The sequence below is a fragment of the Hyperolius riggenbachi genome, chromosome 8 (assembly GCF_040937935.1).
Source record: "Hyperolius riggenbachi isolate aHypRig1 chromosome 8, aHypRig1.pri, whole genome shotgun sequence".
Taxonomy (NCBI): domain Eukaryota; kingdom Metazoa; phylum Chordata; class Amphibia; order Anura; family Hyperoliidae; genus Hyperolius; species Hyperolius riggenbachi.
The window spans coordinates 54,790,460-54,934,638 of record NC_090653.1 but is presented as its reverse complement, the minus strand read 5'-3'; the positions used below and the strand labels follow the sequence as shown (position 1 = coordinate 54,934,638).

General features: G+C 45.4%; 1 long non-coding RNA gene across 1 annotated transcript; it reads right to left on the bottom strand.

Moving 5' to 3' along the window:
- Nucleotides 1-27,989: 27,989 nt before the first annotated feature.
- Nucleotides 27,990-121,824, bottom strand: LOC137528165 (uncharacterized). Its single transcript, XR_011023302.1, has 4 exons — nucleotides 121,766-121,824; nucleotides 107,583-107,657; nucleotides 102,310-102,576; nucleotides 27,990-28,073 (listed from the first exon to the last, which is right to left on the bottom strand). It is a non-coding gene; the product is annotated as an uncharacterized lncRNA (long non-coding RNA).
- Between the last annotated feature and the right edge of the window lie 22,355 nt (nucleotides 121,825-144,179).

Below are 144,179 nucleotides of genomic sequence, written 5' to 3'. Positions count from 1 at the left end.
GCATCAGTTTTTCGCATATAGCGTAAAAGAGGCCTTAAAGGACTTACGAGCTGAAATGAAAAAAAAAAGTTAATTACCTTAGTGCATTGTTAGACCTCTGTGTAGACGATCAGTGCCTCCCTTGTACTTTCCAGACCCCTGTTATCTTAATCCTCTTATCATTATATGGCCCCGACCCAGCCCAGGGTCGCCTTATCTCTGTGTACTATAATCGCCGCTTTAAAATCCCTCTGCCTGCTCAGTTCAAATAGACGTAGCTGCGTAGGATAACAGCCCTGCCAGCAGCTCATCGTCACTCCGTACACTGAGTCATAAGTCATGTGGGCGTCACCACATGACCTCCCACATGACTGACTTCAATTCAAGCCAGCCGTGGCCCCTCAGCATAGAACAGAAGCGCTGAGAGAGGAAGAAGGTAACCTAGTAACAGCATTTGTTTACAGGAGATTTGCAGCGTAAGTAATTGAATTCATTTATAACTGATGGGGGACACTTTTATTATCATGTAAAATAGCGTGGCAACATTTATTTATTTTTTTTAATTTTTTTTTCATAAAAAAATGTTGCCACGCTATTTTACATGATAATAAAAGTGTCCCCCATCAGTTATAAATGATTTTGAATTCAATTACTTACACTGCGAATCTCCTGTAAACAAATGCTGTTACTAGGTTACCTTCTTCCTCTCTCAGCGCTTCTGTTCTATGCTGAGGGGCCACGGCTGGCTTGAAGTGAAGTCAGTCATGTGGGAGGTCATGTGGTGACGCCCACATGACTTATGACTCAGTGTACGGAGTGACGATGAGCTGCTGGCAGGGCTGTTATCCTACGCAGCTACGTCTATTTGAACTGAGCAGGCAGAGGGATTTTAAAGCGGCGATTATAGTACACAGAGATAAGGCGACCCTGGGCTGGGTCGGGGCCATATAATGATAAGAGGATTAAGATAACAGGGGGTCTGGAAAGTACAAGGGAGGCACTGATCGTCTACACAGAGGTCTAACAGTGCACTAAGGTAATTAACTTTTTTTTTTTATTTCAGCTCGTAAGTCCTTTAAAGAGACTCTGTACTAAAAAAACAGTCCCCTGGGGGGTACTTAACTCGGAAGGGGGAAGCCTCAGGGTCCCAATGAGGCTTCCCCAATCCCTGTAGCTGCAGGCAGTCCAGCGCTGGCTCCCCGGAAGCGTCCCGGAATCCTCCCTCGGCAAGCCTGCCAAGGCTTGATATGTTTACCTTTCCTGGCTCCAGCGGGTGGTGCTGTTGCGGCTCTCAGCACGGAAATAGATGGAAATAGCCGATTCCAGTCAGGTCGGCTCTACTGCGCAGGTGCAGGAGATTTGCGCCTACGCAGTAGATCGGACCAACAGAGATCGGCTATTTCCATTTATTTCCGAGCAGAGAGCCACTACTACGCCTGCGCTGGAGCAGGGGAGGTAAATATTTACATCCCTGCTGTTTGGAGGGGAACAGCGAGACCGACATGGGACACAGGAGGACGGGGGAAGCCTCAATAGGATCCTGAGGCTTCCCCCACACAAGGTGAGTACCCCCAGGGGATTGTTTTTAGTTACAGATTCTCTTTAAAGGATAACCGAGGTGACATGTGACATGAGGAGATAGACATGGGTATGTACAGTGCCAAGCACACAAATAACTAGGCTGTGTTCCTTTCTTTCTTGCTCTGCCTGAAAGAGTTAAATATCAGGTATGTAAGTGGCTGACTCAGTCCTGACTCATACAGGAAGTGACTACAGTGTGACCCTTACTGATAGGAAATTTCAACTATAAAACACTTTTGTCACTGCCTTTTTACCACAGACAATTTTTCACATCCTTTGCACATTTTCATACACGCAATATCCACTATAGACTGCCGGAACCTGCTAACAGTCTATAGAAATTGTAGGCGCATTGCAAATTCATGCAAAGAGGAATTTGCTTTTGTTACGTGCAAGAATTGCTGCCTTGGGGAAATATGAATACTTTTTTTTACTATTTTTTATTTTAAACATTTATTTTACTATTTTTTTATACATGAACAATGATCACTATTACTAATAGTATTAGTAATCATTGATGCACTGGGAGGATACTGATTGGTCAAGGGATCACATGATTCCTTCAGCCAATCACTGCAGCCACAGAGGTCAAGGGATCACATGATTCCTTCGGCCAATCACTGCAGCCACAGAGGTCAAGGGATCACATGATCTCTTTGACCAATCACTGTTGCAGTAGGGGGACACGTTCACACATGCACAGGATTGTTGCAAAAAGTAATGTGCTTTCTGTGTACATTTAACAATGATCACTGTTACTCATTCTAACAGTGAGCCTTGTGGTTGTGGGTTAAGGGGGCAACAATTGGGTTTAGGGACCAAATGATCCCTTGCACCAATTGGTAATGCTGCAGACACGCGTGCGATCCTCCACAGCGCGGGGGGGGGGGGGGGAGGGGGGGGGTTCTCTCGGATGTAGCGCCTACATACAGGCTGCAAGAGGAATTGACTCTGCTCACAAAGACCCCCACACAAATGGCACTCCAGGCACAAAAGTGGCATTGCCCACATATAGGGCTTGATTCACAAAGCCGTGCTAACAGTTAGCACGCTAGTGAAAAGCCCTTTATCACGCCTAAACTCAGTTTAGGCATGATAAAAATAAACTTGCGCGCAAAGTTTTTCAGCGCCGTTAAACCCTATGCGACGTTACGCGATTGCGCGTGCAAAACTTTGCGCGCTGGACTTTGAGCGCGATCAGCAGCACAAAGCGGTGCTAACTCAGCTAGTGCAAAGGTTAGCATGCCTAAAAGTTTTTAGGCGTGCTAACTGGGTTAGCACCGCTTTGTGAATCAAGCCCATAGTGTATAGTTGTGCTCACTTTCCCAATCATGAGAGACACTCTAGGCTGTTTGCTGGCTTCTTACAGGCATCAACCTTCCAATCCAAGAACTTTATCAAATCGCAGGAGAATTGGTGCTGCAACATGTCAGCCAGATTGATCTTTCAATTCATTGATTTACAGCCAAAATACAATAAAAGGATCGATAAATGCATGGCAGAAAATCTTGGCCGCAAGGGCTCGATCAGCTGTGCGATGGTAAAAGCATTCAATTTCCTGACAACTGACAGACCCCTGCTGGTGTTCCCCCAAATGTATGTCCTCCCCATGCCCATGTGCAATGTTGAAGACTTACCTGTCATGCCAGGTAAAATTCTGGCCTCCTCTGGTGTCTGGCGTCACAGGGGTCGCCTGTACTGTATGACACCGGCGCATGTAGTGCCGTGTCACATGGCATAGGTGTTCGTGGTGACGCTGGACACCAGAGGAGGCCAGGATTTGCACCGACAGACAGGTAGGCCTTCAACATTGCACATGGGTGTGGGGAGGACATACATGTACACTTGTGGAGGCATTAAAAGGAGTGGAGTGATGGCGTTAAAATGATTTCCAATACATTTCACGCTGAAATCTATTGGAAATCTGCAGTGTGTGGGCAGGCAATAGACCCCTCTCTGATCAGATTGGAACAGAGTTCAGAGAGTTCTAGCTAATGGTCGATCTGTTGTAAGATCGAAAAATGTATGGCCACCTTAACTCTTTGCGGTCATCACATCACAATAAATAGGAGGAGTGTGATATATGAAAATTGCTGTGTTTTTAGGCCTGGTGCACACCAGAGGAGTTTTTCTGAGCGGTTTGAGTTTTTAAATCTGCTCCTAATGTTATCCTATGTGTCTGTGCACACTGGGGCAATGAGGTTTTGTAAAAAAAAACATAGCATTACATTGGGAAGAGCTTTTGAAACCTCTAGCATTTGGGCGCTAGAGGTTTCAAAAGCTCTTCCCAATGTAATGCTATTGGGTTTTTTACAAAACCTCATTGTTCCAGTGTGCACAGACACATAGGATAACATTAGGAGCAGATTTAAAAACTCAAAACGCTCAGAAAAACTCCTCTGGTGTGCACCAGGCCTCAGGGCTGGTGCACACCAAAACCCGCTAGCAGATCCGCAAAATGCTAGCAGATTTTTAAACGCTTTTTTTTATTTTTATGAGGCGTTTTGCTAGCGTTTTGCGGATTGCTGCTGCGGTTTTCAGTATAGTAGATTTCATATATTGTTACAGTAAAGCTGTTACTGAACAGCTTCTGTAACAAAAACGCCTGCAAAACCGCTCTGAAGTGCCGTTTTTCAGAGCGGTTTGCGTTTTTCCTATACTTAACATTGAGGCAGAAACGCATCCGCAATCCAAAAAATGCCTCACCCAGGCATTTTTCGTTTCTGCAAAACGCCTGCCGCTCTGGTGTGCACCACCCCATTGAGATACATTGACCAAGCGGATCCGCAGCCGCAAGCGGATCTGAAAACGCCCAAAAAGCCGCTCGGTGTGCACCAGCCCTTAAAGGGGAAATAACCAGTGGTAGGGGAGTGGTTAAAGGAGAACTGTAGTGAGAGGGATATGGAGGCCACCATATTTATTTCCTTTTAAGCAGTACCAGTTGCCTGGCTATCCTGCTGATCCTATACCTAACACTTTAAGCCATAGACCCTGACCTTGTCAGATCTGATAAGATTAGCCACATGCTTGTTTCTGGTGTGATTCAGACACTACTACAGTCAAATAGATCAGCAGGGATGACAGGCATATATTTTATAATAGGAAATAATTATGGCAGCCTCCATATTCTTCTCCCTTCAGTTACCCTTTAAGCTCTCCTGCACTCTCCCCAGCCTCACATACATATTGTAATGGACTCACCTTCTCGTTCCAGCAAGGTGGCTCTCTGCGCTGACATCGGGTCGGCTCCTGGAATTTCCGGGTCTGTGTTGCAAGCACGCATCAGCTCCCCTGCCTCTTCTCACGGAGTCGCACACACTCAGGCAGTTCTGGCTAGGAGACGGGCGCATGTGACCGCGCGCCTGTCCTATACCCAAAGACGCCAACATACTTAGCATCAGCTGACAGTTTAGGTCAACTGATGCTTAGGCAGGGAATGTTGCGTGCTGATTGGTGCATGATTGTGTGGCTGGTCACTGATTGGACACTTGATATATTTAAGTGTGCTGAGTGCATATGACTGTTGCCCGTGATAGCATTAGCAGTGCTTAGTGCTGGGTGCTTCTGACTTGTTGTCTGCTGGATTTCTGGATAATACCTTGCCTGTATCTCAATCGTGTTTGATTGCTACCTGGACTAACCTTCTGCCTGGATAATGACTCTGATTGATTGCTGCCTGGACCAACCTTCTGCCTGGATAATGACTCTGTTGATTGCTGCCTGGACTGACCCCGGATTGCTCTGACTTTGTATTCACCTCATCCCTTGGTACCTCGTCTATCTGATCTCACGTGTATGACCCTGGACTGTCTTTGGATTACTCTTGTCTTTGTTTGGCTCTGGTGGGTTATTTGCTTACTAGACGTTCAGCTTCTATACCTTGCACCTTCAAGGCCTGGGTGTAACCGAAGTCGGGCAGGTGTTGTTTCCTCACCTCCCGTTCAAGCGGGGATGCGCCAAACAGGGTAAAAACATTGGTGATAAATTGGGGCATAGAAGCTGATCTGTGGGTAAATAGTCCGCCAAGCCTTTAAAATATACATATTTAATTGTGTAGTTGTTTGCTATTCAGTATAAAGTTTATTTAAATAAATAATAATGAATAAAATATGTTATCATTTAATAACTTTTGATAAAAGAATTATAATACAGTGAAGCAAAGCTATACTATTAGTTAATAATGTTGTGACAGAGGATAACCGAGAGTAAACAGGAATTGCAATTAGTAAACAGGAATTAACAGGAATTAATTGTTTTTTAGAGCATTCCATTGGGTTTTGGCAGTGGCCGATGAGCTATAAAATGGCTCTTCATCCTGCTAATCCCGATTACAAATACATAACCGACTGGAAAGACAATGAATCAGTCATATTAATATTTTGCGTTGAACATAGGGAAGTATTTTTACGATCTGAGATTTATAGCGTGTATATATGTTGTTGTTGTTTAGGCTTAATTACTGGTACATATTTTAGCATCACAGTCACTGATCTTTGTCAGTTCAGAGCCCACATTAGGATTTGCTTTGGACAACGATGAACCACTCATGAAATTCAATAGATATTCATCATGCAAGAGTGTGGTTTGTCAGAGCAAAGCAGAACAAATGTTTTTTGGTGTCCTGCTGGCAGCTCTGTTAGGTGCGCGACTTTGGCCGAAGTCATGCACAATTGTGCATGCGCAGCCCATACGCGCTCCCGGCTCGATCACATGTCCGTCGATGTAAGCCTCCTATGCTTGTGCGGTTCTCGAAAGGCTGAACTGCACAGGCGCTGGTCGCTGGACACTTATGCTAGGTACACACCATACAATTTTCTGTAGGAATGTAGGAATATACAAATGTATAAAAACAGGCCAAACAAATTTTACCTTCACGGGGTTTAAAGAGAGTCTGAAGCGAGAATAGATCTCGCTTCAGACCTCATATATAGCAGGGGCACGTGTGCCCCTGCTAAAACGCCGCTATCCCGCGGCTTAACGGGGGTCCCTGTCCCCCCAAATCCCCTCCGTAATGCGGGGGAGCACTTCCGCATTGGGGCAGGGCTAACCGCCGCAGCCCTGTCCCACGTGCGTCTGTCTGCGCATATCTCCGCCTCTCCCCCGCCCCTCTTAGTCTTCCTTCACTGAGAGGGGCGGGGGAGAGGCGGCGATGCGCGTCTGATAGACGCGCTGGGAGGCAGGGCTGCAGCCGTTAGCCCTTGCCTCCAGGAAGCAGAATCTGCGACCAAGAAGACGACCAAGGTTTGCGGGGGGTGGGTTGGGGGGTCAGGGACCCTCGTGCAGCCGCGGGATAGCGGCGTTTTAGCAGGGGCACACATGCCCCTGCTATATATGAGAGCTGAAGCAAGATTTAGTCTCGCTTCAGTGTCTCTTTAATTGGTCTTTTTCCAAACTGACTTAATTTTAATTCAAAGTTTGCCTAAACCAGCAGCAACTCAGAACTTTATGAACCCTACCTAGTGTGTAACTGCTTGCCGATCGATCCACGCCAATTGGTGTGAATGTGGTGGCAGCCCCAGGACCACTCCACGCCAATTGGCATGACTGGCCTTCTATGGGGCTAGCAAGAGAGCGCACTTGCCGATGCGTGCGCATCTCTGCTTGGAAAGCTCCGCTCCGCCTTCAGTCTCCCAGAGCCGCTCGCCGCTCAGAGACTGTTAGACGACGAAATAAGGCTGTACAGCGCTGTAATCTAAGGCAGCGCTGTACTGGGGACTGGGGACAGCGCTATTAAAAAACTGGCATTTTTATTTAAAAAAAAAAAAGAAAAATGTTTGAAAAAAAATAAAAATAAACATTGGGGTAGCGATCAGACCCCACCAACTTAGAGCTCTGGTGGTGGGGAGAAAAGGGAGGGGTGGGGGAATCCCTTGTGTGCTGAGTTGTGCGGCCCTGCAGCAAGGCCTTAAAGCTGCAGTGGCCCAATTTATGAAAAAAGGCCTGGTCACTAGGTGGGTTTAACACCGTGGTCCTCATGTGGTTAAAGTGGGATAAAAGTCTGAAAAAAAACATTCAATAAAAATGTGTTTTCCTACTTTTTATTACCCTTACGGTTACCTATGTACACAAGTAATATTGTCTTTTTACAAATTACAAGGTCCCAGAGTACAGTTTATCTGCTCTGAAAGCTGCCATTGCATTGTATTGCATAGCTGCTGTATTTATATATCAAAATCTATCTAGTGATCATTTCTCAGCTGCATACATATTAAAAGCAGAGAGAGCTAAGTTTCAGCACTTTGCTAATGTTTACTAATTGTAGCAGACAAAGGAATGTAAATAAAATATAATGTTATCACCTCTTTAGATGTGGTAACAAGCTTTTTATTAAGAACAAAGTGCCGTGTTTAACTGTTTGATTAATGTTATTCCGCTGCAATTTTTTTGTTGTAGTAGATTTTATGCTATAAATAATATTTTAGAGCAAATAAGAAATACTGAGTTTCATACCACTTTAATATAGCCTAAATATATAAACCTAAATATGTATTTTTAAAATAAGGGGAACACATATAGCAATGATTAATAAACCACTTAGACACAGTTATGGAATACTTCACACAAACATGATGTATTTGAGCCAAGAAGTACTTGAGATGAAGGAAACCACAACAGACAGGACTTGGCAACAACCGTCTTTAATCCGGTGGTACATGCTGTAACAATGTAGAGAAACACTGATCTATATCAATACATAGAGCAGGCATGCCCAGAGGCCCTCTGTACAGCGAGGACACCTAGTGGCAGCAATGAGATGAGTCACACCTGACATAGTCGTTTGCTGTCCTAATTCCAGCTCGTTTTGTAGAGTGAGAGATCCAGTGCTCAGCAGGAATGTGCCAATTAAGCTGGGCGTGGGGGTGATTCTAGTTTTATGCAGCGACAATTACATAGGATGATGTGAAGGGAGGAGTAACTGTTTTTCTTCTATATAAATAACTCAATGCTTCTGTGTAGTCAGGCACAGTTTGTGTCTGTATCATGAGTTTGTTTTACCCTTTGCTTGTCTTTATACTGTATATAGGGATGGATGTGGATGGATGTGGATATCCAGACCTCTCAGAGGAGCAAAAGGAGTGCCTGTCAGCCGTGATGTATCCCCCCCCCCCCCCCCCGCCTCAGATTTACTTTTCCATGCAATCCCATTTGGAATGCCAATAGTCATTTAAAGGGAACCTAAACTGAGAAGGATATGGATTTTTTCTTTTAAAAGAATACCAGTTGCCTGACTCTCCTGCTGATCCTGTGTCTCTAAGGGCTCATTTCCACTGTAGCGAATTCGCATGCGTTTTTCGCATTAAAATTCGCATAGCAATACAAGTGAATGGGACTGTTTCCACTTGTCAGGATTCCTTTGCGTTTTTCTGTGCAGAAAAAATTCGCATGGCAGAGCCATCAGAATTCGCATACCGCATACCGCTATGCGAATCGCATACAATGTATTTAATAGGAAATTCGCATGAGGTTTGGGCATGCGAATTTTCATGCGAATTTTCATGCGAATTCGCATAGAAACAATGGAAAAGCACACCAGCACTGCCATGGTTAAATTCGCATACATCGTCATCCATGCGAATTCGCATGCGAATTTGCATGAAAATTCGTATAGACCCGCATGCGAAATTCGCATCCGCATGCGAATTTTTACCGCGGCGATTCGCACCGTACAAGTGGAAATGCAGCCTAATACTGTCATCCACGGCCCCTGAACAAGCATGCAGATCAGGTGCTCTGACTGAAGTCAGACTGGATTAGCTGCATGCTTGTTTCAGGTGGATAATTCAGACACTACTGCAGCCAAAGAGATCAGCAGGACTTCCAGGCAACTGGTATTGTTTTAAAGGAAACAGGAATGGATGGAAATTCCAGTTTTCGCCAAACCCATTTTCCATTTTCCCGGTTTCCCGATTTTCCGTTTTCCTGATTTTTGATTTTCTAATATCCGATTTATTTATTTTTCAGATTTTATTTGTAATTTTTTTTTTTTAAGGCAGGGAATCCCAAAAAATGACAAAAAAAAATATGGAATACAGAAAAACAAAAATCGAAAAAAAAGGAATCTTGTGATTGGGCTAAAAATACTGCGGTGATCCAATTTTTGCACGAAACTTCTGCATTCTCTGATTGGTCCAATACTTCCAAGTTCTGTGATTGGGCTAAAATTACCGAGTTGTGGTAAATCGTATTTTTCCGCGGAATTCTAATTTCCGTTTTCTAATGTCTGAAATGCAGAAATTTCAATTCTGCGGAATCCAAATGAGCATCCCTACCGGCAACCAGTTCTGCCATGCCAAAGCAGCCTGCTTTATGTACAACAGCTTGGTAAGGCAAGAGGATATAGTGGTTTTCCATTGTGCAGCACAGTGCCAGTTGTTACAGTACACATCGGTCTCCATCTCCGATAACTACAGACTTCCCACGCAGCGCCTCCTGCTGCTGAAATATGATATTGCAGCATAACCTGAAAATAACGTTACTTCCTGGGTGACAATTGCATTATGGGAAATCTGTAGTTCTGCATACTCTACAAACAACCACAAGACAGCAGTCCTGTTGCTTGGGTGGAAGTCTTAACCTTGGCATGTTACCGTGTAAGGGGGAGGGGTTAGTGGGTAATCGAGTAGTAATAGACTATTTACTATTTCACTTTTCCTTGGAAATAACACTGAACAATTCTGCAGTAGCCACCGTGAAAAACAGTATTGTTTTTTTCAGGGCAGGTTTTTGGGATAGATATTTTAATGCAAGGCTTTTTCCTGTGTCATATTCAGTGTACGGAAATTGATCTGCTTTGACTATCCCACCTTAGATCCTGTGTTTTATTTTTTTGTGGGGGGTTTATGTGGGTGGTGGGCAGGGGCGTAACTAGAAATCACTGGGCCCCCCTGCAAAACTTTGGATGGGGCCCCCTCCCCCATGCTTTCTGCACACTGAACACTGAATAGGGACTGTCTACAAATGTTTGTCTGCAAAAATTTGTATGATTCCTTATCAGTGGCTGAGCAGATGCAGTCATTAGAACAATTGTGCAGAAAGCAGAAAGTTTTTCTCTCTCTGTGTCCTTAGTTGTCAGTCTCTCAGGACAGGGAATATAAACTTCTCCCCCCACGGGGCCCCCTGTGGCTTCTGGGCCCCCTGCAGCTGCATCCCTTGCAGGGTCTATTGTTACGCCCCTGGCGGTGGGGTGGTGGGGGTGGCAAGCAGAAAGCACTTAATACCACTTACTGTATTTGAAGTCCTCTGTTATCTCTCCAGCTTTCCTACACTGCCCTCTAGTTTCAGATACACACTACTACACCACCTCCTAAACTGCCTTCTACTTAATCCTGTTTAATTGCTGCAGTCCCTATAACGTGGCTCGGGAGATAATCTACCACACTTTACTGAGCAATTTTGTGGCCAAAATATGCCCCCAAAACGTAAAAAAAAGTTAACTACCTGCATGACTTTGTAAGGCAAGGAGGATGCCGTCCGCGCCCTCCATGCCGTTCCGCCTGGTCCCCTCTGCTCAATAGCCCCCCGAAAGGCTGTGACCCCACAGTCCGGGTCGGTATCTGCAGCCTGCATAAAGATCGCCGCCGGAGCTGGTCATGGATTGCGCAGTCCGCATAGCCGCTACTGCGGCTGCGCAGCTCTAGGGCCAACCCTCTGATCCACGCTGCCTGTTACGTGGATCGGGGGTCAACCGACCCGGACCGTGGGGTCGCAGTCTTTCGGGGGGCTATTGAGCAGAGGGGACCAGGAAGTCCTTTAAAACAGAAGAAAATCTGCCATAATTCAGCTATAAGGCCTGGTGCACACCAAAACCCGCTAGCAGATCCGCAAAATGCTAGCAGATTTTGAAACGCTTTTTCTTCTTTTTCTGTAGCATTTCAGCTAGCGTTTTGCGGTTTTGTGCAGCGGTGTTGGTGTAGTAGATTTCATATATTGTTACAGTAAAGCTGTTACTGAACAGCTTCTGTAACAAAAACGCCGGCAAAACCTCTGAACAGGCGTTTTTCAGAGCGGTTCGCGTTTTTCCTACGCTTAACATTGAGGCAGAATCGCATCCGAAATCCAAAAAATGCCTCACCCCGGGAGGATTCGTTTCTGCAAAACGCCTCCCGCTCTGGTGTGCACCACCCCATTGAGATACATTGACCAAGCGGATCCGCAGCCGCAAGCGGCTGCAGAAACGCTGAAAAAGCCGCTCGGTGTGTACCAGCCCTCAGTGAACATTTATGATTACCCACAATGCACCGCTACTAAATATGGAAATTTTTCCTTTTCACCCTTAATAAGTCAAGCAAGCTTATAGCTTTAAGTTTTACACAGTCATATCCAACCCACATATGACAGCCTATTTCAGACTTTGGTTCTCATCAGTACATAGCAGGGATTGATATGGCTGTATGAGATAGGGCTTGGACCAGTACAACAGAGTAACCAAGCAGCTCAGGGTGACCCAAACTACTAAGAATGTATAGGGGGATAAAAGGGACCAAAAAGCCCTCCTACTAAAAAAAGCAAAGCTTGGTGTAATTTTCCTTCTTAAAACAGAGGCAAATCTGCAATAATTCCACTATAAGTGAACATTTGTGGTTACCCACAATGCACTGCTACTGAATATGCAAATTATCCCTCTTTGCCCTTGGTTTGATATGACACTACTTCTTCTTCTTGCTTGGACCAGCCCCTTCTTCTTGCTTGGACCGGCCCTGGGGGCAGGGCGCTACTTCTTCTTCTTGTTTGAAGGTTGAGGCACTTACTCTATTATATATATATAGATGGGCTTGTACTCAGGGATAGATGCAAAACTGAAAAAAATGCACCTTTATTTGCAAATAAAATATTGGCGCCAAACATTGTGATAGGGACATAATTTAAACGGTGTAATAACTGGGACAAATGGGCATATAAGTTACATGGATTTTAATTATAGTAGCATGCATTATTTAAAAACTATAATGGCGGAAAACTGAAAAATAATGTTTTTTCTTCCAAATGTTTTCCTATTTTCCCATTTAAACACATTTAGAATAAAATAATTCTTGGCATAATGTCCCACCTAAAGAAAGCCTAATTGGTGGTGAAAAAAACAAGATATAGTTCATTTCATTGTGATAAGTAATGATAAAGTTATAGGCGAATGAATGTAAGGAGCGCTGAAAGGAGAAAATTGCTCGGATGCTGAAGGGGTAAATCCCCTCAGTTGTGAAGTGGTTAATCCAAAACTCATGCAAAGGCTTCCTATTTTGTATATTAGTTTCACACCACTGAAATAAATGGACTTGCATTATATTCTATTCTGTAGAGTGAGGTGGGGAGAGCCTCGTCTCCTTAAAATGTTATAAATCATGTGGAATGGTATTCTTTTTAAGTCCTACTCCTGACACACTTCACAGAATGATGTCAAAAGTGACATCACCTGCTATTGCATTGCCTGATATCCACGCAGTTACCGGTATCTGATAAATATGCAACCGAGCCACCTACTGGCCAGCATTATAATTGGCAATGTACATGTTTCGGCCAGAACCCAAAGTCTGGCCACATCGGGTTCTGGTCGGTCAAAACGCGAAGTGTCTGTGCCCCTGTGGCCAATGTGAAAATTGAAGACGATTCCCGGCGGCGTTAAATTAATGAATCCTCGGCTGCCGCAGCTGCATGGGAGTGAGGGGCAGGGGGAGCAGAGGAGGCAGAGCTGAAGCGGCGGCTTAATCTGTTACATTGCCACGGGGGGGTCTTATTCATTAATTTAAAACCGTTGGGAGCCGGGAATTCTCTTCATTTCTCCCATTGGCTGCAGGTGCACGGCCACTTCGCATTTTGACCAGCCAGAACCCGAAGTGGCCAGAATTCGGGTTCTGCCCGTAACATATACTAAAAATGTGCATGCACATGTACCATTCCCCAATTTACTTCAGTGGAGCAAGGGCGTAGGGCCCGTGGTCGCAGCGGTCGCCTTGGCGACCGGGCCCGGCTCCTGAGGAGGCGGGGAGGGGCCCGGGGGGCCCATCTCCGTTTGGAGGGCCATGCGGCCCGTGCGTGCTGGTAGGGGGGAGCCGCAGCCGCGGGGAGGGCAGCCCGACCTCTCCCTCCCTTCCTCTCCCCGGGGCCCCCCCCTCAGATGCAGAGTGAGCGGCTCACGGAAGCGCTGTAGGCAGAACTCACCTCCCTGCGTTCCACTCGCCGCGGATCTCCTCTCTGGCTGGCTCTGCATAGATGCTGTTACACACGCAGCTTCCGGCTAAACAGGAAGCTGCGTGTGTAAGCATCTATGCAGAGCCAGCCAGAGAGGAGATCAGCGGCGATTGGAACCAGGGACGGAGGTGAGTTCTGCCTACAGCGCTTCCGTGAGCCGCTCACTCTGCATCTGAGGGGGGGGGGGGGGCCCGGGGAGAGGAAGGGAGGGAGAGGTCGGGCTGCCCTCCCCGCGGCTGCGGCCCCCCCTCCATTATGGGGACGGGGCACCTACCTACCTAATCTATCCTGGGGGGCAGCTACCTAATCTATCCTGGGGGGCACCTACCTAATCTAACCTATACTGGGGGGCACCTACCTAATCTATCCTGGGGGGCAGCTACCTAATCTATCCTGGGGGGCAGCTACCTAATCTAACCTAATCCTGGGGGGCAGCTACCTAATCTATCCTGGGGGGCAGCTACCTAATCTATCCTGGGGGGCACCTACCTAATCTAACCTATACTGGGGGGCACCTACCTAATCTATCCTGGGGGGCAGCTACCTAATCTATCCTGGGGGGCAGCTACCTAATCTAACCTATACTGGGGGGCACCTACCTAATCTATCCTGGGGGCAGCTACCTAATCTATCCTGGGGGGCAGCTACCTAATCTAATCCTGGGGGGCAGCTATCTAATCTATCCTGGGGGGCAGCTACCCAATCTATCCTGGGGGCAGCTACCTAATCTATCCTGGGGGGCAGCTACCTAATCTAACCTATACTGGGGGGCACCTACCTAATCTATCCTGGGGGGCAGCTACCTAATCTATCCTGGGGGGCAGCTACCTAATCTAACCTAATCCTGGGGGGCAGCTACCTAATCTATCCTGGGGGGCAGCTACCTAATCTATCCTGGGGGGCACCTACCTAATCTAACCTATACTGGGGGGCACCTACCTAATCTATCCTGGGGGGCAGCTACCTAATCTATCCTGGGGGGCAGCTACCTAATCTAACCTATACTGGGGGGCACCTACCTAATCTATCCTGGGGGCAGCTACCTAATCTATCCTGGGGGGCAGCTACCTAATCTAATCCTGGGGGGCAGCTATCTAATCTATCCTGGGGGGCAGCTACCCAATCTATCCTGGGGGCAGCTACCTAATCTATCCTGGGGGGCAGCTACCTAATCTAACCTATACTGGGGGGCACCTACCTAATCTAACCTATACTGGGGGGCACCTACCTAATCTATCCTGGGGGGCAGCTACCTAATCTATCCTGGGGGGCAGCTACCTAATCTATCCTGGGGGGCAGCTACCTAATCTATCCTGGGGGGAAGCTACCTAATCTATCCTGGGGGGCAGCTACCTAATCTAACCTATACTGGGGGGCACCTACCTAATCTATCCTGGGGGGCAGCTACCTAATCTATCCTGGGGGGCAGCTACCTAATCTAACCTATACTGGGGGGCACCTACCTAATCTATCCTGGGGGCAGCTACCTAATCTATCCTGGGGGGCAGCTACCTAATCTAACCTATACTGGGGGGCACCTACCTAATCTAATTTATACTGGGGGGACCTACCTATCTAACCTATACTGGGGGCACTTACTTATCTAACCTGTATTGGGGGCACCTAGCTAGCCTATACAGGTGGCAACTAAACTGGCTACCTATATTGGAGGCACCTACCTAACTAACCTATACTGGGGGCACCTACCTATCTAACCTACGCTGGGGGCAACTATTCTGGCTACCTATATTAGAGGCACCCACCTAGCTAACCTGTACTGGGGGCACCTATCTATCTAACTTATACCGGCGGCGCCTGCCTATCTCACCTATACCGGGGGCAACTATACTGGCTTACCTATGCCTGAGTACCTATACTGGGGGTACCTATAGCTGGCTATAGGGATTTTGATATGTGTGTGCATCCGTCGGGTGTTGCCGGGGGAGGGGGGTCTGTTGTTGCCGGGGGGGGCCCACATCCAGATTCCGCATCGGAGCCCAGAGGTTTGTAGCTACGCCACTGCAGTGGAGAATTATTTATGTCTTGCTTTTAAAGCTAATGGTAAGATTTTTTTTTTAAATGACTGAGATACTTACCTAAGGAGAGGAAAGGCTCTGGCTCCTATAGAGAATTCCCGCTCCTCTCCCGGAAGCAGGAGATTTGGGCGCATGAGACAAGTGGACAAAAAGGGCGCCCCATTCACTCCCATTATAAATATCATTTAATGGGCGCCAAACAGGGAAAAAAAGGCGCCAGAGATTATTAACGTTTTACAAACGGTGCCCGGAGATTTTTAAGGTTTTATAACTGTGCTTGTGATGATTTAACTTTACAAGATGAGCCCGTGACGAATAACGTTTATAAAGATACTAAATCACTATTTCTAAAACATTTCTAAAACATTATTATCCACCCAAAAAAATGATTTACATTTTTTTATTTAAATTTTTTATTTATTAATGTTTGTAAAACATTATTATCCATAGGGGGTCTTAGGTTTAGGCACCACCAGGGGGGTCTTAGGTTTAGGCACCACCAGGGGGGTCTTAGGTTTAGGCACCACCAGGGGGGTCTTAGGTTTAGGTACCAACAGGAGGGTCTTAGGTTTAGGCACCAACTGGGGGGTCTTAGGTTTAGGCACCAACAGGGGGGTCTTAGGTTTAGGCACCACCAGGGGGGTCTTAGGTTTAGGCACCAACAGGGGGGTCTTAGGTTTAGGCACCAAGAGGGGGTCTAGGGGTTAGGGATAGGTACAGGGAGGGTTTTTAACAAAAGTAAATATAAGTTTCAGTTTAGAAACAGGGAAGATTAATGTTTTAAGAATTGCCAATTTCATACACATTATTTAATGATTTATAAATTCTTAAAACACTATTTGTAAACGAAATTCTACACAATATTTTTATAAACGATAATACTGTTTATCGTTTACACCACGCGCCCTTTTTTCCTGACGCCCTTTTTTGATGTACGCCCTCTCCCTGTCCCCTCCATTAAATGCTGGCTGCCCCATTTGAATCATCCGCCAAGGGGGGCTTTAGAAGTCTTTGGGAGCTGAGTGCTTCTGAAAATTAGCAAAATTAGAAAATAGCGCATGCTTGCTGCTTGTGCAGTATGGAGCAGGCCATCTTAGGGAGCACTCGGGCTCCCGAAGACTTCTGAAGCCTCCTTCAGTGGCTGATGAGCAGTATTTGACCAATTGGTCATATACTGCTACTGCTGGAACGCAGACCATTAGAGGAGAGGGAAGGCTCCTTAGGACCCACAGCCTTCCCACTCCTTAGGTAAGTATCTGTTTTTTTTTTCGAGTTCCCAATTGCTTTACGGTTTAACTTAAAGGGGCACTATGGCGAAAATATGTAAAATGTAAAATATGTGCAAACATAGACAAATAAGAAGTGTGTTTTTTCCAGAGTAAAATGAGCCATAAATTACTTTTCTCCTATGTTGCTGTCACTTACAGTAAGTAGTAGAAATCTGACAGAAGTGACAGGTTTTGGACTAGTCCATCTCTTCCTAGAAGATTCTCAACACGGCTTTAATTCTTTATAAAGATATTCCCTATAAAACATTTAAACAATTGCACTGGCCAGCTTTCCTGCTCGCTACACAGTTATTTGGCAGCTGGACAGAGCAACTGGCTGCCATTCAATAAGTGCTTTTGAAAATAAATAAATCCCTGAGAATCCCCCCATGAAGAGATGGGCTAGTCCAAAACCTGTCACTTCTGTTAGATTTCTACTACCTACTGTAAGTGACAGCAACATAGGAGAAAAGTAATTTATGGCTCATTTTACTCCGAAAAAAACTTACTTTCTAATCTGTTTATGTTTGCACATATTTTAAATTTTACAATTTTTCGCCATAGTGCCCCTTTAGAAAACCTACCGTCTATGACTGTATGCTAAAAGTGAACACAGCTTGTCTTCATTGATGTTCTTCGCACTGCTGCACATCTCATTCAGTAAACCACACACTATTTGTCACTGTGATTGTATTGACTTTTTGTACATCGATATGAGCCACATATCACGCTATCCTTAGAGCAGTCTAATTATGACTGTTCACTGTTAAGGTCAGTTTTTTTTTGTCTTGATTAATGGGGTTGACAGACAATGACATGAGAGCAGTGACCTCATCTTCAAAACCTTTAGATCTAATTATGTGATGTAATTTATGTGATTTGTCATCATAGAGTGACTAGAGCACGTCCAGAGACCTGAGTCTATTCTTGTAAACTAGAAAAAAAAATCCTTAGGTTTTTCTGCTTAAACAGTAATTAAAATAACAAAGCTAAACTAAACATTACCGCAATACGAAAGCCATCAAAGGACTAATTCCATAGGCCTAAAATATTTAAAATAACGTAGGAGGTATTTTAGAGTAACTAAACATTAGCCTCATTTAAATATTCAGTTATATATGAGCATATTTAGCATCTGTATGTGTTGAACTGAAACTAATGAAAGAACTCCCCACAGCCTAAACAAACATACTGTCATCAAGTTACATTAGTTATGTTAATTAGAATAGATGGCAAATGTTTGTGATTCATGGGGGCTGCCATCTTTGTCATGGGGGCAGCCATCTTTTTGGTTAAAGGGAACCTTAACTGAACGGGGGTTAAAGAGTTTTACTTACCTGGGGCTATTACCAGCCCCCTGCAGCAGTCCTGTGCCCTCGGCGCCGCTCTGGAATCCTCTGGTCCCCCGCTGTCACTAAGTTTCGTTTTTGACGACTCACCAGTCGCCGGCCGCCATGCGTATTATTGGACGCATTCACCAATGCAATTAGCGCTATTGCGGACCGCAATGCGTACAAAAATACGCGTTGCCGCATTCCGCACGCGTAGATATGCGGCAACGCATATTTTTGTACGCGTTGCGGTCCGCAATAGCGCTAATTGCATTGGTGAATGCGTCCAATAATACGCATGGTGACTAGTGAGTCGTCAAAAACGAAACTAAGTGACAGCGGGGGACCAGAGGATTCCAGAGCGGCGCCGAGGGCACAGGACTGCTGCAGGGGGCTGGTAATAGCCCCAGGTAAGTAAAACTCTTTACCCCCCGTTCAGTTAAGGTTCCCTTTAAAAGGAGGTGACAAGGAGCAGGAGACACAGTTCCAACTGTCCTGTGTCCTGATTACCCCTCCCAGCTGCACACGGTAGGCTTCAAATGTCAAATTCAAAATGTAAAAAAAAATTGCACCAAAACAGCAGAACGAGAACAACAAAATCAGAAATCCCATCATGCTTTGCACAGCATCAGGGGAAAAAAGCCCGGGCAGTTTTCTTCTGTGCAGCTAAAAATGAGGCTTGTATAAGAGAAACAAAGTTCTGATGCTGGGAAAGAAACACAAAGCCTTTTCAGTGCTGCTGAGTCTATTTTTAGTCCGGAGGTTCACTTTAAGTACGCTACATAGGAAATAATGCGTTACAGTGTAACTAGGGAAGTGACGCAGGCATCCATTCATGCGAGCGATCACTTGGACCTAGAGGAGAGATGAATGAATGGGAACTATGTCTCCATTCATTAATCTAACGATCGGCGGCAGGAGTGGCAGTCACGAGCGAACGGGAGGCAGCGCTGTGGCACTATTTAAGAATGATCACTGTTTTTGAACAAAAACAGTGATCATTCTCCGCTGACATACATGGATTGGCTCAGGGAACTTCTGTCCCCTGCCACCAATTCCACCCCTGTTGCAGGGACCATTGAAATCGTGGGATTTTGCCTGCACGGTCGTGCTTACAGCCGCCACAAACTGCAGGGACTTGACTATCTCACGTCCCAGCGGCAGAAATGGTTAAAATGACTGAGCATACATTGGTAAGCAGAGTTCCACGGAAAAAACACATGATCTAATTAGCTCATTCAATTCTACTTTCTGAGTCTTCTGATTGGCTTAAAACTACCGTATATCAGTAATGCGGATTTTCCGTCCAAATTTTCGCCTAAAATCTGCATGCTTTGATTGGTTTATTCATTCGGAGTCTTCTGATTGTCTTAAAATGACTACATATCATTAAAGAAAACCTGTACTGAAAATTAAAAGACAAAATAAACATACACAAGTCATACTTGTCTACTCCTCAATCACTTTCTCCTCTCCTGCGCCCTGTTTGTCCACTGTGATCAAGGGAATTCTCCGTCCTCCATTTTGAAAATATCCATTACCCATAACAGCTTCCTGGTCAGCACACTGTTAAACTGTAACATCGCCCACTTGAGCCATGGGGAAACATGGACATTAACTGGCACATCAGTTGTCCTCTCTGAGCTATAACTGACAGCAACTGATATATTTCAGTTCTGACAAAACGTTGTCAGAACTGGAAGGGAACATTGTCAGAAGAAAATGGTGTGCTTCTGAAAGAAACTGATGGTAAGCTAACTATGTAATGTTTATTTGAAGTTACCGCATATGTTTATTTAAAATAATTTTACTCAGTACAGGTTCCCTTTAAGCGTAATTTCCACAAATGTTTGCGTTTCCGTGAAAATCAGCATTGAGCAATAGTATTTCCGCATCCAATGCTGAGATACAGATCTCCAATCAGAAATGCAAAAATTGCATTTCCGCAGAATCCGAAGGAGCATCCCTAATCTACGCCCCTCATTGTTTAGTGAAGTTTTAAGGGGTGTAGATATGCGTAGCAGCAGTTGGTAAGTTCAGGCTACGTGTACTATTCATCACTAAAACTATGTTGTTAGACTTTATTTTGAAAAAAAATATTATTTTTTATGCTTGGCGTGTGTTTTGTATTTCCTTGTACCAACTTAATAATTGGTACCTTAAACAATTGGTATCCATGGAGTAGAAGAAGTTAATACATGGGTATATTTTATCTTGTAGGGGGATTGGTCTTAAAACTGGGCGTGGTTATGAGAGGTCACTAAGCATGTTCACTGTAACAGCCCCACATTTCACGTACATAAAAAAAAACTGCCGTGGTAATATGGGCACTGGGAAGAGCCGCTGGTAGAATATCAGTAAATTACCGTTTTTTATCCTATTGGGCAACAGCTATTTACAATGGTAAAATATTGGTAATTTTTACCGATATTTTACTATTGCCTAACCTACCTGACCCTATTCTTACTTGAACCCTCCCTCTAATGAAGCCTAACCTACACTTTCCACCGCAATCTCTTCCAATGTAAGTACCACCAACTTTACCGTTGAGAACTCTCTACACTAATATGCATGCCCCAGCCATAATTATGAAAATTATTGTACGCTGCCTGCACCCAAATTACCCTCTGGGCACAGGCACAGCCACAATTAACCACTTGAGGACCACAGGTTTACACCGCCCTAATGACCAGGCGATTTTTCACAATCCAGCACACTGCAGCTTTAACAGTATACTGCAAAGCCATACAACTTACCACCCAAATGATTCTTACCTCCCTTTCTTGTCACTAGTAGGGCTTTCTTTTGTTGGTCTCTGAATGCTGCTGTGATTGTTAGTTTAAAAAAAAAAATATTTAACCTTCTTGGTGATAAGCTGAAATTGGAAAAATGAAGCCAGAGTGGTAATCCCGAGCTCAGCTCAGGGTATCTGATTCCCTGCTCTGCTGCATGTTTAGGAATCCCATGCGCGATTGATGTTGTGCAGCGGGACCAGGACTCTACCCTCTCTCATCGGCTACCTGCGTTTTTTCAGCCTCCAGTATCCCCGCTATTCTTCCGTGGCCATTCAGTGCGGTGGTGGCGGTAGTGCCGCATGACGTCATCAGGGGCAGGGGCGGGCCAAATTTTAAAGTGGAACCAAACTTTTGTGCAGGGCCGAGGGTAAACAGAGGAATGCACCCTGTATGTCTATTCATGTGGTTCCCATATGCTTTTGCGCTAAGTGCTTCTGCCTTACTGTTATTGATTTTTGCCTGGATTTTTACTACTCTCTTAATGCCTTATTTGTACAGTGTCACAGTTTTTTAAGTGTAATCATAAATGTAATTAATTCAACAAATGTGTTCCTAGTCTTTTATTAATATGCAGAATGTCTACCAGGCTTGTATTCTGACATATTTTGGTGAGTTATGACTTGAGAATTGGAGGCCTAAAATTCTTAAAAATAAATGTACCGCTTTTGACTCAAAGTTCCTGACAGAAATGCACCGCCAGGGAGGTTAAAAAAGGGGCCTTTTTTTAAATGTCGTATAGTTCCCCCTCCCTCCCCCCCTTCCCCCCCCCTAAATTGGCCCTAGGTTGCAATCCAAAGTTTTTACCTCCTCTTATAGGCATCAGCCTATGGGAGGGATTTGATTGTGAGACACTCAGAGGGACAGCTAAGTGTCCCCTGTACAGGGCTAGATCACAGGGTTTTTTTGTTGTTTTTTTTTCCTTTCTTTGTTCACTCCATGTCTCTGCAAGTAACGATTGTGCATGCGCATGCGTGTTCCCTGGTAAACCCTGCCTACAGGACCTGACGCTGATCGGCGTTACGCGGTCCTGTAGCTGCCACCACATTAATGGGCAGCCAGCCACAAGGACAGACACAGACTGCAGCTAGGTCCTGAGTGTGGCACTGTTTACTGGGCCCCAAATCCACTTGGGCGCCATACAGCAGCCACCCCCCCCCCCCCCCCCGTGATGACCTGAAGGTAGCCCTGGCCACTGGCACCCAAATCACCTGCTTTACATTATAGTGTCTCTGTTATAGAGAACACAATACTGCCTGCAAATATGGCAAAGTGCATTATACACAGTAACAGCCTTAGGGCTGGAACCCCCTAGAGCGTTTAGGGCGTGCTTTCAATCGCTAGCAATTTTACTAAACGCTCTGCCAATGTAAATGGATGGGGCAGATTCCACTAGAGCGATTGTGATTAAGGAAATTGCAAGGACATGCAGCATTTTTGTAGTGTTTTTTTATTCTAATGAATTGTATAGGAGCTGGGAAATCGCTCCCAAAATCACTTGCAAAGCACTATCACAAATCGCTAGTCATTGCTATAGAGCTTTGCGCTTTGTAGTGGGACCCAGGCCCACTACAAAGTGACTCTCTTTATAATGCTTAGCTTTATACTTCAATTGTCATAATGTCCATTAGATAGCGCCTACCACACAGGGCTTGATTCACAAAGCCGTGCTAAACAGTTAGCACGCAAAGTGCCGTTCGCAGACTTTTGCGCGTGCAAATTGCCGCAAATCGAGCGAATCGCAGGAAATTGCGCACAGAAAAGTCCACGGTCGAGCGAATTGCGGTACTTTGCGTGCGCAAAAGTCCACGAACGGCACTTCGCGTGCTAACTGTTTAGCACACCCATTTAACACCCAGCTAAACATTTAGCATGGCTTTGTGAATGAAGCCCATAGTGTTTTGCATTGACAATGCATACAATGGGATTGATGCACAAATTTGCAGTAATATTGCTGTGCGCATGCACTGCACAGCAATATCACCATTACTACTGACACTGTGCACTGTGAGTTCCACTAATGTAAAGGATGAGAAGATGGAGACCGAGAGCCCAATATAGTGTAGTAAGTTATGTACAAGTTGGAGAAAATATGAAACGTAAGTATTATACTTACAAACCTGGGTTGCTCCAAAGCAACCACTGTATAAGCAGGTGGGGAGATTAAGCCTGACCCCACTCAGGACTAAGACGTCGCTCTCTGTAGAAGAAGAAAGGAGGGTATGTCACCCTTCCACCAAGGGTGGATCACTTTGTGTACAAGGATACAGAGGCGCCAGTAGGATAAAACAAGATAAAAAGTTTAAAACGTTTTTCGGTGGCGGTGGTGGACCGTCCACACATAAACAGACCAACGAGAGCTGTTGATTGTAGAAAAGGCAATTTATTCACATACTCCTAAATAAAAGTGCAACGCGTTTCACGGGCAAACATCCCGCTTCATCAGGCAATAAAAGAACGAGTATCTCACGGCTCTGTGTCAAAAGATAGCTTGGCACCTCTGTGAGTTCCACTAAGGTAATGCATGCTATTAAAGGTAACGCTCATTAGTTACGCGCAATTCCATAGTAATGAACTTTAACGTTAGTAGTGCGCATTACCTTAGCAATGGTCATGGTAGGTGAGTACCGTGGGACACACTAATAAAGTAATTTGTGGTACACAGTGCAGGTAGTAACCGTAATAGTGTCATGCGGTATATATGCCCAGCCAGATTACCACAATTTCGTGCATCAACTCTACTGGTCCTAATTCAATTAACTTTTTCTCCTGAGTTTACTCATAGGAGAAAGTTTTCCATCTCTTTAAAATAACTTTTCAGCACTTTGCAATTGCAAGGTCCTTAAAAGCAGGTTAAAAAGAACTATCAAAAATTATTTTGCGTAGTTTCTTGTTTGCTGGTAGTTTATAAGGCATTATTTGATAAGGTGTGAAAATACAGTATCACCTAGGAGAAAACTCAGGAGTTAATAGCTAGTTAATAACAAATGATGGTTGTAATCCATAACTTAGAATTACACAAAATTTTGCATACATTTTTGCAATTACTGCCATACATAATTATGATTTGGACATTCAATTGATATTGTTTAGGCCATTCATAATTTTGCATCATTTTTGAGTAATTTGTTGCCGACTTTAGCAGTAAGCGGACGGTGCCCACCCTCCAGCCGGCCACACTGGTAGTTTGGTAGTTCCTTTTGGGCCTGGAGTGCTGTTGGACCCACAGAGTTGGTACATAACAAACTACTAGACCAGGAGTGCAATCTACCTCTACTTATTGTATCATTCTCCTAGTGTGCCTGTAACAGTAATTCTCTCAGCCACACCTTGATCATAATTGTTCCAGCGTTCTGAACAGTGATATACTGTAAGTACCAGTCAGGTAGCTGTTGAACCATAGACACATAGGCCTAGTGCACACCAGAGCGGTTCGGCTGCAGTTTGCGATCTGCTTGCGGGTGCGGATCTGCTAGGGTAATGTATTTCAATGGGCTGGTGCACACCAGAGCGGGAGGCGTTTTGCAGAAACGCATACTCCCGGGCTGCTGCAGATTTTGGATTGCGGATGCGTTTCTGCCTCAATGTTAAGTATAGGAAAAACGCAATCCGCTCTGAAAAACGGCACTTCAGAGCGGTTTGCGAGGCGTTTTTTGTTACAGTAGCTGTTCAGTAATAGCTTTACTGTAACAATACATGAAATCTACTATACCAAAACCGCTACACAAAACCGCAAAACGCTAGCTGAAACGCTGCAGAAAAATAAGAAAAAGCGTTTCAAAATCTGCTAGCATTTTGCTGATCTGCTAGCGGTTTTTGGTGTGCACCGGCCCATAGAGAGTGTTCATCAAACCGTTAGCCTTCGCCAACAAAGCACAAAAACTATTGAATTGATTCACTAAACCGTGATAACTCAAATATCACACCTTATCAAAGATATGATTGAATGAGGCATGATTAAAAGCACCTAAAATTGTATGGTAGAATAAAAGAGGCAGAATTATTTCAATTACTTTTTTATACTTCAGAGCATTAAGAATGGACTAAATAACCATTTATTAAACGTAAAAAATAGAAAGGGCTTTATTTACAGAAAAAGGAAAAAACAAATAAAATGGAACACAGTCTACAAATAAGGATCAAACTAAGGATCAAACTAAGAAACGAATATTTAGCGCTCTTTATACCTGTGTCTATTATAATTCAAAGATCAAGTTTTGTAGCTTAGGACCTGTTTACACTTAATCAGTTGGTACGCATTTTTTTTTCTTCTCCATAGCAGTGCATTATGAAAAATATTTCAGTTAAAACGCGTTAAAGAGAAACTCCAACCTAGAATTGAACTTTATCCCAATCAGTAGCTGATACCCCCTTTTACATGAGAAATAGAATGATTTTCACAAACAGACCATCAGGGGGCGCTATATGACTGATTTTGTGCTGAAACCCCTCCCACAAGAAGCTCTGAGTACCGCGGTATTCTGGGCAAACTGCCACAATGTAACAATGTTCACAGACAGGAATTAGCTGTTAACAGCTGTCTCTAACAGCCAAAACAGCTAGGAGCAGCTGCATAACCTGCCCACAGTAAAAATGTCACCATGTAATAAATGTCACAATGTAAATCGGGGAGAGGAAAGATTTTACAATGAGCAAACACTGACTAAATCATTTATACATAATTATGGTAAAAAATGAAGCACTTTTTTTACTACATCATTTTCACTGGAGTTCCCCATTTTTAACTGTGAGGGCCCGTTTCCACTCTCGCGGAAACGGCCGCGAATCCGCAGAGTTTCCCCGCAGGCAAATCGCGCGGGGAAACTCTGCCATAGGGGACAACGGCGCCGCCGGCCGAATCGCTTGCAGTAGCGATTCGGCCGGAAACCCCCACAGAATTCGCGGCGGAGGCTGCGATTCCCATAGCCGTGCATGGCACGGCTGATGGGAATCGCCTGCGATCCCGCCCACCCGCTCAGTGCCGGCGTGCGTCTACGAGACGCACGCCGCACTAGTGGAAACGAGCCCTAAAAGGTGCTATAGGAAAACATGGGACTTACTTTGAAAATCAGTTGTCCTTTCAGTTATAACTGAGAGCAACTGATTAAGTGTAAACAGGGCCTAAGTGTTTTTTGACTCAGTCTGTAACATTTAGGGCCCTTTTACACTTAATCAGTTACTCTCAGTTAAATCGGAAAGAAAACTGATTTTCAAAGTAATGCCTATGTGTTCCTATGGCACCTTTTACACTTAACGCGTTTTAACTGAAATCTTTGTCACAATGCACTGCAATGGAAAAAATACCAACGCATACTAACGCGTACTAACGCACACTAGTGCACACCAACTGATTAAGTGTAAACGGGGCCATAGCATCAAGACCAGTCTACTGGACAGGGATTTGACTTGAAGTAAAGGTCCAAGCAAATAAAAAAAAAAAAAAAGAAAGATCCACTTACCTGGGGCTTCCTCCAGCCCGTGGCAGCCGTCCTGTGCCCTCGCCGCAGCTCCGGAGGCTCCCGGTCTTCTCCGCTGCAGAACCCGACCTCGCCAGGTCGAGTTCCGGGTCGGCGTCTTCTGCGCTCCACGGCGCGATTCACGTGGTCCGTCCGACGTCATCAGAACTGTACTGCGCAGGCGCAGTAGTTGTATGCCTGCGCAATACCATCCTGAAAGTCACAGATATCCTGACCCATCATGGTCTGCCAGGAGCTCTGAGTGTGCTAATGCATTATTTTGGTGTAGCAAGGGCTGACATGGGGAGTCCTGCGTAAAGGTCCATACCCACTACGGGATTTTTCAGATTATTTTTCTGATGACTGGCAATTTTTGAGCAACAAGCGATCATTTCCACAATCTCGCAAGGTGGGAACAGGCGCACAATTACATGAGCAATGGTTGGCGAGGCGCGACAATAAGGACCATCATGGCGAATCGGATCAGTGACTCCTGCGCAAATTACCGTGATCTCTTGAACTCTCGTTAGGGGCCTCTGTGTGCTGTCGTAACGTGTTTCTGCTGACAGGAATATGATCGGGGAACTCTTATTGTCGGGGCATGTTGCTGTGATCCATCCACCTGCGTCATTAGGTGAGTATTCAGCTTAAAGTACTTCTTAGTTCAGAAATGAAAAAAAGTTAGATACCTGACCACATTTTTTATCCACGGAGGACACTATCCATTCCCTCTGTTTCATTCCGCCTGGTCCCCCGCTCAGGTCCCGACCCCACGGGTCGGGTTATCCTTTCCCGCACAATATGGCCGCTAAAGCTTGGCTGCGCAGTCCGCATACACTATGCAGACTGCGCAGTCGTGGCAAGCTTTGGCGGCCGTATTGTATGGGGAAGGATAACATGACCCGTGGAGTAGGGTTGGGACCCGACAGGGGGCTGGGACTAGGCAGAATGAAACGGAGGGCGCGAATGGCGTCCTCTGTGGGTAAAAAATGTAGTCAGGTATTTAACTTTTTTTTCATTTTTGACCTCGGAAGTTCTTTAGGGCTCCAGAATGCAAGAAACGGCCCTGCTGGCTGTAGACTGAAATAGAAAGCTAAATGGTTATAGCATTACATCACCCAACGCCTTGTGTATCAATGGTGTTATCATGTTTATAAAAATGTCCGGGGGAAAGTGAAATGACGCTCCTATCATACGGTGCACATCAAGGATGCATCGCAAGCGTTAAATGTTGGTTTCTGTGTGTCAGGATTAATGTAGGGCACGGAACAGAGCTCTGCAAATATTAAGGTGGGTGTGACTTCCATAGCTCATATATAAACTTTTTCCCAGTGTCTGTGATTACTGGAACAATAATACTTACACAATGTCTAATCTCCCTGCGATCGCACTGCTCCTTCTCCTCCAGATCTCCGGTGAGTGCTGCTTACACAGCAGTGACATGCTTCTACAATGAGATAAAGATCTGCTTGTTATCATGCCTAATGCATAATGTTAATTGATATCGCAGACAGCATCAGGTGAAGCACTTGAGCTATTAGATGCTGTTACATATTGCTGCTATAATTATGATTGTTATAATAAATAATAATTTATGTAGCACTATTATCCTCTGTAGTGCTTTATCAGATCTACGGCATATCAGGAGGCTTTTCTGTTACAGAAAAATATATATTTAAAGAATAAATGCAGAATTATAATCTAAAAGCAAACCTGAAGCGAAAAAAAAATTGTGATATAGTGAATTGTATGTGTAGTACGGATAATGAATAGAAAATTAGAAGCCAAGAAAAGAGTCTCATATTTTTATTTTCATTTATATAGCTTTTTTTTTTATAACATTGCATCATACCGTCGCAGTTGCAGTTTTAAAACCACACTCTGTCTTTTAAGCGATAAGATAAAGCAGAAATAATGAACTGTGAACTCTCCTTCTTATCTCAAGCTGTCTCTCGGATTTTTAAGTGCTTCAGAAAACAACTCTGTATTCATGCTAGTGGGTCGAATAGCTCAGAAAAGCTCCTTTGCATAGAAAACAACTGAAGTTTTTTAACTGTACTGGAAACAACATGAGACTTATATCTGTGCTTATAATGTTCCATTTCTTAGCTGTACTACGCATACAATTAATTTTCTCATAAGTTTATTTTTCCCCAGGTTTGCTTTAAATTCTCAAGGAAACAGCCACATGCTGATATGCAGCAACCAAACACATTCCATCAGAAACCAGCTGTTTTCAGCAGGACTACATTAAACTGCAGATAAATAATGCTATTAGTTTATTATTTGCATATATCAATACTATTATTACATTTACAATATGTGTATTTTAGTGGTTTTATCTTTTGCCCAAAACAATTGCTTGTGATTATTCTTTGAGCCCTTTTCTGATGACTGCTGTACAAATGCTTAGTTGGGCTATTTACTGAGTAGCCGATTTTCAGATCTGCCAGTTGCAGCAAGATCTACAATTGCAGTAGACTAGGTGCCCATTTTGTAATTGATTTTAAAGAGACTCTGAAGTCTCCTAAAAATGAGGTTTTTACTTTAAAAACCTCTTTAACATAATTGCCCCTCCTAAAACGCTGCATCCCTAAAACGCTGGCACTTTCTTGGTCGTGGATTTTGCTGCCCTAAGGAGGCAGAGCTTTCGGTTGTAGCTCTGCCTCCATGCGCGTCAATCGGCGCTGATCGTACTGAAGACTGAGAGGGGCGGGGAGAGGCGGCGATCCGTGCTGATGGACACGTGTAGAGGCAGAGCTGCAGCCAAAAGCTCTGCCTCTATGCGGAAGGAGCCCCGCGATGTGCCCGGGTAATTTGGGATGATTTATGGCGTTTTCAGCCGTGGGGATGCAGCGTTTTAGGAGGGGCAATTATGTTAAAGAGGTTTTTAAAGTAAAAATCTAATTTTTAGGAGACTTCTTCAAGTTCGACTGATTTGTTAAATTGGAAATACTCATTTGGAAATAATTATTTGCGATCCACAACTGCAATTTTTTCTTATATAATTCAATCAATTCAATTGGAAAGTATGTACACTTTGAGGAAGCTGAGGCTCGATAATTGTGCATGTCTGTACCACCCTTGGCACACTGGAGGAAAGATGAATATTATATTATTCTCTTAAAGCTGAAAGGCATGCAACAGCGTAACAACCTTTAAAGAAAAACATTTCTTAATATGTCAATTCTGCAATAAATCTGCAATGTATCGATTTCCTGCTTTGATGAAAGCACACAAATTGTTAACAACCTGTGCTTTCAAATTAGCCTTTCTGCTGTGGCAGTCAGCTGACACAGGGGAGTGATCAAATTACAACTTGTGATTAGTCACAGATGAGGGGGAATTACACAGGCTAAACCCTCTAAATACATACAGGGTGCATTTTTCTCTGTTTTCCTTCTGTCCTGTGAAAGAGTTTAGGTCCACTTTAACAATCATCTCATGTCTGTAGGGAGTGTTAGATTATGGCCATGAGATGCTTTTACTAGCCTTTGAAAAGGACGTTACCAGTATTTCTTGTATGCCAGGTATTTCAGTGGAATTACTTTGGGTTTTTACTTCTCTTCTATAATTTTTGATTGGAGGGTGAGGCCTAATTGCCATAGCAGTGCATACAGGGGAATTATGTTTGGAATGTTGAGCTGTAGTCGGGTTTACATAAGACACAGTTACATGTTGGCAAGACTGATGGGCCAATTATAGAGAACATGTGTTCTTTTCACCCCATAAATGTGGGTGGTGATCTGACCTGTACTGTTGCATGCAGACTACCTTGTAAAACATCAAAGCAAAGGCTGAGGTATATCACATGGCTTTGCTACCTTGTCTGCACCATTGATTTAAAAAAATGGGCCTCCAGTGAGCTTCATGGATCCCAAAATTGGTTGTTTTGGTCCACACATACTCCCCTCCCCCTTGTATAATTTTGCAAACATGTGCTGAGCTATTATATAGATGAGCATCAGATATCAGCTACAATTTGTAGCTTGGATGCCAAAAACATACATGTGAAGCCTTATTGGCTCAACAGCATTGCCTAAACCAAGGGTTCCCAAATTAACTAATTTGTCTAACAAACCCACCGGAAATTGTTGCTAGGACTCAGAGAGGGAATAGTTTTTACTTATTTTAGCCATTTGGCTCACCCTGTGCCCAACTGACTGTGGCATCAGCCACCCCAACGGGATTGTGAGAAGTCTTTTCTTTTAGCTGCATTAACAAGCTTCTGTCAAAATATAAATAACAACAACTTCCAATTTCAGATAAGATAAGGACACTATGGCCGGCAGGAAATTTAACACACACACCCTCCCCCAACCCGTTAGAAAGTTTACACAGTGATGTAAGCTTGTAATCTAGGTTATGTTTGTTGGTTGAGGAACAGTAATCTGTAAAATAAGCAGTACATTAACCCTGAGCTGGAGAAAAAAAGGCAGAAGTGATTTAAATATTGGCATCACAGAGAAACAGTAAAGATGGAAACCAGCATAAATATTATTTTCTTTTTTCATTTCACATTTAAAATCCTGATGCACTGCCATAGATGTATCAACCTTACGTCTATGGTGGAGCCCAGGTCAGGTGCAGCGAGGGAAAGAGCATGCACCAAAGAGAGAGAGACCTGTTTTAGTATGGTCTTCCTGTTCATGAGTTTGAGGAAAGGATACAAAAGTTTCCTTGCCCAGGGTGCCAAAATGCCTAGAAACAGCCCTGATTGTACTATAAAGACTGTATCTGCAGTGGGCACCTTTATTCGGTTCAAGGTAATAGTTTTCTCAACGTTTCTCCAATGTCTCAATTGTTGCATGACCAGGAATTTACTGTAGTGATGTGAGAATTACAGCTGTTTAATGCAAATTTCCTGCATATAGATATTTGGCCAATCAAATCAATTACGATAAAATCAGTTCAAATCTGCATACAAAAAAAGGAGAGAGAAGAGAGCGCCTCTGTAGTGCAATACCTTTAATACAGTTTGCAAATTGCAAATTAATTGCATGTACAAGATTGCATAAATTTGCAAGCATATCTCACATGCTCAATGTTCCACTCCTCAGACGTTGGCCGTGGACAGCGGGGGACATCAACAAGGGTACGTGGTAGGTCTGGATCCAGGCAAGCTCCGTGTGCCGGGCGATAATAATGATGCGTTTCGACACACCAGTGTGTCTTTGTCAAATCCCACCACTGAGAGAGCTGCCCTGGATGCTACCTTTCCTCCTTTCATTGTCTGACACTGGCATTGGAGAACTAATTCACTTTGGACATAATATCCTTTAGTCCTGGTTGTAACACGCAGCACGCATATATTTGTCTATTGTATTGTTTAATCTGCATATAGTTTGCATTAAATGGGTTTGCAAATTATTAGCATCTAACTGAGCATCTCAGTAGGGACTTGATTATTGATTATTTATTATTATTGATTATTTGTCAATAGAAGCAGTATGTGGCTAATAGTACTTTTTTCTTTGAACATTAAAATGTAGCAAAAACATCATCCTGTTTTCTTTGCTGTTTTGCAGGTTCACTGTGTGCAATAGACGGTAACGTATACATGTATTGCTAATTGACTCAAAACAATAAAAACATTAACTACATGGAATGAACCTTGAATAAATATTTATTCAATATTTTTTGAGGCAGCAAACTGAGCACACAACTGATTTTGCCTTCTGCTAAGTTAGATGTTAGCAGGCAGCGGGTGACTGATCAGTTCCCTTTTTTTTGTGTTGCTCCCTGTTTTCCGCCAACTCTTTCATATGTAGTAGCTTTCTTGTCCAGGTGCCCCGTGGACTTCAGCTGCCCAAGGACGGGACCTTTGTGGCCTTTCCAGAAATTCGTCCCTGGACCTTCACACATATGTAGGAACACCAGTGGAAACTAAAGGGGTTATCCCATTATCCCATATTGGGTAGTGTTTCTGCAGACAATGCAAAAGTAACATAAGCCGAGATTAACTCAGTCAGCACACTTAAAGGTAACCTGTACAGGAAAAAAAGTGTCAACTTCCAGAGACATCCTCCTCCTCCCCATTCAAGTGGTATCCCTACATGAAACCTGTTGACAAGGGCTTGTCAATGGCTCAGGCATGCGCAGTAGCACAGACCCACCACTTGGGCTTCAGCAGAAAAAGCCAAGCTCAGTCGGGTCCATGCTATTGCACATACATGAGACACCTGTGCAGTAGCACTAACCCGATTAAGCGTGGCTTTTTCCGGGACTAAGCTGCATAGCTTCATAACGTTGCTGCTAGGTCATGCTTTTGCTAAACCCGGGCCATGGGGTAAGCAGAGTGTTCCCTGGTGTCTAGTGGCCGCCCTCCCTCCCTCCCTGTGTCTCCTAATTTCAGAGTACAATCAGCAAAAGCGCATGTCACCTGATCTGGGCTGGACAAACTGCATGCGACTCCTCTGTGTCTTCTTCCACATACAGCTTCTAGTGTTTGAACTCGATCTCTAGTTCAGCAAGTTCAAACACTAGAGGCCGAATGTGAATAAAGACACAAAGGAGTCGTGCTGTAGTGTGTCCAGCCTGGATCAGGTGAGGTGCACGTTCACTGTCTGTACTCGATGGAAGTGGAAGTGAATGGAAGTGAAGCATCACCAAGTTTTTTCTTCTAAAACTGTTCTAACCAGCAGGGGGAACTGTTCTGCATGATAGTAAGAAACGTCTCAAATCCTACGTAATAGCGGCAGTTTAGCATGGATTTCTAAAGCTTCACTACAGTTAAGAAAAGTGAAAATCCATCCCTAAACTGCTGTAGATGAAGTGCTTCATAACAGTTCTACAGAGTGTGCAGCAGTGCAGGCTAGATGTGATTTGTGAAGGGCTCCTCCCCTCTCACTCAGAGCCTGCTGACAGCAAATGTGCTGGTTACCTCAGCAACAGTAGTTTCCCTCACACACTGCACCGTCTGAGAGACCTTCCTAACTTCTCCAATTCCTAGGGCCCGTTCAGATCAGAAATGCGGATGGCCATGCGTGCGGAACGCGTGCGGACCGCAACGCGTACGAACGCATGGCCATCCGTGTTTGTGTGCGTTGCGTGGCTGATCCCATCACTGAAAAGTGAATGGGACAGCCACGCGTTTTTGCAAAAATTGCGTGCAGCATGCGTTCCCGGACCGCACAGGTCCGGAACGCATGCAGTGTGAACATCAAACATTGCACTCTATGCAATGTCTGATGTCGTGCGTTTTGGCCACCTGCACGCGTTTCCAAAACGCGGCTGGAAACGCGTGCAGTGTGAACGGGCCCTAACAGTTTAAGAAGGAATCTGCACTATTTAGTGATTTCTTAGGATCTCTGAGACAGTTCTGCATGGATTTCTAAAAACCTACTAATATTTTGTCTCAGACACTCTTGATAAATGTGTGTAAAGACACATTCAAATCTATTTAAACTCCCTCCATGACACACAGTATTTTAACGACCGCCTAACGCCGATAGGCGTCGGCAGGTCGTTAGTGGTTTCCCATGGAATCGGCCTTTCCATGTCAGTTCACGGAGGGTGTCTCCATGAATAGCCTGCGAGCCTCCGATCGCGGCTCACAGGCTAATTGTAAACATGCGGGGAACAAATCCCCGCTGTTTACATCATACGGCGCTGCTGCGCAGGGAGGGCGGAAATCGCTGCGGAGGGGGGCTTTGAGGAGCCCCCCCCCCTTTCGGCCACACAGAGCAGCGGTGATCAGACGCCCCCAGCAGGTCATCCCGCTAGTGGGGAAAAAAGGGGGGGAGTCTGGTCGCCCTGCGTGGTTCCCGATCTGTGCTGTGGGCTGGAGAGCCCACGCAGCACAGAATCACCAAAAAATAGCCCGGTTCTTAAGTGGTTAAGCATCAGATATGTCATCTTCTGCAATTATTGAAGGTAGATTAGATAAGGAAAGGGAAAAATATGTAAAGATTAATTGCAAAAACTATATTACAAAGGGGATGTTTCTCTTTACCACATGCTGGAGCTCTCCTATAAAGCAAACCTGAAGTGAAAATAAACATGTGAGATGAGTAGTCGTATCTGTAAAACTGTATCCTAGAGAGGCATTTCCTGGAGTCCCTTCTTCTGATTTTGGGTTTAAAGTGAACATGAGGTGAAAATAATCTGATGAGATAATGAATTATATTTATCCTCCTACTCCTAAAAATGATGAATCCCGTGGTTTTCTTTTATATTTAAAGTGAACCAGAGACGAAGCACCCTCATGTATTTTACCATACAGTATATACTAGTGGGGAGATTAGAGAAAACACCTACCCTGCTCTCTGCTTCATCCTTCACTGCTCAGTCTGCTTGTTATCAGCCCTGATAAAATCCCTGACTGAGCATTCAGTCTGGCTTTGCTCAGGAATCATTATAGCTGAGTCTGTCTTCTCTGATGTCTTTTCAAGCCCAAGCCTGCCCCCTTCTGGCTCTGCTATAATGACTCAGCTATAATGATTCCTGAGCAAAGCCAGACTGAATGCTCAGGAGAGGATTTTATCAGGGCTGATAAGAAGCAGGCTAAGCAGTGAAGAATGAAACAGAGAGCAGGGTATGTGTTTTCTCTAATGTTCCCACTGATATATATGGTAAAATACATGAGGGTGCTTCGTCTCTGGTACACTTTAAACATTTACAAAGTAGGTTGAATGTCTTACTGTCTTTAATCAATGGCAGCCTATTTAGTGTACCAGAGTTTAAAAAAAAGGTCAATAGTTCATGTATTTTATCTCTCCCTGCCCTCAGAAGTTGTATTCTGCCAGGAAAACATTTCTGGCTGTAATTTGCTTATCAGGGATCTTTACTATATTCCCGACAAGGTACTGACAAGATAGCAGCTGTCACTTCCATGCCTAGAAATTAACTTATCAGGCAGCAAAATTAAACAAGTAAAACAGCCTGGTTAGTAATCTGTTTTGTACTGTACATCTTTATTTTATCATGTCACATATTGCCTTGTATACACCGGGGAACTGAAGTGAGAGGAATATGGAAGCTGCCATATTTATTTCCTTTTAACCAATACCAGTTGCCAGGAAGCCCCGTCGGTCTCTCTGGCTGCAGCAGTGTCTGAATAACACCAGAAACAAGCATGCAGCTAATCTTGTCAGATCTGTCAATCTGTCAGAAACACCTGGGGCCTGATTCACAAAGCGGTGCTAACAGTTAGCACCCTGGTGAAAAGCCCTTTATCATGCCTAAACTCAGTTTAGGCATGATAAGTTTAGGTGTGCTAAGTTTAGGTGTGATAAGTTTAGGCATGATAAGTTTAGGTGTGATAAGTTTAGGTGTGATAAGTTTAAGCACCAACTGCGTTAGCACCGCAGTGCACAGCTGATCAAAAGTTTTACGCTAGCAAAGACTGGTGCACTTCGTATAAAGTTTAATGGCGCTGCTTTGCGTGCGGGACTTTGCAAGCGATCTAAACTTATCTAAACTTAGCATGCCTAAACTTATCACACCTAAACTTATCATGTCTAAACTTATCACACCTAAACTGGCTTTTCACCAGAGTGGTGCAATGGTTATCATGCCTAAAGTCTCTAACTGTGTTAGCACCGCTTTGTGAATCGAGCCCCTGATCTTCTGCATGCTTGTTCAGGATCTATGGCTAATAGTATTAGAGGCAGAGGATCAGCAGGACTGCCAGGCAACTGGTATTGCTTAAACGGTCATAAACATGGCAGCCTCCATATCACTCTAACTTCAGTTGGCCTTTCAGATCTTAGAGAAATGATGAATTGATGATGTATTGTGACAGTGTTGTCTGTGTTCTTTCCTAAGATGATTATGTTCCACCGTGGGTTGTCGGTCTCCTGGCACTGGTGGGAATAGTGCTCTTCTTGTTACTTATTGCCTTTGCACTTATAGTAAGTTACAGTTTAAATAAAGAAATTTATTTTGTTAATTTTTTTTCGTAAATTAATATATACAAATGGGACATTTAGTTTCTTTTTTTTTTTTTCGGCCTGTTTTACTGAAAAATAATATATTGTTAATTGTTGGTGAGCGAAAAACGTTGTGTTTTTTTTTTTTTTTTTAAAGAGAGCACAACCTGGTGCTTATGTTTTGCACGCATAAAGTGTGTAGCTCAGAACCTCACTTGTGTATCTGTGTTGCTGAGTAGAGATGGGCCGAACGGTTTGCCGGCGAACGGTTCCAGGCGAACTTCGGTGGTTCGCATTCGCCTGGACCAGGCGAACTTTTGCAGAAGTTCGATTCGCCCCATAATGCACTATGAGGGTCAACTTTGACCCTCTGCATCACAGTCAGCAGGCACATTGTAGCCATTCAGGCTACACTAAGCCGTGGAGCCCCACCCCCCTTATATAAAGCATGCTTGCCGGCCATTACACTCACTCGTGTGCCTGCTAGAGACAGACTAGGGACAGCTGCTGCAGACTTGTTCTCCTAGGGAAAGATTAGTTAGGCTCTTGGCTTGCTCCTGGCTGTTTGTTATTGCTAAAATAGCACCCCTCAACAGCTCTTTTGAGAGCTAATGTTTTCCTGATGTGTTTTTTTTTGTGTGTTGCTCACTGACACTGACATTATACAGCCCTATCTGTTGCAGCTGGACCTTGGTAATTGTTACTACTGTGCCAGCCAGGCCCTGACTAACTATCTATACAGGGACACCTACCTATGCCTACCTAACTACTGGGGCACCTACTTACCTATACGGGGACACCTACCTACCTACCTATACTAGGGACCTACCTATGCCTACCTACCTATACTGGGACTTCTACCTATGCCTACCTACCTATACTGAGACTCCTACCTATGCCTAGCTAACCACTGAGGCACCTACCTATGTCTACCTACCTATACTGGGACTCCTACTTTGCCTACCTACCTATACTGGGACTCCTACCTATACCTAGCTAACTACTGAGGCACCTACCTATGCCTACCTACCTATACTGGGACTCCTACCAATGCCTAGCTAACTACTGAGGCACCTACCTATGTCGACCTAACTATACTGGGACTCCTACCTATGCCTACCTACCTATACTGGGACTCCTACCTATGCCTACCTACCTATACTGGGACTCCTACCTATGCACAGCTAACTACTGGAACACCTACCTATGCCTACCTACCTATACTGGGACTCCTACTTATGCCTACCTACATACAAGAAGATAATAAGGTCGTTGCTTCATTGTGGACAGACCAAATTTGATCAGCTGGACAGTCACTGTGGTTCTATCATTGAGCTACCACAGCCCGGTGACCATATGGGCTGGAAAACCGCCACGGTCTGCACTCTCACCATGGTGCGCACCAGTCCAGCACGGCAGTCACTACACAAACAGCTGTTTGCGGTGCGTTACACGGTGAGTTTGGTGTGTCAGTGTGAAGCAGAACTCTAATTACACTCCCTGATTGATGTATACACATGCAAGATGTTTTAAAGAACTTTAGGCCTGCAATTTAGCATTCAATGTGATTTCTGCCCTTAAAACTCTGCTTTGCGTCACCTCCAGATTTTTCCCCGGGACTTTGGGCATGTATCCCACTCCGCCATGCCCCCCTCCAGGTGTTAGACCCCTTGAAACATCTTTTCCATCACTTTTGTGGCCAGCATAATTTTTTCTATTTTTTCAAAGTTCGCATCCCCATTGAAGTCTATTGCGGCTCGTGAACTTTTCCGCGAACCGAACCTTCCGCGAAGGTTCGCGACCCTAAAATCGAAGGTTCGGCCCATCTCTATTGCTGAGAGCAATGATGACATCAAGGCCGTGTTTATAGTTTTTCCACCCCTTGTCAACTTTCCTGTTGTTCCCTATCACTGTGTAGTGTAGATCTCATAACCGTATAAACTGAATTTTGCATGAAAATTATGATACAAAACCATAATGTGATATTTCCGGCAAAGTCATAATTCATTTTGAGCGTAACCATAATTATGTCATGTGAAAAAGCAAAATGTGCAAATAAAATGCTACTTGGAAACTGGAAAATCAAAAAAAGCAGGAAATCGTAAATCTAAAAGCGGAAATCAGAAAAACGGAAAATCAGAAATTGGCATTGGTGGGAAATCAGAGCTTTCACGGAATTGGGACTGGGCATTTTCAACCATCTCTAACCATAAGGTTTTTTTTTGGAATTGGTGTTTTAACTTGTTCTCACTGCTCCTTACCATTCTTGTTTGGCCGAACGTTTTTCTAGCATTCTATGCAAAAAAAATAATAATTTATGACATCTGAATTTATAATGTCACATAGCATAGACACATGGAGGACACATGTGAGATACAGGAGCACACATGAGGTACAAGGGGGACACAGCAATTAGGGAGAACGTCTACAAGATGCTCCTGGACTATGGAAGCACCAGGTTTAGTATATTGTTTTCCCTGGCTTTTGCCCTCTAAACCAAGGTGCGTCTTATAGACCAGAGCGTCCTATATGCGGAATAATATGGCAATTAGCACACTCTCTGTAAATTGCTTTGGACATTAGTCTCTAACACCCTATGGGGTTGGAGATGACATTATTGGACTTTGCATAGATGACTTATTTATCACCTAATTGATAAAAATAACCTCTCAGCACATCAACAAGCAAAATAATCACTCAAAGTAACGGCCAGTGCACACCAAAAACCGCTAACAGATCCACAAAACGCTAGAGGTTTTTGAAGCATATTTTAGAGAGATTCCAGGCATGTTTAGAGAGGTTTTCTAAACATGCCTAGCGTGTTTTGGAACGTTTTTGTGTAGCAGATGTCATATATTGTTAGAGTAAAGCTGTTGCTGAACAGCTTCTGTAACAAAAACGCCTGGAAAGCCGCTCTGATCTAGCGTTTTTCAGAGCGGTTTTCCACTTTCCTATACTATCCTATTCCTATACATTGAGGTAGAAACGCCTCAGAAATCTAAAAAATGCTGTTTTCTATCCCCAAGCATTTTTAAAAACGCTCATGAACCGCTCGGGTGTGCACTAGCCCTCAATTGTTCTTGATTAACTTCTTTTCAGTATTACAGGAAAACAGGTGAAAAAGCTTTGTGGCGCTGTTTTCTGAATAGTATTATAATAATATACAATAATCTGTTTCTGTTCCTGGGCAAAATAATTAACTGGATAAGAAATAATCTTTGTTTTTCTCCATTTTATCAGCTCGCATTCCGTCGTAGAAGATCGAGAATTTAAGGATGTTAAATAAAGTCATCTTGATGCAATAATTTACCTCTGGACATCCATCACTCTGATCACCACCCTATCGTACCGACCACGAGGAAGGATCCGCATGTGTCATGATCGTGAAATGATCGTCTCTGATTGTTTCATTATTGTTTACAGCTGGTTTGAAATATAGAAATACTCACTAAAATAAGATAGCACTGTATTCCACGTGGCCTGAGATCCAATTGTCTGCTATTGTTATATATATATATATATATATATATATATATATATATATATATATATATATATATATATATATATATATATATATATCCTGAAATGTTGATACACATTAGTACCTCTCCTGCACACTTGACTCAGTTATCTTTACTTATCAACTGTGCTTGATAAATCCTCAGAGATTGCTATGTATAGTTAAATTGTGAACAGGGCTTTGGAAACTGGCATACAATCGATGGTAAGGAAAGGAAGACTGTCATGGAGAAATGGAGGTGCTTCGGGACATTTCCAGCTTCACTTTTGCTGAGACAGATCATAAAATGGGGACTTTGAGTGACAATATTTAGATCTATTTTTATAGATCACAAATATGTTCTACTACCTTATGTTGCAGTCAGAGACTTAAGGGAAACCTGAGATGTCAGTTACTGCAGTATTTATACTTACATGGGGCTTCCTCCAGCCCCACGTGGTCTGTGGGCTCCCGCTTCATTCTCCCTTGGTCATCTCCGCTAATTCAGCCAGTTGTGCTCCTCTGCACATCCATGGCCCAGCTGCATGAGTTCCCCTGTGTTCCTGTGGGAAAGAGCGCTCCGCGCCTGCGTGGCGGTACTGCACAGGTACAGAATACTCTCAGCCGGGAAGCGTGACGTGGGCACGTGCATGCACAAGATCATGACTGGCCACGACTGGCCAAAATACTGATGGTGACCATGGGGAAATGGAACGGCCAGGGAGGGAACCCACGGACCACATGATGCTGTAGGAAGCCCCAGGTAAGTATAAATACTGTTGCACCTGCCATCTTAGGTACACATTAAACAAAGATATACTTTTTACTGTGAAATTGCCCATACAATAATTACTAATGTCAATCTATTTATTAAACTATATTTAAAAATGGTATCGCATTGAATGAAACTTGTTTTGTATTTAATTTAAAGGATTTTTAGAAAGCTGTCACTAAATTAAAGGATATATGGGGTGTATTCACTAAACTGAGGTAAAATGTACATGGGCACATGGGGCACTTACATTTTACTGGGTGTCATGTTAACTATGTAATGAACATTATGCAGTTTGCATAGCTCACAATTTATACACGACATACTTGAATGAAGTGCATTTATGCTAATTGTAACATTTGTGGCTTGGGCTCATCTGGGTCATATTCTAGTCTCAAAGACTGTTTTCTGCTTTTGATCACACAAAGCACTAGCATAACAGTAGCCCCTCCTTCCTCCTACCTTGTAGAGTAGCGCAGGAAGCAGTGCAATATTTACTTGGTCCATGCTGCGTCGGGTCTCCTTTTCTGCCTGGGAGCCGCACGCTCTGTGTAGTGTTGGGCGAACATCTAGATGTTCGGGTTCGGGCCGAACAGGCCGAACATGGCCGCGATGTTCGGGTGTTCGACCCGAACTCCGAACATAATGGAAGTCAATGGGGACCCGAACTTTTGTGGTTTGTAAAGCCTCCTTACATGCTACATACCCCAAATTTACAGGGTATGTGCACCTTGGGAGTGGGTACAAGAGGAAAAAAAAATTAGCAAAAAGAGCTTATAGTTTTTGAGAAAATCGATTTTAAAGTTTCAAAGGGAAAACTGTCTTTTAAATGCGGGAAATGTCTGTTTTCTTTGCACAGGTAACATGTTTTTTGTCGGCATGCAGTCATAAATGTAATACATATAAGAGGTTCCAGGAAAAGGGACCGGTAACGCTAACCCAGCAGCAGCACACGTGATGGAACAGGAGGAGGCGCAGGAGGAGAAGGCCACGCTTTGTGAGACACAACAACCCCGGCCTTGCATGAGGGCAAGAAGCGTGCGGATAGCATGCTTTGTACCGCCATGCAGTCATAAATGTAATAAAGATAAGAGGTTCCATAAACAAGGACCGGCAACGCTAACCCAGCAGCAGCAGCAGCAGCACACGTGATGGAACAGGAGGAGGCGCAGGAGGAGAAGGCCACGCTTTGTGAGACACAACAACCCAGGCCTTGCATGAGGACAAAAAGCGTGCGGATAGCATGCTTTTTACCGCCATGCAGTCATAAATGTAATAAAGATAAGTGGTTCAATAAACAGGGACCACGCGGCAACGCTAACCCAGCAGCAGCAGACGTGATGGAACAGGAGGAGGCGCAGGAGGAGAAGGCCACGCTTTGTGAGACACAACAACCCAGGCCTTGCATGAGGGCAAGAAGCGTGCGGATAGCATGCTTTGTACCGCCATGCAGTCATAAATGTAATAAAGATAAGTGGTTCAATAAACAGGGACCACGCGGCAACGCTAACCCAGCAGCAGCAGACGTGATGGAACAGGAGGAGGCGCAGGAGGAGAAGGCCACGCTTTGTGAGACACAACAACCCAGGCCTTGCATGAGGGCAAGAAGCGTGCGGATAGCATGCTTTGTACCGCCATGCAGTCATAAATGTAATAAAGATAAGTGGTTCAATAAACAGGGACCACGCGGCAACGCTAACCCAGCAGCAGCAGACGTGATGGAACAGGAGGAGGCGCAGGAGGAGAAGGCCACGCTTTGTGAGACACAACAACCCAGGCCTTGCATGAGGGCAAGAAGCGTGCGGATAGCATGCTTTGTACCGCCATGCAGTCATAAATGTAATAAAGATAAGTGGTTCAATAAACAGGGACCACGCGGCAACGCTAACCCAGCAGCAGCAGACGTGATGGAACAGGAGGAGGCGCAGGAGGAGAAGGCCACGCTTTGTGAGACACAACAACCCAGGCCTTGCATGAGGGCAAGAAGCGTGCGGATAGCATGCTTTGTACCGCCATGCAGTCATAAATGTAATAAAGATAAGTGGTTCAATAAACAGGGACCACGCGGCAACACTAACCCAGCAGCAGCAGACGTGATGGAACAGGAGGAGGCGCAGGAGGAGAAGGCCACGCTTTGTGAGACACAACAACCCAGGCCTTGCATGAGGGCAAGAAGCGTGCGGATAGCATGCTTTGTACCGCCATGCAGTCATAAATGTAATAAAGATAAGTGGTTCAATAAACAGGGACCACGCGGCAACGCTAACCCAGCAGCAGCAGACGTGATGGAACAGGAGCAGGCGCAGGAGGAGAAGGCCACGGTTTTTGAGACACAACAACCCAGGCCTTGCATGAGGACAAAAAGCGTGCGGATATAGCAGCAATGCTTTTTGCCGCCATGCAGTCATAAATGTAATACAGATGAGAGGTTCAATAAACAGGGACCGGAAACGCTACACCATCCCAGATGTTCATTGGTCATGTTACTTGGTTGGGGTCCTGGAGTGTTGCGTAGTCATTTCCAATCCAGGATTGATTCATTTTAATTTGAGTCAGACGGTCTGCATTTTCTGTAGAGAGGCGGATACGCCGATCTGTGACGATGCCTCCGGCAGCACTGAAACAGCGTTCCGACATAACGCTGGCTGCCGGGCAAGCCAGCACCTCTATTGCGTACATTGCCAGTTCGTGCCAGGTGTCTAGCTTCGATACCCAATAGTTGAAGGGTGCAGATGGATTGTTCGACACAGCTACGTCATCTGACATGTAGTCCTTGACCATCTTCTCCAGGCGATCGGTGTTGGAGGTGGATCTGCACGCTTGCTGTTCAGTGGGCTGCTGCTGCATGGGTGTCAGAAAATTTTCCCACTCCAAGGACACTGCCGATACCGTTCCCTTTTGGGTACTAGCTGCGGCTTGCGTTGTTTGCTGCCCTCCTGGTCGTCCTGGGTTTGCGGAAGTCAGTCTGTCTGCGTACAACTGGCTAGAGGAGGGGGAGGATGTCAATCTCCTCTCTAAAGTCTCCACAAGGGCCTGCTGGTATTCTTCCATTTTGACCTGTCTGACTCTTTCTTCAAGCAGTTTTGGAACATTGTGTTTGTACCGTGGATCCAGAAGGGTATAAACCCAGTAATTAGTGTTGTCCAGAATGCGCACAATGCGTGGGTCACGTTCAATGCAGTCTAGCATGAATTGAGCCATGTGTGCCAGAGTCCTACCAGAATCCTCATCATCCTCTTGTGAGCGTTGTGATAGTTGTTGTGATGCATCATAGTCGTCACCTTCCTCCTGGTCTGCTTCTGCTGACCATTCGCGTTGAATTGTGGAAGTCCAACGTGCACCGCTCTGGCCCTCGTCAGTGGTGGCATGAAATTCCTGCTCCAACTCCAGCTGTTCCTCCTCCTCTTCTTCGTCATAGCTGCTGGGGCCAGCGTTCCCTGAGGCGGATGGCCTGATGTTGGTACCATCACGCTGATCGTTTTCTCCTTCAGATTCCCCCAGTTGCATCATGACAGCTGTTTCCTTGATTTTTAACATCGACCTCTTCAGTAAACACAGCAGTGGTATGGTAATGCTGACTGAAGAGTTGTCACTGCTCACAAGCAACGTGGATTGCTCAAAATTTTGGAGGACTTGGCAGAGGTCCAACATGTTGGCCCAATCGGATCCACAGAAGCTTGGCAGCTGTCCGGATGCGCCTCGGTACTGCGCCGTCATGTACTGGACCACTGCACTCTTCTGCTCACAAAAGCGTGCTAGCATGTGCAGCGTAGAATTCCAGCGCGTAGGGACATCACACAGCAAGCGATGGTGGGGGAGATTGAAGCGCTCCTGCATCTTGGCGAGTGCCCCCGAAGCAGTACTGGAATTTCTACAATGTTTGGCCACTCGACGCACCTTCAACAGAAGATCGGCCACGCCTGGGTATGTCCTCAGGAACCGCTGAACTACTAGGTTCATCACGTGCGCCAGGCAAGGGATGTGTGTCAGCTTAGCCAACCTTAAAGCGCGAATGAGATTACTCCCATTATCACACACAACCATGCCCGGTTTCAGGTCCAGCGGTGCCAGCCACAAATCCGTCTGTTCCTTTATTCCCCTCCAAATTTCCTCCCCTGTGTGCTGCTTATCCCCAAGGCAGATCAGCTTCAGCAACGCTTGCTGACGCATGCCAACAGCTGTGCTGCACTGCTTCCACGATCCTACTGCTGCTGGGTTAGCGTTTCCGAAAGAGGTACAGCTTTGAGATGCGTTGGAGGAGAAGGAGTCAGAGAGGTAGGTGCTGCTGTTGTTATCCAGTGGGAGGGACGGCGGTGCAGCTGTTTGCGGCGTGGGCAACACCCGCGCCGTAGCAGGTGAGGAATCGCTGCCAGGCTCCACAAGGTTCACCCAGTGCGCGGTAAGGGAGATGTATCGACCCTGGCCGAACGCACTCGTCCAGGTGTCAGTGGTGAGGTGAACCTTGCAGGCAACGGCATTCTTCAAGCTTCGGGTTATTTTGCTGACCACGTGCTCATGCAACTCAGGCACTGCAGAGCGCGCAAAGTGGTAGCGGCTGGGAACCACGTAACGTGGGATGGCCACTGACATCATGCCCTTGAAGCTGTTTGTCTCCACCACTCGATATGGCAGCATTTCGCAGGCCAGAAGCTTGGCTATGCTGGCTGTTACTGCCACGGCCCGGGGGTCATTTGCTGGCAATTTCCTCTTGCGCTCAAACATCTCCGACACAGACAACTGAACCGTAGCGCTGCACACGGAAGGGCTGTTGGTTGTTGTGTTTGATGAACACTGGGAGACCTCAAGAGCACTACTCCGGAAAGTGACAGTGTCAGCGTCGTCTGATGTTTGTGAATGTTGTGAACCACGCAATGGCTGGGCTACTGCTGCTGCTGAGGCGGGTCTGGTGGTGAGTCTGGTGAACCCAAGGGAGGCAGTGTTGCTGGTACCCTGTCCTGCCGCGTTTGCCCACAGAGTGGGATGTTTGGATAGCATGTGGCGGCTCATGCTGGTGGTGGAGAGGTTGTTAATACTTTTCCCCCTGCTCAGGCGAGTCTTGCACACCTTGCAAATCGCCATGGTAACATCCTCAGTGCAGTCTTCAAAGAAAGCCCAGACTTTGGAGCACCTGCCTCCTTGCTGGCGATTTCTGTTTCCTCCTCTTTTGCCTCTCACTCTAACTTCCACGCTTGTGGTGCCTGAAATTGCGCGCCGCCTACCTTGTGGCACAAGGCGAACTCGTGCAGCAGTGGGTTCTTCAACAGACTCATCTGTGCTGCTGCTACGACGGCGATGTTCTCGTTCACAAATAAAATCTGGGTCTCTGTCCACATTGTCCATACCCTCCTCTTCCATCTCCTCAAACTCGTCATATGTCATTGTGGGGGGCCGCCGCCGTGGAGTAGAGCTCCCCAGAACAACCTCTGCGCAGCTCACTCCAACGTCGTCTTCCAGATCTTGTCGGCCGACCTCCTGCAATTGCAACCCCTCCTGCCCAACTTGCTCTGGGATTTGGGTTTCCGAGTCCTCCTCGGACTCGCCTTGTATTTCAGTGCGCGGTGCATTTCCCACAGTTAATGGTTGTGAATCCGGGCACAACATTTCTGGCTGTTCCTCCATTGACCTTTCATAGGTGGAAGTTTGTTGGGCTGGGAATAGCTCCTGCGAATACCCCATTGTGTCCTGAGGTAATTCATAGGACTGGTTATCTGGCAGTTGTGTGCGTGGTGTCGCTGCCGGTTGTGTCAGCTTTGTGCCCACTGGCTCCTTGTAACTGGCTGAGGACTCGGACCTCGTGCGTGATGTGCTGGTGCTGCTTAACCCACTGCTGGACGCTTGAGAGGTCATCCAAGTAATTATCTGGTCCTGTTCTTTTGGATTTGTGAGGGTTGTTGTCCTGGACAACATGGGCGGTATTGAGTGGGTTTTCTTGGGTGCTCCCCTGTGGCCTGTACGTGAACCGTCAGGGGAAACACCTCTTCCCTTGCCCCTTCCTCTTTCACCGGATTTCTTCCTCATTTCACTTATCCTTACAGTACACGCTGACTGGCAGCAGTACAGTGGCAGTACAGAAATGCTATACAGTACCACTATTCCCAGCAGCGACACAGAGCACAATGCTATACAGTGGCGGGTGAGCGGTGTACTACTGTTCCCAGGCCCAGCAGACACAGAGTGGAAGTAAACACAATGCTATATAGTCTGGCTGAGCGGTGTACACAGAGTGGCAGTACACACAATGCTATATAGTCTGGCTAAGCCGTGTACACAGAGTGTCAGAAAACACAATGCTATATATAGCGTGGCTGAGCGAGGTGCACAGTGGCAGTACACACAATGCTATATTAGTCAGGCTAAGCCGTGTACACAGAGTGTTAGAAAGCACAATGCTATATATAGCGTGGCTGAGCGAGGTGCACAGTGGCAGTACACACAATGCTATATAGTCAGGCTAAGCCGTGTACACAGAGTGTCAGAAAACACAATGCTATATATAGCGTGGCTGAGCGAGGTGCACAGTGGCAGTACACACAATGCTTTATAGTCAGGCTGAGCCGTGTACACAGAGTGTCAGTAAACAATGGTATATAGTCTGGCTGAGCGGTGTACACAGAGTGTCAGTAAACAACGGTATATAGTCTGGCTGAGCGGTGTACACAGAGTGGCAGTAAACACAATGCTATATATAGCGTGGCTGAGCGAGGTGCACAGTGGCAGTACACACAATGCTATATAGTCAGGCTAAGCCGTGTACACAGAGTGTCAGAAAACACAATGCTATATATAGCGTGGCTGAGCGAGGTGCACAGTGGCAGTACACACAATGCTTTATAGTCAGGCTGAGCCGTGTACACAGAGTGTCAGTAAACAATGGTATATAGTCTGGCTGAGCGGTGTACACAGAGTGTCAGTAAACAACGGTATATAGTCTGGCTGAGCGGTGTACACAGAGTGGCAGTAAACACAATGCTATATATAGCGTGGCTGAGCGAGGTGCACAGTGGCAGTACACACAATGCTATATTAGTCAGGCTAAGCCGTGTACACAGAGTGTCAGAAAACACAATGCTATATATAGCGTGGCTGAGCGAGGTGCACAGTGGCAGTACACACAATGCTATATACAGCGTGGCTGAGTGAGGTGCACAGTGGCAGTACACACAATGCTATATATAGCGTGGCTGAGCGAGGTGCACAGTGGCAGTACACACAATGCTATATTAGTCAGGCTAAGCCGTGTACACAGAGTGTCAGAAAACACAATGCTATATATATAGCGTGGCTGAGCAAGGTGCACAGTGGCAGTACACACAATGCTATATATATAGCGTGGCTGAGCGAGGTGCACAGTGGCAGTACACACAATGCTATATATAGCGTGGCTGAGCGAGGTGCACAGTGGCAGTACACACAATGCTATATATAGCGTGGCTGAGCGAGGTGCACAGTGGCAGTACACACAATGCTATATTAGTCAGGCTAAGCCGTGTACACAGAGTGTCAGAAAACACAATGCTATATATATAGCGTGGCTGAGCGAGGTGCACAGTGGCAGTACACACAATGCTATATATAGCGTGGCTGAGCGAGGTGCACAGTGGCAGTACACACAATGCTATATATAGCGTGGCTGAGCGAGGTGCACAGTGGCAGTACACACAATGCTATATATAGCGTGGCTGAGCGAGGTGCACAGTGGCAGTACACACAATGCTATATTAGTCAGGCTAAGCCGTGTACACAGAGTGTCAGAAAACACAATGCTATATATATAGCGTGGCTGAGCGAGGTGCACAGTGGCAGTACACACAATGCTATATATAGCGTGGCTGAGCGAGGTGCACAGTGGCAGTACACACAATGCTATATATAGCGTGGCTGAGCGAGGTGCACAGTGGCAGTACACACAATGCTATATATAGCGTGGCTGAGCGAGGTGCACAGTGGCAGTACACACAATGCTATATTAGTCAGGCTAAGCCGTGTACACAGAGTGTCAGAAAACACAATGCTATATATATAGCGTGGCTAAGCGAGGTGCACAGTGGCAGTACACACAATGCTATATATAGCGTGGCTGAGCGAGGTGCACAGTGGCAGTACACACAATGCTATATATAGCGTGGCTGAGCGAGGTGCACAGTGGCAGTACACACAATGCTATATTAGTCAGGCTAAGCCGTGTACACAGAGTGTCAGAAAACACAATGCTATATATATAGCGTGGCTGAGCGAGGTACACAGTGGCAGTAAACAATGCTATATATAGTGTGGCTGAGCGAGCGGTGTACTACTGTTCCCAGCAGCGACACACAATGACTGGGGGGGACCCTGGCTAGCGTGGCTGGAGAGCGAACTACCCTGCCTGCCTAACCAAAGCTAAACCCACAGACAAATGGCGGAGATATGACGTGGTTCGGGTATTTATTTACCCGAACCACGTGACCGTTCGGCCAATCAGAGCGCGTTCGGGCCCGAACCACGTGACCCGTTCGGCCAATCACAGCGCTAGCCGAACGTTCGGGGAACGTTCGGCCATGCGCTCTTAGTTCGGCCATGTGGCCGAACGGTTTGGCCGAGCACCGTCAGGTGTTCGGCCGAACTCGAACATCACCCAATCAGGGTGATGTTCTGCAGAACCCGAACAGTGGCGAACACTGTTCGCCCAACACTAGCTCTGTGCTGCCAGCCTCTGACTCCTGGTGCATGTCATGTGATCGGGAGCTGGAGGATGGGAGCATAGAGCAAGTGGCTACAGGAAGGGAAAGGAGACCCAAAGCAGTGTGGACCATGTAAATACTACAGTGCTTCCTGTGCTACTCTGCAAAAGGAGATGGGATGAAATTACTGGCCAATACATGTGCAGGTGGTGGATTCGGAATGACTAGCCACTACACATGGTGGAGAGGGGTGTACAGGGGCCCCATGATAGTTTTCTGGGGAGGGGGGGGGGGCGTTTTTTATTTTTTTATGCCTTTACCAAAAATGTAGATAGCTGGCATACTTCATGGAGCCAATGATTTTTGAGCTGGTCGGTTTTGATTCAGAAAAAAAAATGTGATAGGGTAGTCTCCTGCACAGACATTGCAAGCCCCAAAGATCAGTGGCATGTGCCCTGGATATATTCTGGGGTGCCCCAGGCAGGGTCAGCTGTGATGTCCCAATAGCGGGCATGCTGAGAGCTGTGGTGCATCAATCAGGGATGTGCTGGGTGCCTCTATGTGGGCATACTGAGTGCTGTGGTGCCATGCTGGGCACTGTAATGCCTTTATGGGGGCATGCAGGGGGCTGTGTGTGTGGGAGTTGTGGTGCCTCAATGTGAGGCCCATGGGAGCATGGGAGGGAGTGCACTAGAAGGTCAGGGAATGCTATGGGGGAACTGCCAGATAACCTGGTGGCAGGCCAGCCCACCCAGCAGCAAGCCAGACTATTATACAGGACACACATGGCACGGGGAAACCTGTGATGAAGAGAGATGAGACATTTACACAAAACTGGAACATCTTTGAATAGGAGAAATTACTGAAAAACTGAGTATAAAAAGTATAAAATGATAACATAGCCATAAGAAATATACCTCTTAGGGAAAAATACATTATAAAACGTGTCAAGCAAAGACCTCAAAGGATTGGGTGATGTACACCTTGGAAAACAACACAGAGACAACGGGAGCTCAATAATGCAATATGTCCCTTCTTTTTGAGAGGAAAGGGTGTTGTTAGAAATATACTCACAAGGGTGAGTCTCATGAGGGGCAACCAACTGAATGAAGCAGGTGGAGAACACAAACCCGTCTCCACTCGGGAACCTCCAGGGATGGCTGGATGCAAGGTGGTCACAATCTTGGAAAAAAAAGAAAACTGGTACTAACAGTGTCAAGGCCACTGTAGACCGTAACTTCCTTCCCCTTCTAGGACGCAGGGGAGGTGAGCTAGTACAACAAGGGTGAAGTCACAAAGCTCGGGTTCTCCAAGCTTAGTGGCTTGTTTAACCCCGCACTGTTATTGGCCTAATGAAGTGGGCGTGTACCCATGAAAAGCGTTGTTTGTACAAATAAAAATGCATATTTTTTTCAAATTGATTATGTCATCTTGAGAGGTAAGCCACTTGTACTATTTTCGATTTTAACTGTTTTTAACTCAGTTTTATCTCACCTTGGGCACCTCTTCACCTTTGCCGTGCAAGCAAAGACCTGCTTATTCTATAAACATATTGCCTAAAATTTCACTATTCTTTCACCTGAAGCAATCAAAGATAATCTTTTTGGGTGACGAAATTCTAGTGTGTTTACAGGAAGTATGTATAGCTAATAAAAAGAAATGTTTTTCAACTGGCATTTGCTGTGACATCTACTTGACACCTACTTTATATACATCTAGAAGTTCACACGTACCAACTTGAATTAATGGATTCCTCTGGCAAAGGTTTCATTACAGCAGCTAATATTAGACCCAAGGGGCTCGATTCACAAAGCGGTGATAACCCAGTTATCACGCCTAAAAGACTTTAGGCGTGATGACCTTTTCACCACTGAGTTATCACCGATTTTTCCTGCTCTTCGCGCGAAGTTACCGCGCGTAAGCGCGTTCGCGCGTACGCGCATGAGTGCGCGCGCAAAGTCCCATAGGGCTTAATGGGAGCTTCGCGCGAAGCGTCGGGTGTTGCGCGCGCACTTACGCGCGTACGCGCGTACGCGCGTACGCGCGGCAACTTCGCGCGAGTTTCTTCTTATCATGCCTAAAGTGACTTTAGGCGTGATAAGGGCCTTTTCACCACGGTGCTAACACTTTGCACCGCTTGGTGAATCGAGCCCAAGGTGTGGTGATATAGCTTTTTGCCACACCAAACATTGTGCCTATCAAATCATCAGGTTCCTACACTACATTAAAGTCGTAAGAGCAGAAACTTTTTCTGAACTCTGTCCTGACCGATAACACCAATTTATTGCATTATGGGAAGTAATGATACAGTGCTATGGGCAAAATTTCACAATCCAGAGTGAGCCGAGCTCCTTCCAGCAGCTTCTCCTGCATCACATTCACATCTATTCCCTCCTTCTCTGACTGATTGCCAGTGGAAATTGAGATGGAAGTTAAGCAGAGAGGGTGAAAAAAAAGTTCCACTCCCACCATAACATAGCATAATTTGCAGGAGAAGGAGGATCCGCAGACACAGTGGGATAGATAAAAGCTGGTACACTTTATTGGAAAAACCACATACAACGACATGAAAAGTGTACCAGCTTTTATCTATCCCACTGTGTCTGCGGATCCTCCTTCTCCTGCTGTTACTTATGGTTTGGCTAACCCGTTCTTGCACCAGTGGGTAGTTTTTTCATGGAGGTTTCAGAGTTTGTTTCCTACCAACAATAGCATAATTTGAATGTATCATAATGTGCAATGTAAGATGATGTTTTGGAAGTAAGGACAGCTTGATACTCTTTTCAGCTTAAATCTCGATCACTACGGAATCTGAAGAAGAAGAAAAAAAAAAATAGCCTGGTCACTAGGGGGTGTGAGTCTATGGTTCTGAAGTGGTTAAAGGCACATTCTGTGTGAATTATATCTTCAGCACAGATACGCAGGAGCTGAAAACTGTATGCGAAGGAGACATCAGCAGGAAGACTTGACACACCTCTGCTACACCTATAGCCACACCCTAAACTCATGTGAGAAGCACACAGTCCATCACTCCTTCCAAAAAGTGGCCATGGTATGAGATGTCTCATATGCTATTAACTTTTTTACTTAGTTTTCTTAGTTTTCTCCAAGTTGATATTTTTACACATTGGTAATAAAATGCCTTTTAAGCCACCAGGAAACAAGAAAATACATTGAATAATGTTGGCAGTACTTTTCACCTACTTTTTGTTTCAATTACAAAGTGCTGAAAAGTTATTTTAAACAGATAATTAAAAAATATATCATCGGAGAAAACTTAGGAGAAAAATGTTAATTGCATATGGATCTATGGGTAAAGCCAAATGTACCTCAATCCCCTCTCCTTAAAGACATAATAAGGCCCTAAATACCAAACAGACATATGGGACATAACAAGATATTTTCCACAGTAACCTCTTTGTGGATTATATTTAAGCATAAATATCCCCCACACCATAATTATGCAGCATGTTCCACCCAAGACATATTATTTTGCAGCGTGTTCACCAAACAACATAATTAGCAGCATTTTTCTCAAAAAATTCAGGAAAAGTGTTGGCCCCAGTCAACATAGCTAGGCAGTTTTCTCCCACGAAAAAATAGGCAACAATTTCCCATAAAATAATAAACCAGCATGTTCCCCAAACATATTTAGCTCCAAAGGTTGGATCGGCAACCTTCTATAGTGTGCAAAATTTGGACCAGCTCTGTTAACCTGCAAAGCTCACAATAGCATAGAATAGCTTTAAATCATAGGTGATACACAGGGCCGGAATTCTGCTCTTTACTGCCTAAGGCCAATGTCACCAGCCGCCCCCCTTCAGTATAGGTAGCGAGATGACCCCTATCCCGTTCCCTCCAGTATAGGTAGCCAGGTCAACCCCCCTCCTCTCCCTCCAGTATAGGTTGCCAGATGACCCCTCCCCCCTTCCCTCTAGTATAAGTAGCCTGATGACCCCTTCCCATCCGCCTCCAGTATAGGTAGCCTTATGACTCCCTTAATCCCTCCCTTTCCCACTCCCCCTCTTTCAGTAGTACAGCTCACCTCCACACCGCAGCAGCCATCAGTGTCAATCACTTCTCTGCTTCTCTAAAGTGCAGAAGCTTCCTCTTCCACTCCGTCTCCAATGCTGTCCAAGTCCGTAGCTGCCTGCCACAATGCCAACGTGCTCAGAGAGCAAGGTGGTCACTGCACAGGTGGCTGCTCCTGATCTCCCTGCATTGCAGCATTTGCAAGCTTGCAAATTCTGCACCAGTTTAGCTTGCTGGTTTGGTGCCCTTGCTCCTGTGGTGCCCTAGGCCATGGCCTAGGTGCCCTTGGCCTAAATCCGGCCCTGGTGATGCATGTACAGCAAAAGCCCACTTTTTCTAACTACAGTATATGTACTTCCTCAAGCAACTATAGCTCACAATCTGATCTATAAATCATTCCCCCCACCCTTATACCCTTACATACAACACATCCAGTGTACTAGCCAATTAACATGCCCTGTGCAGCAGCCAATCAAGATCTCCCACTTCACTGTCAGACTTGATGGGGAACCTAAATCTTTCTCACAAATAAATTCCCCAAGGGGACAGTTAAACACATATAGTACCTCCCTTTTATCTTACTAAACACTCCCCAGTCCTGAAAATTCCTCCATGACTCGCAAATCATAGGGAACGCTACCAGTGTATATATTCACCACCAGTGCAGTTTCTAGGTGAAATTTCTCCCAGTGCGAGTGTCAAAAAATACGCCCACCCCCACCCCCTTTACCCCCGCCCGGTTCGAATCCCAGCCAGGGCACTATTTGAATGCTCTCCCTGTGTCTGTGTGGGTTTCCTCTGGGCACTCCAGTTTCCATCAATATCTCAAAAACATACACATAAGTTAATTGGCTTCCTCCTACGAGATTACAATACAAACACTTCACTAAATACATAGACGTAACTATGGCAGGGATTAGATTGTGAGGTCCTATGAGGACAGTCAGTGACACGACTACAGTATGTATGCTGTAATGTGCTGCAGAAGATGTCATTGTTATATAAATACATATTAATATGGGAGGACAGTAGACTATGACTATGGTAGGATTAGATTGTTAGCTCCTGAGGACAGTCAGTACTCTGTAAAGTGCTGCAGAATATATTAGTGCTTTATAAATACATAATATTCAAACAGGGCACACTATGGAGAGGGCGGACAGGCCACACTACGGAGAGGGCGGACAGGCCACACTACGGAAAGGGCGGACAGGGCACACTACGGAGAGGGCGGACAGGGCACACTACGGAGAGGTCGGACAGGGCACACTACGGAGAGGGCGGACAGGGCACACTACGGAGAGGGCAGACAGGGCACACTACGGAGAGGGCGGACAGGGCACACTACGGAGAGGGCGGACAGGGCACACTACGGAGAGGGCGGACAGGCCACACTACGGAAAGGGCGGACAGGGCACACTACGGAGAGGGCGGACAGGGCACACTACGGAGAGGTCGGACAGGGCACACTACGGAGAGGGCGGACAGGGCACACTACGGAGAGGGCGGACAGGGCACACTACGGAGAGGGCGGACAGGGCACACTACGGAGAGGGCGGACAGGGCACACTACGGAGAGGGCGGACAGGCCACACTACGGAAAGGGCGGACAGGGCACACTACGGAGAGGGCGGACAGGGCACACTACGGAGAGGTCGGACAGGGCACACTACGGAGAGGGCGGACAGGGCACACTACGGAGAGGGCGGACAGGGCACACTACGGAGAGGGCGGACAGGACACACTACAGAGAGGGCGGACAGGGCACACTACGGAGAGGGCGGACAGGGCACACTATGGAGAGGGCGGACAGGGCACACTACGGAGAGGGCGGACAGGACACACTACGGAGAGGGCGGACAGGGCACACTACGGAGAGGGCGGACAGGGCACACTATGGAGAGGGCGGACAGAGTAGGTGATGGGAAAGGGTGAGTAGAAAAAAAGAAAGGGCTATAGCCATATGAAATTATATAAAGTACAATCATATGCAGCTAAGTACTAAACTTAAATGTACACACATTTTATCTCCATATATCTATTCCAATGCAATAATATAATTGGGCTACTGCCCTCCTATTGACTCATTGTGAAAAACAATCAAAGCCTGCATCCCCCCACTGTGTCCTTTTGTCACCATCCTCATCTATTCAGGGAGATGTGCAGCTTGATCACAGGAAGAGCAGAGTAGGGAGGATTGCACTGATAGACTGTCAACCAGGCAATCACAGTGCCTGGTATTCCAACAGAGCACATGCTGTCTGCAAAGTCTTCCATGCTTTTACTTTTTACAAGTAGATGCCAGTACACAAGTTTGGCATTGGCGTTATATGACCCCTCTCCCCTGATGTGCGGAGCTGCAGTTTACATTCACTACTTTAATTACTTGTTGGTGCTTCCGGCTTCCTTCTTTTTCCTCCCGAGTATTCAGCTCACATCTGCTCTGCTCTCAATACCTCCGTGTAGCTGAGGGGAGGGGCGGAGCTACAGAACAGTTGACTGACACGGATAAGAGGAAGAGAAAGACAGGCTGCAGTGAGAGTGTGTGACATGAACAGCCGCCCGACTGCCGACTTCTATTAAGAGGGAAATAGTGTGGAGTAGCATGCGGCCATGTGACGTGCACATCAGCAGGAAAAGAAAGCCAGGACTCCTATCGGTGCTGCGCTCTGTACTATCAGCCTGCACCACTCGTCAGGCTTCCTCTAGCAGTCACAATGTCTCCATCCTGCGCCCTCCTTCCTTCACCTGCTGGCCTGCGCTCAGTGCTGTCGCACGGCCCGCACGGTGGTAAAAACGGCCATGTTCACCACCGCATTGACTACAGTAGTATGGTGGTTTACTGGTCCTGCCAGCTTCACGTGGCTTTCCATGGTTGTTTAGTGGTTTCCCTTCCTACCCATAATAGTTCCTGGTAGTCTAGTTAACCTACCATTAACATGTAGCTTTCCTTGGTGGTCTGCGGGTTTTTCCTTGGTGGTCTGCGGGTCCCAATTCCCACTCACAGTAGTCCCTGGTGAAAGTAGCCTAAGTCCCACTGCTGCTAAGTTAGTGTACATTTGGCCCAACCCATGGCCACACTAACGTTTTTCATTTTTTCGCATTCATTTTTTTTTGCAAAAATAATGTTACATTTGGTTTTCCGGCGGAAATGACATTGAAAATCATTTTTTCATAGGTTTGGGATTTTTAGAATTTTGGGCGATACTCTGCTCTAAAAAAAACCCAGTTTTTGGGGGGTTTTTTTTCTTTTTTTTTTTTTTTTTGCGCTTTGCCGCTTTTGTGAATTTTTACACTAAAATAAATGAGTTTGTGTTTTCGGTGTAAAAATATAGATTTGCATATATTGTGAAAATACAATGGGCCTGATTCACAAAGCGGTGCTAACAGTTAGCACGCTGGTGAAAAGCCATTTATAACTCAGTTTAGGCATGATAAGTTTAGGTGTGATAAGTTTAGGCATGATAAGTTTAGGTGTGATAAGTTTAGGCATGATAAGTTTAGGTGTGATAAGTTTAGGCATGATAAGTTTAAGCACCAACTGCTTTGGCACCGCAGTGCACAGCTGATCAAAAGTTTTGCGCTAGCAAAGTCTGGTGCACTTGGCATAGAGCTTTGCCTGCGGGACTTTGCACGCTATCTACACTTGTCTAAACTTAGCATGCCTAAACGTATCACACCTAAACTTATCACGCCTAAACTGGCTTTTTACCAGCGTGGTGCAATGGTTATCACGCCTAAAGTCTCTAACTGGGTTAGCACCGCTTTGTGAATCGAGCCCAATGTATTTTCACACAAAAAAATATGGAAATACAAAATGCCATTTTTTAATGCGAAAATGACATCGGCAAAAATGTGCAAGCAACACTGCTATGTACAGGCTGAGGCTGGACTTACAAACAGCCTAGGGTAATGGAACCTGTTTGTAAGTAGTAGATTGACTATACTGACAAAACTAACAGCTGTAATAGGCTACACCAAAAAAAAACAATCCACAGAAATGGGACATTGACGGACATTGAGGTGAAAATCTCAGAAATGAAGTCTAGTATTCAGGAATTAGATTCCACGAAATTAAGAATTGGAGAAACAAATGAAGGAAGGTGTGGCTAAGTTAGAGAAAACTATTATGAAGATTAGGAAAATCAAGTACCAGAGAGACCTGGAGGACTATAAGACTGAGACAGTTTATGAGTAGGGGAGGTGGTCTACTAAATCTAGACGTACCCCGAGACGAATTCTAAAACGCCAAGATCCCGCCACCCTGCGAGTGGTAGACTGGTATCGTTTAGCTATCCCGAAGCGTGAGACGCTGCATCAGATGCCTCCGGCATCTCGGGCGGCCATCGATCATCGGCTGCGTCTGTATTCTCGGGAGATGAGGCCCATAGCCAGAGCGGTGCTGTGGTTGCCCCTTTAGACAGGGAGAGGATCTCATACTATCGACTTCCAAAGGTGAAACCATGCAAAAAGAAAAAGAAATCGGGACATTCCGAAGAAGGACTAGAAGGGCGGGGAGGAGATCTCGTGGGCGGGGCCCAAAGATGATACCCACAGAGGGACAGAAAGAAGAAATAAATAATGTGATAAATTTATCCAATTATATCCTTAGTGAGCACGAGTGCTTGGTTCTGTCGCGTGGTTTATCCTTTGCTCCCGCCAGACACTTGACCTTTTTGGTACATTGGTGACTTGACTTGAACAGGTTCACACGTAGCATCATGTTTAAGAAACATTTTTCCAAAGATTGATTGCAGGGATAGTGGGGCCTGTCCATGTCCGTCAGGGGAGGTCGAAGTGTCTGGTGGCCTCCTTACATTCAAGGACTTACAGATTGGCCTTCAATTGGACCAATTACAAGCAGAATTTAGTGGCTTAGTACGGAAGGAAGATATACACCTAAATAGATTTGTTAATAAGTCCTTCTATCTGATACAGGCCCAAACGCGTCCGTTCGAGACCTTCCAGGAATTGGGGTAGAGGGATATGACGCATCTTAGCAATGAGTGTAGATCGCGGAGGCCCCGGAATGTGTCCCCGGGGGAGAGGGCTGCAATCGCTTCCCTTAAAGCTAATAAGGATATAGTTATCAGGAATGCTGACAAAGGGGAAGCGGTTGTGGTCCTCAACTCTGGGGATTACAGGCAGGAGGCTTTACACCAACTTTCAGATCAAGATACATATTGCAGGCTGTCCGCAGATCCCACCTTCAGGTTCAAGCAGGAATATGACAGGCTGATAACGCATGGAGTGTCCTTGGGCGTAATTGATGCCAAGATTGCAGATTTCCTAACAGTCTTTAGACCGAGAGTGGCTGTGTTACACCATCTTTCAAAGGTACGTAAGGAGGGCCCTGTATTGGGTCGGCCTATAGTAACTGGCATAGGTTCCCTCAATGAACGCCTAGGGAAGTGGTTGGACAGACATTTGCAGTCCCTGGTCCATAGACGTCCGGGGTATCTTAGGAACACTAAGCATGTATTGCAACAACTTGAGGGAGTCAAATGGGACACTAACTACAAATGGGACACCTTGGATTCCAGTCTGGTACATAATGTTACTTTGGAAGTATTACAATACCATCTTGATCGTTATAGCGACTACAATCGGGGCTTAAAATATTTTATTGTGGAGGCAGTATCTTTTGTCTTGTCACATAATTATTTTTTGTTCAATGGGGATTTTTTTTTTACAGAAACGGGGAGTCTCAATGGGGGCCCGCTTCTCACCTTCTTTAGCTAATTTGTTTCTCGGTTTTTGGGAAGAAAAGGTTTCAGGGCATGTATTTTGGTATGGTTGCTATATCGACGATTTGGTAATGATTTGGACAGGACAGGTTACGGACTTTGAGCAGTTTGTCTCCTATATGAACAGCAATAGTTTCAATCTCCATTTTACTTTTGCCATACACCCCACTTCTATGGTCTTTCTGGATCTTCAGTTGGAGGGAACTTTGGGTATGGTCACCACCACCGTAAGTTGTGCAGTGGGAATTCTACCTTGTTGGCCAGTAGTTGCCACCCCAACCACACTATTCGGGGCATCCCCACTGAGGAGATCACGAGAATTGTGAGGAACTGTTCTAATCCTGATCGCTTGCCTAATGAGATCAGCAAGACAGAGATTAGACTGTTCCAGTGAGGGTACTCCCAGCAATACGCTAAAAGATCTAAAGGCAAGGTATTGGTAAAGGGGAGATCCGCTCTTCTGGCCAACAATAGGCGGACAGTGGAGGATGGTGGTGGTGATTTCATTTTGTTTTCTATAGCCTTCAGTATGGAATATTCCTCTGTGGTCAAGATTATTAGAACCCATTTGCCTGTATTATTTGCGGATCCAGAGATAGCAAAGATAGTGGAGGGTAAATGCAGAGTTGTTAGTATACGAGCACCCACACTGGGAGACATTTGTGGTGCAACCAACGTACTGCTTTCTACCAGGGCCGGTTCAAGTAACAATTGGGCCCTAGGGCAAAATTATCCTGGGGGCCCCCCAACAGACACCCCCGACCAAAAAGCGTCATTAGAGGCCCTTTGTTGCAGCCAAATTTCCCTCCTGGGCCCCCTAGCTGGCTGCTGACCCTCCCCCAATCACCTCCCAACTTAACAGACTCTGCAGAGTCCCTTGGGGGCCCCTACAGGCTCTATGGCCCTGGGGCAATTGCCCATTTTATCCTATGGTAGCTCCGGCCCTGGTTTCTACATAAATTGCAATTTATGAGGTACACTACACCCTTTGTGTAATGAAAAAGAGAAATGGAAAGAGAAATGACTGAGATCCCCATCATGGCAGGAATGGAAGTGCTTAGCAACATTGGAAGGGTTCAAGCAGTTAACATTGGCAGCACCACAATAATGTTCCGCGATCTCAGTCATTTCTCTTTCCAGGATTTAGAGAGGTTTTACTTGAACAGCAGGGGTGGGGACTTAGAAAAGAAATTATTAGAACATGAAGTATGGTGGATCTTTAACTTGGGCACTAGGGAATGCAAGGGATTGAACCACAGATGTGATGTTAATCTATTTGTCTGAACTCCACATGCAGATTTAATGTGAGGTCTTAGGGCTCGTTTCCACTATCGCGAATCTGCATGCGTCCAACGCATGCAGATCCGCACATGTAATACAAGTGGATGGGCCTGTTTCCACTGTAGCGTTGTTGAGGTGCGTTTTTTTCAGCGTGAAAAAAACGCACAAAAGAGCCAACGATTTCGCCTGTGTCGGGAATCCGTGCGAATCGCCGCTAATGTATTTAATAGTAAAAATGCATGCGTTTGTTACATGCGTTTTTACCCGCGATTTCGCGTGCGATTTCGCACCTTTTTCAATTTTATTTAGCCCTGGCAGTGTCATGGTTAATTTCGCATGGCACCCTGCCATGCGAAATCGCAGGCGAAATCGCAGGTAAAAACGCATGTGGAAACGCATCCGCATGCGTTTTTACAAGCGTCGGAATGCGGCCGAAATCGCGTCGCAACAGTGGAAACAAGCCCTTAGGAAGGGTCTCTCTGGTACTTCGTATGATGTTTACAGGTTGCCCTGTTTTGCTGCACAATATCTGTGCTCAACTGGTGATGGTTAGGAGTTAATGTGCCTTCATATTGCTCATATTTCCCTGACATATGGGATAGCTTCAGTTCTAGTGCTCAGGGTGGGGTCATTTATATCTACTAAACCCCCCCCTCCCCCTTTTTATGCGATCTTATGTTTTGGGGTTATGATATTATTAGGTTGGCTCTACTTTATTGTTGTCTTCTAACCACTTGAGGACCACAGTGCTGAACCCCCCTAAAGACTAGGCCATTTTTTGAGAAATTAGCCACTGCAGCTTTAGGGCAAGCTGCAGGGCCGCACAACACTGCACACAAGTGATTCCCCCCCCCCCCTTTCTCCCCACCAACAGAGCTTCCTGTTGATGGGGTCTGATTGTACCCCCTGTGTCTATTTTTTTCTATAAATATTTTTATTATTCATTTTTAAATAAAAATGCTTATTTATCCCCTCCCTCCCCACAGCCAGCCAATCATGGCGATTGGCTGTCATAGGCATCAGCCTATGAGAGCCAATCGCTCTCTAGTGCCCCAGTGTTTGCAGATCGCAGAGCTGTACAGCCCTATTAGACGATGGTTTTGCCATCTAACAGTCTCCCGAAGGCAGGGCGGAGACTACCTCCCAAGCAGGGAGGTCTTGGGTCTGCCTCCGCGGTCACGCCCATTGGCGTGACGCTGTCTTCATGTAGTTAATGTGATTTTATGTATGTGTGTTCATGTAAACCATTGTGCAATACACTGGAGCCCACTTTCCTTCCACCAAGGGTCATTCCCCTTTAAGATTGTTACATCCCCTGTGTAGGTGTGGTGGATGGGGGGGGGGCTGTTCTCTGGGTATTTAAGACTAACCAGAGCATGTCACAATAGCTACGACTAAGGACCCGGTAGGGTCAGAAATGCGTCAGCTTGCACGCTGCCCTGTTTTGCTATTTTTATTTTTATATGATTACCAAATAAAAGGATTTATGGTTTTATTCTATGGAAGGTGTGCAGAGGAATTTTTGAATAGAAATGGGACATAATTCAGCTACATGAATCAAAGTCTAAACAATGGCTATCATTCATAAAGCATTTCCGCATGCGGAAATGCTAAAAACAGCTGACTTTACCGACCACTCGGCAAAGTCAGCATTCATAAAGGCTCTTTCCGCATGAAAAAATGACACTAACGAGCAGAGTGATAAATCACCGCCTTGTGCGGTGATTATCGGAACAAATGTAGCAAAATGTTCATTCATGAAGAACACCGCAAGCGGTGTCAGGTCGGGAAGTCCCGCTCCCTCTGATGTGGCGATACCAATGCAAGTGAATGGAGACACACAGACCTCCCAGGCAGCTGCAGCAGAGCGGAACACGGAGAAATGTATCAACTCTGCAGCTTCCGTGTCTCCACCTGCCTACCGCCTGCCTATCGCCAGCCTAGTTCGGGGAATCTCCGCAGTGCTACCGCACATGGATACTTTTCTGTGAATGCCCACCCAGAAGTCTAAAATACCGCCAGCGGTGTTTTCCCGCACTGATTCCCCTTACCGACAGCCTCTTTATGAATGATAGCCAATGTGTTCTACCTTTGTGAGTTATTTTGTTTTCATTATGGTTATACTGTGTGGACTTACTGCCTCCCTGTGGATCACAGCTGTATTGCAACAAAATATATACGATTTGCATTTATTTCTACTTGGTGTAATTGCCTTCTTAAAACAGAAGGAAATTTGCAATAATTCACTTATAAATGAACATTTGTGGTTACCCACAATGCGCTATTACTAAACATGCAAATTATCCCTTTTTGCCCTTAAGCCAAGCAAGCATCCAGAACCGCTAGTGTATAGCAAGCCTATAGCTTTAAGTTTTACACAGCCATATCAAACCCACATGTAGACAGCCTGCTTCAGACTTTTGGTTCTCATCAGTAGATGGCAGGGATTGATATGGCTGTATGAGATAGGGCTTGGACCAGTACAACAGAGTAACCAAGCAGCTCAGGGTGACCCAAACTACTAGGAATGTATAGGGGGATAAAAGGGACCAAAAAGCCCTCCTACTAAAAAAGTAAACCTTGGTGTAATTGCCTTCTTAAAACAGAAGGAAATTTGCAATAATTCAATTATAAATGAACCTTTGTGGTTACCCACAATGCACTATTACTAAATATGCGAATTATCCCTTTTCCTCTCTCATTTATTTCTACCATATGGGGATCAAGCTAAAATTTGTGTGATAGGATCGCCATCATGTGGTAATAGTTCAAATTGCAGCATTTTGCCTTATCTACTGATATAAATCCATATACATTATTATTAAATGTATTTTATTTCAGTGGCCACTTCTAACAGTTTCATAAATGACCTGCATCCTATTTACACCCTACAATAGTTTTGAAACACATATTCCCTGCTGCAATTTGTTCGTGGAGCTCTGACTGAGCTTTGGGATGGATGTGCGCATACTGTTTGCTAGGCAGGAGGGTGGCTTAATCTTCCATTCCCCTGGTTCCTGCAGGGACCTATGCAAAATACAGCAAAGGATACTGGGAGGGGGCGTCGCCCGCATACCACAGCTCTCTTGAGTCTTGGCAGTAGGATACTGCTATTATCTCCCACAATGCATCAAGGTTCACAGACAGGAAGCTGTCTGGGCCATGGCCCTGACATCACATTGTGGAAGGGGTTTCCCCACAATATCTGCTACACAGCATCCCTGATGATCAGTTCAATAAAAGGTAAAGATTTCTCGTGGGAAAGGGGGTATCGGCGGCTGATTGGGATGAAGTTCAATCCTGGGTTAAAGTTCCTCTTCAAAGAATTTACCTCCCTTTTTAAACACTGAGGGGTCTGTCTAAGCAAAAGGGTGATCAATTTAACAGCAAATAAATTCTGTTATTTACATGGAAACAATGAAACTTTTCAACAGCCAGACCGGCTTTACCTCACAGGAGCCTATAGGCAGAGATGTCCTGGAACTCTAGACAAAAAAAAAAACACATATATCCAGGCACAATCGCCTCTAGTTAGGACAAGTTATTAAGGAAAGGAAAGTGCTGAAGGGGGTGTGGCCAGAAAACAGCAAAAATCTATTAACCCTTCGCACTCTCGCATGCAAATGTTCAAACAAATGCATTCACAGATTCACTCATCCAGGCACAACTGTTATCCCTACAGCTAAGTTAAAAGCCGGGGTCTTAGTTCACAGAAGAATGCATTCTTATGCTTAGTCACCTATACTGCGTAGAAGTACCCAGGTAAACATAGGTGTCCTAACTCTGGCCCTGTAACATGCATAGTGCAGACATGCAAACACATTCATTACATGAAACCTATCTAAGGATTAGGAGCACACATCCTGATGTCCTCTCCTTATTTAATGTCCTAACTAGAGGTGATTGTGCCTGGATATATGTGTTTTTTTTCTTGTTACTGACTAGTGTTGGGCGAACAGTGTTCGCCACTGTTCGGGTTCTGCAGAACATCACCCTGTTCGGGTGATGTTCGAGTTCGGCCGAACACCTGATGGTGTTCGGCCTTTTAAGTTCGGGTTCGCCCTGAACTACTAATTGGCCGCCGAATAGTGCCCTGTTCGGCCGAATACTGCCCCCCTATGGGGTCGCAGGCATAAGGGGGGAGCATGCCCCGATCGCGGGGGGGGGGGGGTCGGAAATACCCCCCACCCCCTCCGCTAGCGCTCCCCCCTCTGCCCGCTTCCCCATACAAAAGTTTCAGGAAGTACCGGTCCGGTGGTAGTGGGTGGCTAGCAGTGGGCGGCACTGTGAAGTGAGTGACTGAGGAGGAGGAGTCCGGAGAGTGACGCGTTGAGGGAGGCCGGGCAGCGGGCGGTTCAGCAGTAGTACCGTACTACTGCTGAACCGCCCGCTGCCCGGCCTCCCTCAACGCGTCACTCTCCGGACTCCTCCTCCTCAGTCACTCACTTCACAGTGCCGCCCACTGCCAGCCACCCACTACCACCGGACCGGTACTTCCTGAAACTTTTGTATGGGGAAGCGGGCAGAGGGGGGAGCGCTAGCGGAGGGGGTGGGGGGAATTTCCGACCCCCCCTGCGATCGGGGCATGCTCCCCCCTTATGCCTGCGACCCCATAGGGCCCCCAAAAGCGGGATGTTCAGGGAGTTTGGGGTTCGGCCCGAACATGCCGAACATTGCGGCCATGTTCGGCGAACTTTCCCGAACCCGAACATCCAGGTGTTCGCCCAACACTATTACTGACCCCTGTGGCAAGGGTTTTAATTCAGTGCACTCCCTCCTTCCCCTGTATGTGTTTTTTTTGTCAGCATGCACACAGCTTATGCTGGTGTATGTGCATAGTGCGCATGGATACATTACGTTAGCCCCCTTGTGTGATTGGTAAGATGCACTGTTCGTCCCAGGAGAGGACGTCAGGATGTGTGCTCCTAATCCCTAGATAGGTTTGATGTAATGAATGTTTGCATGTCTGCACTATGCATATAACAGGGCCAGAGTTAGGACACCTATGTTTACCTGGGTACTTCTGCGCAGTATAGGTGACTAAGCATAAGAATGCATTCTTCTGTGAACTAAAACCCCGGCTTTTAACTTAGCTGTAGGGATAACAGTTGTGCCTGGATGAGTGAATCTGTGAATGCATTTGTTTGAGCATTTGCATTCGAGAGTGCGAAGGGTTAATAGATTTTTGCTGGAACTCTAGACTACTTCACCCTGAGACTCTGGTGAATATCATCTGGTGATGATGGGGGGGGGGCAATTGTGGAGGGGAGGGAGCAGCCTTTCCATCATCAGGCGCCTGTAGGCTCATGCCTACAGTGCCTTGTGGTAAATTCGGCCCTGCCCACCGCCACATTTTATAAGAATGATGATAAATGATCACGGCTTTAATTAGGTGTTCATTGTCCTCCCCTGATCTCCATTACTGCCAATAATGATCAGCAATAAGTGATGATACCCGTACTTATAAGGATGTAATTACCATAATCAGGAGTTTATAGATTTAATTATGGCATTTCCCACTTTGAAAAGGACAGCTGTATCAAACTTTCTTTTCTCAACTTGGTAGCTCGTTAATGATCTGCAGCTTGTGTTTAGCATGGCGTTCCATTAACATGTTCAGCATTCCTGATGTGTTTGGCCCTCCTTGTATCCCAACACCTCACATCCTAAATCTCTCCTCTGAAACTGTAACACACACCCCTGGGGGTAATTATGGTGGAAGCCTCCTTTAATATCAGGCCAATAGCTGCTTCTGAGTCCATGAAGCCAAAGAACCATCTAAAGGTGCTATGAATAGATTTCTTCAAGAGAAGATTTATTGTTGTTTTCATTTTATTTATTTAGGTATTTATATAGCATCAATGTATTACGCAGTGCTGTACAAAGTATATTGTAGAGGGGTTCACAATCTAATCTCTACCATAATCATATGTCTATGTATGTATCGTGTAGTGTATGTATCATAGTCTAGGGCCAGTTTAGGAGGAAAGCCAATTAACTTATCTGTATGTTTTTTGGGATGTTGGAGGAAACCAGAGTGCCTGGAGGAAACACACGAAAACACGGGGATCCAATGTTAACATACGGATCCGTTCACATCCATCCATTCAAAAGGATCCGTTACGCATGATCAGCTGAACGGACCGCATGTTTGCTGCAGCACCTAGTTTTCCGGACTGGAACCAGAAAATGAAGCGCTGCATTGGGGGCAATGAGAGAATGGAAATTTTCTTCACACTAGTGAAGAAACGGACCATTCTAAGGGTAAAATCCACTAGGGATGGGGGTCTGGGGATGCTCACTGGGGGTGGTCTGGGGGCATGTGGGAACGCTCCACTGGGGGTAGGGGTCTGGGGGGATGTGGGGATGCTCCACTGGGGTAGGGGTCTGGGGGGATGCTCCACTGGGGTAGGGGTCTGGGGGGATGTGGGGATGCTCCACTGGGGTAGGGGTCTGGGGGGATGTGGGGATGCTCTACTGGGGGTGGTGGTCTGGGGGGATGTGGCGATGCTCACGAGTGGTGGGGGTCTGGGGGGATGTGGGGATGCTCCACTGGAGGTGGGGATCTGGGGGGGATGTGGGGATGCTCCACTGGAGGTGGGGATCTGGGGGGGATGTGGGGATGCTCCACTGGGGGTGGGGGTCTGGGGGGATGTGGGGACACTTCACTGGAGGTGGGGATCTGGGGGGGGATGTGGGGATGCTCCACTGGGGGTGGGGGTCTGGGGGGATATGGGGATGCTCTACTGGGGGTGGTGGTCTGGGGGGATGTGGCGATGCTCACGAGTGGTGGGGGTCTGTGGGGGGTGTGGGGATGCTCCACTGGAGGTGGGAATCTGGGGGGGATGTGGGGATGCTCCACTGGAGGTGGGGATCTGGGGGATGTGGGGACATTCCACTGGGGGTGGTGGTCTGGTGGGATGTGGGGACGCTCCACTGGAGGTGGGGATCTGGGGGGGATGTGCACCTGAGAGGGCAGGTGAGAGAGGGAGGGTTTCTTACCAGGCTTCAATCTTCTTCCCCTTTAATTGTGTCACACATCGTGTCATGTGTCTACCACGCTTCCTCTTTCCGGGTTTAAGGAGGAAGCGTGGAGTCACATGATGCAACTTGGAACGCAGTGTGGGACACAATTGAAAGTGGAAGACAGAAGCCTGGTAAGCTATCCCTCCCTCACCTGCCCGTTCAGGTTCACGGATCGGCGGAACAGAGTGAAACAGATCCGATCGATCAGTGACCAAATCCATTTTCACAGATCCGTTTGCCAGTGTGAGCCAAGCCTCACAAATCCGGTGAGGCGAAATCGGATTTACCGGATCTGTTTGGCTGTAAATGCCAATGTGAAACGGCCCTTAGCCAGACTATGGAAGAGTAGGAGACACCAAATAGTAGTAGTTGTGTGTGTTAGTGGTCTAGTAATTCGGCTGTCAGGGGACATCCGTAAAAAAGAATGTCACCTGGAATATTCATAAACAATTTTCTTGAGAGATGAAAATATGTAAAAGCTACACAGTTTCAGCAACGGATGTTCTGATTGAAAATCACAAAGCAGGAGGTACGGCCCTCAGCTGAAACTGCCCACGGCTACAGCACTAGTGCATTAGTGCTATAGTACATGCCCTGCACAAGAGTAATTCGGGGATATAGCGGCCGCTAGACCCCGAATTACCTCTCCGTCCAAGTTGCTAGAAATCAGAGGGTGAATAGTAATTAACGCAGCTGGTAATTTGAGCGGCAGCAGGGTGAGCTGCCATTTGGCTCATCCTGCGCCCAGCTCACCATAACAGTACCAGTTTCGGCCGGTGATCTTTCTGTGTGTAAAGGGGCCACTGATCAAACCTGCTCATGTGTCAGAAGCAGCCCCGTTTCTAGGGGCGCGCATGCCGTGCGACTGCCCTGAGTGCTGAGGGAGGGGGTGTGACGTGATGGAGGGGGGAGCAGCGGCCTCACTGGGACTTCTCCCTCCCTTCCTCTCCCTGGTGCCGCCCTCCATGCTCCCTCCTCCACAGCAGAGTAAGCGAAGGGAAGCTCCCCATGCTCACCTCCTTCCGCTCAAATCGACGATCACTTGCCGCTGATCTCCTCTGCATAGCCACTGATACACGCTCTACCTCCTGATAAGTCCCAGTGAGGACGCGGCTCCCCCCTCCATCACCTATGGCGGGGTACCTACCTATCTGCTGGGGGCTCCCACCTATCTAACCTATACTGTGGGCACCTACCTATCTAACCTATACTGGGAGCAACTATACTGGCTACCTACAGCATACTGCAGGCACCTACCTGGCTAACCCTGTACTGGGGCAATTATACTGGCTAATGGATACCTATACTTGAGCACTTATGCCTGGCTACCTATGCTGGAGGAACCTACAGCTGGCTACCTATACTGGGCGCAACTAGACCTGGCTAACCTACACCTGGCTCCACAGGGGGGCGCAATTTTTACACCCTTGCCCTGGGTGCAATTTAGTCTAGAAACTGCCTTGGTTGGATGGATCCTTAATGACACCCAATACTCAAGCAGGACCGATCAGAACATCATTTTCAGCACCCCGATAGAAGCTGCTCCATGCATTGATCATCATCCCTCCAGCCCTCTCCACAGCAACAGAACACATCACTAGCCTCTAAGCTAGAGATGTGTTTGCACAACATTGTTCTCCAAGTTGTCACCCGAGGGATCGTTTCCTAATCCCAGACAGGTGACAATTATTGTATGTGTTTATGTAGCTTAAAGTGAACCTAAACTGAAGTAATCTTACATGGGGTTTCTACCAGCCCCCTACAGCCACTCTGTGCCCGCGCCATCACAAAGTGATCCTCTGGTCCCCTGCAGTGACCCTCTGTCATTTGGATGCGCTGCCTGGTCCATGTGCCTCCTGATCGAGTTCTTGTGGACGGGATCACTCTGCACATGCGCAGTACAAAAAAACTCTACTGCACATGCACAGAACAGTCCCGGAGATGAAAGCGTGATTGAGGACGCACCAGTTGGCTGGCCAAAAGAGGGTCACTGCGGGTGACTGGACAATCAGTGTGGCCCATGGGTGTAGCATTCACCCCTGTGACCCCTGCCTTCACAGGGGGGCCCAGAGACTTTCACCCTCCTTCACTCTCTCCCCAACTGCCAGTGCAGCCAATTAGCAAAATAATCCTTCCTATTAGCTCACAAAAAATGTCTCCGCCACCTCCTCCTGCCAAGCAGAGTAGCGAGTAGCGGGAGCGTCTGTCATTCTTCCTGCTTCTAGTCACTGCTTCATAGCAGAACACTCCCTGCTACCATTCGCCGCCTCCCGATCACATGATTCTCACAGGCTTCGGGGACCAAGGGGGCCCCATGCTATCATTTTTGCAAGGGGGGGGGGCTATTAAGTCAAGCTAAGCCTGGCGTGGCTCCAGGTAAGTTAAAGGGTTTTTTTTGTTTGTTTTGTTTTACTTCAGTTTAGGTTCCCTTTAAGCTGTATCCAATTGTGTTTTTACACTGTCTGTTCTCACAAACATCATCTTACAAAAATCAGCAACAGTCAATCCAGCTGAAGGTAAGTGAGCATGCCTGTGGGCCTTTAGTGTGTGTTCTGACCATTATTGATGTCTTCCAATGCCAGATCCTATAATTACCTACGATACGATAATTAGATCGTATCATTGATACTTAAACCTGATCATTATATTTGAGATGTGGCATTCAATGTGTCTTGTCAATAGACAAGTCATTGCCCTGAAGGGAAAGGCATTCTGGGAATGCGGGCATCTGTGGCTGTGATTATTGGACGTAGATTGGAATGCTGCCACTATTTGTTACTAATTCTTATCACTACATGTCACCCTCTCAGGAAACTGTTGGGCAATCCCGATCAGCTGTGATGCAGAAGATGAGGAACCTGTTTCACGTGTCTACCAGCTGTAGGTGTGTCCCCGTATATAGAGACAGACACCTTTATAAGCTCTGATCAAAGATCTGCTGCTGATAATGAACATATAAACCAAGAGGACCACTTCAAAATGGCTTTCTATCTCCCCCTTCTTCTTGTATTCTGCCTGCAGTTTACAGGTAGGTGCTGCAAGTAGTGTGCAAACCATACCAGACACTGTGAAGTCAAACCCAGACACAGGCAGACAGATCGATAAAGCTGTAGATTTCAGAACCAGCCAGCTGCCAGATCATCAAACAATAAACCTGACACTAGAAAGAGAGACAGCTTCACTTACACTTTTATTTTCACATACATATTCAGGTTTTTTTTTATTGAACTTTATATTTTCTCTTTATAATATTAGGTTCCTTGAGATAGATAGATAGATAGATAGATAGATAGATAGATAGATAGATAGATAGATAGATAGATAGATGTTACATACTGTAGATAGATAGATAGACATTACACATATAGATACATAGAAAGACATTACATACTGTATATTGATAGATGATAGGGAGAGGGATAGATAGATAGATAGATAGATAGATAGATAGATAGATAGATAGATAGATAGATAGATAGACATTACATATACAGGTGGTCCCTTACTTAAAAATAGGTTCCGTCAATGGGGGATTGTTTGTAAGCTGAATTTTTTTGTAAATTATTTACTTTGGGGCATCCATGGTTTGGGACATACAGTGGTTTTTGGATGTGTTCAATGTGTTTTAAAGTGTTTTAAACTGTGTTTTTTTGTTTGTTTTTTTACATTTTATGCAATGCTGTATTATTTAACAACAAAAATAAAAAGTTGTAACATGAGACATTTGTAAGTAGGAGACTGTTTGTATTAGATAGATAGATAGATAGATAGATAGATAGATAGATAGATAGATAGATAGATAGATAGATAGATAGATAGATACATTTAAACTCAATGATTGAGAAGTCTTATTAAATATTTGTCTTTTGAAAAGTAATTGATATACTAAATGCAAAACCACACAGAGTACACAGAAGCATACTGACTGTTTATTATTTGTCTTTTTCTTTCATCTTCAGGATGCCTTGCTGGTAAGTAAAACTTTATTCTCAATCTTTACCTGCATGAAGCTGTGCTAAAATATGCATACATTTAAAGTAAAACTTCAGACAAATCTCTTTTTTTTTATTTTTAATTTAAATAGGGAGAGAGTGGACTTGTCAGACTGACAGTTTTTTATTGTTGTGTCTTTCCCCTTGGAGAGATTTAACCTTTAGAATTCAGATTCGACAAATTTTATACACAAGTGTCCCGCTATATGTCCCGCCCCCATACACCACACACACACACACACACACACACACACACACACACACACACACACACACACACACACACGTCTTAGGGGGGTTAGGTATGGATAGAGGGAGGTCTTAGGGTAGGCATTGGTAGAATGAGGTCTAAGGGTAAGGTATCAGTAAAGGGAGGTTTTAGGATTAGGCATTGGTAGAGGGAGGTCTTAGGGTTAGGCATTAGTAGAGGGAGGTCTTATGGTTAGGCATTGGTAGAGGGAGCTGAATTTAGAGGGAGGTCTTAGGGTTAGGTATCAGTAGAGGGAGGTTTTAGGATTGGGCATTGGTAGAGGGAGGTCTTAGGGTTAGGCATTGGTAGAGGGAGGTCTTAGGGTTAGGCATTGGTAGAGGGAGCTGAATTTAGAGGGAGGTCTTAGGGTTAGGAATTGGTAGAGGGAGGTTTTAGGATTAGGCATGAGTGGAGGTAGGTCTTAGGGTTAGGCATGGGTAGAGGGAGGTCTTAGGGTCAGGCATTGGTAGAGGGAGGTCTTAGGGTTAGGCATCAGTAGAGGGAGGTCTTAGGGTTAGGTATTGGTAGAGGGAGGTCTTAGGGTTAGGCATCAGTAGAGGGAGGTTTTAGGAATAGGCACGGGTAGAGGGAGGTCTTAGGGTCAGGCATTGGTAGAGGGAGGTCTTAGGGTTAGGCATCAGTAGAGGGAGGTCTTAGGGTTAGGTATTGGTAGAGGGAGGTCTTAGGGTTAGGCATTAGTAGAGGGAGGTTTTAGGAATAGGCATGGGTAGAGGGAGGTCTTAGGGTTAGGCATTGGTAGAGGGAGGTCTTAGGGTTAGGCTGCGGCATCAGTAGAGGGAGGTTTTAGGAATAGGCATGGGTAGAGGAAGGTCTTAGGGTTAGGCATTGGTAGAGGGAGCTGAATTTAGAGGGAGGTCTTAGGGTTAGGAATTGGTAGAGGGAGGTTTTAGGATTAGGCATGAGTAGAGGTAGGTCTTAGGGTTAGGCATGGGTAGAGGGAGGTCTTAAGGTTAGGTATTGGTAGAGGGAGGTCTTAGGGTTAGTCATTGGTAGAGGGAGGTCTTAGGGTTAGTCATTGGTAGAGGGAGGTCTCAGGGTAAGGCATGGGTAGAGGGAGGTCTCAGGGTAAGGCATGAGTAGAGGGAGGTCTTAGGGTAAGGCATGGGTAGAGGGAGGTCTTAGGGTTAGGCATTGGTAGAGGGAGGTTTTAGGATTAGGCACGGGTAGAGGGAGGTCATAGGGTTAGGCATTGGTAGAGGGAGGTCTTATGGTTAGGCATTGGTAGAGGGAGGTTTTAGGTCTAGGCATTGGTAGAGGTAGGTTTTAGGGTTAGGCATCTGTAGAGGGAAGTTTTAGGGACAGGCATCCGTAGAGGGAGGTCTTAGGGTTAGGCATAAGTAGAGGGAGGTTTTGGGGTTAGGTATCAGTAGAGGGGGGGTCTAAGGGTTAGTCATCAGTAGAGGGAGGTCTTAGGGTTAGGCATCAGTAGAGGGAGGTCTTAGGGTTAGGCATGAGTCGATGGAGGTCTTAGGGTTAGGCATTAGTAGAGGGAGGTCTTAGGGTTAGGCATTGGTAGAGGGAGGTTTTAGGATTAGGCATGGGTAGAGGGAGGTCATAGGGTTAGGCATTGGTAGAGGGAGGTCTTAGGGTTAGGCATTGGTAGAGGGAGGTTTTAGGTCTAGGCATTGGTAGAGGTAGGTCTTAGGGTTAGGCATCTGTAGAGGGAGGTTTTAGGGTTAGGCATGGGTAGATGGAGGTCTTATGGTTAGGTATTAGTAGAGGGAGGTTTTAAGGTTAGGCATCAGTAGAGGGAGGTCTTAGGGTTAGGTATTGGTAGAGGAAGGTCTTACAGTTAGGCATGGGTAGAGGGAGGTCTTAAGGTTATGAATTGGTAGAAAGAGGTCTTAGGGTAAGGCATGGGTAGAGGGAGGTCTTAGGGTTAGGCATTGGTAGAGGGAGGTTTTAGGGCTAGGCATTGGTAGAGGGAGGTCTTAGGGTTAGGCATTGGTAGAGGGAGGTCTGGCTTCCTGGCTTCCTCCCTCTCCCTCTGCCATGCATCATTTTGTGGTTCACATGTGGAGGGGAGGAAGAAGTCAGAAAGCCTGTGCATGCCCAGAGAGGACCCGCAGGCTTCCTATTCCAGGGTCACAGTGAGATTTTATGTGAAAATCGCCGATCCCATGTAATAGATAGCGGCCAGCCCAGAGCAGGAGCGCTTACCTAAGGGGCCAGTAAGTGTCTCCTCTTAGCCAAATACCCATGGGTATGCTTCTATGCATCGCCACCGCATCTGCTCAGGATCCCTTTAACATATGTAGCGATTTTGGTGGCAATAGCGTATATGGGTGCTTTGCTATTAACCGCTAAATTAGGTGCTAAATGATGCTAAAATAACATGAAAAATTAGGCAAAATTACGAAAGATTACAATTACAGAATACATTTATTACTATTTTTCAAAAAATGTTGCATTACAGTTTTTCAAAATTATTTCTATGCGAAATTTGTGGTCATCACTAATTTTGAATGCTGTTCTTTTTTTGTTTTTTGTTATCAGAACAAGTACGTGGATGGGAGATCGCTGTACTGGTTCTGTTTGGTCTTTGTGTGCTCATGATAATATCATCTTTCATTGGAATGGTGAGTATGAAACTATCTGAAGTTCCTGCCAATAGTTATTTATGGAGTACAGTGACAGCAAGTGGTATAAAGCACAAAGTGAACCTATGTCAAAAATGGGCTGTAGTCTCGAACACTTTCATTCCAGCGCAAGAGACTTGGGCGCAGCAGTGAGTAACGCCAGCGCTATCAGAAGATGGCGCTGAATTTACTTATAAAACACTATACTACTACTGCTGGAAGCCAAATTATTTCATTCTCCACCATCTATGGCGGCCTGGAGGGGGGATAGTATTTAACATCTATGAGAATTTGTGCAGGAGCAGGATAAGCCATCCAGGCTGTATCCTGCAACCAAGTCTCCTATACCGATTCCTCTCATACGCTGTAGTCTAGTTTAGTGGACTTAGCAGGAAAACTCATAGGGAAATTCCACTAACATGATTGGGTGGAAAGCACATGAAGCAAGGTGAAACATTTGCATCAGGTGCAGAGATTACAGGGGCAGCATGTTTGTACTGTGCATTTACTCTTACAGCATGCAGTCAGAGTGGGAGGAGTAGGAGTGGAAAAGAGAGGAGAGCAAAGTGAAGAGGTCATTATTGGGGAAAAGCAGCTTGTTGTGCTGTAGGAGGAGTCTGACAGTGAGTTAAGGAGTGGGGAGGCAATAGAGCAGCGGTGTTTGCCAATTGAAAAATATTTCCTCTTTGCATTCTGAAATGTATCAGTGGTGGTGACATCTTAGTTCTGCAAGGTGATCAATATGGAATGTTCGTTACTGAAAGTTCAATGCAAACAGGTAGATTCTGCTTGGTTGGCAGTTGGAAAAAGTGGTTATTTCCCACCATGTAAAGAAGTTCACAGACAGCAAACTGTCAGGACCTTGGTCATGACTTCACACTGTGGGAGGGCTTTCACCACAATATCAGCCATATAGACCACCCTGATGATCTGTTTAAAAAAAAGGTAAAGATTTCTCGTGGGAAAGGGGGTATCAGCTACTGATTGGAATGAAGTTCAATCCTTGGTTACAGTTCCTCTTTAATATGTACACTTTGTTTTGCATGGACTAGCCCATAAGAGTATTATAAAGGGAATAATGAAAAGTTAAAGAGGCATTGCAACAACATACAGCAGAATGTAATACATTGTTCAGGATACCCAATTTTACACTGATTGTCCTGGTTTCAGCATCAGAAACTCTTCCTTTATCTTTGTATTGCTGTAAATTGGTATGTAACCCCGCCCTTCCAGTAATGGTTAGCCTAGGCTATGATGTCACTAGGCCTTCACCTCCCAGTGCACTCTGGGAGACCAGTTGTTGTTTCAGCTCACTTCGGAACACGCAACAAACAAGCATTCCACAGTGATGCACCTTGCCAGAAGCAAAGATGCCGCTGCCTGTGATACATTTAGGAATGCAAATAAAGGAAGGGAAAGGTTTAATGATGCGTAAAAAAATAGGTATTATTATTGTAGAATTTAAGAAATTTTGAGAATTGAGTTACATTCAGTAAAGTGCCTCTTTGGCCCATTATGCACTTAGTGCATCGCTGCATACCCCAAATGGTGCATCCTGTCGCAGAAGCAATAATAGCCCTATGGGTGGTCCATCATGATGCGGTGGAATTCCCCATTCAATCCGCACATCCAGCTATTCATGCTCCCGAGGTATTGACATCAGGATGGCAACTGTGTGGGTTCACAAACCCCTAACACTGGCTCATTTAGGCTCATGCCTAGTGTGCCTAATGCTAATTCCAGCCCTGATGACACACAAAACAGTCAAATAGCAAGTTAGACCCCTTTTTCATGGGAGGCTGAAAGCGGTGAGATCCCAATCCCACTTGTCAGCTGCAGCTATGCACTGGCCAGGTCGGCCATAACATATCATATGATGGCATACGTGATGCATGCATGGCAGCGAAAGATGTTAATGACCAGCAGCATAGCTCCCAACTTTTTGAGATAAGAAACAGGGACACTTAACCACTTGCCGACCGCACGCTTATACCGTGCGTCGGCAAAGTGGCAGCTGCAGGACCAGTGACGCAGTACTGCGTCGCCAGCTGCAGGCTGATTAATCAGGAAGCAGCCGCTCGTGCGAGCGGCTGCTTCCTGTCAATTCACGGCGGGGGGCTCCGTGAATAGCCTGCGGGCCGCCGATGGCGGCTCGCAGGCTAAATGTAAACACAAGCGGAAATAATCCGCTTTGTTTACATTTGTACGGCGCTGCTGCGCAGCAGCGCCGTAAGGCAGATCGGCGATCCCCGGCCAATCAGCGGCCGGGGATCGCCGCCATGTGACAGGGGACGTCCTGTCACTGGCTGCACAGGACGGATAGCGTCCTGTGCAGCCCAGATCTCCCAGGGGAGCAGGTAGGAGAGGGAGGGGGGAGAATGTCGCCGCGGAGGGGGGCTTTGAGGTGCCCCCCCCGCAACATGCCTGCAGGTAGGAGCGATCAGACCCCCCCTGCACATCATCCCCATAGGGGGAAAAAAAGGGCGGTGATCTGATCGCTCTGTGTGGCCGCGGATCTGTGCTGGGGGCTGCAGAGCCCACCCAGCACAGATCCAAACAAACAGCGCTGGCGGGGGTAAAGGGTGGGTCCTCAAGTGGTTAAAGGACACCCGAGGTGAAAATAAACTAATGAAATCAACTATTGTATCTATCATCCTTCACCTAGTAGAAGCAGTAAAGTGTTGTACCGTGTACCGTCGATCCTTCACCTAAAATGAGGAAAAAAATGTTTAAGATATTCCACAGTTTTATTTTAAATTTAAATCCAGTTTTTAAGTTTTTACTGTTTTATTGTTTTTGCTCAGTGACACATTCATTGAAGTGTGCCAGAGCTAAAATCCATGAACTATTGACCCTTTTTATCTCGTTCCTGCTTTTAGAAGCCATTTTCTGCAAGGAAAGTGTTTTATAGTTGTTTCTTATCAGTGAGGGTTACACTGTAGTCTGACCCATTCCTGACCCAGACAGGAACTGCCACTTACATACCTGATGTTTAACTCTTTCAGGCAGAGAAAGAAAGAAAGGAACACAGCCTAGTTATTTGTGTGCTAGGCACTGTACATACATGGATCTATTTGAAAAGGGCGCCTGGAAAAAAGGGTGCCTGGTGTAGCCCATATATGCCAAATTTGGCTACAAAAAGGGCGCCTGGAGTAGCCCATATACCAACTTCGGCTACAAAGGGCACTTGGTGTAACCCATATATTCCAAATTTGGCTACAAAGGGCACCTATTGTAGCCCATATATGCCAAATACGGTTACGAAGGGCGCCCAGTGTTGCCCATATGCCAAATTCAGCTGCAAAGGGTGCCTGGTATAGCCCATACATGACAAATTCATCTACAAAGGGCTCCTGGTGTAGCCGAAAAAGCTAGTTTTAGTTTATAAAAAGGATGCTGTTATAGGCAACATTTGTTGGGCTATAAAAGGGCTCTAGATATAGCTGAGAAAAGTGATTATCACTATGACCTAACTTCTCCCTACTCTCACACAGAAACCTCCCTGCCTAACCCTAACCCCCCTGGTGGTGCCTAACCCTAACCCCTCCCTGGTGGTGCCTAACCCTGAGACAGCCCCTGGTGGTGCCCAACCCTAAGAACCTCCAGGTTGTGCCTAAACCTAAGACCCCCAGGTGGTGCCTAACCCTAAGACCCCCAGGTGGTGCCTAACCCTAAGACCCCCCAGGTGGTGCCTAACCATAAGACTCCCCTGGTGGTGCCTAACCCTAAGACCCCCCAGATGGTGCCTAACCCTAAGATCCGGGCACAAAATATGCCCCGGAACAAAAATCGGCATTAAGGGGACCTTTTTTGCAGCTGGTATAGTCAGGGTGTGAAGTCCCAATCGGTCAGAGCTCCACATTCTGGCTATCCCAGCCGGAATGGGGGACAAGGGGTTAAAAAGTTTCAGGAGGGGGGGACCCCACATAATTAAAAAAAAAAAATTCCCACACTCTAAACATAAAAAAAAAATTGGGAAAATAGGAAAAAATGCCAGGGATCTTCATACAGCCATATTGCGGCTGTATAGCGATCCCTGGCCAAAGCCCTGCGGCTGCGTATAGACCTCCTGGAAACCCCGTCAGGAAATTTATTGCGCTTTCGTTTGATGCATGTAAAATTACACTACCGTTAGGTTTGCTACTAAAAGTGATATTTACCGCATTTAAAACTATACTTTTTTCCTTCTAAACTTTAAAATCGATTTTCTCAAAAACTATAAGGTCTTTTTGAAAAATTGTTTTTTCCTCTTATTCCTAATGATCTTCTTAACATATCCTGCAAATTTAGGGTTTCTAGCATTTAAGGTGGATTTGCTATTAACCATTAAATTCGGCAGGTTTTTAAATGTTTTTTTTTCCTTTGAAACTTTAAAATCGATTTTCTCAAAAACTATAAGGCCGATTTGATTTTTTTTTTCCTCTTGTAGCCACTGGGGGCCCCTACAAGCTCTGAGGCCCTGGGGCAGCTGCCTCCTTTGCCTTAATGGTAGCGCCGGCCCTGGTGGTGCCTAGCCCTAAGACCTCCTGGTGGTGCCTAACCCTAAGACTCCCCTGGTGGTGCCTAACCCTAAGACTCCCCTGGTGGTGCTTAACACTAAGACCCCCCAGGTGGTGCCTAGCCCTAAGACCCCCCAGGTGGTGCCTAACCCTAAGACTCCCCTGGTGGTGCTTAACACTAAGACCCCCCAGGTTGTGCCTAACCCTAAGACTCCCCTGGTGGTGCCTAACCCTAAGACCCCCCTCCTGCTTGTGATGCCTAATCCTAACCCCCCCTTGCACCCCCGAATCAAAAATCTTGGCTATAAAAGGGTGCCCTTTTGTAGCAGAATCAAAAACCTTGTAGCCAAAAACCTTGTAGCCAAAAACCTTGTAGCTGAATAAAAAATATGGGCTACAAAGGGGCGCCCTTTCGTAGCAGAATCAAAAGCCTTGTAGCTGAATAAAAAATGTGGGCTACAAAGGAGTACCCTACTGTAGCTGAAAAAAAATATGGGCTACAAAGGGCAATTCTAATGTAGCCGAAAACCTTGTAGTCAAAAAAATATGGGCTACAAAGGCATGCCCTACTGTAGCCGAAAGTAGCCAAATAAAATATGGCCTGCCAAGGGGCGCCTGCTTGTAGCCTATATCAAAACTCGGGTGCCCTTTTTCACCACCTTGTAGCCGATATTTGCAGAAATAACATTGATGTCTATGGAGGCGCCCTTTTCATACAGGCAGCTCAGGCGCCCTTTTCAACGGATCCCACATACACATGTCTATCTCATGTCACATATCACCTTGAGTATCCTTTAAGCCATACCCCTAATCGCACACCTCCAGTCACACATACCAAAAACCAGAAAGAGGCACAGAGGAATTTGGTTCCCAAAGAGGCACTGTACCTCTGAAAAGCAAGACAGCTGGGAGCTTTGCGGCAGCTGGAAGGCTGGACTCCCCGACAAGCATGCAGTTCTGTTGCCCATGGAAAAGCATCCTTGTTCACATGTAATTTGGGTAGAACAATGGTACAGTTTTTTAACAAACACTGTTGTGTCCTGAGTCATGCGTTGCATGCTAGTTCTAGAGCTGTGATTCAGTATATATTTTTACCCTCCACCACACAACTAGAATTCATCATTTCTGATGAAGAGTGGCTGCTTTCACCATAGATTAGACCAAACACGCGAGTATTTGCTTGGTGAAAGTCCCTCTAACAATAACATATATCACTTGTGAGTCCATATTCCATTTATAGCCATCAGAGATAAATATTATCATACAATTACAAGTCAGCTCTCTATGTGTACCTTTCATTGCCTGCCTTTCTGTCAGCTGACGATATGCAGATTAGGCTTTAGAGTCCTGGTTGGATTTCTTGTTCTCCTTGATTTGACTTTTACCTTCTTCAGCTGTAAAAGCTCCTGCATTCCATCGACCTAACTTAAATATACAGATTCAAGACTTTGGCTGCTGTAATACATTTGGTCGCAAAAGCAATCCGTCCTTGAAGTGTACCAAACCCAGTGAGAAGCCTCTGGTTCCTAACGAGGCTTCCGCCGGCATCCTCCGGTCCCCCGTTGTTGCTTGCGGATGCTTTAAAGATTACCAACAAGGGCTTGTTAATAAACTGCTTGGGGTACCAATAAACTGCTTGGGGTCCCGCTCCTCTTCAAGCACAGGGGCAGTCGTACTGCACCAATGCAAGAATGGTCGTGCCTGTGCAGTAAGTCAGAGCCACTCGTGCCATTGCGTAGGTGGCGTCATGTTTGCACAGCTGCAGCACAGCCACACTCCTGCCAGAAGAGAAGCGCGTTCCCGATCAGCCATTTTCAGCATTTTTTTTTTAGTTCCAGACAAGTGTGTGGCGCCATCATTCCAATTCTCTAGGGCTGACTAGTTCTGCCATCCACCATTATTACTAGTGTTCATGGCTGAAAATCTGGAAAGGCCAGAAAGGCCCAGGCCTTGGTTGGCTGCTGTTGAAAGGAGTGGTTGGACATGTAAGAGTGGATAATGCATATGGAGGAGGTGGATGCAAATAGGTGCCACCAGGGCCTGATTTACCATAAGGCACTGTAGGCATGAGCGTACAGGTGCCTGATGATAGAGAGGTGGCTCACTCTCCTTTACCTAGTGCCCCCCTCACTCCTTCCCGATGCAGTGTCCCAAGCAGTGCATAAATAAGAGGTTACTCACCCAGCTCTTGGCTTTCCACTGACAAGACCTCCCTTCAGTTGGGGGCACCACTAGCTGCTTAATACTGACAGTACCTCTGGCTACCTAATGCTAAGGAACACCTGTAGCTTCCTGTTACAGGCAAGGGAAGTAAAGAAGTGACAGCTGGGCCGGCCAGCACATTTGTGGTGTGGTTTGGCAGGGGGTTGTAGGTCAATGGAGGGTGAAGTGTAGGGTGCTAGGACATCTGTGCCTATAGGCTCCTGTGATGTAAATCCGGACCTGGGTGCAACACATGGAATAATGGGTGCTGTTGTACAGAAACAGCAACTGCACTTGGAATGGGTGTGGTGACTGCTTCACATGAAAGGGGAGCAACAAGAAAGTTGGCCGGGGGGGCGGGAAAATTGAAAATTATAGTGATAACTGCTGAGTTATTCGACTTGATTTTCTATAACCTGGAAAAAGTTTCCACTTCCATTTGCATCTTATCAGACCACAGTGAGCATTGCAGGTAACTCAGTGAAACCCATACAGCCATCATACAATCACTATCGTTCATCTACTCACACATAAGCAATGAGTAGAGTATGCAAAAAATAGTATAGGTTGTTAATTTAGATATACTTAAGATTTTCATGCTCCCCAGTGTCCTCCACCCAGCCGAAATTTAGTACATCTGGGCCATGATGTACAGAAATCTTTGCAAAGACGGTAATGCAATGGACACCAGGATCTTCTTGGACAGACCCATTCAGCTCTGACAGTGGGGCATTTTGTCCCAGGTGAGGGGGCTTCATGAGAGGCATAGTCCAGACTGCCTCTCAAGCACCCGCCACTGCGGCATAATGGATAAGTGCAGTCCTGTACTTCCAGGAAGTACAGGAGGATCTTGGCGGTCCAACCAGCAGGAGAAAGCCCAGTAAAAATCATGTGATCATGAGATAAAATGAGGTAAAGCTATAAGATATTTGCAACAATTTTAGAAACGTTATGGGAATATAGAGTTGGGGGAGATATTAAGGGATTTTCGTAACTCCTGGACCTCCACTTACATTTTTTAGATCACTTTCAAGTGGTCTGAAACTCAGTATTTCCTCTTTGTTCTAAAAGATTATTTACAGCATAAAATCTACTACCACGGAAAAAAATTGTAGCAGAATAGCATACAGCTTAACAGAGTGCTTAAGTGGAAAGCTCCTTGCTGCTTCTGGCCGCATCTGAAGAACTGATAACATTATATTTTGTTTACATTCCTCTGTTGCTACAATTAGAATCCGGCCAGCCACATGCTGACACTGAACTGCTCACATTGTAGAGCCAGAGAGAACTGAGAAGTGATCACTGGATATATTATAATATATAAATATAGCAGCTCCGCAGTAACATGCAATGGCAGCTTCAGAGCAGATAAACTGTACTTTGGGGACTTGTAATTTGTAAACAGACGATATTACTTGTGCACAAAAGCAAATATGGTAACTGTATAGGTAATAAAAAGTAGGAAAAACCTTTTTTTGAATGTTTTGTTAGAGTTTAATCCCACTTTAACCCCCTTGGCGGTATGAAAAATACCGCCAGGGGGCAGCGCAGCAGTTTTTTTTTAATTATTTTTTTTTTAAATCATGTAGCGAGCCGAGGGCTCGCTACATGATAGCCGCTGCTCAGCGGCATCCCCCCAGCCCCGCCGATCGCCTCCGGCGATAGGCGATCAGGAAATCCCGTTCAAAGAACGGGATTTCCTGGAGGGCTTCCCCCGTCGCCATGGCGACAGGGCGGAATGACGTCACCGACGTCAGCGACGTCGGGACGTCATTGGGAGACCCGATCCACCCCTCGGCGCTGCCTGGCACTGATTGGCCAGGCAGCGCTCGGGGTCTGGGGGGGGGGGGGCGGCGGCGGCGATCGGGGTGCTGGCGCAGCTAGCAAAGTGCTAGCTGCGTCCAGCAAAAAAAAAATTAAGTAAATCGGCCCAGCAGGGCCTGAGCGGCACCCTCCGGCGGCTTACCCCGTGTCACACACGGGGTTACCGCTAAGGAGGTTAAGAATAAGAAATAATTGTAACATTCACAAATGCATCTTGTTGTGCATCTCTGTTTATGGTACAACCTTTGTTCAAACTTCTATTCTTTTTTCCTCAGATTGCATGTAAGTGTAAATCGAGAGGTGTACAGGACCAGTGCGGTCCAGGGATCTACACACAGCACGCCAGCCATCACTAATGGGCACAGAAGAAGACTGTTGAAACCAGTGGCTGGGAATCGCCGGAGGCGGAGATGATAGGACCCTCTTTATGCTGAAGGAGAAATCCTTATGTTTATTTATTATGACTGTTCTTCCTAATGAAAGCATGGGAGAGGAACTGGACCTCTATTACAATGGAATTCCTCTATTATAGATGAATGTATAATTGTGGTTTACCTCACCTCTTTATGTTTACAATAAACTTTTGTTGATGCTGTTTACACAAGGTTGTTATAACATTGCATTAATTGCACCAATGGGTTTTTTTATAGGAATAGTCCATAGATTTGATTTAAAAGTAAACAATGGACAGTGTAGTGGAAAAAAAAGAAAAGTTAGATACTTACCTAAGATTAGGAAAGGGTCTGGCTCCCTTGTTCCCCAACCCTGTCCTCAAGACCCACAAACACTGCATGTTTTTTATAAAGCCAAAGAAGTAGTTAATTAGCTCTGCTGCAAAACTAATTACCCCACCCACAAATGTTTGTGGTTTTCTGCAAAACATGCACTGTTGGTGGGCCATAAGGACAGGGTTGGAGAACTCTGCCCATAGAGCCTTCCAGGTCCTCTCTCCATGCCCTCTGTCCACTGATGTACCCCCCGTTAAAGTTATTTGTCACGCAGGTGACATATGTCTATGACCCCTGAGTACTTCCTTAGACAAGCGGCTCCATACTGTTATACTCCATACTCCTTTTCTTATTTCTCTCTGCTTCAAACACAATAGTGGAATGATAGCTGAGTGAGTTGTGCGCCCCCTCCTACACTGCGCCCTGAGGCTGGAGCCTCTCTTCCCTCTGCTTCAGCCCGGCCCTGGGTACAGTGGTGGAATGACAGGACAGAGAGAAGATTGGAAGACTCTATGGCAGGGGTCAGGAACCTTTTTGGCTGAGAGAGCCATAAACGCCACATATTTAAAATGTATTTTCATGAGAGCCATACAATATGTTTCAAACTGGGACAGTGCGCATGCGCAGCAGAGGGCTCATGTCCCTGTTGCCGTGGTGATGTGTATACAGTTGATCCGCCGGGCAGTGGAAGTGTCAGACACGTTTTCAGCTTCTCTTGGAGTTCAGCAACATCAGCCATTTCCCAGAGAGTTAGACAGCAGAAATACCGACTAACAGGCTGTACAATAAGCTAGCTGACTTGGGGGTTGATTCACTTTTGTAGGACGAGATCCCCGCACTTTGGCCCAATAGGCTGCCTGTCAAATGAAAGGCAGCCTATTGGACCAATCAAACTGCAGGGATCTCGTCCTACAAAGTCACTGGACCTGACAGGCCCCAGAGTGGGACAATTGGAGAAGACATTAGTTTTGGGGTAGCATGAGTAAGTTAGCATTGCATGCTACAGCAGTAGCGTGCCTACTTTTACAATTTTACTTGCACTGCCACACTAAACTGCGCTGCTTGAGCAGTGTAGCTTAGTGAATCAACCCCTACTGATTTGTCTGTGAGCCAGATGTAGCCATCAAAAGAGCCACATCTGCCTCCCGAGCCATAGGTTCCCTACCCCTGCTCTATGGGAACCAGAGCATTCTCTCTTTAGGTAAGTATCTAACCTGAAGCAAATTTCCTCACTTCAGGTTTGCTTTCGGCCTATTTACATCTTCATCCCCCCCCCCCCCCCCCCCCTTCTATCTGTCCCTACCCTAAAATCAAAAAGATCCCCCATCCCAAAAGCTCCATTAATGACCATTACCTCGAGGGTTTTGGCTAGGTCTCTATTAGCTTCTGGAGGAGAACCACTGCATAATCACAGCTGTTTGTCCTTCTGTTGTCGTTTCTAGGAGGGGCATGGTGCTTCTCCCATTCTTCCTTTACCTCTGTCACCAATTGGAAAATGGGAGTTTGTTACACCCCATCCCCCTCCTATCGATTTGTGGAGGCGTTACTCTGGCGTGTTATTTCACAGGAGAGCATAGAGATGTTGAATTGGAGCAAGGGTTTCTGAGATGCCTTATTGGGGTCTGTTGGTGGGGGGCAGTGTTCATAATAGCATGATCGGATCCAAAATTGCCACTATGCTTGCACTCTAGCACTAAATGAATGCTACTTTACACCTGATTAAGCCCAATGGGTGAAACATTGAATTATTGTCTTCAATTTGTTAATCTTTCCTTTATATACTAACATGCATACTTCATCATATGGAGAGGAAAGGGATTGGGTCAGTTTAGGAGCAACCTAAATAGCAACCTGAACGTTAAAGAAGAGCCCCAGTACCAGGGTAGCATTGATATATACATCTACAGTGGCTTGCAAAAGTATTCGGCCCCCTTGAAGTTTTCCACATTTTGTCACATTACTGCCACAAACATGCATCAATTTTATTGGAATTCCACATGAAAGACCAATACAAAGTGGTGTACATGTGAGAAGTGGATCGAAAATCATACATGATTCCAAACATTTTTTACAAATAAATAACTGCAAAGTGTGGTGTGCGTAATTATTCAGCCCCCTGAGTCAATACTTTGTAGAACCACCTTTTGCTGCAATTACAGCTGCCAGTCTTTTAGGGTATGTCTCTACCAGCTTTGCACATCTAGAGACTGAAATCCTTGCCCATTCTTCTTTGCAAAACAGCTCCAGCTCAGTCAGATTAGATGGACAGCGTTTGTGAACAGCAGTTTTCAGATCTTGCCACAGATTCTCGATTGGATTTAGATCTGGACTTTGACTGGGCCTTTCTAACACATGAATATGTTTTGTTTTAAACCATTCCATTGTTGCCCTGGCTTTATGTTTAGGGTCATTGTCCTGCTGGAAGGTGAACCTCCGCCCCAGTCTCAAGTTTTTTGCAGACTCCAAGAGGTTTTCTTCCAAGATTGACCTGTACTATGATCCATCCATCTTCCCATCAACTCTGACCAGCTTCCTTGTCCCTGCTGAAGAGAAGCACCCCCAGAGCATGATGCTGCCACCACCGTATTTGACAGTGGAGATGGTGCATTCTGAATGATGTGCAGTGTTAGTTTTCCGCCACACATAGCATTTTGCATTTTGGCCAAAAAGTTCCATTTTGGTCTCATCTGACCAGAGCACCTTCTTTCACATGTTTGCTGTGTCCCCCACATGGCTTGTGGCAAACTGCAAACGGGACTTCTTATGCTTTTCTGTTAACAATGACTTTCTTCTTGCCTAATAGTTGTCCTATGGACAGATTCCCCTGCCTGAGCTGTAGATCTCTGCAGCTCGTCCAGAGTCACCATGGGCCTCTTGACTGCATTTCTGATCAGCGCGCTCCTTGTTCGGCCTGTGAGTTTAGGTGGACGACCTTGTCTTGGTAGGTTTACAGTTGTGCCATACTCCCTCCATTTCTGAATGATCGCTTGAACAGTGCTCCGTGGGATGTTCAAGGCTTTGGAAATCTTTTTGTAGCCTAAGCTTGCTTTACATTTCTCAATAACTTTATCCCTGACCTGTCTGGTGTGTTCTTTGGACTTCATGGTGTTGTTGCTCCCAATATTCTCTTAGACAACCTCTGAGGCCATCACAGAGCAGCTGTATTTGTACTGACATTAAATTACACACAGGTGCACTCTTTTTAGTCATTAGCACTCATCAGGCAATGTCTATGGGCAACTGACTGCACTCAGACCAAAGGGGGCTGAATAATTACGCACATCCCACTTTGCAGTTATTGATTTGTAAAAAATGTTTGGAATGATGTATGATTTTTGATCCACTTCTCACGTGTACACCACTTTGTATTGGTCTTTCACGTGGAATTCCAATAAAATTGATTCATGTTTGTGGCAGTAATATGACAAAATGTAGAAAACTTCAAGGGGGCTGAATACTTTTGCAAGCCACTGTATATGCAGGGTTGCTCATCCGGATTTCGGATATCCGAGTTACCTGGATATCCAAACTTTTTTACCCTATCCAGCCGGATCCGGATTCCGGATAGTTGAGCAGAAATCCGGATAGCTATCTGCAGATAGTTTGACAGCCAACCGCGGATTTGCCAGATACCCAAATTACAAGTTCGGTGGCAAAAAGACCACAAAGACGACGACCACCTCTCTAAGAGAAAGTACAATAAGGGCCCTGCCGTAACATAGATATTACGGTAGCTAAGACTACTCCTGGGCCTTTCTTGTAGTTGAAGAGATGAGTGAACTGTGACACCACACTTAAAAAAAAAAACACAGCAAACAGCGAAGCTTCCCCATATTGAAGCATTGGATTTGGTAAAGTCTTACGCCAATGTGTTGTAAGACACAAGTAAGCTTTAGGTTAGCAGGAATGGTTGCATGGCCACCTAGCTTTTCATCCTTCCCACCTTTGCCCTGGAATCTTCCAGACTTCAAATTGCTGTCCTTTGCTGTGTGTGTTACACCAGCATCATCCATGGGGGCACATGATCTTTGTGAAGTCATTTTTCTCTTGGGTATATCACAATAGTACATGCTAGGCCGGCTTCATGCTAGGCTTCATGCTAGGCTTCATGTTAGGCTTCATGTTAGGCTTCATGTTAGGCTGGCTTTGGTAGTATAATGGTGAGCACAGCTGCCTTCTGAGCAGTTGACCTGGGTTAAATTCCTGGCCAATGTATGTGGGCTGGCTTTTGACATCCTACAAATTCTAACCCAAATATGAGAGAGAGAGAGAGAGAGAGAGAGAGAGAGAGAGAGAGAGAGAGAGAGAGAGAGAGAGAGAGAGAGAGAGAGAGAGAGAGAGAGGTGGTATGGGTATGTTTCTATAACGGTTAAGAAGCCTTTAAAAGACCATTTCCGGTTTTCAATGTGGATATGTTAAAACCACAGTGATCCTTTCTATTATCTCTAATTCTCCTTTATATTAATTTGAAAATAAGCAATATTTAGAGAACAGAAATAAAGTTTAAAGTGGCTGAATAGAGTACTGGTTAAGGGCTCTGCCTTTGACATGGGAGACCAGGGTTCGAATCCTGGCTAGGTCAAGTACCTATTCAGTAAGAAGTTCAAGGCAAGACTCCCTAACACTGCAGGGTGGCCTCCTGAGTGCGTCCCAGTGGCTGCAGCTCTTGAGCGCTTTGAGTCCGACAGGAGAAAAGCGCTATATAAATGTTCGGATTATTATTATATCTAAGTCCGGCCGGATGCTGGGGTCGGATATCTGAATTCAATTCAGGTTGCAAAATTTCAAACTCAGATATCCGACCCGGATCGGATATCTGGATATCCGGATCCGAATTAGTTCCAGATAGTGAAAAGTGGTATCTGAGCACCACTGTCTATATGTTTGTATATGTACCAGGTTTTTCTTTTTTCAGTTTGTTTTAGTGTGTTGGTTGGTTGGTTTAGTTGGTTTACGGCAGGAAAGAGTCAGTCATAGTCCAGGACGCTAAATGCCCAATTCTGGAGATGAGAAGGAGGGACACTGTAAAGACACGTCCCTGCCACACAACAGGCAAACCCCTGTGACATCCCTAACGACCCATACAACAAAGAATGCATGGGCAAGAGACCTATTTTGATCATTAAAACCACAGTGATCCTTTCTATTATCTCAAATCCCCCTTATATTAATTTGAAAATAAGCAATATTTAGAGAACAGAAATAAAGTTTAAAGTCACATTCACATTGTTTTAATTTAGGGGAGAAATATATATATTTATACAGATCAATCCATCTGTCCAGAAAGAGAGACAAATGAGGAAGAAAGAGGAAGAGAGAGATTTTGTCCCCAAGAGGAACAAATTAACCACTTGAGGACCACAGTGGTAAACCCCCCTAAAGACCAGGCTCATTTTTGCGAAAATGGCCACTGCAGCTTTAAGGCACAGCTGCAGGGCCACACAACACAGCACACGAGTGATCCCCCCCCCTCTTTTCCCCCCACCAACAGAGCTCTCTGTTGGTGGGGTCTGATCGCCTCCCCAGTTGTTTATTTTTTTTATATAAATATTTATGTTCGCATTTTCTATTTAAAAAAAAAACCTTTCCTTTGCCTCCCCCTCCAGCCTCTCTCCCTCCCTCACCCAGGCAACCTGCCAATCGCTTTCTTGTCCCCCAGGGCGACAGCCGTGTCACACAGCTGTCCCCAGTGCTGATCGCAGCGCTGCTCGGTGTAAATAGACGGCGATCACGCCGTCTAACAGTCTCCCAAGGGGCAATAGCCGCTCGGAGACTGAAGAGGGGCGGAGCTACGCCCCCCGAGCATGAGATGCGCGTGCAGCGTACACGCGATCTCATGCAAATTAGAGCCCCAGGACTTGATGCCAATTGGCGTTAGGCGATCCTGGGGCTGCCGCCGTGTTCACGCCCATTGGCATGACGCGGTCGTTAGGTAGTTAATAGATGAAGTTGAAGCGGGGTCCTGGGCAAGGTAGCAGCAGTGGCTCTCCCCTTCTGAACTCTGCCTTTTTGGTAAGATGGATGCTCAGAACAGATATCAGCCAGGCAGGGCTGGTTCTAGCTACAATGGGCCATAAGGGCAAAGCAACCTGGGTCCCCATGGCAACACCCCCCCCCCCTTCCTGCAGCAGAAAATTCACCCCGAGGCCCAAGGCCTCCAATCCACCTGCCTCCAGATTCCCCTCACCCAACTTTATTGTGCTCCCAGGGGCCCCTGCAATTTTTTTAGCAGCATAGAAACTCATTTGAAGAGCACAAGATGGGGGGGGGGGGGGGAGACCTGGGGTGCCCAGTAATTGCCCAGGTTGTCTCTATGGTAGTGTTGGCCATGCAGCAAAGCCAATTAACATCCACTAGGCCCCAGGATGCTGCCTTGGTTGCCTTGTGGATGCTCTGGCTCCTTTAAAAAGGGACAACAGGGTACTTTGTTACTAGCTGTGGATATATTTAGACTCCCCAGGAACTGTTCACAAGATGGATCGGTGTATACATGCCAGTGAGAAGGTGAACGAGTCCTTCCCAGTGTTCTATTATACACAAGTCACGTACTGAGAATAAGCTTTATCCATAAGAGACTGCAGAGCTATGCCAGAGTGAGACATGAGTCATATTGAGAGCTGCAGCTAAGCAGCTGCATGTAGCCAAGTAATGGGGACCTGAGCAAATAGGGCAGTTCAATGGATAAAAGCTTGTGTGATAAGCCTCTGTACTCAATGTATAACATTTATCAGAAAGATAGCGACATCAGTTTATACTCTATATATAGATATTAATGAAATTCCAATAATTGAAGAGATTAGTCATACATATTTCATTCTAAAAGACTATAAGGCTTGTTGGAGCATAGTGTTCTGTGGATACAGATAGGCACCCAGTATACAGAGCCGGGACATGGTCCTCCAGCACCCAGGGCTGAGATACCAAAGTGCGCCCCTCCATCCCTCCCACCCCAGCCGTCACACCATGATTGCTATTAGACTAAGACACACCCCAGGGCCCCCAACACCTTGATCTCTAGTTAGCTGGCTTCCAGTCACTGCCATGTGTCCCCTTTTATTATTTATCTCTGCTTCAAACACAATAGAGGAATGATAGCTGAGTGAGTTGTGCGCCCACCTCCTACACTGCACCATGAGGCTGGAGCCTCTCTCGCCTCTGCCTCGGCCCAGCCCTGGTTAGAAGAGTTTACTTAAAGAGAACCCGAGGTGTGTTTAAAGAATGTTATCTGCATACAGAGGCTGGATCTGCCTATACAGCCCAGCCTCTGTTGCTATCCCAAACCCCACTAAGGTCCTCCTGCACTCTGCAATCCCTCATAAATCACAGCCGTGCTGTGAGGCTGTGTTTACATCTGTAGTGTCAGTACAGCTGCTCCCCCGCCTCATGCATAGCTCCGGTCCCTGCCCCCGTCCCTTCCCTCCAATCAGCAGGGAGGGAAGGGATGCAGGCGGGGACTGGAGTTCTGCAGGAGGTGGGGAGAGCAGCAGACTGACACTATAGAGATAAACACAGCCAGCTCTGACAAGCTGTTTGTCAGCAGCGTGGCTGTGATTTATGAGGGATTGCAGAGTGCAGAGGGACCTTAGGGGGGTTTGGGATAGCAACAGAGGCGGGGCTGTATAGGCAGATCCAGCCTCGGTATGCAGATAATATTCTTCAAACCCACCTCGGGTTCTCTTTAAATCAAACCAGAGACGGCATAATTAAAAGATTTGATACTCACCCGGGGCTTCCTCCAGTCCCATAAACATGCCTGAGTCCCTCGCCGTCCTCCCGCGGTCTGCCGTCCAACCGCAATCAGCCCCAGTAACTGGCTCAGTCAAGTCAGTTGTGCTGTCCTTTATTATGCACATTCTGCGCATGCACGGACCTCCCATGCCTGCGCAGAAGACCCCGACTGACGCAACTGAGCCAGTTACCAGGTCTGATCGCGGCTGAATGGCAGACCGCAGGAGGAAGAGGGACGTGCTTATGGGACTGGAGAAAGCCCTGGGTAAGTATCAAATCTTTTAATCATCCTGTCTCTGGTACACATGCAGAGATGAATCATGCACTACCATCAGGAAATGCAGCTTGCTTAGAACAGAGAGAATGCAGAATGATTACAGGAACTGACAATCCCATAAATATCAACATTGCATTTTACACACAGGGCCATCTTGTGGTTGTTTTACTATACTGCAGTATAGTTAATAATCCTGTTGATACTCCAACAAGGCTATACTGAAGTATATAACTTTTCTCCATTGCTACACGTAAATAGATGAAGAGGTAAGAGACATATAAAGGCTGACTTTTTTTTTTTTTAAAACAATGCACATTGCCTGGCTGTCCTATGGATCCACTGCCTCTAATACATTTTGCCATAGGGCAGTACGGTGTCAAAGTGGTTAGCATTAGCACTCTAACCTTACAGAACTGGGAGTCCCAAGCCAGAGCACTGTCTGCACTATCTGAGTTTGTATGTTCTCCCCATGTCTGTGTGGGTTTCCTTTGGGAGCACCGGTTTCCTCCAACATCCCAAAAACATACAAATAAGTTAATTGGCTTCCCCCTAAATTGGCCCTAGACTATGATACATACACTACACAATACATACATAGACATATGACTGTGGCTGGGATTAGATTGTGAGCCCCTGAGGGACAGTTAAGTGACAATATGTATACTCTGTACAGCGCTGTGGAAGATGTCGGCGCCATATAAATACTAAATAATAATAAATAATACAAGCATGGAGATCAGATGTTTCTGACAAAAAACAAATCTGGCAAGATAAGCCACATACTTGTTTCAGGTGTGTGATTTAGACACTACTGACCAAAAAGATCATCAGTACTGCCAGGCAACTGGTATTGTTTAAAAGGAAATAATTAGGGCTGGCAATGCTTAGGAGAACTCAAGGAGAAGCATGTGATCAGTTTGATCAGCTGATAGATTTGTAAAGTTCTGATTTGCTGCGGTGATTTCCTGGTTTAATGCATGATCATCATGACCAGCAAATCAGACTTATCAGAGCCTTGCAGTGGCATAGCAATAGGGGATGCAGAGGTCCTTGGGCCAGAGGGGCCCACTAGATGCCCTCTTTCATCCATCTTATTAGATTTTTATTGGCGCTATGCTGATAATGAACACCTCTAGAGGCTTGATTCACAAAACGGTGCTAACTGTTAGCACGGCTGTTAGCACTGCTTTTCGTGCTAAAACGCATGTTTTCGCGTGAAAACCATGTTCCGTGCAAAAAACGGTTATTGCATGAAAAAATCGCGTTCGTGCATTAACAATAACCGTTATCACGCAAAATTTCGCTTGAAGCAGTTTTCACAGCGTGCTAACAGTTAGCACTGTTTTGTGCATCAAGCCCTATATGTGCATTGAATAGTGATAATCCTTAAAAAGCTATTATCTTACTCGGATTACTCCTCCCACTGAAACTGTCCTTGGTATGCTTTGGGGCTCTATATCAATATAGTGCTTGGGGCCTCCTGTAAAACTCGCACCGGGGCATCAAGCTCTTAAGTTACGCAACTGGAGCCTTACAAATCTATCAGCTGATCAAACTGATTATTATTATTATTTAGTATTTATATAGCGCCGACATCTTCCGCAGCGCTTTACAGAGTATATATAGGCTCATCACTAACTGTCCCTCAGAGAAGCTCACAATCTAGTCCCTACCATAGTCATATGTCTATATCGTGTAATGTATGTATCTGAGTCTAGGGCCAATTTTGGGGGGAAGCCAATTAACTTATCTGTATGTTTTTGGTATGTGGGAGGAAACCGGAGTGCCCGGAGGAAACAAATTCCTTGCAGATGTTGACCTGGCTGGGAATCGAACCAGGGACCCAGTGCTGCAAGGCGAGAGCACTAACCACTAAGCCCATGGTTTCCGTGAGTTCTCCTAAGCATGACCATCCATAATTATGGCAGCTTCCATGCGTCTCTAACCTTGGGTTCCTTCCAGAGGAACAGTTCCTCTTCGGTAAACCAACCTCCATGTCTCCCTCTTTTCCTCATTTGTCCCTGTATCAGGACCAATGTGTAAATATACTGTATATTTTGGCATATAAGTGTGATGATTTGCTCAGCTGCCTGTGCAGGCAGCCAGCCTTTTGACCATTGTGTAGGTTTGCATGCTGCAGGACTCTGGAAAGAAGAGCTTCTGTCAGTTTTGCAGCTTGTGCTTGCAGAGGAATTTGCATATGTTGTCATGCAAATTGCCTGGCCACATTCATTGGAGGCGTGTACTATAAGTACTATGTCTTTCCCACAATGCTTGGCTTGTCATAAGGATTTCGTCCTATGTAACACTCCTGGCGGGGTGTCAGCCTTGCTCTCTGTTTGAACATCAGCTTAGAGTAATTCCTAAATCTGCGCTAGGCAGATTTCCCTAGTGCTGTTAGGATTGTATTATCTGTATTGCCTGTTCTGTCTTGTCTTGCCTGTTTGCCATTGTCCTGTCCCTATGGTGGTTGACAGGAAATGGTTCTGATCTCTGTTCTTGGAGTATAGCTGGTGCAGCGGTTGCTACCAGCTATCTCTTCTGTTCTGTCTCCTGGGATCGCACTAGCTACTTTTTGCTAGCGCTGGGGATCCTTCTGTTCTGTCTCCTGGGATCGCGCTAGCTACTTTTCGCTAGCGCTGGGGATCCTTCTGTTCTGCTACTCTGTACCTGGATCGCGCTAGCCACTTTTCGCTAGTGCTGTGGATCCTATCTCTCGCTTGTCCCTGTTTTCGTGTGTCTGTCTTATCAGCTACGACCGCTTGCTGGAGGCTCGGTGAGGTAACTGTTAAGCAAGCGTTCGCGTCCTCTGTTTCATGTTTGTCTGTCGATGGTTAGTTAGGCGTGCTTGTCTCTATTGTGCTTATCACGTGGAGACCGCGCATAACCGCGTGCACTGTTGCGAATGAGTGCGGTGTTCGCGGTTAGCTAGCATTTGTTGTTTTCTGCATCTTCTCATTGTATTATTTACTGTGCCTTTGCTACCCTAGTATTCTGTCCTGATCTGCCTTGTGTCACGTCTGGCGATCGCACCTCTCGCGATCGCGTTCCTATTTCATATCTGCTGTTGTGTGTGCGTGGTCGCGGGGTGGCGACTGGATTGGCGCACACACATACAACCTCTCCCTTTGCTCGTTCTCATTCGCAATCGCCTTTCTTGCGATTGCGTTCTGCGCTTCGTACAATTCCTGTCTGGCATTTGTGGAGGTACAGAGGATTGGTTCCTCTGCACTCCCCAGCGCCATCTGCCGACAGGAATTTCCCTCTACAGGTGCGCAGCACCTTTTGCTGGGTGCCTGCAATTACACGCTTGTGGAGGATTTCCGCCGTGTCAGCGCACGCGTTGTGCGCTGATCACGGAGAAAGTTCCACAATCGTTACAATAAGACTACTTTTTAACCCTTGAAAATCTTCTGAAAAGTCAGGGGTCGTCTTATACGTCGGGTGTCATTGATGCCGTCGGTGATCCGCCCTATCCTGTTACCGCCTCTCAGATCTCCCTGCTGAGGACTGTAGTGAAGCGGCGCAGGCGCACATGTGTGAGATCTGAGAGACAGAGACGGAGGTAAATAGGATACAAGGGCGGGGCCAGAAGTGTGAAAGAAGCGTGTTTTATGGGCACAGCGCAATCTATTCTTCCATACCGCTCTGACAGGGAGAGCTGACCAATCCAACCAGTGAATTGCCTATATACTGTTATATTCTGGTTACCACATACAGTACAGCACCAGTATCTGTTCATACATAGCACCAGCATATGATGTTTTTTTTATTTTTATTTGGTGTGCGTTGGAAGAGGGGTAGTCTTATACGCCGAGTATATCTCAAACTCTATATTTTTTAACTGGAAAAGTTGGGGGGTCGTCTTATACGCCAGAATATACGGTATGTATTTTTCTAGTAAAATATGTGTCTAATTGACTGTAAACTTTATTCCCATCCTTTAAATTGATAAATCGAAGGGCCTCCCCCCCGATCCACACTACAGGAGACAGCCTGTAGCGTGGATCAGGGAGGGAGGCCCTAGAGCTGCGCAGCAACACTTGCGTCTGTGCGGACTCCGCAGCCGCAGCAACCTCCGGCAGCCTTTTTGGAGGAGGCATGACAGCCCGGCCCGGGCTGTGGGGTCGGGAGCCGGCCCGGGGGGAGAGTAAGCAGCGGGGACCCGGCAGAACTGCACGGAGGGCGCGGATGGCGTTCTCCATGCATTAAAAAAACATTATGCAGGTACAGAACTTTTTTTTTTTTATTTGGCCTCACAAGTCCTTTAAGCATCCCTCTTTCTTATCTCAAAAAGTTGGGAGGTATGTCTAGGATATGTCCTCAACTCTACAATGCACGTAGCAAATACATCTAATGAAGGCGATGACAAATTGAAGCAAAGTCTGGTATAATTTCTGATCCATTTGGAAGATCTTCTCAGAGTCCCATACGTCTACCCCTGTCTGTTGGCTTGGCACCCCAGCTCCCCGTTTACGTCTCAAAAATGCCAGATGTGTGCAAGTAAGGGCCACGTCTCACTTTTGGCTGCTGGATCATTAGTAACAATAGGAATTACCGTATGTGTAATGAGACATCTGCAGGAATTACACCACAACATTCCCAGCGCTGTCCTCAGGGTGGCAGTAAATACGCTTAAAAAAAATTCTAAAATAAAAGTATGCACATCTGTGTCCCCATACCAGACATTCTTAAACTTGAAATTTAACTTTTTATGATTTTTATTCTTTTTTATGATCAAATGACCATGACTGCATGAATGAAGATAATAAATGCTCAGAACTAATGGCGCACAATAGGCTCACAGCCAGGGCACATACTGTACATCCTTTCTTTTTGTCCCCTCTAGGCCACCTGGTGCAGGACCCACCCATTCTATGTGCAGCTCTCCTTTTCAATGTAGAGTAGCTTCCCTCTTCCAAGTGGAGCAGTGCCCAGATGTGCACCAGTAGCGTTTTACTGTACATACATGTAAAAAGGGCACCTGAGAAAGGCACTAGTAGAACATCTGTAAAATTACTGATATTATACTATAAGCCTGTATGTAATTACAAAAGTAAAGTATCTGTAATTTGCACCGATATTTTACTATTGCCTAAGCTGAGCTCATTCTAACCTGAACCCTCCCTCTATCGATTCTTAAACGACCCCTTCCCCCCAACCGATGTATAACCCTAACTGAAACCCCAACCAATGCCTAACCCTAACCGATCCACAGCTGCAAAATGCCTACCTCAAACCAACCAACCAAATTCCTACACAAAACCAACCACCCAACCAACAGTCTAAAGAACCTTAGCACATTAGATAAATGATGTGCCCAATTAGAGCAAAGATGGCCACAGTACCTGTTCCTGAAGTTTTCCCACCTCTAGGAGTATGTGTGCTGCGCTCACTGAAACACCAAATCTTGATGTAATCCCGATATCCACAGTTGCGGGAAGCAACTACCCGAGAATCAACCGATCTGCTCCGTGAGTGTTGAGAGGTGATTTCGCTGGATGGATCCTCTGATCATGTGATCCGCACTCCTTCCGGTTTCCGCCTCCCTATGCGTTCCACAAGCGTACCCGGCAGCAGGGCCAAATTTACCATAAGGCACTGTAGGCACATGCCTACAGGCGCCTGATGATGGAAAGGCAGCTCACTCCCCTCCCCAAGTGCCTCCCTCCCTCCTTCCCTATGCAGAGTCCTGGTGAGTGTGTAAATGGCAAATGAGAGGTTATTTAACCAGCTCTCAGCATTCCACTGATGAGACATCCCTTCAGCCAGGGCACCTCTGGCTACTTAATACTGAGGTACCTCTGGCTGCCTAATACTAAGGGGCACCTGTAGCTACCTACACCAGGCAGGGGAAGTAGGGAGAAGGTGACAGCTGGGTCAGCCAGCACACTTGTGCTGCAGATCAGCCCCCCGCTGATCTGCAGCACAAGGTCCATGGAAGGCGAAGTCTAAGGTGTCAGGATATATGTGCCTATAGGCTCCTGTGATATAAATCCAGGCTTGCCCAGCAGTAAGGGCAGCACCGCAGCGTAGCTGTAGGGAAATAAGGAAACAATAGTGCACACCGTGGGGGGAAAAAAAGGCCACACGCAGAGATCCACTTACTGGAGAAAACTTGTCAGGGGCAAACGCAGGATTTTTAAGGGGGGGATTCCTGAAAGGTCCAGAAGCACTTATGTCCTCGAGTGCTTCCGAATACAGGTGGCTCCATACTGCCCATGCACAAAAGTGCGCTGGCGTATTACGGAGCTGCCTATCTTTGGAAGTACTCAAGGTCACGAGTGTTTCTGAGGGCTTCTGGTAGCAGCAAATTTGAACGGGGTACAGCGCTGGAACAACTCCCCGAGAGAGGAACGGGAGATTTAGTTTGGACAATTCAGTGGAATATGCCACATAGTGTCGCATAGCGCAAGCAATACCCATATGATGCAGGGATATATGCAACTGCGGAAGATGGTGGCGCTATATAAATACTAAATAATAATATTTTGCCTCACCAGGATTGCACTTTTATTTAGCTTTCCTGTATGACAAGAAGTGTCTTCTTGTCATACAGGAAAGCTAAATAAAAGTGCAATCTGTGTCAGCCAGCTGTGTCAGCCAGCTGTGTCAGCCAGCTCTAGGGGAAGAGGGAAACAAAGGTGAATGAAGGAGGCTGGTGCACACCAAGAGTGCTTCTGAGCGTTTTTCAAATTGACAGTGAATTGGAAAGCACTTGGCTAATGTTACCCTATGACGGTGTTCTCACAGCAGCGTTGTGACTTTTTCAAAATCGCAGGTATACTGCATGTAGCATGTTTTTGAGCGATTCATTCAAAAATCGCTCTGAAAATCGCTTCACAAAATCACACTCACAAATTGCTAGCGATTGCTATTGACATTTTGGCGTTGCACTAGCTCAGAGAGAGGAGAAATGGAGAAATTGAGAATAGCCTGAGATGGAGCAGAGAACTTATCTGTATTGCAGTCCCACATCAGACAGGCTACTTGCCTGTAATAGGATTCCTGTCCCTGTCAGTCTCTCACACAAGTCAGAAAGAAGCCCTCCTGGAGTCTAGGGACTGTCAAAAACTTTTCAACTTGTTTAACACCTTATCCACACATGCAGTCATTATAACAATGGGGAGAGACCAGACAGATGTTTGCCCACGGACCCTGAGTCCAGGCAAGCTCTGCATCATGCTGTGCATATATACCAGCTTGCCTGCCCTCTAATTGCATCATGTCTGACACTTCTGGGCTGTGTAGAGTTGGGGACTCCGGAATCAACATTCTCTCACTGCAGGCTGCATCTTCTTGTGGGGGAAGCTCGGCTGCCTCTCTCATTCTATTAGCTGGAGGGAGGCACCAGAAGTAAGAAGGGAGGGAGAATGAGGCTGTTTATATTATGCAGGCTTCCCTGGCTGAATACACAGCTCAGTGCAGGGGGGGTGTTCCAGACACCCGGAATAGCCCCCTCCATTCGCCAGTGTCTTTAATCGCATATATTGCAATGTAGCCTCCACTACCCGACTCGAGTTTCGACTCTCGCCTTCGTCTCGCCCCCCTGACGAAGGAGAGAGCTGAAACTCGAGTCGGGTAGTGGAGGCTACATTGCAAAACTCTGAACACCATTATGCAGGAGAGGCATGGAGGGGTATCAAGGGTCGTACCTGCAATTCAGCTTGAACAAAGAAAAGTTTTAGCCTTTCTTTTTAGTGACACAAATTCTGAATGATTTGAAGCTTATCTAAAGAAATTCACTTTTTATCACCCCACTTTCCCCTTTGACTGCATCTAACATTTAGGAGAACCCCCTGCTCCTAAACCTTTCTTGTTTTACTCAAGTGGATCCTACAAAGTTCCAAAGATGATGTGAGAGACCTCCATGCTGGAGGCAGACTGTTACACTATCACAGAGTGCTTGCATCCCACAGGAATTTCTGGGACTGGACTTGGTGTTCACACCACTCATCCCTTATGTTCACTACTGTCACTGCCAATACATTGATTAGCAGGGGGGTAGGAGGATAGTGTACTGTTTAAAGAGGGATTGTCAGCCACAGAATAAAATTCCATTTACCCACTGCTCTGTTTCTATTATGCAGTCTACAATCTGACCCTGCATTGCAAGCATTCCAATCTAATCAGAAATGTTTCTGCTGTAATAAATCTTATCTCAGTCAGCCTGGCTCTATTTTCTACATTGCAGACGAGAAGAAAGCTTGTCATCACTCTTCCCACATTCCCAGTCCTCATCGATTGATTGGCTGAGGGCAGTTCAGTGAACTGCTGAAATCTGATGTATGCTGTGCTCACGTGTGTACAAAGCAAGATAGCTATAACAGTGCAATTTTTAGGAGAAAAAAAGTACGGGAGGAAATGACATCAGGATTGGCTTCAGTCAGAGGGAATCAAGATGGCAAATGCCAGGAACAGAATTCTCTTTATTTACTACATAAAATTCACTAAAATCAAAACATGGATAGTACAATAGAACTGTTATGTAAGTAGTTATCTACTTATATATGTTTTTTTTCCTGGAATAGTATGGTTGTCCCTGCTGCTTTAAGATCTTTTAAAAATCAATACATTTTCCTGGTTAATTGTTTTGTCTAAAAAATAAAAACAATCCACTGTACATGACTCTATACAAAAAAAAAAAAAAAAGTCAATCAGAATTTTACCGCAATGCCGGGCCTGGGCATGTGTACTAATGAACACGTCCGGGCCAGGGCATGTATACTACTGCGGGACATTACCCGGAAGTAGTACAGGGCCAGGCTGCCCATAGATGTTCGCCGGCGAGCAGTTCGCCACCATCTCTACTTACTAAGCACATTTTTGACACAAGACCATGCTAAGCAGCATTGCCTATGAAAGTGAACTGTACATTTTGTCTGAAGGAGCAGCAGTCACACGACATCCCAATTACCCTTCATCTGACATTGTTGCAGCTGCAGCATATGCTACTAATGCAAACACCAGCCTGCTGATAATACAGACTGAATGTAAAGATTTGTCGTGCAGTGAACACCAATCTGCACACATATTTCCTGGTCCACAATCTCTAAAAGACATCACCTTATCTGCTATTTACATAGTTTATCATGCAATGAATTTCAAATTAAAGCTTCATATGGTAAACCTGAAACAATACACTATCTATAATTTACGTCATTCAATTAAAATGGTGAGAATTTGAAAGTATCAGCAGGGGCTGTATAGAGAAGATATAAGAGTTTCATAGAGACTAAAACTAATTCAAATAAAAAGCGCACGTTTATTTCGTGATCTCGCTGTACACAAATGGGGTGAGTACTGTCATCATCATAGGCAGCAGTGCTTAGCAATCTCGCCTTGCAGTGTTGGGTCGCCTGATTGCAATCCCAGCCAGGACACTATCTGCACGGAGTTTGTATGTCATCCCCGTGTCTGTGTGGGTTTCTTCCAGGTACACCAGTTTCCTCCCACATCCCAAAAAACATACAGATAAGTTAATTGGCTTCCCCCTAAATTGGACTTGTACTATGATAAACTACACAATACATATATACATAGATATATGACTATGGTAGCGATTGCATTGGTAGGTATTAGATTGTGAGCCCCTCTGAGGGACAGTTATAAAGTGAGAAGACAATATATACTCTGTGCATTGCTGCAGAAGATGGCAGTACTATATAAATGCAAAATAATAATCATGGTCATATTTTATTTTACCTTAGCAACTTTCCTAAGGACTAAATCCGCAACTCTGCTAAGGACTTAACTTAAAGAGGAACTCCAGTGAACATTTTACTGTTGGCTGGTGATGTAGCTGCTGCATGGTTTTTGGCAGTTGGAAACAGCTGTAAAAAGCTATTTCCCACAAAAGTTCAAACTTTTCTTGTGGGAGGGGTTACTTGTGGGAGGGGTTTCACCACAATATCAGTCGTACAGCGCCCCCTGATGGTCTGTTTGTGAAAAGGAATAGATTTCTCATGTAAAAGGGGGTATCAGCTACTGATTGGGATAAAGTTCAATTTTTGGTCAGAGTTTCTCTGTAACTCTAGGCCTTTGAAGGCCATTGACCAATGGCAGGCAAGTAAACTGAAATCCGATGACAGAAATAGAGAGTAGATGCAGGGTGGATTTTGCTATGTAGCTATACTACATTAAAAATACGCAAAACTGACTTCCAGAGAAAACACATTTTTAAAAGGTGCACCCACAGCACCTGTCTATTAGTCTGGGGGGAAAACCAACTCAAACCTGCCTACATAGGTAAAATAAACCATAAATCACACCACCTCACAAAAAAAACTGTTTTTCCCCCTCGAAACGGGGGCCTGTGTTAGGGGTAATAAGTGCTACAGTGCAAGAGCACTTGCACTCCTGCACTATAGTTCTTTTTACCCCTGATGAAGCCCTCTGTTTTGAGGGGGCGAAACATGTTGAGTTTTTGTGAGGTGGGGTGACATAACTATGTAGGTCAGTCTAAGCGGGTGTCTCCTTCAGCCTAATAGACAATTGCTGTGCTTTTTCATTTATGTGAAATCCCCCTCTTGCCAAGCTAGTCACTAGTCACTTTATGAGCCTTTAGAGTATGCAATTTTAAATGACCAATCAAAAGTTCAATTTTATTTTTAGAGGAGAGGAGGCAAGGCTGGCACTGCATTTCAGGTTTACTGACATCAAAAGTATTACAAACTTAGGTAGACACTCACAGTCAGTAGTAGCAGGCGATGGTGTTAGCGGCTAAGTGGGCGCCAGGTCCAGGACCCTCCGCAGACGTCTGTTTTGCGCCGCTGGTGCTTGTTCACTTTTTTATTTTTATTTATCTTCTCCAACAAGGTTAAATATGTGTTTTGGTTATACTACATTATGCAGAGCACACGGCAGTAACTTTGTGGTAGCGTGCCCCGGGCCTGGTATCAGACTTCCTTTGAAAGCAGCAGTGTATTTACATCCAACATTGCTTCTTGTTGTGTACTCTGCATGCAAGTAAAAAAATGTGGTTACATAAAAGCCCAATCCAATTCATATAAAGTCAGAGCAGGATCATCCACCAGACAACCTAGGCTGGTGCTTGGGCCCTAACGGATGTCAAGGGGCCCTGAAATCTATTACCTTGCCTAGGGCCCCATTCCATCTTAATCCATCTCTGCATAAAGTGTATTGAAATAAGCCAGCAAACTGATCACAAGTGTATTTGTATAGTTCACAGCAGTCCTGACAGAATGCAGACAAGATACAGTCTTACAAATAGATAACTGATTACATGAAACGTGGTAAGTGGTGATATCTTGTATTCTCCGTCTATGGCAACGATTACCAATAAATGGTCCTGGAAATTACATTGTAAAAAGTAGGCAAGGATGTATGACTATTTGAAAAATTCCATCACCTTTTCTCTGACCTCCCATCACCTCCCTGTATCCACCTTGTCCCCCCACCCAAATTTTTTTTCTTTCCCCCTCCCTGCCCCCCCCCCCCCCCCCCACACACACACACACCACCGCGTACGTTAAAAAAGGGCGCCGGGAAAAAAGGGCGCAGGGTTTTAAAAGATAATCATGAATAACGTTTAAAAAAAATTGTGTTATATTTCGTTTAAAAATAATGTTTTATAAAGTTATAAATCATTAAATAATGTGTATAAAATCAGCAATTTAAAAAACGTTAATCTTCCCTGTTTAAAAATTGAAATTTATAATAACGTTTTATAAAACATTAATAAGAATTTTACTAAAGCTATACCTAACCCTACTCTCACACAGAACCCTCCCTGTACCTATCCCTAACCCCTAGACCCCCCTGTTGGTGCCTAACCCTAAGACCCCCCTGTTGGTGCCTAACCCTAAGACCCCCCTGGTGGTGCCTAAACCTAAGACCCCCCTGTTGGTGCCTAACCCTAAGACCCCCCTGTTGGTGCCTAACCCTAAGACCCCCCTGTTGGTGCCTAACCCTAAGACCCCCCTGTTGGTGCCTAACCCTAAGACCCCCCTGTTGGTGCCTAACCCTAAGACCCCCCTGTTGGTGCCTAAACCTAAGACCCCCCTGTTGGTGCCTAAACCTAAGACCCCCCTGTGATAAGCATTAATAACGTTTTAAAAAAATATGGTGCGGTTTTTCGTTTAAAAATGAAAAAAAAAATTTGTACGGTTTTTCGTTTAAAAGTAATGTTTTAAAAAATATTGTACTGTTTTTCGTTTAAAAATAATGTTTTAAAAATTATAAATCATTAAATAATGTGTAATCATGAGAAACAGTTATAAAACATTAAAAGTCTCCGGGCGCCGCTTTTAAAACGTTATTTTTCTCCGACGCCCTTTTTTCCTGTTGGGCGCCGATTTAAACGATATTTATTATGGGAGTGAATGGCGGCGCCCTTTTTGTCCACCTGCCTCATGCACCCAAATTTCCTGCTTCCCACACCACCACCACCTCTCTCCTGTTTCCCCGTTCAGTATTCTCACTCTCTTGGTCTCTCTCTTTTCTCCCTTAAATGTTTCCTCCAGAAACGGGAAATTTGGGAAGCCTGTTATTGCAGGGCTTCGGGGCCTCTCCTCCTCCCATCCCCACACAGAGTATCACAGGGAGTCTTATATTAACCTGCTTCCAGTGCCACTGTTGTGTCTGATTACGCTGCCTGTTAATTTGCGCTGCCCCGCATGCACAGTAGGAGACTGTGCGGCCACAGTTCCTATTTAATTATGCTGCTGGTGGTAAACTACTAAATATCTCCGCTTCCTCACATCCTACACTCCCCAAATTTTCAGGGTATGGAGGGGACCCCCCGAACTACATCCATGCCAAATTGCAGCCCCCGAGACCCACTGGTTCCAGAGATAGGTTTCTCTAATCTATCTCCTGAACCAGCGGGTCTCGAGGGCTGCAATTTGGCATAGAGGTAGTTCAGGGGGTCCCCTTCCTTACGGTGACCATACGTCCCGCTTTACCCGGGACACGTCCCGCCTTCGGGGGGCGCTGTCCCAGGCTGCATGAGGTCCCGGGAAACGTCCCGCTTTTAGCAGCGGGACGTCCCGGCCTCGGGACTCTGGCCACCGTACAATGAACTAGCCGCAGCGTCTACTAGACGCTGCGCTAGTTCATTCCCCGCAGCCCCGCTCCAGCCTGCATTGTCCTCCTCCGGCAGGCACAGGCAGAGCAGGGCTACGGGAAGATGGTGTCCGGAGGCGGAGCCCTGTACTGGGGACTATTTGTCTCCAGTACAGGGCTCCGCCTCCGGACGCCATCTTGCCGTAGCCCTGCTCTGCCTGTGAGAGGCTGAGCGGGAGATTGAACATCGTCCAGGCCAGGGGGAGCTGCACCTGAGGCACCAGACGCCGGCTGCGTGAGGGGACGTCTTCTGCCAGGTGAGTAAATGCCTTTTCTTGCAGGTGAAGTGTTTGGCCGCATTGCGTGTATTTTGTACTGACATGTTTGCCCGCAGTGCGTTTATCTTGTACTGACATGTTTGCCCGCAGTGCGTTTATCTTGTACTGACATGTTTGGCCGCATTGCGTGTATTTTGTACTGACATGTTTGCCCGCAGTGCGTTTATCTTGTACTGACATGTTTGGCCGCATTGCGTGTATTTTGTACTGACATGTTTGCCCGCAGTGCGTTTATCTTGTACTGACATGTTTGCCCGCAGTGCGTTTATCTTGTACTGACATGTTTGGCCGCATTGCGTGTATTTTGTACTGACATGTTTGCCCGCAGTGCGTTTATCTTGTACTGACATGTTTGGCCGCATTGCGTGTATTTTGTACTGACATGTTTGCCCGCAGTGCGTTTATCTTGTACTGACATGTTTGGCCGCATTGCGTGTATTTTGTACTGACATGTTTGCCCGCAGTGCGTTTATCTTGTACTGACATGTTTGCCCGCAGTGCGTTTATCTTGTACTGACATGTTTGCCCGCAGTGCATTTATCTTGTACTGACATGTTTGCCCGCAGTGCGTTTATCTTGTACTGACATGTTTGCCCGCAGTGCGTTTATCTTGTACTGACATGTTTGCCCGCAGTGCGTTTATTTTGTACTGACATGTTTGCCCGCAGTGCGTTTATTTTTTACTGACATATTTGCCCGCAGTGAGTTTATTTTGTACTGACATGTTTGCCCCCATTGCGTTTATTTTATGCTGACATGTTTGCCCGCAATGCGAATATTTTGTGCTGAAATGTTGCCCATTGCGTTTATTTTGTGGTGTCTGGGGTAACTGTTGCTGCATTTATTATTTAATGTTCATAGTTGGCTGTGTTTGCTGCTTTGCGGTTATGGCATACTATTAAATAGCATCACACAGTTTCTGCACACCTATGATGTGAATCCACGTTTGACCACATCACGGCGTAAACACTGCTTTCTTATGCCTCGCTGTTGCATCATTCTGTTAGCTCCGCCCATAGAATGTCATGACCATGCCCATTTTTCGCGCGCGCTGCAGACACCAAATTTTTCGGCGCACCCCCTATTTTTCGACGCGGCCCCCTCCCCCCCCCCCCCCAATTCACCCCGTCCCAGGTTGAGCCTACAAAAATCTGGTCACTCTACCTTCCTACTCTGAAAATTTGAGGAGTGTAGGATGTGTGGAAGCGGAGATATTTAGTATTTTACCATCAGCAGCATAATAAACTTCACACTGAGAATGCGTGCTACTCAGTGTGGAAGGGAGCTTCCGGGCAGCGCAATCAGACATTACACCACTAATCCCCATGCATCACAGCAGCAGCACTCTCTGCTGCCCTTCCCCAAGCTCCCAATCACATGACTAACGCTTCCTGCAATACTCTGCATGGTGGGAGGGGTTGGCCGGGATGTTTGTTTACTGCTTGCTTTGTCTCTCAGGAAGGAGGGGGGGTGGACCTAGGTGGCTATTCTAAATGCAATTTGTTTGCAGGGGGGCCCCCATACATCATTGTTACACTCCTGGACCATATGAGGATTCCCAATGGTCTGTTAACAAACCAACAGGGGGCACTGAGGGGGATTTCAAAGATGCTCTGGGGCTTGCTATACTTAGTATTGCAAGTTCAGGGATGAGGATGGGTTTCTCCTCATGCTGTGACCCCTCTAGCCCCCCACAATGGCCCTGAGTGGGCCGGGCCCCACCGCGGGTTCAGGAGCTGCATCCCCTATTGTTACACCAGTGTTTCCATGGGCACTGTCTTGCGTGTAATGGAAGGTAAGTATTTATGGCTAATTAAGGTTCATAAAGGACTTTTCTTGTGGTGGTGTTTTTATTTCATTTTAACTCTTTGTGGTAATGGGTAAGCAGTTACTCCTATACTAGTTTCACCTGGGAAGGGGGCGGGCATTTGGTAGTCACCTTCTTAAAGGGGATTCCCAGATGCCACCATGAACCCCTCCATCTCCTCTTGGGCACCGAAGGTGAGGAAAAGCTTCTTGTCCATGTATTGGACGAGGTCTCTGGTGGAGAGGGGAGGCTTGTCAACCCCTCTCTTCTAGAGCCCCCCATATCATGGATCATGTAGGCTGGTATAGATCAGGGTATGGACCCCCACGCAACCCATGCTTCGCATTCTTGCTATCTCAGCCTGCATGGGTGTCAAGGGGTTAAAGAGGCTTGGATAGGGGGATACCCACATTTTTTTATGTAACTTTTTAATGGCCAAATCACAGCTAAAATTGCCTGAGATCTTTATAAAGTACAGCAATATTGTGGCTGTCCAGCGATCCCTGGCCAAAGTGTCGCCATATCCTCATTTTTCCAAAAACTTCTTCAGAAGACTTGTGAATTCTGTGAATGTAATTTCATGTAAAATGTGAAAATAAACGGAGATCAAGGTTACATGTGAAATCCTAACTACGAACACGATCATAATTGCAAAATTGCATGAAATTTCACAAAAGCAAAATAACCCATTACAATCCAGACTACGTAAGAGCTCTACTGCATATGAGCTTACTTACTGTTGTCCTACTTAAAGTAAACCTAAAATAAAGGATAAAAGAAGTTTTATACATACCTGGGGCTTCCTCTAGCCCCCTTCAGGCTGATCTCTCCCTCGCTGGCCTCCTCCACCACCTTGTTCTTCTGCAATCTGGCAAGAAGCAGAGTTTGGTAAGTGACTTATACCGGACCTGAACTCAGAACTTCCTCTTTGCTCTAAAAAAATTAAGCAACAGCATTTAACCCATTTAGGTTCCGTGGTTTTCACGAGAGAAATGTTCACCTCCCATTCATTAGCCTATAACTTTATCACTACTTATCACAATGAACTGATCTATATCTTGTTTTTTTCCGCCACCAATTAGGCTTTCTTTGGGGGGTACATTTTGCTAAGAGCCACTTTACAGTAAACACATTTTAACAGGAAGAATAAGAAAAAAATGGAAAAATTCATTATTTCTCAGTTTTCAGCCATTATAGTTTTAAAATAATACATGCCTCCATAATTAAAACTCAGGTATTGTATTTGCCCATATGTCCCGGTTATTACACCGTTAAAATTATGTCCCTATCACAATGTATGGCGACAATATTTTATTTGGAAATAAAGGTGCATTTTTTCCATTTTGCATCTATCACTATTAACAAGTTTAAAATAAAAAAAATATAGAAATATTTCATCTTTACATTGATATTTAAAAAGTTTAGACCCTTAGGTAAATATTTAAATTTTTTTTTTTTTAATTGTAATGTTTTTTTTTTTATAGCAAACATTTTGTTTGGGTAGTTTTGGGAGGGTGGGGGGTAAACAATAGATTTATAATGTAAATGTGTGTTAATTCTTTTTTTTTTTTTTTCAGGTGTAGTATTACTTTTTGTTTACATGACGTCACTCTAAGCGTAACACACGCTTAGAGTGGCGCATCGGGGAGGGAACGGCCAGAAAAGGCGCCGCTTCTGAGAGAAGCTGTCGCTTTTTCAGCGGGGAGAGGAATCAGTGATCGGGCACCATAGCCCGATACATTGATTCCCTGGCTACCGAATCCGCGGCCGGGAGTGCGCGTGCATGCGCGCGATCGGCCGCGGGGGCGCGTGGTAGCGCACATGGTTTCTGGACGTAGTTTCTACGTCCAGGAACCAAAATAGGTTAAAGAAAAACATTTGTTTTTTTTACAGCTGATACAAATCCTGCTATAAATCTGCTTTCATGGAAGCAGGCATAGGGTTAACGTCCTGTGTTTACAAATGAGCTGCTCTGCCGAGGCAGCCAGCTGACACAGCTGAGAGATCAAATAACAGTTGTGATTAGTCACAGATGAGGGAGAATTAAACAGGCTAAGGTCTATATACAGGGTGCATTTCTCTCAGGCATACAGGGTGCATTTCTCTCTGTTTTCCTTCTGTGCTGTGCAAGAGTTCAGGTCCACTTTAAAGGACAACTATCATGAACCATGGTAATATTTAAAATACATACATATAAATGTACATTTCTACCAGGGTAAAATGCACTTTAAATTACTTTTTCCTGTGTTGCTGCCACTTACAAAAGGCAGTTAAAATCTGCTCTGCTCCTCATGGGGGATTCTCAGTTATTTTTTTATGTACAAAAGAACTGCTCAATCCAACTGCCAAAATAGGGCTTGATTCACAATAGCATGATAACTCAGTTATCACGCCTAAAAACTCAGTTATCACGCCTAAAAGCTTTGCACGTGCAAACTAGGGTGCTAAGTAGTTTGCACTCTAGTTTGCACGTGAAAAGCTTTTAGGTGTGATAACTCAGTTATCACTCTTTTGTGAATCAAGCCCATAGGGCTGGTGCACACCGAGCGGCTTTTTGGGCGTTTTCAGATCCGCTTGCGGCTGCGGATCTGCTTGGTCAATGTATCTCAATAGGGTGGTGCACACCAGAGCGGGAGGCATTTTGCAGAAACGAAAAATGCCTGGGTGAGGCATTTTTTGGATTGTGGATGCGTTTCTGCCTCAATGTTAAGTATAGGAAAAACGCAAACCGCTCTGAAAAACGGCACTTCAGAGCGGTTTGCCAGGCGGTTTTTGTTACAGTAGCTGTTCAGTAACAGCTTACTGTAACAATACATGAAATCTACTACACCAAAACCGCTACACAAAATCGCAAAAACAGAAAAAGAAGAAAAAGCGTTTCAAAATCTGCTAGCATTTTGCGGATCTGCTAGCGGGTTTTGGTGTGCACCAGGCCATAGTGTGCAAGCGAGTAGGAAAGCTGGCTGACATCTTTGTCTTTCGTAAAAGGAAGAAAAAGAGGGGAATTTTGGAGTGGCACTCCCTGCAAAATGAGCTTCCGCGTATGCGTAGTAGAAAGCAGAAAAACCTCACCACATCATCTAGGTTACCTGTGTCTTGCTGCCTGGATGTGTGCTCTACGGAGAAGACAGACCACTATGCAGAGATATCACTGAAGAAAAAGAAAGGAAATCCGGGCACCTTCCATCCAATTGTCGTTTATTGCAGACCAAAGCAGACATCCATGGGTTACCACAACCAAAAATACCTCGTGTGAGTAGTCTACAGGGTGATGATCGGTGGAGGTGCGGGAGCCAGGGCACTAAGTGGATCCGGCGACGGCCGTTTCGCGTCTAAACAGACGCTTGGTCACGCTGCGTACCACTGTCAAAGGCGCACTGCAGACATCCGGTTTTACCACGGGGTGAAATCCCGCCTCTTCCGGGTGCTGTAGGCGCCTGTGTGATTGGAGAGGGAGAACGCAGGGGGCGGGCAGGCATGCGTACTGGACTAAGACTACAGATCCCATAATGCCAAGCGGATAAGTTCCGCCCAGCAGTCAACATATGCAGCTGTCCTGCGCACTGGGACCACAGTCCACAGCGCCCGCGCTACCAAGAGCGACGACACGCCCACCGAGTCTGTAAACTCCGTCACTAGGCGTCCGGTAACCATGGCAACAAGTGTCGTGGTTATCTTGACCAGGCTGCATCTGTTTTAGGGGAGATGTGCACTACTATCTCTCCTGTCTATATAATGGGTCCAGTATGCTTACGTTGGGAGGCATCAATCCAGCCAATCCCAACCGTCACCAGTAACGCATCTTACCCACCCCAAACGATCACCTTAAGTGTTAAAGTGACATAGTGACAATTAAAACTGGCAAATCTAAGAGACAGTTCTCACAATTACCTGGACATATCTTATGTTACAACAGCTTTAGAATCATCAAGAGAATAAACACTATTATTGCATTAAAGGGTAAGGCACTTAAAAATCATTAGTAGCTGCAAACTTAACAGGTATCCCCCCTCAAAGTAAATTAAAGATATCAGACAATTCAACAGACAAGATACTAAACAGTCCCCAAAGATGCATATATCAGGAAACCTCCCCACTTGCAGAAGATTAAGGGTCCAGCATGCAAGCTAATTCAATTTTGTCGTTTAGGCCTCCTGGGCCCAAAGCCCCAGTCTGTAAAATGATACGTGTTTCTCTTCTGAGGAGTAACAGGTCCCTGTTTCCTCCTCTAGTTGGAACCTCTACTTTCTCCAATACCGCAAAAGTTAACCCTTTACTGGACTTCCCGTGTTCATCACGCATATGTGTCACTAACTTGGTACAGCTCTTTCCTGCTTTGATGGTACTCACATGCTCCCCTACCCGAGTCTTAATAGATCTTGTAGTCTGTCCAATGTAAAATTTTTTACACGGACAGAATAGCACATAAACAACATACTCTGACTGACATGTAAAAAAACCCCGCATTTTAAACTCCACACCCCCTACTAGAATACATCTTGAAGTGATCATTTTAGGACAATATTTACAGTGACCACATTTGTAATTACCTATCGGAACATGTCGGTCCAACCATGTTGTGGTTCTAGGTGTTACAAATTCACTTCTTGTTAGTATATTGGCTAGGGTAGGTGCTCTCCTAAAAACCACTCGTGGGGGCCCACCCAGTTTTTGGGACAACTCAGGATCTTGTTGGATTATCTCCCAATGTTTATAGATGCATTCCCTAATTTTCATGGCCATGGGGGTATAGTCAAAGGTAAATATCATCCTTTCTTTCGCATTCCTCCTCTTGTCCTCTTTCTTCCCTTCCAAAAGTGAACCCCTTTCTTTTAGTTGGGCTTTGCGTCTAGCTTTCATCAACAATTGCATATCATATCCTCTTTTTCTAAATCTATTAGTCAGGTCATTTGCTTGATCATCAAAAGCTTTCTGCGAACAGTTATTTCTTCTCAAGCGCAAATACTGGCCATAAGGAATCGCCTCCACCACATGTTTAGGGTGGAAACTCTTAGCGTGGAGGACAGAATTGGTCGCAGTTGGCTTACGATAGCCCTCACTGATCAATCTACCTTTCTCCACCTTGAGTCTGAGGTCCAGAAAGACCACCTCCTCACCAACCATTTCCGAGGTAAATTGCATATTGATAGTGTTAATGTTCAGATAATCAAGAAACCCAATGAATTGAGCGTCTGAGCCAGACCACACCACCAGGACGTCGTCCACGTACCTGGACCATCGTCTGATGTACCCTCGGAATGGATTTGTATCCGAGTGTACCGCAGACTCCTCCCACGCCCCCAGAAAAAGGTTTGCAAAGGAGCACGCCACTGGGGTCCCCATAGCCGTCCCCGAGACCTGTTGGTACCAATGGCCGTCAAACATAAACGCATTATGTTCAAGTATAAATTGGAGGCACTGACAAATATAGTCAATGTATTCGTCCTCTTTATTTGTGCGTTGTAAATACCGCCTGACGGCAAGCACCCCCAGATCCTGGGGAATCCTACTATACAGACTGACCACATCAATAGTGGCCAGTCTATCTCCCGGGACCCAAGTGGTGCGCTCCACCATCTGCAGCACCTCAAGGGTGTCCCTCAAGTAAGAGGGCACCCCTCTCAAAAGGGGGCGCAGGAGATGGTCCAGGTACCTGGACAATCTCTCAGTGAGAGACCCACAGCCAGAGACTATGGGACGTCCCGGCGGTGCGTCCATTGATTTGTGCAACTTCGGAATGTGGTACCAGACTGGTCTCCTAGGGAATGCCGGAAGCAAATCCCCAGCCAATCTGTTGGGGAGGAACCCCCCTTCGACCCCTCTGCGCAGGAGGGTTTGTAACCTCGATTGGTATCGGAGGGTCGGGTCACAAGGGAGCTTACGGTAGGTAGACTCATCATTCAACTGCCTTTCGGCCTCTATTTTATATTGGTGACTTGTCATAATCACCAAATTTCCACCTTTATCAGCATTCCTTATGACCAGTCCCTCCTGCCGTTTTAACCAATTCAAGGCCCTTCTTTCCTCATTACTTAAGTTCGGTATGGCCTTTTCATAAATCTGCGCTCTCAAATCTGTCAATACCCTATTGAAAAAATGGTCTATGCTGGACCCCGGACTAACAGGGAAGGGCTGTACCGACCTGCATGCTCTATAAGAGTGTGTATCTCCCAGAGACAACAAATCTGTTCCTATTAGACTTGGCCAATCTAATTGGCCCCCCTCCTCCCACAATTCAGCAAGTATATTAATCATCTCCTCATCCTTTGGGTCCCACCGTGCCAGAGGACTAAAGCCTAGGCTACTGGTGTGGTAACCCTGTGTCATCTGAGGAGGGGAGGTACAAACACCCTCCATGGGCTGACTAGATGCCTCAGGGGTAAACCCCAGCAAACTAGTCTCACTGCCCGTTGTCATAGGGTGTGGCTGTAAAAGGGATGGTTCTGAGGTACTCAGCACTTGTTGTTCTGTACCATAAAATTTTTGACATATGACCAATTTCCGTACGGATTTATATAAATCAATGGTGAACGACACAAAGTCAAACTCCTGAATTGGGCTGAAACTCAGTCCTCGGTTCAATAGGGAAATGCATGCCTGTGGGAAAACTCAGTTATCACGCCTAAAAGCTTTGCACGTGCAAACTAGGGTGCTAAGTAGTTTGCACTCTAGTTTGCACGTGAAAAGCTTTTAGGTGTGATAACTCAGTTATCACTCTTTTGTGAATCAAGCCCATAGGGCTGGTGCACACCGAGCGGCTTTTTGGGCGTTTTCAGATCCGCTTGCGGCTGCGGATCTGCTTGGTCAATGTATCTCAATAGGGTGGTGCACACCAGAGCGGGAGGCATTTTGCAGAAACGAAAAATGCCTGGGTGAGGCATTTTTTGGATTGTGGATGCGTTTCTGCCTCAATGTTAAGTATAGGAAAAACGCAAACCGCTCTGAAAAACGGCACTTCAGAGCGGTTTGCCAGGCGGTTTTTGTTACAGTAGCTGTTCAGTAACAGCTTACTGTAACAATACATGAAATCTACTACACCAAAACCGCTACACAAAATCGCAAAAACAGAAAAAGAAGAAAAAGCGTTTCAAAATCTGCTAGCATTTTGCGGATCTGCTAGCGGGTTTTGGTGTGCACCAGGCCATAGTGTGCAAGCGAGTAGGAAAGCTGGCTGACATCTTTGTCTTTTCCAGGGAGTGCTTTCATAAAGAATAAAGATAACACAGTACTGAGAATTTCCTATTAGGAGATGAACTAGTCCAAAATCTGTCAGATCTGTCAGCTTTTTACTACTTACTGTAAGTAACAGCAACATAGGAAAAATGTATGGTGCATTTTACTCTAAGAGAAATGTACATTTCACATGTATATATTTTAAACTTTACTATTTTTTGTGATATTGGCCCTTCAAGGCTGAATTATCATAAATACCTTCTGTATTAAAGTGGTGTAAAAACACATCATTTCTTCTTTGCTCAAAAAGATTATTTACAGCATATAATATATATAATTTTTTTATGTTTAGCAGAACAGCATTCAAAGGGTTAAAACACAAGACTTACTTTTTCAATAGAATGCGATCCGCATCCAAACTGGTGATAACATTATCTTGTGTTTACTCTATTGTAGCAGGGTGGGTGAGCAGATGGCAGGAGCTGCCCGCCTTTGATTGCGCCCACGTGGTCGGGAGCGCTTTGCAAGTGCGCACTATGTAGTCTTGAGGTAACCTTTAATTACCGGTAGTTTCGAGTTTAGCTTGCCTGATGAGGTTTAAGGTTACATTTATCATTTTTCATGGTTTTCAGAAGTGGTTCTAGAGTAGGGATGCTCAATGTGATGCAAATAATTCTAAATGGATGCAAGATTATGCAAATTTACATCTTAAAAATGCACGGATTCTGCCTTGGTTTTATTAAAGGGGAACTGAAGAGAGAGGTATTTGGAGGCTGCCATGTTTATTTCCTTTTATGCAATACCAGTTGCCTGGCAGCCCTGCTGATCTTCTGCCTCTAATACTATTAGCCATAGCCCCTGAACAAGCATGGAGCAGATCAGGTGTTTCAGACTTTAAAGTCAGATCTGACAAGACTAGCTGCATGCTTGTTTCTGGTGTTATTCATATACTACTGCAGAGAAACAGACCAGCAGGGCTGCCAGGCAACTGGTATTGATTAAAAGGAAATAAATATGGCAGCCTCCATATACCTCTTACTTCAGTTCTGCATAAATTTGCATACAATAAATACAATAAATGTATAATCCTGCAGGAACTCAGAATGATTTGCATCTCATTGACCATCCCTATTCTAGAAGAGGATAGAAGGGTGTGGCCTCACAAATTAGGGACTGTATAGGTCACAAGTTTACGGTCAGTACAGTTTGAACATGTATGAGGCCTCGCATTCTTTTTTATCCAGGGCCCCGTTTTACCTCAAACCATCCCTGCCGCTCCCTGACCCACTTCCAGTCACTTGGTGGCTTATTTTAAAGTGGTTGGAAACTCAGCATTTCTTCTTTGTTCTAAAAGATTATTTACTTAGCCTAATACCTACTACCGTACTGCAGGGTGCTTTAAGTGGAAAGCTCCCTGCAGTATGATCCGCATCCGAAGAGGAGGTAACATTATCTTTTGTTTACATTCCTCTGTTGCTACAATTAAGGTGCCCATAGACCTAATGATTATGGGCAGATTTGACAAATGTATCTGTAATCGAATTTCATTAGAGATAAATTTGTCTTCTTGTTGTTTCTGCCCATATACTACAGGCCGATTCCCATCCAATTTCAGCATGAAATCTTTAGGGAATAAGCTGAGTCCGCACCGCCTCTGCCCCCAATGTATAATGTGCCCCCATGTGTGCATTATACATTACCTGTCCTGTAGCAGCCTCCACGCGGTGTCTGTAATCCTCCAGGCGGCTCTCCGTACATGGCACTGATGCATAGCGTCTGACTTCAGATGCTATGCGCCGACGTCATACACTATGTGCCAGTAGCGTGTACGGAGAGATGCCCGGAGGTTACGGACACCGCGCAGAGACTGCTACAGGACACCCGACCAACCAACTTTGGCCTGACGTCTTGCGGCATGTGCGATTGACCATGCGACCAATTTCCATCCCGAAATTGGTTGCTTTGTTGATCGGGCATGCACTTGGCAACACCAATTTTCATCCTATTCGATTATAATAATCGAATTGGGTAGTCGATTGGCCGCCTAGTCGCCTGATGTGTGGCCACCTTTAGTTACAGCCAGCCATGTGCTAAAATGGAACTGTACTGATCTAACAAGCAGAGCCATACGAGAAATTATAACTAGATAGCTGCTGTATTTATAAATTCAAATCTACGAATAAAATGCAATGGCAGCTTTCAGAGCAGATAAACTGTACTTTGGGAACTTCAAATGTAGAAAGGAGGCTGGCACCACCAGAAGTAGAAAAGTAAAAATTAGCTCTTTATTGATCAGTCATAAAATGACAGCATGGTCAAAAATAAGGCTTTGGCGGCGACAGCCCGCTGTTTCGAGCTGTTATAGCTCTTTCTCAAGCCGAACAGCCTATACAATGTTAGCAACAATGACCACACCCTTATATACTGGTCTATGCATCAATTAGCCAATCATTTCAAAATCAGAAACACCATTAAGAGTGCAAGGGCATGTGGATGGACCTGATGGGGAACAGGCAGTGTGTGATGTCATCAAAACATACCTCCCAGTCAGCTGACCAAGGACAGCCCATCGCAGCATGGCAGAGAAAGTTCCACATGTAAAAGCAGGAAGTGCACTGTAAACAAAGATCACATGCACCAATAGGGACAGGCTCCAACGGCCCACCCATCTTAATATGGCATGGTAAACGCGTACAAATGTCCGCATAATACGCGTCCTATAGACGCGATATCAATGCATAATAGCCGCCGTAACTCGCCATCCAAACGCATTATCAAAACAATGCTTACAAAAAGACGCATAATGCGCAATACTGGACGCTAGATAACCACATGCCGCTACTAATGCCAACGCAATAATAATGCGTACAAACCGACGTAAAAACGCCCCCTGGCCGCATAACTCTATAATGGACGCGTACAAAAAGACGCATAACGCGTGGTACTGAACGCAACATAGCCGCATACTGTTCATACCAAATGCCACATTAATGCGAAAAAAACGTCGCAAAAATGCCTTCAGGGCGCATAAAAAATGGATGCACAAAAAGAGGATATAATGCATAGCACCATGGCGGGACTCAAATCAAGTCACGCCTAGAACTAATGCCCAACATTATACACGTGGAAATCGCATAACTAGAGAGAACAATTCTCACCAGGCCACAAAGTTCTTCCCTCCATCAGCTCACAGGGACTAAAGAAAAAGGAAAAGAAGAAAAAAACACATCACTGCAAAAAATATCAAAGTATTCAAAAATATTATAATGCTCCCAACCAGTACTCCACACCCCCTAGCACAGCATAATAGCTGCCTCTTATCATAGTAAATATCCCACATCACTATTTACAGATTCAACAGGAAAATTAAACACAAAAACTTAGATCGTATTCCCTATTAAGTCCTCCCTTTCCCATCACATGCAACCTTCTAATCCACCAGGCCTCTCTTTTGGCCAACTCATCCTGTCTATTTAATCTCCCTCGCCAATTACTCGGAACACTGTCAATAACCTGAACTTTAAATTGGGACAAATTATGTCTAGCTGAAACAAAATGGCTAGACACAGCCTGGGTCATATCCTTGCCACGTATGGCTGTCTTATGGCCAGACATTCTGACCTTCAAAGCATTGGTGGTCATACCCACGTATCCCAATCCACAGGGGCATTTAATTAAATACACTACGTAACTAGAATCACAGGTATATCTGTGTCTAACCGTGAATCTTTCCCCTGTGGTGGGATGCGTGAAAGACCCACCTTTAGCTATATGGCTTCAAAGATGGCAACTGAGGCACGGAAAAGTACCATGTCTGTTTTGCGTGACCTGTGTCCTCGGCTGGTGATGATGGAAGACCTTGTCTCTAACAGTAGGGGCCCTTCTGAAAGACATTAATGGAGGGTACCTAAATTCAGGTATCGTGGGAAACGCATCTTGTAACAGATGCCAATGGTGTCGAATTGCCCGTCCAACCAGTTCGCTACACGTGTTGTATGTAGAGACAAATGGCATACGAAATTGCTTAAGATCACGACGAGTTTTGTGATTTCTTGGAATCAGGGTCCTATCAGGATAACCCCTGTCCAAAAACTTTTGTTTCAATATATTCTTCTGAGTTACTGCCTCAGCATCACAAGAGACTATTTTTTCAACACGTTTTAACTGGCCGGTTGGAATGGCATTTTTTATTGGGGGAGGGTGGAAGCTTTGGTAGTGTAGCAATGAATTTCTATCCGTGGGTTTTACATATAAATTGGTAATTAATTTATCCTGTCTCCTAATAATGCGTGTGTCCAGAAAAGTTGCCTCACAGCTGTCTGCATGTACAGTTAGTCTAATCGCTGGACAACAAGAATGTAGGGAGGCAACGAAGTCAACGAGGGTCGAATGTGGCCCCGCCCACAAACAAAAAATGTCATCAATATATCTCCACCAGCACTTAGCGTGCCGGTGAAAAAGTGGGTGGGTGTATACAAAACTGTCTTCATACTGACCCATGAAAAGTCCCGCATAGGACGGGGCCACATTCGACCCCATCGCAGTACCTCGTCGCTGGACATAAAAGGAATCCTGAAAAGAAAAATAATTACGTCTCAAAATAATATTCAACAACTTCACAATGAACTGTCTCTGAGGTTCAGACATATCTGCATATTGCATCAAATACCATTCTACAGCCTCTACACCCCCATCATGAGAGATGGAGGTGTAGAGGCTCTCGACATCAAGAGTAACGAGGAGAGTCTCATCTCCAGAGATGTCAAGTGATCTCAATTTGGTAAGGAACATGTCAGTATCTCTAATGTAGGATGTAAGAGAGGTAACAATAGGTTGGAGTAGACGATCTACATATTGGGCAAGGGGTACAAATACAGAACCCACGCCGGCCACAATGGGTCTCCCCGGTGGCCGGCGTGGGTCCTTGTGTATTTTAGGAAGGGTGTAAAAAGTTGGGATCTTGGGTGAATCCTGTTGGAGGAAAGTAAAGAGGTTATCATCAATAATATTACAAGATTTCGCATCATCAAGTACAGATTTGATACACAGCTGCACTGCTCTTGTCGGGTCCCCCTCCACCTTAGCATATACATCCTGTTGTGCTAATTGTCCCAAGATCTCCTGTTCATAATACAATGTATCTAACACTACAAGTGCAAAAGAGAGGCCTGGTGGATTAGAAGGTTGCATGTGATGGGAAAGGGAGGACTTAATAGGGAATACGATCTAAGTTTTTGTGTTTAATTTTCCTGTTGAATCTGTAAATAGTGATGTGGGATATTTACTATGATAAGAGGCAGCTATTATGCTGTGCTAGGGGGTGTGGAGTACTGGTTGGGAGCATTATAATATTTTTGAATACTTTGATATTTTTTGCAGTGATGTGTTTTTTTCTTCTTTTCCTTTTTCTTTAGTCCCTGTGAGCTGATGGAGGGAAGAACTTTGTGGCCTGGTGAGAATTGTTCTCTCTAGTTATGCGATTTCCACGTGTATAATGTTGGGCATTAGTTCTAGGCGTGACTTGATTTGAGTCCCGCCATGATGCTATGCATTATATCCTCTTTTTGTGCATCCATTTTTTATGCGCCCTGAAGGCATTTTTGCGACGTTTTTTTCGCATTAATGTGGCATTTGGTATGAACAGTATGCGACTATGTTGCGTTCAGTACCACGCGTTATGCGTCTTTTTGTACGCGTCCATTATAGAGTTATGCGGCCAGGGGGCGTTTTTACGTCGGTTTGTACGCATTATTATTGCGTTGGCATTAGTAGCGGCATGCGGTTATCTAGCGTCCAGTATTACGCATTATGCGTCTTTTTGTACGCATTGTTTTGATAATGCGTTTGGATGGCGAGTTACGGCGGCTATTATGCATTGATATCGCGTCTATAGGACGCGTATTATGCGGACATTTGTACGCGTTTACCATGCCATATTAAGATGGGTGGGCCGTTGGAGCCTGTCCCTATTGGTGCATGTGATCTTTGTTTACAGTGCACTTCCTGCTTTTACATGTGGAACTTTCTCTGCCATGCTGCGATGGGCTGTCCTTGGTCAGCTGACTGGGAGGTATGTTTTGATGACATCACACACTGCCTGTTCCCCATCAGGTCCATCCACATGCCCTTGCACTCTGATTGGTGTTTCTGATTTTGAAATGATTGGCTAATTGATGCATAGACCAGTATATAAGGGTGTGGTCATTGTTGCTAACATTGTATGGGCTGTTCGGCTTGAGAAAGAGCTATAACAGCTCGAAACAGCGGGCTGTCGCCGCCAAAGCCTTATTTTTGACCATGCTGTCATTTTATGACTGATCAATAAAGAGCTAATTTTTACTTTTCTACTTCTGGTGGTGCCAGCCTCCTTTCTACATTTGACTACTGAGAATTCTGAGAATACAGGGATCCAAGGCTTGGGCACACAACAGTTCCTTCCTATGGATGAGTGCTTCTCCAACTTCTGTTTTTGATCTGTACTTTGGGAACTTGTAATTTGTAAACAGACAATATTACTTGTGCACAAAATCAAATATGATAACTGTATGGGTAATATCAAGTGGGAATATACATTTTTATTGAATGTTATGTCTGAGTTTTTTACCACTCAAACAATGTGTTTTGTTTGTTTGTTTGTTTGAGGGGGGGGGGGGGGGGGGTATGGGCAATTCATTTGATGTTTGTTGTATGTATGTTTTGGGGATGTGAGACAAGACCGGATTACCAAAAGAAACCCACTAAAAAATGGGAGAACATACAAACTCCATGCAGACAGTGCTTGCACTCGGATATAGCGCTGCAAGGCGAAAGTGCTAACTACTACTCGTATCAAGTGTTTCTATACCGAATGTTCCTGCTCTGTTGAACAGTTTCCTGATGAAACATAAGGATGATGCATGGTGATGCTAAATTTTTATTTCCTAATAATTGCAAAAAGATGAACATTTGGTGGGCATTCTGTACACCAAACAAGTTGGGCTCACATTTCCTGACGCTTCAAGGGACCCTGAAGCAACAAAAAGTGACGCTAGGGGGTACTTCCCTCGGGAAGCGGAAGCCTCTGGATCCTAAAGAGGCTTCCCTTGTCTTTCTACCCAGCGCTGGGACCTCTTAAAAAGAGCTTGTTGACGCCTGTCAACACAGCTCTCACAGGCGCGGTACCACAGACTGGCTTGGCTTTCTTTAGAGAAAGCCAGGCTGGATCAGGTCCATGCTACTGCGTAAGTTCCAGTCGTTTCCGCCTGCGCTGTAGCACGGACCCGATCAGGCTCGGCTAATTCTACTGAAGATGAGTGGGACGGCTCTAGTGCGTAAGCGCAGAGAGGACACTCTACAGGGGTTCCAGCGCTGGATTGGGCTGACGTACGATGACGAGGAAAGCCTCTTTAGGAGCCAGGGGCTTCCCCCTCCCGAGGTAAGTATCTCATTGTGGCCTTCTCAAACCTCACAGGTTTGCTTTGATAATAACATTTATCTTCAAAACGGCTAATATAATTCTATCTTTTTCTTTTTTAAAAGAAAAGGAAATGAAATAAATATCATTTAGGGCTATTGTAAATGTATCTCATGTCATTTATCGCCCAAACAACTGCACCCGCTTTTCATACAGCCTTTCTGTTCTGCCCCATTCATGGTGCAAACCACAGCTCATTACCTGTATTCAGATTCATGCACACAATAGTGTTAATAATTGTTCAACATCCAAGTAGAGGTCAGAGATTATCGGCCGTACTTAGAAAGCTCTCCCACAGACATACTTCTTACTAAGACGTCTAACAAAGAGGATGTGATAAAGGGACCCACCCTTTCGTTCTTTGCTGTATATACATAATTTGTTCTCTGGCAAGGAGACTTTCTGCGCTGTCGTGGAGCAAATAGAAGGACATGCAAGATGGAATTAATGATCCGGACACGGGCAGTCATCCTACTGGTCTTGGCGCTGACAAGTAAGGTGTAATAAGGCATTTATAGCTACAGGAAGTGGGAAAATAAGATAATGTTACAGTTGAAAGGACAGTCTTAGTAATGTTCTCAGAGTTTTATGGAGCAAGCTCTAGTAGAACAGGTGGTGCCATCTTCAACCAATTCCCTTAGTATTTTTGGACCCACTTGAGAGCTCTTCCACTGGTTTGGAGCTGCCTACAACACACAAGGTTAACGTTCTCAAAGTTTTATAGAGCGAGCTCTAGCAGAGCAGGTGGTGTCATCTTCCACCAATTCCTTTAGTATTTTTGGAACCACTTGAGAGCTCTTCATCTGGCTTGGAGCTACAACACATCTGGTTAATCCAAGTGCTGGCAAAACTCAAAGCTGATCCCTATGTACCATTGGCAACATGGATAAAGGGCATGGGCTCCACTGTCAGCTTAAATGCCTTCTGAGTTTGCACTGTGAAAATTGCAAAATCGCTAACTGATAGTAACTTATAATGAATTTTCACGCTGACATCGTTCAAGCTTTCTCAGAAGACACTAGCACATTTATGGCAGTACACGAACATTTTTCATTGTTTTTCTTGTTTGTTTTCTCACTTTTTCTCTATTTATGTAAACAAAAAGAACATATTTTCACATAACTTTCAAAAGTTAATGAATGAATGAATGAATGAATTTTGAATTCCTATTCTCTTTTTGAAATTGCAAACTTCCTATGTGAAATTTGGAATTCCACAATTTGTGAGCTCATCCCTAGCCAGGGGTAAATGTTAGTGGCAGGAATAACAAAGGGTAGACTGCCAGTGTTCATAACAGGCCAGGGATAAAGGTTAGTGGTAAGAGTTATAACACCGTCAAGGGTGACGGTTAGTGTTAGGCCTAGGAGAGTGAAAAAATTAAGTGTACCGTATGTAGGGGATAAACATGAAGTAAAGGTCAAGGAGATGGAAAAAAGGTTAGTGTTCGGGATGGATAGTTCCATAATGAAGGTTAGAGTTTAGCTAGGATTTGCAGTTGGGGTCTGTCTGTCAAGTGGATAATATAAAGAACAAAAGTTACAAATAATGTATGGTACAGAAAATCAAATATACGGTACTCTATATTTAGAATTTTTCAATCATTTGCTGTATCGGTCATGGTAAAAAATTGTGATAGGTTTTTAGAAAAAATTGAATAGTGTATGGTATATTGGTATGATGTTTCAAACAATAAAATCAATACAATCAATCAAGAAATGTATTGCAGTGAAAAGAGCTAAAGAAAAAAAAGAAACAATTGTATAGTGTATGGCCACAATTTTGAGGTTTTTTTTATATATAATTCTTTTTATTGCAGAAATATACAAAAAACAATTGACATAGGCAAATATATATCAAACATAGCAACATAACAGGTCCATCCACGAATTGTAGTAACCTTAGTATCTCAGATTAAAGTAGACTATCGAAAAAACAATAAAAAAATAACATACATTGCATATCATGTCTATATGTCTGATTACGAAAACGTACCATATAACCAAACAAACAGCTCCGAAAGGCCATATTATAAACAAATAACACATAGTTGTATTCTTTTTTTTTTAAAGATTCTTTTATTTTGAGAGAATAGTTTTCATATATAACAAGTAGACAAATAGAATAACATGACTTGCCATGCAAGGCACAGAGTCAGGAAACAAGCAGTATAAAGGCACGGTATTACAACAGGTAAATGTTCCAAGTTAGCATACATAGCGAAATAAATTATACCACCAACCAGCGTGGTTTGATTTAACATCTTAGAACATCTGATGGCTAATAAAAAAAAATGCTGTATAATTATTTAGATAGTCCCTAGAAACGGTCCAGAGTCTCCAACCCGTGTGATAGTGTGTAGAGATGCAGCCCTGCGCCCATAGGGAACATACATCAGTGACTGCCGCTAATACTAATTTAGGTGGTGTACTTCAGGACCTATAAGGTACAGCCCCAAATCGGTAATCAGCCTAGAGTAGACTATAATAGCATATAAAAGCTCTCTGACTCAGCTTGGCATAACCAACACTGAAAAGAAACAATGATAGAGACTGACAATGAAAGGAAATAATTAAGAGAAAGATGAGAGAAAGAGAGAAAAGAGGTAAAGAAGAGGGCAGGGGTTGGGTAGGGGCCCAGGGGGACGGCCCTATCACTGTAAGCTGTCTCCAAAACGTCAGGGATGGATATATATTATTCCATTCTGTGGGTCTTAAGTGGATATCAGGGCGCTATAACGCGGAGTTTCTTTGAACTCAAACCAGCCGTACCAAGTTTTCCAGAATTGCTCATGTCTATCTTGAATAATGGAGTCACATAGTTGTATTCTTAGTCTGGAGCTAATCAAAACAAAAGAAAGAAAAGAAAGAAAAAACCCATAATAACAACAAATAGAAACTTACATTGGGCATTACCTCTAGATGTTCCAAGACATATTTTATATGTTGACCTCAATACACTTACTGACCAAAACCCTCCCATCAGAAGCTCAAATCATTACAAAATTCCCAATAACTCCCCCCAAATATCTTATTCCCCCTCCTTCTCATAATTAACATTCCAGTAATCCCAGACCCGTTTAAATGACTCCTCCTTCTCATTCACAATTGCAGTCAGATATTCCATAGTTTTAACCCAACGTATGCTTCTAACCACCATTTCAACTCTAGGGACCGAACTCCTTTTCCAATATGCAGCTAAAGAAATACGAGCTGCTGTCAGAATATGAGTGTAGGATCTCTGAGTGTAGGATCTCAGGCCTTCTTTAGGTTTACCGAGTAGATAAATCCAGGGATCCAATGGAATATGTTTCAGAATAACTTTTTGAATTAATACCTGGATCGATTTTCAATATGTTTGGGGTGATGGACAGAACCAGAATATATCTTCAATTGTACCCACCTCCCCACATTCCCTCCAACACCTATCTGAAGTACCGGGATACATATTACACAATCTAGCAGGTGTCATGTACCACTGAAATAATATTTTATAAATGTTTTCCTTGGTTTGGGTGCACAAAGAGGTTTTGCGTGCGTTAAGCCAAATGTCCTCCCACTCTGAAAATTTCAAAGGCCCCCCTAATTTGGTTTCCCAATCTATCATATATTTGTGTTTGGAAAAGGAGGACGATCCTGGAATTACAAGAAATGAATATAGACTCGAGATCAGGCCAGGTTCTCTATCTGAATCAAGAAAAAGTAGTTCAAATGGAGAGTATGATGGGAAGGGTCGATTATTCAGAAGTTTAAGAGCACAAGACCTAACCTGTAGTTACTCAGAAAATTTCCAGGCAGCATCTGGGTAATTAACAAGTAGATCTGTATACGTAAGGACCTTAGTAGGAGGAGAGTCAAAGAGGTCATGGAGACAGATTGGTCCAGGCGCTACGGAGTCACTTCTAAACCTAGTTATTGAGTTCTGTGGGAAAAGTGGATTACCTTTCAAACGCAGCAGTTTTGAAGGGGATTTGGATAAATTATACTTAATACGAGCTCTATGCCATAGATTCCAAGTGAATTCTACTGTATTAAGCAACGGCTCCTTTACCCCTGCTATATCTGCGAGCCCAGGAAGAGATCCAATGGTAAATGGGGAAATCGTTTCATTCTCCGACTCTGCCCATTTAGTTCTAAGAGGGAGAAAAAGCCATTCCGCTAATTGACGAAGATGCGTAGCAAGATAGTAAAATTTAAATGCGGGACTGATAGACCCCCTGATTCCATTACCCAATATGAAATTCTAGGTTTCCCTTTCACCGAAATAAATCTCAAAACATCTTTTTGAAGCTTACGAAGGACAGAATAAGGGATTGCTATTGGTAAAGTCTCACAAAGATACAAAAATCTCGGCAAAAGATTCATCTTGATGGAATATATTCGTCCTATCCATGAGATATGATAAGCATTCCACCTATCGAGATCCTTCCTTAACTGGTTAAAAAGGGGGAAAAAATTTGAATCATAGAGATCTTTATAGGAGCTACTTAAGTATATCCCCAAATATTTAATGTTATCCTTCTTCCACTTAAATTTAAAAATGACTCCACAGCGTCTGGATCTCTCTTAAAGAGAATCTGTAAAATTCTTACAATAAAAATCATACCATTCTATTCCTTATGTTCTCCTGGGCCCCTCTGTGCTGTTTCTGCCACTCCCTGCTGCAATCCTGGCTTGTAATTGCCAGTTTTATGCAGTGTTTACAAACAAAAAACATGGCTTCTAACCACTCTGAGAACAGCTTACTGTGTGACTCATGCAGAGCTTGGAGAGGGTGTGTAAAACTTCTGCCAATGACAAGCAGTGCTGCACATTCCACACATTCCAGCCTCAGCCCGACAGACACGACAGAGGAAAGGAGATAAGATTTATTACAGAGACAGTGCAAGTAGGAAAGGCTGCAGTAAGCCAGAGCACATTAGAACAGGCATAGGAACTTATAGAATAGAAGAAATAAGGCTCAACATTGTGTTACAGAGTCTCTTTAAAGAGAATCTGTATTGTTAAAATCACACAAAAGTAAACATACCAGTGTGTTAGGGGACATCTCCTATTACCCTCTGTCACAATTTTGCCGCTCCCCGCCGCATTAAAAGTGGTTAAAAACAGTTTTAAAAAGTTTGTTTATAAACAAACAAAATGGCCACCAAAACAGGAAGTAGGTTGATGTACAGTATGTCCACACATAGAAAATACATCCATACACAAGCAGGCTGTATACAGCCTTCCTTTTGAATCTCAAGAGATCATTTGTGTGTTTCTTTCCCCCTGCATCTCTCATGCACTGAAGTTTCAGGCTGCTCTTTTCTTCCTGCAAACAGCTTTGGCCTTGTCTGTAATTCCTCACTATGTGAAAGCCCAGCCAGCTCAGAGGACGATTTATCCAGCTTGTAAAAGATAAGAGAGAAGAGAGAAGCTGCTCTAATCTAAATAACACACAGGCAGTGTGCATAGAGGGGCCTGGAAGGGGGAGTTCATAGCAGAACCACAACACTGAAGAACTTGGCAGCCTTCCAGACACAGGCCTGACAAGTCTGACAAGAGAGAGATAAGTTGATTTATTACAGAGACTGTGATAGTAAAACGTGCTGCAGTAAGCCAGAACACATTAGAATAGCTTTTGGAACTTGTAGGATGATAAAAAACAGGATGCAATTTTTGTTACGGAGTCTCTTTAAGGGAATATTCAGTGGAAGGGCCTCTGATTTATTATGATTGATCTTGAACCCGGACAAGTCTCCAAACTAATCAATTGGTTTAACCATTTACCGCCATCCTAACGTATTAAAACGTCATGCTTACCTCTATTAACAGCAACATGACGTTTTAATACGTCGCGCATTCCCGCCGCTGCTACCGCCGTGTGTCCGCCGCTACCGCCGCCATTACCGTCGGGATCCCGTGCTGGGCGATTGGGGAAGAGGACTGAACAGTCCTCTACCCAATCGCAGTGCCTGGAGTGAATGGACGTGACCGCGAACAGCGGCTACGTCCATTCACATAAACAGGAAATGTAACAGTTTAATAAAGTGTGCAAAAAAAAAAAAAAAAAAAGTGAACACGTCCTATGAGTGTTCACCAGCGCCATCTTGTGGCCAAAAAGTATATTACACTTACAAAATACATACATTTTCAAGTATATACACATCATTAATAAAATTACACTTCCAACCCTCCCCCCCAAAAAAAACACTTGTAAAAAAAAAAATCAGCTTAAAAAAAATAAATAAATAGTTGCCTTAGGGACTCAGCTTTTTTTATTCTATATTTTATGGGGGAAAATTAATTTTAATTTATTACATAGGGGCTTGTAATTATGGCCAGAACAAACAGAAAAATAACCACTTATATTTCAAAATAATATACTGTCGCCATACATTGTGGTAGGGACATAATCTAAACGGTTTAATTATCGGGACCACTGGGCAAATAAAACGTGTTTGTTTTATCCACAGGAGAATGTTTAATTTTAAAACTATAAAGGCTGAACACTGAGAAATAATGATTTTTTTTCTTTTTTTTTCTGTTTTTCTCATTAAAATGCATTTAGAATAAAAAAATTCTTAGCAAAATGTACTATCCACAGAAAGCCTAATTGGTGGCGAAAAAAACGAGGTATAGATCATTTTCTTGTGATAAGTAGTAATAAAGTTATTAGGGAATAAAAGGGAGGAGCGCTGACAACTGAAAATTGCTCTGGTCCGTTAGGATAAAAACCCTTGGGGGTGAACTGGTTAAATAAATTAGGAAGAGAAATAGAGGGAGAGGACAGCGTCAGTAGGATATTGTCGGCAAAAAGGGATCATTTATAGTCCTTCTTGCCCACAGTCACCCCAGAAATATCCAATGAATTCCTAATAGCTGTTGCTAAAGGCTCACAATTTTGAGGTTTAATGCACTTTTTGCAACCATGGAAACAGTGTTTTGTTTGGGGGAGACTGACATCCACCTTGCTGCACAGAGCAGGAGCCATTGTTGCTTATGTTCAGCAATTACACAAAATCCATGGACTGGCAACATATTTTAATACCTTTTTCTGCTCAGCAGTTAGAAAATTAGTGGAATGACTGTTTTACATGCTCATTCAAACAAGATTTCCTAGGTGATGTTTTCCCACCTAATCAGCAACATGCCTTTTAAGCCACCAGCAAGCAAAAAAAGTACTCAGTAATAATTTTGACAGTACTTTGCCACCTACTTTTTTAATTGCAGAGTGCTGAAAAATTCTCTCCTAGGAGAAAATTTAAAAGATAAAGTGAATTAAATCAGGCCCATAATATTTATGCACTAGAGGGAGGGGTATTCACTGGTGGACAAAGGAGTAGAAAATGGAAAAGAAATAATATTTTACAGTGGGGGAGGACTTATGCTAGGGACGTCGATGTTCCCATAACATGTATGGGGCATAATATTTCAATCCCCCAATATTACATTGGGGATTGCTAAGGTCATGGAGAGAGAGTAGTGTTTTATGCTGGGTGGGGAGTTTTCCCGGGGATTGTCTAGGATACTGTCAACACTATTTGTTCACAGAGTTAACTTAAAGCACTGCTAGGACATAAGGGGGAATAACATTTAAAGGGGTTGGGGGTTACTTTGGAATATTGCAAGTACATGGAGAGGGGTTAGTACTTTACATTGGGTTGGGTGGGAGGCTACTTTTGGGTTTTGCTGGTATATGGAAGGGGGCTAGTACTTTATGATGGGAGGAGGGTTATTTTGGGGTGATGCTAGCATGGCTGGGCCGAGGCAGAGGCGAGAGAGGCTCCAGCTTCGGAGAGCAGTGTAGGTGGGGCCACACAACTCACTCAGCTATCATTTCCCTATTGTGTTTGAAGCAGAGAGAAACAAGAAAAGGGGCTGCATGGCAGTGATTGCAAGCCAGATAACTAGAGAGTAAGGTGTTGCGGGCCCTTGACCGCCTCTTAGTCTCATAGCAATCAGTGTGTGATGCTGGGGTGGGTGGGATTGGGGATAGCACTTTGGTGTTCACTGTTTCAGCCTTGGGTGCTGGAGGACCTTGTCCCATCTCTGTTTATCAGCTTTGGGGTCCTTGGTATCAATCATTTGTATATTCCCATAGAAATTAAACAAATCTGATTGTTTTTGGCTCCACCCCCTTTCCAGAATTTGGAACCCCAGTCACACAGTGACCGCCTGTACCAGGTTTGAGGCATCTGCTATTAATCGTTTAAAAATTGCAGCAATTTAAATATTCCCCTTGAAAATCAACAGGTGAATTTTGATTGGCTATTCTAGTCTCCACCCACCTCCCTTAATATTAAACCCAGTCACCCCGTGACCAACTGGTGTGAGTGCAAGCAAAACTATGTGAGCAAATGCATGTAAAGAAATCATAAACTGCTTGGCTACAGCACAACTGCAGCCAGCAGTACATGCTGCAGAAGTGATCATAACAGAGCTTTTGGGTTGCTGGCATTAAAAAATGTGTGAATGGAAGCATTTTATCCACCAAAGAAATCTGACTGGCTGTTTGTGGCTCCACCCCTTTAGTAAATTTGAACCCCAGTCATCCTATGATCGACTGTAAAGAGTTTGAAGCCTCTGCCATTAACAGTGTAAGAATGGCAGCAGTTTAAATATTCCCTTTCAAAAATCAATAGGTGAATTTTGATTGGCTGATGTAGGCTCCACCCACTTTCCTGAATATTAATCCCATTCACCCAGTGACCAAGTATGCCAAGTTTGAATACTCTGCGATTTAAAGTCTAAGAATGGCTGTAGTTTACATTTTCCCATTTAAAATGAATAGCTGAAATGTGATTGGCTGTTTAATGCTCTGCCCACTTTTTTTTCTGGATTTGTAACCTCAGTCACCAAGTGACTAACTGTGCCAAGTGTGGGGACTGTGGCTTGATTACTGTGAGAATGGCAGCCTTTTACATTTTTTCCATTGACATGAATGGGTGAAATCTGATTTGCTGCGTGTAGCTCCGCCGAGGTATGCAGAGGGGCCACGAGACCCCCAGAACCTATCATCCCAGGTAGTAAGGGATCTGTATACCAAGTTTTGTTCAAATCGGTCAAGGCATTTTCGAGTGATCGCGGCACATACATACACACACACATACATACATCCGATTTTATATACATAGATATATATATATATATAGTGTAGTCATGAATGCTGACCTAATCTGATATTGTAGATATAAGGCTGTCAGCCTTGACTCACATGACTAGATTAGTTTATGGAAATCAAACAGACATAGAGTTAGCAAACTACTTAAAGCCTAGAGTTGAAGCCCAGTTTTTATAGGCATGTAACATAAAGGCCCGGTCTACCCATGATGCCAAGTGAGGAAACTTTCTTGGGCGGCAGAAGTCTGGGGGAAGCACTAGGCAGAAACAGGAAGTGAAAAGACTTCCTGGCCAACCTATACTGGGGGCAACTGTACCTGGATAACCTATACTGGGGGTACTGTACCTAGGTACCAATACTGGGGGCACCTATAACTGTCTACCTACCTATTCTGAGGGTGTTTTTTGGGTGGCTCACCGCAGCTATAACCCGCAGTGCGAACTGTCGGGTGCTGTGCTACCATTCTAATTCTGGGGGGGGGGGGGGGTGCATCCTCACAGGAAAAAGTCTAGAACCGGCCCTGGTAACATAACGTTGATAAAAAAGCAATAGGTTCTGTCAAAAATAAATAAACATTTGCTGTTCCAATTCATAGCACTTTATTTGTACTTTAGCAGCCTCCAGGTGCCAGCTCAGTACCATTTCACCGATACCCCCTCTTTAGTCTCACTGACATGAAGAGAAGAGAATGATTGCCCTGTCAGCTGATGCCGTGCCTCGCTTCTGAATAGTTGATATTGTTAAAGGTTAAGCAACAGAAATACCTAATATTTTTCTTTCATTTTTGTAAAACTGTTAGTTTTTTTTATAAAGCTTTTCATGCTTCCCCCTCCCATGACGTTGCGCATGTCACAAGAAGTATGTGGGGTGGGAGGAGTCTGTAGCTTAGTAGCAGTGAGGCGCTGGCCACCTATGATCTGTTTCAACAGTAACTTGATATTTTCTATACTGAAAAAACAAAACATCTTTGCAATATTTGTTTAAAGTGTACCTGGGACAGGGGTATAAAAAAGTATACATACCTGGGATCATTCCTCTAGCCCCCTCCAGGCTAATCACTCACTTGCCATCCTCCTGCGCCACCTGGATCCTCCAACAATTCAGCCCAGAAAGTCCTTCAGTCTGGGCCAGTCTAGGCAGGCGAAAAACACTCCCGGCGATGGAAGCGCAACGGGGGGAGGTGTGGCTGGGCCTTTCATGCGCAGTACGCTACAGACCAAAGAACTTTCCGGGCTGAATTGTGGAGGATCCAGTAGGCACAGGAGAGATGGCGAGGGAGCGATCAGCCTGGAGGGGGCTGGAGGAAGCCCCAGGTATGTATAATTTTTTTATATTTCCCTGTCTCAGGATCCCTTTAAATGCATATGAGGTGTAGGTATAGACAAGGGTTTCGGGGGAAAAGGGGAGGCGTCACCCTCCCTCTATTCCAGAGCTCCCCATATCATGGACTATGTGGGCTGGTATAGCTCATGGTGTGAAGCCCCGCGCGGTCACGTGGTCCATGCTCCAGGTTCTGGCTATACCAGTCTGCATGGGTGACAAGGGATTACAGAGGTTTGGGAGGGGGGACCCACACTGTCAGTTTTCTTAAAATGTGTAAACAAAACTAAGTACATATTAAAGTGTACTGCAGCAAATGTAATTTAACTGAGTTTAAAAACTTTTAATTTGAATTTTTTTTTATCAATTTTCTCAAAAACTAGTTTAAAAAAAAAAATTAGATTTACTCTCATAGAACTTAATTTTTAAATTTTCACGTAATTACAAATTATTGAACATAATTAAGGTTACGTGCAGTCACACAGAACATTCATATCGCGCTTTTCTCCTGACATACTCAAGGCGCCAGAGTTGCAACCACTAGGACGCGCTCTATAGTGAGCCTTGCCCAAAGTCTCCGACTGTCGACTGAATAGGTGCTGGCTTACTAAACAGGAAAAGCCAAGATTCAAACCCTGGTCTCCTGTGTCCGAGGCAGAGCCCTTAAAGGATACCCGAACTGACATGTGACATTATGAGATAGACATGTGTATGTACAGTGCCTAGCACACAAATAACTATGTTGTGTTCCTTTTTTTCTTTCTCTGCCTGAAAGAGTTAAATATCAGGTATGTAAGTGGCTGACTCAGTCCTGACTCAGACAGGAAGTGACTACAGTGTGACCGTTACTGATAAGAAATTCTAACTATAAAACCCTTTCCTAGCAGAAAATGGCTTCTGAGAGCAAGAAAGAGGTAAAAAGGGGAATTTCTTATCAGTGAGGGTCACACTATAGACACTTCTTGTCTGAGTCAGGACTGAGTCAGCCATTTACATACCTGATATTTAACTCTTTCAGGCAGAGAAAGAAAAAAAAGGAGCACAGCATAGTTATTTGTGTGCTAGGCACTGTACATACACATGTCTATCTCATCATGTCACATGTTAGTTCGGGTATCCTTTAAAGAGACTTAGAGACGAAAAGTATAATAAATGTATATATACCAGGGGCTTCCTCCAGCCCCATCAGCATGGATCTCTACCACACCGCTGCCTCTATCCCCTGGTACCGGGTCCCAGTGGCGTAGGGCCCGCGGTCGCAACGGCCGCCGTGGCGACCGGACCCGGCTCCTGAAGAGGCGGGGGAGGGGCCCGGGGGGCCCATGTCCGTTTGTAGTGCCCACCGTGCGGCCCGTGCGCGCTATTGGGAGGGGGGAGCCGCAGCCGCGGGGAGGGCAGCCCGACCTCTCCCTCCCTTCCTCTCCCCGGGCCCCCCCCCCTCAGATGCAGAGTGAACGCGCACGGAAGCGCTGTAGGCAGAACTCACCTCCGTCCCTGCGTTCCAATCGCCGCTGATCTCCTCTCTGCATAGAAGCTGATACACACTGCTTCCGGCTAAACAGGAAGCAGTGTGTATCAGCATCTATACAGCGGGAGGAGATCAGCGGCGCAGGGACGGAGGTGAGTTCTGCCTACAGCGCTTCCGTGCGCGCTCACTCTGCATCTGAGGGGGGGGGGGGGGGGGGCCCGGGGAGAGGAAGGGAGGGAGAGGTCCTGCTGCCCTCCCCGCGGCTGTGGCTCCCCCCTCCATATACAGCACCTACCTACCTACCCTATCCTATCCTGGGGGGCAGCTACCTACCTATCCTATCCTGGGGGGCAGCTACCTACCGATCCCATCCTGGGGGGCAGCTACCTACCTAACCTATCCTGGGGGGGCAACTACCTAATCTATCCTGGGGGGGCAACTACCTAATCTATCCTGGGGGGGCAGCTACCTAACCTATCCTGGGGGGGCAGCTACCTAATCTAACCTATCCTGGGGGGCAGCTCCCTACCTAATCTATCCTGGGGGGGGCAGCTACCTAACCTATCCTGGGGGGGAAGCTACCTACCTAACCTATCCTGAGGGGGGCAGCTACCTACCTAACCTATATCCGGGGGGGGGGGGGGGGCAGCTACCTAATCTAACCTGTCCTGGGGGGCAGCTACCTACCTAACCTATCCTGGGGGGGGCAGCTACCTAATCTATCCTGGGATGGGGCAGCTACCTAACCTATCCTGGGGGGGCAGCTACCTAATCTATCCTGGGGGGGGAGGGCTACCTAACCTATCCTGGGGGGGCAGCTACCTACCTAACCTATCCTGGGGGGCAGCTACCTACCTAACCTTTCCTGGGGGGGGGCAGCTACCTAATCTAACCTATCCTGGGGGGCAGATACCTAATCTAACCTATCCTGGGGGGCAGCTACCTAATCTATCCTGGGGGGGCAGCTACCTAATCTATCCTGGGGGCAGCTACCTAACCTATCCTGGGGGGCAGCTACCTAACCTATCCTGGGGGGCAGCTACCTACTCTAACCTATCCTGGGGGGCAGCTACCTACTCTAACCTATCCTGGGGGGCAGCTACCTACTCTAGCCTATCCTGGGGGGCAGCTACCTAATCTATCCTGGGGGGCAGCTACCTAATCTATCCTGGGGGGCAGCTACCTAATCTAACCTATACTGGGGGGCACCTACCTAATCTAACCTATACTGGGGGGCACCTACCTAATCTAACCTATACTGGGGGGCACCTACCTAATCTAACCTATACTGGGGGGCAGCTACCTATCTAACCTATACTGGGGGGCAGCTACCTAATCTAACCTATACTGGGGGGCAGCTACCTCATCTAACCTTATACTGGGGGGCACCTACCTCATCTAACCTATACTGGGGGGCAGCTACCTCATCTAACCTATACTGGGGGGCAGCTACCTAACCTATACTGGGGGGCACCTACCTATCTAACCTATACTGGGGGCACTTACTTATCTAACCTGTATTCGGGGCACCTAGCTAGCCTATACAGGTGGCAACTATACTGGCTACCTATATTGGAGGCACCTACCTAATTAACCTATACTGGGGGCACCTACCTATCTAACCTATGCTGGGGGCAACTATTCTGGCTACCTATATTAGAGGCACCCACCTAGCTAACCTGTACTGGGGGCACCTATCTATCTAACTTATACCGGCGGTGCCTGCCTATCTAACCTATACTGGGGGCAACTATACTGGCTACCTATGCTGGAGGCACCTACCTGGCTAACCTATAGCGGGGGCAACTATACTGGCTTACCTATGCCTGGCTACCTATACTGGGGGGGACCTATAGCTGGCTATAGGGATTCGGATATGTGTGTGCGTCGGGTGTTGCCGGGGGAGGGGGGGCTGTTGTTGCCGGGGGGGCCCACATCCAGATTCCGCATCGGGGCCCAGAGGTTTGTAGCTACGCCACTGCCGGGTCCCGTCACTTCAGCCAGTTAGGGCCAGTCGACACAAGCGCAGTGCGCTCCCTCCATACTGCGCAAGCGTAAAGCAGGTGCCGGCGAGACAGAGGGAGTTCCTGCGCATGTGTACAACTGGACGCGTCCGACGGAAGTGACAAGACCCGGTACCGGCAATAGAGACGCGGAGAACAGCGGTGTGGGAGCGATCCATGCTGATGGGGCTGGAGGAAGCCCCAGGTATGTATAAATGTATTATACTTTTTCGTCTCTGAATCCCTTTAACCATTACACTATCCAGCCACAGCAATTTGCCTGAAATTGACAGAAATTTGTGAATTTGCAAGAAATTTGGAATTATGATTTTGCATTGTAAGTGCAAATTTTTATGCAAGTTTACGATTATACGAAATCTGAGCTCAGCACTCTCGTCCATAGATACTAGTGTGTGCATAGCGTGCTTGAGGGGGCCCAGTGTAAAGCTTGCACTGGAGCTTATAGCTGCTTTGCGTCTCCACTGTTATAACAAGAATTTTCTTCTCATTCTGTTCTCTCTTCACTACGATCCCTCTTCTCATCCCTAGGTGGCTCACCAGGCTCAAAATTGTTACAGGCCTAGCCTGACAAGCTGCAAGATAATATGTAGGGACATGCATGGGTGGTGGGTGTGTTTGTTTTATGCACAGAAAAAAAAATGAAGTAATAAAGTATTGTGCTTACATCATTGTATTGTAAGGGCAGAAATTCCCGTGTATAGCACATGAGCATACATTTGCTACCCTGCAAATGAAAAAGTTCCAAAAAGTAGATGAAAATGTACAGCAAAGTCCTTGATATCCATAACTCGAGTAATTGGAAGTTTCAACTAACCAGCATGCCTGAGGGGATAACAGGGGCTGTTTTGTGGGGTTTTATGGGGGGGATGGGGTTGCTGGGGCCTCATCAAGGCTTCTGTGACATCCTGTACCTCCATTCGGCTTCCAGCATCTGTGCACGGCTCCCGATATGTCATGTGACCCTAAGAGGGTGTGTGTGACATTAGAGTAACGAGAGATTATTACCCTCCGTCGTCCTTGCAGGAGTCACTGCAGGCTGCGAGGGAAGGTGAGTAGCGAGCTATCATTACAGTTTTGCAGCTCCCCAACGCAGATTTCATGTTTGTTTTTGTTTTGTTTTTTTCAATTATGAATTAATTGGCTCTTTTTTGTCAAAATGGCCGTGACGTGCCATGAAGTAGTTCTGGGGGTCACGAAAATATTGGGGAAAAAAAGCCAATTTATAAATCAAAATTAATAACATGAAACCAGTAGCGGAGAGCGGCAAAACTGACACCAATAACATTAGGGGTCCCACTGCAGACATACATATATTTATACATATGTATACACAAGATTACACATCTGTTTTAAGGCCTCTTTCACAGTGGGACGGTGCGTTTGATGCGATGTTAAGGTTGCATAACGTGCCCCTAATGCAATGCATTGAAAGACTATAACTTGGACATTATAGTACATTCTTTAGCCCTGCATTTGGTGCACTGTTTTCGTCGCACAGTGATGGAACGAAAACGGCGCATGTGTTACATAAAAAAAAAAAACATTACTGAGCATGTGCAACACACACAACGTAGCAGATTTATTGCTAAACGCACAGCATGCAGCACTTTCTAAATATTGCTACACGTTACACACAACGCAACGTGTGCAATGTGAATGTTGCACAGACTTACTATTGCTGTGCGTTAGTCCAAGTTAAAACATTTTCTAATGTGCGACTTTAACGTCGCACTGTGAAAGAGGCATGAGGGCCCGTTTCCACTTGTGTGTTGCGGTTCCGTCGCAGAAAACGCGTCAACAAATCCGCATGCGGGTGCTTATTCATTCGCGTTTTCATGTGGATTTTCACGCGGAATCGCTCGCAGTTTGCGCTATGCAATTTTAACCATGTTAATGCCGGCAAGCATTGACATGGGTTTTTAAGCGGAAACGCACGCGGAAACGCCAAGAAAACCACAAGACTAAAATGCTTGCGGTTTTCCTATTACATTACATTAGTGGCAATTTGCGTGTGGGTGTGCGGCATGCGAATTCTGACGGCTCTGCCGTGCATATTTTTCCTGCACAGCAGACCGCACAGAATTCCTGACAAGTGGAAACAGCCCCATCCACTTGTATTGGTTATGCGAAGCTGCATGCAGATTCGCTCTAGTGGAAACGGGCCCTTAGTCATAAAATGGTAGGGTGTTTCTTATTTCGTCCTAGGCTATGATCCATGCATGGTATACCGGTATATGGTTAATCAGAAGCTAATAGTTCTTTCTTGCCTGCAAATTGAATGCAAATGGCATGCAGCTTGGAACTAGAGATGGCCCGAACCTCCAAATTCCGGTTTGCAAACCGGGTTTGCAAACTTCCGCGAAAGTTTGGTTCGTGCAAACTTTCGCGAACCGCAATAGACTTCAATGGGGAGGCGAACTTTGAAAACTAGAAAAATTAAGCTGGCCACAAAAGTGATGGAAAAGATGTTTCAAGAGGTCTAACACCTGGAGGGGGGCATGGCGGAGTGGGATGTACGCCAAAAGTCCCCGGGAAAGATCTGGATTGGACGCAAAGCAGCGTTTTAAGGGCAGAAATCACATTGAATTCTAAATTGCAGGCCTAAAGTGCTTTAAAACAGTGTTCCCCAACCCTGTCCTCAAGGCCCACCAACAGTACATGTTTTGTGGAAATCCACACAGGTAGTTATTCTGCTCTGCTGAGACACTAATTACCTCACCTGTGAATGGTTGTGGTTTTCTGCAAAAACGTACTGTTGGTGGGCCTTGAGGACAGGGTTGGGGAACACTGCTTTAAAACATCTTGCATGTTTATACATCAATCGGGGAGTGTAATTAGAGTACTGCTTCACACTGACACGCCAAACTCACTGTGTAACACACCGCAAGCAGCTGTTTGCGTAGTGACGGCTGTGCTGGACTGGTGCGCACCATGGCGAGAGTGCAGGCCGTGGCGGTTTTCAAGCCCATAAGGTCGCCGGGCTGTGGTAGCTCAATGATATAACAACAGTGACTGTCCACCTGATCAAATTTGGTCTGAACACAATGAAGCAACGACCTTATAATCTTCGATGTGCGCCCCCCCCCCTCCCCATATAGCCAGCGGCCATTGCTTCATGGTGAAATGCAAGCCCCTTCACCATGGCAAGGTAAGGATCATGAAGGGGAATTGGCACATGTACATGCCTTTTGTTTTGTTGTTGCAGCTGCAGTGCAGCCAGAAAAATTAGGCAGGCATGCACACGCACCAGAAAAATTATTATAGCAGCCACTGCTAGCAGCGGCCTTAAAAATTCAGGAATCCACCTGGAGTCCTGGACCCTGTTGGTGGTGGCAGAGAAGGCAGTCAAGTGGCCTGCGGGCAGAGATGCTGTGTGGGGAGCGACTTAGTCTTGGGGCAGGCAGTCACACGGCGTGCAGGCAGAGATGCTGTGTGTGGGGACTGACTTAGGCCTCGATTCATCAACACTTAGCAAATTTGTTAACAACAGTTTGGTAAAATACCGAATTTGTTAACTTCATTTCAGGATTCATCAAAGTTATCTACAGCTGTTAGCGAACATTCGGTAACGATTCGGTAACGATTCGCTAAAACGGAATAAAGTGCAATTCATGAAAAAGAAAGTGGGCGTGGTTTAGCGTTACATTTAGGATTAGTTATCTCCTTCACTGCTCTGTCGTTATTCCTGTCAGATCATTGCTGACAGAGTAGATGGAGCCATTTGAAGTGGTTATGTATCAGCTGAGAGTGATTCAAAGGCGCAGAAGGGCAAGAATAAGGTCTGCAACCATATAAATTTGTAAGAGAATAGATTTATTTGCTATAACACGACATCTGCATTTCTCTTGAATCATCTTGTAAGAGAACACAGGCAGTGTCAGGGTTAACTAATTTGCTAGCTGCACTATAATTTTTTAGAAAAGGCTCCTATCAAATTGTGGGATTGTCCCAACCACTTTCAGAATCCTGGTCCAGGTGTTAAGCCCTATTCAGAATGTTGCTACGTAGTGCTCAAAGGACTGCCTTTTACCCACAATTCCATGGGAATCTTATGGCCTTGTGTTAAAGTACCACTGTAAAATGGAAATAGCGACACGTTACCGAATGGTTACCGAATTGTTATCGAATTCACACCGAATGAGGAAAAACCTTGATGAATACAACTGGAAATCGCTAAACTTCGAATTCGGTAATTTAACAAACTGGAAAAAGTTATCTCAAAGAGCATGATGAATCGAGGCCTTAGTCTTCGGGCAGGCAGTAGCCCTCCAGGATCCATGCCTCATTCATTTTGATAAAGGTCAGGTACTGAACACTTTTGTGACTTAGGCAACTTCTCTTCTCAGTGACAATGCCTCCAGCTGCGCTGAAGGTCCTTTCTGACATGACGCTTGAGGCAGGGCAAGACAGAAGTTGGATGGCAAATTGTGACAGCTCAGGCCACAGGTCAACATTGCGCACCCAGTAGTCCATCGCTGCTCATACTGTCGATGGTTCTTTCTCTACCATTGTTAAAGAAAGCGTACGGCCGGGCATTCAGGGTTCCATTCCGGTCCAGAGTTGGAGCCTGAGAAACGGCTACCACCTCACATCCAAGGAAGCCAGGAGGTATGGCATGCAATTCCCAAGGTAGTGACAAAAAATAACAATACAGGAGGACTTTCGAGGCCCTGCTGTATATGACACTAATCGACTTTACTACCTGTAACGAGAATCTATTATGGAGGGCAAGTCTGCCATACATTCAAGTGAATGGTATGCACGGACTGCCAGGTATAATACAATGTGCAGTCACAGATGCAGTGAAAGGTATGCAGTGACTGGTATTACAATACAATGGGCAGCTGTCACACAGGTGCAGTTAACAGGTATGCTCGGAGTGGTATATTACACAGCGTGCGGTCACACAGGTACTGTGAACAATTCTGCAATGACTGGTATTACAAATGTGCACCTGTCACAGACAGACAGGTACAGGACAGGCACAGTGACACTGCGTGCGCTCACGTTGGTAGGTGGGTGCACTGACTGAAGTGAACAACAGGTAGGTATATGCAGTGATGGGTATTACAATGTGTACCTGTCACACACAGACAGGTACCGGACAGGCTTAGTGACACTGCGTGCGCCCACGTAGGTAGGTGGGTGCACTGACTGAAGTGAACAACAGGTAGGTATATGCAGTGATGGGTATTACAATGTGTACCTGTCACACACACAGGTAGTCACTAAATGTGCTGGGCCTGGCAGTGGCACAAACAGTATCACAAGAACAAGATTAGCTCTCAAAAGAGCTGTTGAGGGGTGCTTTTTTAGCAATAAGAATCAGCAAGGAGCAAGCTAAGAAGCCTACAAGAGCCTAACTAAGCTTTCCATATGAGAGTCTGCAGCAGCTTTCCCTTCTCTAATTAATGCAGGCACACGAGTGAGTCCAATGCCTGACGCTGCCTGCCTTTTATAAATGGAGGGGGGAGTGGCTCCAGGTGGGAGTGTAGCCTGATTGGCTACAATGTGCCAGCTGACTGTGATGTAGAGGGTCAAGGTTGACCCTCATGATGCACTATGGGGGCGAACCGAACTTCCGGAAAAGCGAACCGTTCGGGCCATCTCTACTTGGAACTGGGCTTCCTTCTGCAGCTTTTAATCAGCCCAATTCCAAGTTGAATACAATTTTCATTTAATTTGCAGGCAGGCTTCTTAAAGGACCACTATCCTTCAAAAAAATGTAAAATTTAAAATACATGTAAACATATACAAATAAGAAAAATGTTTCTTCCAGATTAAAATGAGCTAAACATTATTTTTTTCCTATTTTGCTGTCACTTAGTGGTTAGAAGAAATCAGATGGAACTGACAGGTTTCTGACCAATTCATATTTTTATGGGGGATTCTCAGTATTTAATTTATTCTTTACAAAAACACTCCCTGGAATGGATCTGTACAAAGATGCAGGACAACACCCCTCCCCCCCCCCCCTCTTTCCCCCATTTGCACACTATTCTGGCAGGTCGACTAAGCAATTCCTGTTCACTGAGTGCGTTGAAAAAACAAAAACACTGAGAATCCCCCATGAGATGGGCTAGTCCTAAACCTGTCATTTCTGTCAAATTTCTACAACTTACCATAAGTGACAGCAACATAGGAGGAAAGTAATTAATAGCAACATTTTACTTGGGGAGAAATGCACCTTGTATCTATGTGTTTTTGTGTATTTTTTATTTTACAATTTTTTTGTGAAAGAGATCCTTTAAAGTCAATGGGAATCGATAAAAAAAAAATCAGCTAGATACATACCTAAGGAGGGGGAAGGCTCCGGGTCCTATAGAACCCTGTTCCAGCGCTGGCTCCCCAGTAGCAGTATTCAACCAATTTTGTCAAATACTGCTGTCTCTGCCGCCGAAGGAGGCTTCATAAGTCTTCAGGAGCTCGAGTGCTCTAGGAGACAGCCGCTCCATACTGCGCATTTGTGCGTGTGCGGTATGGAGCCGCCTGTCTTCATGAGGACTCGGCTCCTGGAGACTTCCGAAGTCCCCTGCGGCAGGGGATTTAACCTCCCTGGCGGTAAGCCCGAGCTGAGCTTGGGCTATGCCGCGCAGGAGGATTTCTCAGGCCCTGCTGGGCCGATTTACTTACTTTTTTTTCTGCAACACGAGCTAGCACTTTGCTAGCTGCGTGTGCATTCCGATCGCCGCCTGTCCGTGCTCGATTGCCGCTGTTCGTCTCGCCGCGCCGCCCCCCCTCCCAGACCCCGTGCGCTGCCTGGCCGATCAGTGCCAGGCAGTGCTGAGGGGTGGATCGGGACTCCCTTAGACGTCACGACGTCCATGACGGCGGTGACGTCATCCCGCCCCGTCACCATGGCGACGGAGGAAGCCCTTCAGGAAATCCCGTTTCCTGATCAAAGATCGCCGGAGGCGATCGAAGCAGGCGGGGGGATGCCGCTGTACAGCGGCTAGCATGTAGCGATCCCTAGGCTCGCTACATGATATAAAAAAAAAAATATTTAAAAAATAGTGTTGCGCTGCCCCCTGGCGGTTCCTAATAGACCACCAGGGAGGTTAAACGTTCCCCAACCCTGTCCTCAAGGCCCACCAACAGAGCATGTTTGGTGGAAATGTACACAGGTAGTTATTCAGCTCTGACGAGGCACTAATTACCTCACCTGTGTATGTTTGTGGTTTTCTGCAAAACATGTACTGTTGGTATGCCTTGAGGACTGGGTTGGAGAACTCTGCTCTATAGGACTAAGAGCCTTCCTTCTCCTTAGGTAAGTATCTGGCTGATTTTTTTAATCGACTCTCATTGACTTTAAATAGAGTGACCAGATTTTTGTGGGTCGAACCTGGGATGGGGTCAAAAAATGGGGGGGATGTGGCGCGCGCAGCGAGGAAGAACGGGGGTGGGGGTCTGCGCCCGCCGTGGCAAAAAATGGGCATGGCCATGACATTGTATGGGCAGAGCTAACGTAATGATGTAACAGCGAGGCATAATAAAGCAGTGTTTACGCCATGATGTGGTCAAACAAGACTTCGCATCATGGGTGTGCAGAAATTGTGTGATGCTAATAGTATATCGTAACCCCAAAGCAGCAAATATAGCCAACTATGACCATTAAATAATAAATGCAGCAACAGTTACCCAAGACACCAGAAAATAAACGCAATGTGGGCAACATGTCAGCATAAAATAAACGCAATGGGCAACATGTCAGCACAAAATAAACGCAATGTGGGCAACATGTCAGCACAAAATAAACACAATGCGGGTAACATGTCAGTACAAAATAAACGCAATGTGAGCAACATGTTAGCACAAAATAAACGCAATGCGGGCAACCCATCAGTACAAAATAAGCACATTGTGAGCAACATGACAGCACAAAATAAACGCAATGCGGGCAACATGTCAGTACAAAATAAACGCATTGTGAGCAACATGACAGCACAAAATAAACGCAATGCGGGTAACATGTCAGTACAAAATAAACGCATTGTGAGCAACATGACAGCACAAAATAAACGCAATGCAGGCAACATGTCAGTACAAAATAAACGCATTGTGAGCAACATGACAGCACAAAATAAACGCATTGTGAGCAACATGCCAGTACAAAATGAACGCATTGTGAGCAAACATGATAGCACAAAATAAACGCACTGTGAGCAACATGTCAGAACAAAATAAACGCAATGCGGGAAACATGTCAGTTCAAAATAAACGCATTGTGAGCAACATGACAACACAAAATAAACGCATTGTGAGCAACATGCCAGTACAAAATAAATGCATTGTGAGCAAACATGACAGCACAAAATAAACACAATGCGGGCAACATGTCAGTACAAAATAAACGCAATGCGGGCAACATGTCAGTACAAAATAAATGCAATGTGAACAACATGTCAGTACAAAATAAACTCAATGCGGGCAACATGACAGCACAAAATAAACGCATTGTGGGCAACATGACAGCACAAAATAAACGCAATGTGAGCAACATGACAGCACAAAATAAATGCATTGTGAGCAACTTGACAGCACAAATTAAACACATTGTGAGCAACATGACAGCACAAAATAAACGCATTGTGAGCAACATGACAGCACAAAATAAACGCAATTTGAACAACTTGACAGCACAAAATAAACGCATTGTGAGCAACATGACCGCACAAAATAAAACGCAATTTGGGCAGCATTTCACCTGGAAAAAAAAGCATTAACTCACCTGGCAGAAGTCTTCTCTCACTCCCGGGCGGCCTCTGGCATGCAGCTCCTCGGACGATCCTCCAGCCTGTGTCTCCCGCGCTGACAGGCAGAGCAGGGCTACGGCAAGATGGCGCCCAAAGCCCT